Source organism: Chiloscyllium punctatum, chromosome 44 (genome assembly GCF_047496795.1).
Source record: "Chiloscyllium punctatum isolate Juve2018m chromosome 44, sChiPun1.3, whole genome shotgun sequence".
NCBI classification, from domain to species: domain Eukaryota; kingdom Metazoa; phylum Chordata; class Chondrichthyes; order Orectolobiformes; family Hemiscylliidae; genus Chiloscyllium; species Chiloscyllium punctatum.
In genome coordinates, this window is record NC_092782.1 from 57,616,583 (window position 1) to 57,760,761 (window position 144,179).

Sequence of the window (144,179 nt, forward strand, 5' to 3'; positions counted from 1 at the left end):
TTCCACATTGTAGGGAATCTAATCTCTTCTTATGTGCTATGGAATTGAAACCATTTTGAGTCTGCTCTTACAGACCACCACCATGTGATGTAGTCCATATCGCCTTTGGTACAATTGTCTCCAGGGAGTTCTGAACTCCTCTACTGCAACGCATCTCTTACCAGCTCCGAAATAATTTTGCCCCAGACTGTAGATTCTTCCTTGTTGAATCTTGCCACAAGATTGTTGTCTGCAGGGGGTTCTTCAGTTCTCAGCTCTTCCCTGCTGCAGACAAGCTTTAACACCGATTAACTTAAAGCTGAGGATTCAGATGCTTAAGGAAATCTTCAGATCACCACCACTGTACACTGTGTTTTATAAGGCAGCTGAACCAGATCCCCACCACCACTCATCATATTGTATAAGGCAGCTGAATAGAATCCACTCTGCTGCTCATGCTGTAAATGCTGACAACGTGAACCTAAACTTCATCATGGAAGGAGGTATGCTGTCACCACTCTCTTTAAGGGGAGAGATGACAGGATCTACTTGGTCTTGTCTGGTTGAGGAAAACTATTTACCAATCTAATTACAAGAGGCACGTGTATTGGTTAAGAAGTAGTATATGGCATATCGGCAACTAGTTACAGATTATATTAAAAACTGTCACAGAAGCTCGGAGTAATACCCAGATCTTAATCATGATTTGGAGATGCTGGTGTCGGACTGGGGTGTATAAAGTTAAAAATCACACAACACCAGGTTATAGTCCAACAGGTTTAATTGGAAGCACACTGGCTTTCGGAGCGCCGCTCCTTCATCAGGTGGTTGTGGAGTACACGATTGTAGAACACAGAATTTATAGCAAATAAATAATTTATAGCAAAGAATTTTGCTATAAATTCTGTGTCCTACAATCATGTACTCCACAACCACCTGATAAATGATCAGTGCTCTGAAAGCTAGTGCTTCCAATTAAACCTGTTGGACTATAACCTGGTGTTGTGTGATTTTTAACAGATCTTAGTCCTTTGACATCCTAAACCACCAAAGCTATATCATAGTGGGTAATATTTAAAGCACTCCTCAGTATTAATGCTTTCAGAATCTTTCACTCTCATATAATTCACAGGATGCTCCTATTCTGTGGAATACAATCTACATCCTTCCAACTGTCCAGTGAAGCTAAGTTCCTTCAGCACACAATCTATTTCACAATATGACTTCAATTCAGCATTCAGTAGCATCCTGAATGATAGTGTCAGCAGCAGATCTGTTCCAGTGTCAATCTAACCTGCATTCATATGAAAGCACCTGATAGTTTATTGTGGAAAATTCCAAACAGCACTGAGTAATCTAACTTTTTTTTATCACCATGGTTCCCCTTACGTTTACACGTGTCACCTTTTGCCTAATATTCTAAGTGTTACGTGTTTGTCAGAATATAACAATAGGAAGGGGCCAATGAGTACTGAATACTTTTGTCGCTGGATATGTTCGGTTCTGGCACAGGCAGAGGATAAAATATTGTCACCCACAATGACTCAAGCTCCTCTGATTCCTTCATGACAGCTGTGGCATTAGTTTAAGGTTTTGTTTGAGGTGTCTATTTCCCTCGATACTGAAGTTGGCACCTAGACATTATTGAATAGCGAATCAGGCTTGAGGGGCTGAATGGCCTACTCCAGCTCCTAATTCTTCTGTTCTTGTGCAAACACTTTGATTGTTGGCCACAGTCCAATGGCAATCTCATGAAATCAGGAATACAATGCACGGCAATCACTCAATGGCAAGACACATTAACACACTGACTTTAAATGCAACTGTGTTTGGCTTTTAAATATTGATTAAGAGTCAATATGCTCTTGGATTTAAATCACATTGCTCATTGCTTCATTAAAATGGCAGACAGAGAAATTCCTTTGTCATGTTAAAGTACTTGTACACTAATATCTCATAGTTCAACTTCATCCCATTGATTTATACCAGAAGCCAACAGATTTTTTTTCCAAATCCTTCATTTCAATTCAGTAGGTTTATTTCTGTATTTTCTTTAGACAACACCAATAAGCCTCCCATGCAAATTCTTCCACAGAAAAACATGCTCTATTTTTGAGGCATTGAGCAGAGCCACAGACCATATACAGTCAGGATATTTGAAATGTCATTGCCTGCTATTAAAAGATACATGGTTGTTCTACGAGGAAACAGTCACTGCTACAGTGTCATCTGGTTTTATGCGTGAAATGTTTGGTTACACTTCTGCAATTACTTTCTATTCCAAGGGCATATTGTCTCATAAAAGTGTCTACGTGTTAATGTTGATTTTTTTTTTAAATTTCCTATGATCACAACCTTTGATTTAACAACTACTTGCTATGACTTACAGACATGTTTGCCATTTGCATGTATGGAGCAAGCTGTAACATGTTATACCTTGCATTTATGTAGAAATTCAGAAATATTTAAACTGAGCAGACTAATAGACAAGGCACAGATTTTTCTTCCTTTCTTCATTCAGGGGATGAGGATGTCACTGGCTAGGCCTATTGCCCATCTCCAATTGCCCAGAGGACAGTTGAGCAACAATCACATTGCTGTGGGTCTGGAGTCACATGTAGGCCAGACCAGGTAAGGATCGCAGTTTCCTTCCCTAAAGGACCAGAGAACCAGATGAGTTTGTCCTGACAATTGACAATGGCCATCCAGATTTTTCTTTATTATTGAATTCACCATCTGCCATAGTGGGATTAGAATCCAGATTCCTGGAACATTATCTGGATCTCTGGATTAACAGTCTAGTGATAGTACCTCTAAGCCGTCATCTCCTCATCTATATCAAGGGGATAAAAGGTTAAGGGGAGAAAGCAGGAAATGGATTGAGAAACCTATCAGCCATGATCGAATGGTGGAGCAATTCAATGGGCTGAATGGCCTAATTTCTGTTCCTATGGCGTTATGGTTTAATTAGCACCAAGTCCACAGGTTTTGCTCCTTGGTCTGTTCCCATTAGAGTGCTACAATTAGCTGCAGCATCTCTGAAAAAAGATTGGCCAGGGTTGCCAGTCCACTGTATGAAGGTTTATGAATTTCAGGTAGGTGTTAAGCATTCATTAGTGCAAAGGTATGGTTAGATTGTGGGTGACATGGTGGCACAGTGGTTAGCACTACTGACTCACAGCGCCAGAGACCCGGGTTCAATTCCCACCTCAGGTGACTGACTGTGTGGAGATTGCACATTCTCCCTGTGTCTGTGTGGGTTTCCTCTGGGTGCTCTGGTTTCCTCCCACAGTCCAAAGTTGTGCAGGTTAGGTGAATTAGCCATGTTAAATTGCCCGTAGTGTTAGGTACAGGCGTAAATGTAGGAGAATGGGTCTGGGTGGGTGTGCTTAGGCGGTTTGGTGTGGACTTGGGCCAAAGGGCCTGTTTCCACACTGTAAGTAATCTAATCTCTAGTTTCTTTAAATACAGACAAAGAAGGACACCACTTTGATTGGGACAACATACATGTCCAGGAAGGTGAAACAAAGACACATCAATTTAGATCCTATCTACCTCCCTTTGAAAAAAGAACCGGAAATGACATCACCCACTTTAAGAAACCAAGACCTATAAATAGAGAGGCGGGACATACCACCAGCACTTCACCGGAGACTCTCACTGATGATGTTACCATGGTGATGAAAGGTCTGAAAACAAACCTTGAAACTCAGTGACCTGACTTACAGACTTATCATCAACCTGAGCTACAAATCTTCTCAAAAATCACTAAGATTGGAATATTTTTAAATGGATAAAAGGAAGGATGAAAACCAAAGAGACTTAGGATCCACACACACACGGGTTATTAAAATGCAGTAGTTAGGTTAAAAAGTGTCAAAACATCTTAAGGGATCTTATCTTTTATACTTCAAAAGTTAGAGAATATATAGGGAAGGAAAATTGCCAATCCTCTGCAATAGTCTGATTCGAGCACGTATGAAGGATGTGTATCATTTTGGAGACCAAGCAATACTATGGTATTTATTGACCTTGGCATATTCTGGTGGAGCAGTTTGCATTAAACTCCTCAAGCAGCTTTATTGAGGCAGAACAATAAACAGACACTGAGCCAAAGACCTTTGGGGTGATGTGGGCCTTTTTGTTTTATTTATGGTGGCTCAGTGGTTAGCACTGCAGCCTCACAGTGCCAGGGTTCGATTCCAGCCTTGGGTGACTGTCTGTGTGGAGTTTGCACATACTGCCCGTGTCTTTGTGGGTTTCCTCTGGGTGCTCCTGTTTCCTCCCACAGTCCAAAGATGTGCAGATTAGATGGATTGGCCATGCTAAATTACCCATAGTGTTAGGTGCATTAGTCAGAGGGAAGTGGGTTACTCTTCGGAGGGTCAGTGTGGACTGGTTGGGCCGAAGGGCCTGTTTCCACACTGTAGGGAATCGAATCTAATCATTAGAAGTACATGCCACTGGCTCGATAATCATTTATTACCCATCACTAATTACCCAGAGGATAGTTAAGTGTCAACCACATTGCTGAGGGTTTGGAGTCACAATTATGACCATAATTCTGTAAATCCATTTTTTGGATTAGAATCAGTCTGACCATTGTGGCACAGATAGGCTCACACAGGGCACCTCGCACCTTAAATACACTGTCTGGGCCGACATGACACCAATTGTTAAAGGTCACTTGAGAATGTAACTTTAAAAAAGTTCTGCGATTTACATGTGAAAGAACTGAAACCAACATGGTCATTCTAAAAGATGAGAGACTTAACAAACAATCTAGCTCTTTTACAATATATAATTTCAGTTGCATCACACTGCAAACTTTTGCTACACATTCTGTATCTTACGATCCACACCTGATAAAGTAGCAGTACTCCGAAAGCTAATGCTTCCAAAAAAAACCTGTTGGACTATAACCTGGTGTTGAAAATGTGTTGCTGGAAAAGCGCAGCAGGTCAGGCAGCATCCAAGGAGCAGGAGAATCGACGTTTCGGGCATGAGCCCTTCTTCAGGATTCCTGAAGAAGGGCTCCTGCCCGAAACATCGATTCCCCTGCTCCTTGGATGCTGCCTGACCTGCTGCGCTTTTCCAGCAACACATTTTCAGCTCTGATCTCCAGCATCTGCAGTCCTCACTTTCTCCTAGAAGATTATAACCTGGTGTTGTGTGATTTTTAACTTTGCTCACCCCAGTCTAACACCGGCACCTCCATAACAAGTATTTTCATACGCTTGGTTTTAATTGGGGTATTTAAAGCAGGAAAGGACTTTCAAAGAAAATGCCACATCTTGGGCATCTGAAGGCGCAGCCATTAATGACTGGTTTGAGGAAGTCGGGCATAAAATAGAGGCAGGATTCTTTGGGAGCTAGAGCAGATCAGCATAGGCAGGTGAATTATATTATAGATTATAAAATATCTCTTACTCTTAAAGGGCTCTTTTGGTGGTAGTATTCTTACCTCTGAGCCAGGAAACTTAACTTCAAGTCCCATCCGCTCCAGTAGTGTGTAATAACAACTTTGAGTGGATTGATTCAAAATCTATATTATATTCTTAGTAAGTTTAACAAGAGACCTGTGGATGCAAGGTCTGCACTCTGTGGTATCCTGGAATGCTCTGCCTTATCCCCACCAAAACCAGTATAACATCTTGAAATTGTGTGGAGCTTATTGAAGAATCCAACATTAACTGTTCAGAACAGTAATCTTATACAACATCTACCCTCAAGCATTTTTCCAGAATTAACATTTGAACATTCATGATTATCGTTACATTAATCAGTACCACATCCCTATCCAAGTCTCTGGCTTCACAAATTCAAGGAATCTGAATGTTTCATAATTCTTCCAAAACAGTCCTTTTTCAGACTTAGAAAGTTGGTAGTCTTTGGATTGAAGGCTGCTAAATTTGGTTCTTGGCTTCAACCTTGTGTCTATAATGTATCTCTTTATTGGAAGATCTTTTATTTCCTTCTCTCAGGATGAATTTCTCCTAAAGCAAGTTGCTAGTCAGCTTGTCTGGTCTTGTGAATTTCCACCGTGGATCACAGCCGCACAATGGAAACAAATGCTTTCTTCTTTGCAATATCCTGGACTTCTGAGCTAGGTCATCACTTTTTGTACATGTCCTGATCTCTGTTCCAGATAGCTTCTTTCTAACTGTGTTCTAAAGCTGTGGACATTGGCACTTGCTATGGAACATGATGCAGCAGAGTTTTAGATTATCTAAAATTTACAGAGAATTCACCAGACAAAACCAAAAACATAAGAGGCATTTCATGGCGAAAGGTTGGTTATCACAGGACCTCTACAGTGTGAAAGGAGACCATTTGGCCCATTGACCCTCAGAAGAACATCCCACCCAGACCTACCCCATCCCTGTAACCCTGTGTTTCACATGTCTAGTCCACCAATCCTGAACACAGTGGACATTTAGCATAGCCAATCCACCGAACCTGCATGTCTTTGGACTGTGGAAGGAAACCAGAGCACCCAAAAGAAACCCAAGCAGACATATGGAAGAACAAGCATATTCCACATATTCCTAAGGATAGAGCCAAACCTGCATTCCTGGTGCTATGAGGCAGCAGAGCTAATCACTGAGTCACCGTGCAGCCTAGTTACCATTTTCATGAGAGAGAAGGTGTGGGTTCTTGCTTGAGTAGAGAATGGAGATTAACAAAAGCTATCTGGTTTAGATTATGACAGTCAATGGTGAATAGTGGTTGTAAAAGTTGAATCTTAACCGTCACTTCGTTAGCAATAATTCTTGGAACATTTTATTACATCGATACTTGTAAGTAAAATCGGGGAAGTTGATGACTTAGTATTATCACTGGACTGTTAATCCAGAGAGCCAGGTAATGTTCTGGGGACCTGGGTTCAAATCCCACCATGGCAGATGGTGGAACTTGAATTCAATAAATATCTGCAATTAAGAATCTAATAATTAAATAAATCCATTGCCAATTCTTGGACAAACCCAGCTGGTTCACTTCTGTCTTTCAGGGAAGGAAACTGCCATCCTTACCTGGTCCGGCCTACACGTGACTCCAGACCCACAGCAATTTGGTTGACTCTCAACTGCCCTCTGGGCAATTAGGGATGGACATGAAATGCTGCCTACACAGTGATGCTTTTAAACCATGAATGAATAAAGAAAAAAAAATGGCTTCCGTGGTTGATTAAAAAGCTGAAAACTTAGACTGAGAAAAGCAGCAGAAACTGAAGTGATAAAAAGATTAAGTTTGCTATGGCATTTGTGAGTGAAGGAATACTGCCACTAATCCTCCTGACTTTGACTAGATCTGATAGGTTTCTAGTATAACGTTACAACCACATGCTACTTCCCATGCCTGAGGTTAACAAACTCCCATCGCCAGAAGGTGCCTGGGCCTCACAAACTTGCACTGAATATGTAACAGACACAATTTCTCTAAAGTCAGTGCAAGCAAAAAGAGAGAAAATTACAAAGACAGTTCCCCAATTGCTATCTGACATTCCATACAATTGCACAATGTTGAAATCTACCAAGTACAGCTTTAGCTCAACAAATTTGTCCTGTTACAACTTTTGATACATCTACATAGATGACAATTGTGTGCTGCGGAGTGGATGGAGAGGAATTGAACAGGATGGTGAATTTTTCTTCATGTGAGGGACTCAGTCGTACCCTGAAGTTAGAAGGAATGTAACTGAAGGGAGTTTCAATGAAGAAGTATTCTTTGATGTAGATGAGAATGGAAGGATGAGAGTAAACTTCTTAAAGAAACAGGTATTAGGAAATAATTTGAGGAGAAAGTGAGGACTGCAGATGCTGGAGATCAGAGCTGAAAATGTGTTGCTGGAAAAGCGCAGCAGGTCAGGCAGCATTCAAGGAGCAGGAGAATCGACGTTTCGGCATGAGCCCTACTTCAGGAATGAGGAAAGTGTGTCCAGCGGGTTAAGATAAAAGGTAGGGAGGAGGGACTTGGGGAAGGGGCGTTGGAAATGCGATAGGTGAAAGGAGGTCAAGGTGAGGGTGATAGGCCAGAGTGGGGGTGGGGGCGGAGAGGTCAGGAAGAAGATTGCAGGTTAGGAAGGCGGTGCTGAATTCCGAGGGATTTGACTGAGACAAGGTGGGGGGAGGGGAAATGAGGAAACTGGAGAAATCTGAGTTCATCCCTTGTGGTTGGAGGGTTCCTAGGCGGAAGATGAGGCGCTCTTCCTCCAACTGTTGTGTTGCTATGGTCTGGTGATGGAGGAGTCCAAGGACCTGCATGTCCTTGGTGGAGTGGGAGGGAGAGTTGAAGTGTTGAGCCACGGGGTGGTTTGGTTGGTTGGTCCGGGTGTCCCAGAGGTGTTCTCTGAAACATTCTGCAAGTAGGCGGCCTGTCTCCCCAATATAGAGGAGGCCACATCGGGTGCAGTGGATGCAATAAATGATGTGTGTGGAGGTACAGGTGAATTTGTGGCGGATATAGAAGGATCCCTTGGGGCCTTGCATGGAAGTAAGGGGGGAGGTGTGGGCGCAAGTTTTGCATTTCTTGCGGTTGCAGGGGAAGGTGCTGGGAGTGAAGGTTGGGTGGGTGGGGGGTGTGGACCTGACGAGGGAGTCATGGAGGGAGTGGTCTTTTCGGAACACTGATAGGGGAGGGGAGGGAAATATTCCTTCATGATGGGGGATGGAGATATACAGGGACTGGATGTCCATGGTGAATCCTTCGTGATGGGGGATGGGGGATCTTTTTGCTTCCCCGGTCCCCAATGTCTTATCTTTTCACTTCCCCGGTCACCAACGCCTTATCCCACGCCCTCCACCTCCTCCATGATTTTCATTTCCCCGGTCCCCAACGCCTTATCTTCACCATTGACATCCAGTCCCTGTACAGCTCCATCCCCCATCACGAAGCACTCAAAGCCCTCCGCTTCTTCCTTTCCCACCGTACCAACCAGTACCCTCCCACTGACACCCTCCTTCAACTGACTGAACTGGTCCTCACTTTGAACAACTTCTCTTTCCAATCCTCCCACTTCCTCCAAACCAAAGGAGTGGCCATGGGTACCCGCATGGGCCCCAGCTATGCCTGCCTCTTCGTAGGATATGTGCAACAGTCCATCTTCTGCAGCTACACTGGCACCACACCCCACCTTTTCCTCCACTACATCGATGACTGTATCGGCGCTGCCTCGTGCTCCCACGAGGAGGTTGAACAGTTCATCCACTTTACCAACACCTTCCACACCGACCTCAAATTCACCTGGACCGTCTCAGACTCCTCCCTCCCCTTCCTAGGCCATTCCATTTCTATCTCGGGCGACCGAATCAACACAGACATTTACTATAAACCGACCGACTCCCACAGCTACCTAGACTACACCTCCTCCCACCCTGCCCCCTGTAAAAATGCCATCCCTATTCCCAATTCCTTTGTCTCCACCGCATCTGCTCCCAGGAGGACCAGTTCCAAAACCATACAACCCAGATGGCCTCCTTCTTCAAAGACCGCAATTTCCCCCCAGACGTGGTCGACGATGCCCTCTACCGCATCTCCTCCACTTCCCGCTCCTCCGCCGTTGAGCCCCGCCCCTCCAATCACCACCAGGACAGAACCCCACTGGTCCTCACCTATTACCCCACCAACCTCCATATACAGCGTATTATCCGCCGTCATTTCCGCCGCCTCCAAACGGACCCCACTACCAGGGATATATTTCCCTCCCCTCCCCTATCAGCGTTCCGAAAAAAACACTCCCTCCGTGACTCCCTCGTCAGGTCCACAACCCCCATCCACCCAACCTCCACTCCCGGCACCTTCCCCTGCAACCACAAGAAATGCAAAACTTGCGCCCACACCTCCCCCCTTACCTCCCTCCAAGGCCCTAAGGGATCCTCTATATCCGCCACAAATTCACCTGCACCTCCACACACATCATTTATTGCATCCGATGTGGCTTCCTCTATATTGGGGAGACAGGCCACCTACTTGCGGAACGTTTCAGAGAACACCTCTGGGACACCCGGACCAACCAACCCAACCACCCTGTGGATCAACACTTCAACTCCCGCTCCCACTCCAGCAAGGACATGCAGGTCCTTGGACTCCACCATCGCCAGACCATAGCAACACGAAGGTTGGAGGAAGAGCGCCTTATCTTCCGCCTAGGAACCCTCCAACCACAAGGGATGAACTCAGATTTCTCCAGTTTCCTAATTTCCCCTTCCCCCACCTTGTCTCAGTCAAATCCCTCGAACTCAGCACCGCCTTCCTAACCTGCAATCTTCTTCCTGACCTCTCCACCCCATCCCCACTCCGGTCTATTACCCTCGCCTTGACCTCCTTCCACCTATCGCATTTCCAACGCCCCTCCCCCAAGTCCCTCCTCCCTACCTTTTATCTTAACCTGCTGGACACAATTTCCTCATTCCTGAAGAAGGGCTCATGCCCGAAACGTCGATTCTCCTGCTCCTTGGATGCTGCCTGACCTGCTGTGCTTTTCCAGCAACACATTTTCAGCTTAGGAAATAATTTGGTCAGATGACAGGAAGCATTTAGCTCCTAGACACCACCTAGGTAGAAGTTACTGAGAAATCTGGAGCTGACACAAGCTTTTACAGGTGAACTTACTGAGAGAAAAGAATACTTCTAGTTGTAGGCTTTCAAAGTAAAAGAAAATCACACAACACCAGGTTATAGTCCCACAGGCTTAATTGGAAGCACTAATTTTCGGAACGCTGCTCCTTCATCAAATGGTTGTGGTGTACACTATTGTAAGACACAGAATTTATAGCAAAAGTTTACAGTGTGATGCAACTGAAATTATACATTGAAAAATACCTTGATTGTTTGTTAAGTCTCTCAACTGTTAGAATGACCATGTTAGTTTCACTTCTTTCATATGTAAATCACAAAATCTTCTAAAAAAGTTACATCCTCAGGTGAACTTTAACAAGTGGTGTCAGCCCAGATAATCAGTTGTCGGCTGTGAATTATTGGTTAGTTATGGTCTTGCTGAACCATAAGATGAAGTTTCCCAGGTCTTGCTTTGTTGACTTAAGTTAAAACACAATTTCTGAGAGATTTCTTTGAATTGCTGAAAATAATTTCCCTAGTCTTTCCCAAGAGAGCACCACTGGGGAATGTGGAAGGTATATGAGATTGCAAAAGCTTATTAAACAGTCTCACAATTACTGAGTGTGCATAGTTGATAAATTTAGCCACAGTAACTTTCCATTATTGATGTAATTGCTTCAATTGAATGGGATGGTTATTTATAAAATAGATTTTCTTTCTACCTCTTTGTAAAGAGTGAAAAAGAAACCTTTCTTACCAGTTATAGCTTCCACCAGGAGGATTTGAAGTGTATAGTATAGACACATTGAAAGGGAAGCTGGATAAACAATGTGAAAGAAGGAAATAGATATGCTAATCGACTTAGTTACGAGAGATTGAAGGAGTGGAGCATGGAGTGATTGAGCTGAATTGTTTCTTCTGTGGGCCAGGAGCAAGTGAGAGGGTCAAAATATATAAATAATTGATTTTGAAAATAGTAGCATGACCCAGCTTAAAAATGGCCACTATCGAATTCAATGGAGGTGTATTTTTGGATACTCACGAGAAGCGAACTTTCAATTTCCTTATTGTGTGCAGGTGGGTATTATTGATATACTAATGACACTAGGAGGACCGATGAGGTGCTTTCACACTGTGCTTAAGTTAGCTCTCAATTCTCCTTGAGCAGAAAGGGGTTTATCAGGACCTGGAGAGCTGAGGACAGAAACAGAGCCAATTTTCAGCGGCTTTTCAGATGGGTTTCTAAACCTGTCCTTGTCTCATCTAAATAAAACATTACTCCCTGCAGCTACTGCCTCTGTTCCCTCTGGCAATTGTCTGGCTGGGAGTGGATGTAGCTCTTTGCAACCTTTGAGGGATTCACGTAGGTAAGGCTGGGATGGGAGGCTTCTTGAATGCAGGTTATTAGAACATCGAAGAAGATGTCAACCCATCCCTCAGCAGTGTCAATAGTGAATCAAAATATTTGCAAGAGTTTCGAATGTTATTGGAGCTGCATCCATCCAGGCAAGTGGGGAGTTATCCATCACACTCCTGACTTGTAGATGGTAGACAGGCTTTGGGGAGTCAGGAGGTGAATTAATTGTTTCAGGATTTTGAGCCTCTGATCCAGAGTCATACATTTCAATCCTACATTGACAGGTGAGGAATTTTAATTTAATTACTTAAATAAAATCTATGAGGAAACATTAATATCAGTAATTCCTCATTGTTGATATACCAATGTCATCAACTGATGTGGTAACATTCCTCAAGGAGGGAAAATTCATCATATTGATTTGGCCTGGCCGATATATGACTCTTAATTGCCCTCTGAATGGACCAAGTGGTGTATTAGAGAAAGGGGCTAAATTGCACCTTCTCGGGGTCTATAATTGGGACAGACAATAAATGCTGGCCTTACCAGCATCACCCACATTCTTTGAATTAAAAAAACACAACAATGGAAATTGTTCTGTCTGTTTCAGAGGATTCTCGTGGAACTGATGAGTAGAAGTTGTAGGCTTGATGGGCCTCATTGTAAGTTTCTGTTCATCTTGTCATAGAACGTCAAGCCGAGTCTCAGGTGAAAGTTGCTCTATTTAACCCACTGTCTCAGCCAATTGTCTAATGCACAGAATTGCGTAGAATGTAAATTAAAAAACAGGCCATTTGGCCCAACTCATCCAACGTGGTGTTAATGATTCACATGTGCATCCTCCCATTCTGTCATTAAATGAGAAATAGTAGAATTAAAGTGATGAGAGTGATTTTGGACTAGACATTATGGATTTTAAAGAGAATGTTTGAGGTAAGAAGTTTGTTAACCCTTCATATTTACAAAGTAATCTGTTCTTTAAGAAGTGCTTTAATTCCTCTTTCTACTTGACAGCTGTCGTAAACATTAAACTTTGGGAAACCTCCACTGTGTTGAAACTGGCAGCTTTGCTTGTACTGATCTGTGAAATGAAACATTGCAGATTCTTTCACACTACACTCTGAAAGAAACCGTGTGAAATTTATTTCAAAGGACAGGATGTGCAAACACAGGGTACTGTAGATTCAATTTATGATGTGCACATTATGAGTTCTAATTTATGTCCACTGACCCGAGCTGATACCATGTTCAAAAGACATTGACTTTGAGTACAATAATTCAATGACAATTTATAGAAGATAGTAGATCTTTAAAAACATTGAAGTATATCTGGTGTAAACATTTTTTTGGACAGAGGTACAGCTGTGCTGACTGACTGAGTATAATCAATTATTTAATTGATTAGAATTTTTAATAGACAGAAAATTAAATACTCAGTTGTGGCATTAATTCAACTCAGCTACAAGGTGCAAACGAGAATCATGATGGATTGCTTGTTGTCTGCAGCTCCAGTGAAATGCAATATGCCAGACATTATCCCGGACCAAGATTTAGACTTGATCAGCACCCTATCCACCACTTTCAGCAATTACTCTCTCTGCCAGCAGGGGCAGCAGAGTGCACCATCCCCTAGATGCAGCGCAGCATCTTACTGGATCCCCCATTGCTTCTCTGCCACCTCCAAACACTACAGACAAAGACAGCAGACACATGGGAACACCACTTGATAAATACCCTGACAAGTCACACGCCCATTCTGATTTGGCTACAGAACAACACTCCTTCACTGTTGCTGGGACAAAGCCCTGAAATCCTTCCTGAACAGTCTTCATGGTTTAAGGTGGCCATTCGCCGTCACCTTCTCCAGGGAGGGGCATTAAATGATAACCAGCGATGTCCACCTCCCTTTGAGCAAATCATTAAAAAAAAGAGCAACAGAGTTCAAAATAAAAGTCAGATTGGTGTTCAAACTAATCAGATCATTTATAAAGAATGGAACGGAGTTATGAAGGTCAGGAAATTAAGTATTGAGTTCTGACCTGTGCTGCTTTAACTGGTTACAGCTGGGTCACTGGTGTCAGGGCATACATCTGACCTTGGGTCACCGATCAACAGAAAACACATCAATCAAGATTGTGCCCTGAGTTGCCATCCAATGACTTCTGGAGAGTGTACCTGTGTGGCTAGTTCAAACATGGATAGTTGGTGAAATACCGGAATACTGGCAGCAGAGATACTAAGATGCAAGGATAAAAAGGATCCTTTTCCTTAAGAAATCTCTTGTATTTGAACAACAGTGACCAAAATAAATTCTAGCATGTTCTATTTTTGTCTAAATTCAAATAGGCATATGGGTTTAGAAGATGCATTTAAATTAATCCAAATTAAGCAGGGATGGGGAATCAGCATGATACACACTCTCTCATTGGATGAATCAATAAGGGATTTTTTATGAACAAATATCACATTGTTATGCCTGGTCTGGCTCTTTCTTCCAATCTTATAGCCGATCTTACCAGCATCTGATCTTTGCTATTCAAAGTAGCACTTAGTGAATTATTTGCATAAGTTTACTCTGTTGATTAAAAAGTGTATAAGAGGGAGGTCACTGCTGCCTATGTCTCTAGGGAAACAGCTAAATATTTACTTAGAATGCTACCTTCCACATAAATAAGTTTAAAGGTTCATTTAATTATGTGATGTTCAGTAATCTGGGAGCTTTCACAATTTTTTTATTAATCTTTTGTAATTATCAATAATGTGAACTTGAATGAAGATGCTTAAATGAAAACTATTTGTCGAACAGCTTTTGGTGAATAATCTCTAGTTTTGTCTCATCAACATAACTGTTTTCACACAAGTCAAATTAATGGAGCTGGGTGCAAGAAAGTTGCAGAGAATTTTTTTCAGTTACATCAAGTATGTTGAGTTAGTAGTTTGATTGTAGTTTGGGAATACAGTGACATTTTTACTGTTTCTCTTTTATATTTGTGTGAGAGTGTTCAGGAAGAAAATTTAAAGATATGTGCAAAACAAGGCCGATTCATCAGAGACTCCGCAGTTGCTAAGCAACCCCTTTTTAAGCCCTTGCTTTGCATAATTGTGTAATGGCTGTATTTAAATAAGTTGACTTCACTAAGATAAGGAGCGTGTAATGCTTTTTTGTAATGAATACTATTTACACTGCACCAAAGGAAAACATAATTTCATGGAAAACATTGATTTTCCATTACAAAGAAAATGGATCCAAGTAATTATTTATTTATTAATGTTTCTACAGGATTCTAATCTTTGGTACGAAATGGTGTAACTTCCTCCTGGGCCTCAAAAGTGTAAAAGTCAACATATTAAAGATTAGGTAGCAGTAGAAGAGCTTATCAATAATAGGAGTTAAGCAAAGGGAATATATGGGTATGTGCGGATGATTTAGAGTGTCAAGCAGTGGAATTTTATTACACGGTTGAGGGAGATTGCTTTGTTTCTGAGGTTTCAATGAAAGATAGACTTGATGCCAAGTACAGAAACAACAAAGACCTACTGATGCTGGAAACTTGAAACAAAAACAGAAATTTCTGGAGAAACTCTGCAGGTCTGGCAGTATCTGTGGTGAAAAAGCAGAATTGAAATTTTGAGTCCTTTGACCCTTCTTCAGAACAGAAGTAAAATTATGAACAGAAGCTGTAGAATTACAATCATCAAAATAGACCCTTCAACTCATTGTGTCCAACGAATGTCCTGGTACATTTTTCCTTTCTATCCCTGAGGTGTACGTTTCTCAGTTACAACACCATGAAAAACTAATGCTGGTTGAGCCAAATAAGTTTCTTTAACTTTCTAATGAGTGATTTGGATCCCTGCAGATTTTGCCTGTGCGACAATCATCCCCGTTGTAGGTCATTAGAAGAAATTTTCAATTCATCTCATCAGTTTTGTTCTTTCTACAGCATGTGTATGGTCAGTTTAATCACTGATTTTACTTGCTCAAAAGCCTGAGGGAAAGTTCTGTGACATTCCTCCTCCTTTCCCATTCCCAGCACAAAAGTAAGGAGATGAATGAAAATTGAAGATGGAGCTTGACTAGAGAGCTACCCTGTTGGTCGGCATGGATGGGTTGGACTGAAGGGTCTGTTTCCATGCTGTACATCTCTATGACTCTCTGACTCTATCTTTCCGATAGGAAGAAGACCAGAATTGCATGCAATATTCCAACAGTGGCCTAACCAACGTCCTGTACAGCTGCAACAAAACTTCCCAACTCCTGTACTCAATACTCTGACCAATAAAGGAAAGCATACCAAACGCCTTCACTATCCTATCTACCTACGACTTCACTTTTAAGGAGCTATGAACCTGCACTCCAAGGTCTCTTTGTTCAGCAATACTCCATAGGACATTACCATTAAGTGTATAAGTCCTGCTAAGATTTGCTTTCCCAAAATGCAGCACCTCGCATTTATCTGAATTAAACTCCATCTGCCACTTCTCAGCCCATTGGCCCATCTGGTAAATCCTGTTGTAATCTGAGGTAACCCTCTTCGCTGTCCACTACACCTCCAATTTTGGTGTCATCTGCAAACTTACTAACGGTACCTCTTATGCTCGCATCCAAATCATTTATGTAAATGACAAAAAGTAGAGGGCCCAGCACCGATTCTTATGGCACTCCACTGGTCACAGGCCTCCGGTCTGAAAAACAACACTCCACCACCACCCTCTGTCTTCTACATTTGAGCCAGTTCTGTATCCAAATTGCTAATTCTCCCTGTATTCCATGAGATCTAACCTTGCTCATTAGTCTCCCACGGGGAACCTTGTCGAACGCCTTACTGAAGTCCGTATAGATCACATCTACTGCTCTGCCTCATCAATCCTCTTTGATACTTCATCAAAAAACGCAATCAAGTTTGTGAGACATGATTGCCCATGAACAGAGCCATGTTGACTATCCCTAATCAGTCCTTGCCTTTCCAAATACATGTACATCCTGTCTCTCGGGATTCCCTCCAACAACTTGCCCACCACCGACATCAGGCTCACTGGTCTATAGTTCCCTGGCTTGTCCTTACCATCCTTCTTAAACAGTGGCACCACGTTTGCCAACCTCCAGTCTTCCGTCACTTCACCTGTGGCTATCGATGATACAAATATCTCAGCAAGAGGTCCAGCAATCACTTCTCTAGCTTCCCACAGAGTTCTCGGGTACACCTGATCAGGTCCTGGGGATTTATCCACCTTTAACCGTTTCAAGATATCCATCACTTCCTCCTCTGTAGTCTGGACATTTTGCAAGATGTCACAATTTATTTCCTTACAGTCTATATCTTCCATATCCTTTTCCACAGTAAATACTGATGCAAAATATTTATTTAGTATCTCCCCCATTTTCTGTGGCTCCACACAAAGTCCGCCTTGCTGATCTTTGAGGGGCCCTATTCTCTCCCTAGTTACCCTTTTGTCCTTAATATATTTGTAAAAACCCTTTGGATTCTCCTTAATTCTATTTGCCAAAGCTATCTCATGCCCCCGTTTTGCCCTCCTGATTTCTTCTTAAGTATACTCCTACTTTCTTTATACTCTTCTAAGGATTCACTCGATCTATCCTGCCTGTACCTGACATATACTTCCTTCTTTTTCTTAACCAAACCCTCAATTTCTTTAGTCATCCAGCATTCCCTATACCTACCAGCCTCCCCTTTCACCCTAACAGGAATATACTTTCTCTGAATTCTTGCTATCTCATTTCTGAAGGCTTCCCATTTTCCAGCCATCCCTTTATCTGCGAACATCTGCCTCTAATCAGCTTTTGACAGGTCTTGCCTAATACCGTCAAAATTGGCCTTTCTCCAATTTAGAACTTCAACTTTTAGATCTATTCTATCCTTTTCCATCACGATTTAAAAACGAATAGAATTATGGTCGCTGGCCCCAAAGTGCTCCCCCGCTGACACCTCAGTCACCTGCCCTGCCTTATTTCCCAAGAGTAGGTCAAGTTTTGCACCTTCTCTTGTTGGTACATCCACATACTGACTCAGAGAATTGTCTTGTACACACTTAAGAAATTCTTCTTCATCTAAACCCTTAATACTATGACAGTCCCAGTCGATGTTTGGAAAGTTAAAATCCCCTACCATAACTACCCTATTATTCTTACAGATAGCTGAGATCTCCTTACAAGTTTGTTTCTCAATTTCCCTCTGATTATTTACGAACTCTACCTCCTACGTTCACATCCAAATCATTTATATGAATGACAAAAAGTAGTGGACCCAGCATCGATCCTTGTGGCACTCCACTGGTCACATGCCTCCAGTCTGAAAAACAACCCTCCACCACCACCCTCTGTCTTCTACCTTTGAGCCAGTTATGTATCCAAATTGCTAGTTCTCCCTGTATTCCATGAGATCTAACCTTGCTAATCAGTCTTGTGGAATGCCTTACTGAAGTCCATATAGATCACATCTGCCTCTCTGCCCTCATCAATCCTCTGAGAACAATGGGTGGGTGGGGGTTAGGATGTAGGTGATAGGTCAGAGAGGAGGGTGGAGTGGATAGGTGGGAAGGAAGATTGACAGGTAGGACAGGTCATGAGCTGGAAGTTTGGAACTGGGGTAAGGTGGGGGGAGGGGAAATGAGGAAACTGATGAAGTCCACATTGATGCCCTGGGGTTGAAGTGTTCCGAGAGACGGAAGATGAGACATTCTTCCTCCAGGTGTCGGGTGGTGAGGGAGTGGCGGTGGAGGAGGTCCAGGACCTGCATGTCCTTGGCAGAGTGGGAGGGGGAGTTGAAGTGTTGGGCCACAGGGCGGTGGGGTTGATTGGTGCGGATGTCCCAGAGATGTTCCCTAAAGTGCTCTGCTAGGAGGCGCCCAGTCTCCCCAATATAGAGGAGACTGCATCGGGAGCAACAGATACAATAAGTGACATTGGTAAAACTTTGATGGATGTGGAAGTCTCCTTTTGGGCCTTGGATGGAGGTGAGGGAGGAGATGTGGGCGCAGGTTTTGTAATTCCTGCAGTATCAGTAATTAGTCCTTGCCTTTCCAAATACATGTACATCCTGTCCCTCAGGATTCCCTCCAACAACTTGCCCATCGCCTATGTCAGGCTCACTGGTCTATAGGACACTGGCTTGTCCTTACCACCTTACTTAAACAGTGACATCAACCTCCAGTGTTCCAGCACCTCACCTGTAACTATCAATGATACAAATATCTCAGCAAGAGGCCCAGCAATTATTCCTAGACAGGAGTGTTATTTTTGTTCTAAGCCAAATGAGATCTCAGGCAGGTGATTTTAGTAATGCACCTGTTGTAATAGCAAAGGTCTGGCTTCTGCACAACACCTGCTGTGTTGTTCATTTATAATTAAAATTGTCAGTTCTTGACATGAATTACATCTGCAAGCCGGCAGATTGCTGTCTGAGACCGTCGATTTAAAAGGGAGGTGAATATTCTTCCAGACAAAATACTTTAAATGGGCCTGAATTTGCTGAAAATCCGCACCATAAGAAAGGTGCATATGCCCCAGTATTCCAGGAAACTGTTGTGTGAATGCTTTTTGCCTTTATTTACTCTATTCAAACTATAGAGAGTCTTGTCAGAAACGCTGAACCTGAAATGCTTTTATCTCTAGTCCTCATTAAAATCAATGGTTAGAACAAGTTTCCTGGATTAGTATCACTATCATCACAATATTACTGCAAAACACTGGAAGACTCAGGATGAGTTTATTATTCAATCGCTCTGCAGAATGCTTGAGGGAGATAATGTGACTGACTTGCCTTAAAAATGTTATTGGAATCTTAAACCTCAATTAAATACTAAAATAAATTTGATGACTCTCCAGGAATGTTCTGACTTTCCCTGACTAATGGTACGTTTTACATTGAGCTTGTGCAGTATGTCTGAATGAAGTTTGGTAAAAGGCTACATAGAGTCTAGATGACGATCCAATATGTACAATGCCATCTTAATGCTGATTTCTTTTAATATTTAGATTGCATTTGTATCCTCTCCTCAGTTAATTTAAACCAAGTTTAGGCATATATCAATATATGTTCAGATTGTCAGATTATCATTGTTCTCAGATCCAAGCCTTCTTCTTAACAGCAACCTTCATTTTTATAATAAAATAACCCCAGTGCACTTAACAAGAACATTACCGATAAACTAAATGCACCAAACCAAAGTATGATGACAATTTGCTTCTCAGAATAGGCAGAGTTTAACAGAAGGGGACTTACTCACAGCTTCAGTTGGCCAGAGGATGGTCGCCAATGCCATCCAAGGTAGGAGACAGCCATCCATCTTTATTGTACCTATCGAGGAAGGGGCAGTGCCATTCCGACACCTGTAAGAGAATCAGAAAGATCCCCCTATTAGTCACATTGTAAGTGTGTAAGGGTGAGTTTACAATTCAAATTGTTGCTCTGCTTATGAGGCAATGTATGAATTATTGATGTTTCACTTGCACATCAAGGAGAAGAGCACTGCTTAGTTTCTGGCGTGCCAAACCGAGTGTGGATGAATTCCATGAATGTCATTTGTTGAGTTACAGTAAGGACAGCTGCATCTTTGTGGTGATTGTGACTTGAGGGATTGTCTTCCAGATAAGGTTGGAGGTAGAAAAGGGAACAGAGTGTAGGTTGTGGGAAAGCCTCAGTTGGCTGAGCTAGATGAATGAGATGCAGATGATTGAGAGGTTGTCCGTCTCTCAACTGCTCACAGCTCCCTGATGGACCCTGGAAATCACTGGCTCTTCCACCTCCTCTTCTTTCTCCTCATCAGAGGAATGAAGGTCTTGTCTCCTCAGCCACTAAGACATCACCTCTCTGGAGTTCATCCTTAGGAAGAGCATTGCACACTAACACCATCAAGGACACTATCGATGACCTGCACTGAAGTGCTCCTTCTGATCTGTCTTGGCAGCAAAATCTCTTGAGAAGGCCAATTGTTTGCTCTATAATTGTGTTGATTGTGCTGAGGCTCTTATATACTGTCCTTATTTGAGGACAGAACTCTCACAGATGCCTCTGTCCCCATTGTGCATCAAGTCAAAGTGCTGCTGTGGTAAACAAAGAAGTCCATAGAGTTGCATCCAAATTACTGGCCAAGGATAATGGCCAAGAATTCTGCATCTTGCAAATACTTCTCATCACAAACCTCTCAGCCTTCTATCTTGCTGAAATCATACAAACAACTGTACAAAAAAAAATCACTCAATCAATTGGACCAATAATGAAGTTAATCATCATTTAAATATCAATTTCAAATGTTTCCTGATTTTGAGACCCACGTGCCCACATAATATTTTTTCAGCCTAATTATATTAGGAACATTCTCCAATTTAATCACACCAGATAGGACAAAAAGACCTCATTTTCAGAAGATAGAATTTAACTCATGCTTCAGGAAACAACTCTTACACTAGTCTCCTTCAAGCTCTTTCACAGTCATTTGAATAATTACTATGTACAGTTGTTAGAGAATGAGAAGCATTTTTCATGACAACTTTCAATTTTATATGTTCTTTCAGTCACGTCTTTAAAGATATTAATCCTAAACCAAAGATATTAATCCTAAACCATACTCTTCCTTCAATGCCTTTGCTTAGCACATTACATGCAATGTCAATACTGTTATGAAGGCACTTTCATTATTGATATTTCTGAAGACTCACATCTATCATTGTGAAAATTAGTTCATTTGGAGTAGTGGGAAGACACTCAAACTTACTGTTTAAACAGTTAATTGAATAGATACTTATTTTCAAAAGCTATTGAATAGAAGTCACATGGTTTATGTTAAGTAAATAATTAAGGTTGATTACTCAAATAAACACGAAATACTGTGAATTATGGAAAGAAGACTTGGAAGATGAATCGTAATAGACTTGAAATGTTAACAGTTGTTTGTATGATTTCAGCAGGACAGATAGCTGAGAGGTTTGTGATGAGAAGTATTTGGAAGATGCAGCATTATTAGCCATTACCAGGGTTCTTGGCTGTTCATTCGACTGCAACTCTGTGGACTTTGTTCTTTATCTCCCACAGCTGCACGTCTACTCGGAGCAAATGCTAAACCCTATTTATCTCTCAGTTCCCGTACCCCCCCCCTTCCCCCCCCCCCCCGCACCCCCTCACCCCACCACCGCCACCCCCCCCCACACACTCTTGATGAAGGGTTTATGCCAAAACGTCCTGCTCCTTGGATGCTGCCTGACCTGCTGTGCTCTCTTCCAGTGCCACATGTTTCTACTTTGAAATGTTAACACTGTTGTTCCCCCCACAGTTACCGCCAGACATTTTGAGATTGTCCAGCATTTTCTGTTTTTGTTCAAGGCTGATAACAGCTGGATTTATTGAAGCTAAAAAACACACAACACTACATTATAGTCCAACAGGTTCATTTGGTAGCATTAGCTTTTGGAGCACTGCACCTTCATTAGATGGTTGTGGGGTATGAGATCGTAAAACACAGAACTTTTAGCAGAAGTTTACAGTGTGGTGTAATGAAATTATACACTGAAAAAGACCTGGATTGTATGTTAAGTCTCTCATCTTTTAGAATGACCATGTTGGTTTCAATTGTCTCATATGTAAATCACAGAACTTTTTAAAGTTACATTTGCACCTGAACTTTAACAATAGGTGCCATGTCAGCCAAGATAATGCATTGAAGGTGTGAGGTGCCCTGTGTGAGGCTGTCTGTGCCCCAATGTTCAGACTGATTCTAATTTATATAAGGGATTTACAGAATCTTACATGGATTCATGCAGTTTTTGAGCAACATAAAATGCAATTCTAGAAGTACAAATTTACCCCACAAATGAATATGTGTGCATGTTGGTGTGTGTGTGTCTCTCTGTCTGTAGTGTAGTGGCGTCACCTATAGTGTGACATGAACCCAACGTCCTGGTTGAGGCCATCCCTATGGGTACTGAACTTAGTTATCAGCCTCTGCTTGGCCACTTTGCATTGTTGCCTGTCCCAAAGTCTGCTTGGAGGATTTATTGGAAGCTATTATCCTCAGTTACCTGCTGATATTTACTGGAAGTCTCATGTCTGAATTTGTGGCTGTCAAGAGTTGTGGCTATTTTGATAGTGTTGCATTTTGAGTTGATGTCTATCCAGTGAATAGGAAAAATCCTCTTGTCAAATAATCATTCTCTCCCATTTCTGATTCAGGATTAGGTGATACATAATGGAAGGGAGTCAACCAGCATGGCATGAGGCATCTCTAGTGTGTGAGTTTGAGATGCTTGCCTTCCAGCCCAATGACTTATTGTACACCGAAGTACTGGAGGGAGATGAAATTGGACACCACCTGTCAAGCTTGGGGTCAGCGTTGCTACGTTTAGTATTATCCTTCTTGTATTGTTCCGACTCATCCTATAGGATCAATCATTCATTTTATGTCATTAAGTGGCATCCATTGCCCTGTAACACTGCGTTCTTTAGATTATGGTTTTAATGATGGCTTTGCCTCTTCTTTCTCCAAAGGTGACACGGAAAATTATGTCAGAGTCATGCAGCCCACATCTGAATCCCACAGGCCTTGTTCGTAGGAACTGATGGAGGCCATTCAGAATTTTTTTCGTGAGTAACATTTATCTGGAGCCTGAAGGAGCAGGATAAATCCTCCTGAGTCTGTGAAATACTCTTGCTGCTCTGGGGGTCTCTCCCACCACTCGGCTTTGTTTTCCCTCCTCCAGTAGGGCCTAGCGGTGAACTGGAATTCAGAACTTATTTTTGGTTCTCAAATCGTCCATTTGAATGAGAGTGAACTTAGCATGTGTGGGGCATGAGTGGAGCAATCACTCCATTGGGTTGTCACTGGTTATGGGTGTGTTCTCTTCTTTCTAGCAACACTGACTCCTGCCAAGTCCCCAGTTCCTGAACCACAACTCCATCCCCCCCAAACCCCTCAGATGCATTGCCAGCAAATTATGTTTACCACATGTAGAAAAGGAAAAGCTAATGAGACATGGCAGTTGCCATTGATGGTACACAGTGTTCCCATTGGAGACAATGAATTTGTTTCAGTCAAATTAGTGACTGCAAAATGTTACTCTATCCAATAGTTGACATCTGATGTGCATGAAGATTGCCTTGAAATATGAACATCCTCGACAAATTGATTTTCAAGAGGAAATTCGTATTTTCAATTTGATTACATCAACTTTGCTTAAATGTTTCTGTCAGTCAAGTGATTGTGCATTTTATAATCTTATAACTACAGGTCCAAAATCTCTGCCATGCCTTGTACCGATGAAGGGTTAGCTCTTGTATATTCTTTATTCATTCATGGGAAGTGGGCACCACCGTTTGGATGAACATTTATTTCCGATCCAAAATTTCCTGGAGAAGGTGGTTGATGGTGGAGAAAGTGAGCACTGAATATGGTGGTCAGCGTGCCAGTCAAGTGAGCTTCTTTATCCCGGATGGTATCAAACTTCTTGAATATTGTTGGAACTGCAAACATCTGGGAAAATACAGTGTATTCCATCAACTACCAAATTGCACCTTGGAGATGGTGGACAGGCTTTGTGGAGACAGGAGGTGAGTTACCGGCTGCAGGATTCCCAGTCTCTGACCTGCTCTTGTAGCCACTATCTATTTCTCTGGTCCAGTTCAGCTTTCGGTCAATGGTAACATCCTGTATGTTGGTAATGGGAGTTCCAGTGATGGAAATGTCATTGAATGACAAGGGATAATGGTTAGATTCTCCTTTGTTGGAGATGGTCATTGTTTGGCTCTTATCGGTCACTTATCAGCCCAAGCCTGGATATTATCCAGGTCTTTTTATAATTTTACATGGACTGCTTCAGTATTTGAGGAGTCACGAATAGTGCTAAACATTGTGCAATTATCACCAAACATCCCTGCTTCTGACCTTATGATGGAGGGAAGGTCATTGATAAAGGAACTGAAAATGGTTGGGCCTAGAACACTTACCCTCAGGTACTCCTGCAAAATGTCTTGGAGCTGAGGTTACCAACCTCAACAAATATAATCATCTTCCTTTGTGAAAGGTATGACTCCAGCCAGTTGAGAATTTCCCCTTAATTTTAATCGACTTCAGTTTTGCTGTGGCATCCTGATTCCAAACTTGTTTAATTGCTACCTTGGTACCACTTTCACCTCAACTCTGCAGTTCCATTTTTTTGTCTATGTTTGAGGTCAGGAGTCAAGAGAGTGTACCACTAACAGCACCTAGAACTCTACCTGACAAGAACAGATAACATGGCTGTGAGGAGGAACTTTTGGGGGTGAGCCTCTGTTTGCTGCACCTCCTCCTTCACCTGACCTCAGGTGACGATGCAGTTGGGGACGTGCTGCCTAATCTCACGCCATCCTCAGCCGTGATCACGTGGAAACTGGTTCCCAGCACTTTACCAGGCCAAGTATGTCTGTTTGACCTAGAGGGACTGAGGGACACTTTTGGAGTTTGGGGCACTGGCAGAACATCGAATGGCATTTTCATATTTTATCATGACTGACACACACAACCTGTCCACTCCACCTTCCAAAAGAACCCACCTGAAAGTTTTCAGTCTATAGGGAGCCATTACTCCACCATTGCCATAGCCTTCTATATGAACTGGTGAGTCCAGGGTTTCTTAATATGGCCTGGACAGAATAAACGTTGGGAAGATGTTACCAGTTGCATGAGAGACAAGGACTCAAGGGCACAGCTTTAGAGTAAAGCGAAGACCCTTTAGAATGGAGGTAAGGAGAAATTTCTTTGGCTGAAGAGTGGTGAATCTATGAGATTCATTGCCACAGAAGGATGTGGAGGCCAGGTCATTGAGTATATTTAAAACAGAGATGGATAGGTTCTTGATTGCCAAGGGGTTCAAAGGTTATGGGGAGAAAGCAGGATGGAATGGTGGAGCAGACTCGATGGACCAAATGGCCTAATTTCTGCTCCTATGTTCTTATGGTTTGGGATGGGATCAGAGTGAGCTATAATCTCCACCCTGATAGATGTCTAGGCATTGAGCATGACTTCGGAGGTTTCTGAGCTATAATCATTTAAATAGGAAAATGCATTAATCTGAAGGTAGCCAGTTTCGATGTTCTATGGCAATTTATTTCATCTGTTGGTGTGTGACTGAATCAAGTCTTTGATCTATAACTTCATGCTTTACTTTGCAAATGCAGTTCATTATCATCGCGTAGGAAACCCGAAAGAAATGTCTTTGAGCAATATGGATGCTTTGCTCTTTTCACGCAGTCTGCATGCAATCAGTAACACAACAGCACTGTGACAAACTCCGAGGGGAAGCAAGAAGCTGCAGGGAAGTCTCAAGTTAAAAATGGGCCAGCAAACAAAAAGACTTGCATTTATATGGCACCTTCCACAAACACCAAACATCGCAAAGCAGGCTACGGGCTGCGAAATGTAACCTCTCTTGTAATGTAGGAAATTGAGCTTCCACTCTGCGCACAACAAGATCCCACAAGTAATTATGAGCCAATGACACCAACATCCTGCGGATGCTGGAAATCAGAAACAAACAGAAGGAACGCAGGAGAAATTCAGCAGTTCTGGCAGAAACTGTGGAGAGAGAGGTGACGTGGAGGTGCCGGTGCTGGACTGAGGTGGACAAACTAAATGAACAAATCTGGAATAGATAGCTGGTTTAGTAAGGTAAAAACAATGACTGCAGATGCTGGAAACCAGATTCTGGATTAGTGGTGCTGGAAGAGCACAGCAGTTCAGGCAGTATCCGAGGAGCAGCGAAATCGACGTTTCGGGCAAAAGCCCTTCATCAGAGAATAAAGGCAGTGAGCCTGAAGCGTAGAGAGATAAGCTAGAGGAGGGTGGGGGTGGGGAGAGAGTAGCATAGAGTACAATGGGTGAGTGGGGGAGGAGATGAAGGTGATAGGTCAGGGAGGAGAGGGTGGAGTGGAAAAGGAGATAGGCAGGTAGGATAAGTCCGGACAAGTCATGGGGACAGTGCTGAGCTGGAAGTTTGGAACTAGGGTGAGGTGGGCGAAGGCGAAATGAGGAAACTGTTGAAGTCCACATTGATGCCCTGGGGTTGAAGTGTTCCGAGGCGGAAGATGAGGCGTTCTTCCTCCAGGCGTCTGGTGGTGAGGGAGCGGTGGTGAAGGAGGCCCAGGACCTCCATGTCCTCGGCAGAGTGGGAGTGGGAGTTGAAATGTTGGGCCACGGGGTGGTGTGGTTGATTGGTGCGGGTGTCCCGGAGATGTTCCCTAAAGCGCTCTGCTAGGAGGCGCCCAGTCTCCCCAATGTAGAGGAGACCACGTCGGGAGCAACGGATACAATGTTAAACTACCTTTGATTGTTATAGAAACGAATCTGGTTTAATAATGCCTTCCGAGAAAGAAATCTGACATCCTTTTCCGGTCTGGAGGATGTATGCCTCCGGGCTCTCGGAATACAGTTAACTCTGAAATGGCTGAGCAAGTCACTTCTTTCAAGGGCACGAGGCTAAGTGTGTTGGAATACTCCCCACTTGCCTGGATGGGGGCAGCTCCAACAATACTCAAGAAGCTTGACACCATCCAGGACAAAGCAGCCCGCTTGATTTGCACTGCATCCACAAGTGTGCATTCCCTTCACCACCAGTGCTCAGGAGCAGCAGTGTGTACTCTCTGCAGAATGCACTGCAGAAATTCACCAAAGATCCTTTGACAGCTCCTTCTAAGCCCATAACCACTTCAGTTTTGAAGGATAAGGGCAGTAGGCACATGGGAACATCACTATCTGCAAGTTCCCCTCCAAGCCACTCACTATCCTGACAAGGAAATATATCGTTGTGCCTTCACTGTCACTGAGTCAAAATTGTGGAATTCCACAAGGGCACTGGGGGTCAACCCACAGCTCATGGACTGCAGCAGTTCACGAGGCAGATAACCACCACCTTCTTGGGATGTGCAATAAATGGTGGTGCAGCCAGCAGTGTTCACGAACCTCAAGAGAATAAAAACGATTAAAGTAAATAACAAAAACAGGCTTTACCAGAAATGCTCACATGCTGTAGAAGAGAAAAAATACCTCTTTGCAATGCTTACCGAGGGATGAATATTTACCAGGACACTAATGTATCAGAGGAACTTTTGTTCAGAAATTTAGAACAAGCAGGAGTGCAAATGTATGTAACCCCATTACAAAAGACAGATTTTCACACTTTCTGCCCTTTACCATCTGATGTCAAAGATGTGCTCATATCTTGTGCAAGTGGATACATCATTTTAGTATTTATCAAATGGATATGGATATTTGCATTACATGGTTAAATCTTGCCAAGTTAAATTAAAAACAACTCTGTAATCTGTTTTACTGCAACTTTCCTGATAGAAACTGTTGACTGACAGCGAACAGATTTCATATAAGAGCCAATCTGGTATGTGTTACTGATCTTATCTTTTGGATGTGAAAAGAAATAAGCAAATTGTATTCATTCGGGTGACTTGTTTTAGACATACTTTTAACTCTCACTGAATGTTTTATTGTAGCCATGGTCAGTCAGCGAAGGGGTGAGCTTTGATGGATCTTTATTCCTCCTTGCCCATGATTCTTGAGCGTGTTCTTGTCTAAGTGAGGCTGTCTTATTTTTGTTGTCATTTTTGTGCAAGTTACAGATTATTTTTTTCAGTAAAGTTGGTCGTACATAATGCAACAAAATGAAACAAATCGTGGGTAGGGGAGGTGTTGGTTATTATCATAACTGTGTAGTTTCCCCAGCGGTGAAGATTCCTCCTTAATACTGGCTTTTCCCCAGTTGTATGATGGTGATGCAGTGAGGTATTACATTGTGATACTTATTTTAATGCTCATCCTTGGCACATCAATAGATCAAAGGGTATGGGGAGAAAGTGAGAACAGGGTACTGAGTTGGATGTTCAGCCACAATCATATTAAATGGCTGCTCTTGCAGTTTACTTTCCTAAGTTTCTAAGGACTATGTCCATCACATGATCAAAGGGGGGAGGGGAGATGTGGTAACTTTATTCCACTTGTGTTAGCACTTTACCCTCAACACAATAGACATTACCTCCTTAGCCCATCATTGGATAAAAACCAAGGAGGTTCTACAAGGGACAGGCATAAGACCATAAGAGCAGAAAGAAGCCATTCAGCCCATCTAATCTGGTCAGCCAATCAATGAGATCATGTATGTTTTGATAATTGTCAACTCCACTTTCCTGCCTTTTCTCCATACACCTGGATTCCTTTACTGATTAAAACTCTGTCTCTCTCAGCCTTTAATGTACTTAATGACTCGGTATTGACATCCCTTTATGGTAGAAAATTCCAGAGATCCACTTCCCTCTGAGAGAAGAAATTCCTCCTCATCTCTGTTGTACATTTGTGATCCTTATACTGAGATAATGCCTCTGGTCCTTGACTCACCCACACAAGGAACCAACCTCTCTGCAACTACTCTCTGTCATGTTCTGTGTAGTCATGATTTGGAGGTGCTGGTGTTGGACTGGGGTGTACAAAGTTAAAAATCACACAACACCAGGTTATAGTCCAACAGGTTTAATTGGAAGCAGACTAGCTTTCGGAGCGACACTCCTTCATCAGGTGGTTGACAATCACCTGATGAAGGAGCGTCGCTCCGAAAGCTAGTGCTTCCAATTAAACCTGTTGGACTATAACCTGGTGTTGTGTGATTTTTAACTATGTTCTGTGCATGTTTCAAGAAGTCAGATGACAAAAACTAACCACCCATTCCCACCTTGCTGATCTGGACCTGGCTCCTTGCTTCCTTTGGCTGATGTCTGTGGTGGGATCAACAATTCCTCAGGTGTTTACAGCAAAATTGTTAATGTAAATTGTAGAAAAGGCATTAGAAATAGCAAACAAGGGTCTCTTTGACTGACTGTTTGTAATGACTCTACTCATCACAAATTGACGAATGCAGATCTATCCAACTACTGTCAATCTTATGGCACCATTCCTGCTCATGGGCACCAGATTAGCTTTAAGCACAGCACTTTGCACATTGCTTCACAGCTGTGCCAACACATGTCATTGTGCTGTAATGCAATCTCTCTGTTTCATAGACTTCTGTCTCCACCCATTTCCCACATTGTCATCGACATTTAGGAAACATTGCAATGAGTTCTTTGTGCAATAATAACTTAATAATAAAGCTTCTTATTTCTAGCTGTTCTCCTGTGAAACAAATCTGCAATGCTTAAGACAGAATTACATGGAAACATAAACTTTGTGAATAGATATCAACACAAAAGCTGTTACATCTAACTCTTAGGCACTAGGAAAATTATTTTCCATAGCTAGTAGTCTACAATAGTGTATAAACAGACACGGGTAGAGACTGATGTTCTCACAGAAGGGTAATGCCAAGAGCAGGGGTACAATTCATGTTCTGGCTGGGGTAGACTTGGGACATGCCTCGTCTCTCTGCTGTTGAGAACGGAAAGCAATGGTAAACCATCCATGACTAAAACGGGCAAGAAAATGTCTCAGGGTGAAGCATCAAATGACAATTAGACAAAGGACCTGTCTTTGGGCAAAGCACCCATCCGTATGATACAAGCATAAATATACATATGACACGGCCTTTCCACTCTTCAATTCATTAAGCTGTTTATTTTAAACAGTTTAAACCTGGGGTAGAAAGGGTGAATTTGGGACGTGAGCACATTCGGGACTTGCTGCAATGGACAATATTTTCTGGACCTATTTTTGGGAGTGTTTTTGGCTGCTAAGACTGATCGCCACAATCCAGCACCTTTTTGTCTTCATGAAGGAAACCTATTGTATTATTCCCTTCGCCTGGGCATCACTGGCTGGGCTCTCCATTTATTGCCCATCCCTAATTGAGAAGGTGGGGATGAGCTGCCTTCTTGAACCACTCTCGTCCGTGGACTGTAGGTAGGCCCACGATGCTCTCGGGAAAGGAATTCCAAGATTTTGACCCAGCGACATCAAAGGAACAGTGATATATTTCTAAGCTAGGATGGTGAGTGGTTTAGAGGGAAACTTGCAGATGGTGCCTTTGTCCTTTTAGATGGAGCTTTTTAAAAGGAGCTGTCTAAAGGAGACCTGGTGAATTTCTGAAGCACATCTTGGAGATGATACACACTGCTGCTCCCGAGTTTTGGAGGGACTGAACGTTTCTTGATGTGCCAATTAACTGGTCTGCTTTGTCTTGAATAGTGTCAAGCTTGATGGACAAATGAAGACATTGACCTTCCCAATCTTGCTGATAGAGATTCAAAAAAGCCTTGAGCTGTCGAGGTATGCTGACCTCTTGCTGTGCAGCTGCTTCCTCTGAGTTCTTAAGGTTCTGACACTTCCTGAGGCAGGGTGTGATGTTGAGGAAAGTACAATTTTGCTGGAAGATTGCTGTTATCCCCCAGCTTCCTGCTGTTACCAGCTAATTGATTATAGTGAGATTCATTCCATCTCTAAAAATAATAGGAGGCAGGAACAGGTTAGCCAATCAGTTCAATGTATTTTCTTTAATTATCTTCACACCTGCCTCCAAGCTCATCTCTGATGGCTTGGTGAAGTCCCACTTAATGGTCCCTAAAAGGTCCCTTTTCAGGGCAATGTCTTAATACAAATGAGCCACCTTAAGGATGTTCTGAAATTACACTGCTCACTCACTCCATGCACCTTTGTTTCACAACTAAACCTCTCCAAGATAATTTTATTCAGAATGTAATAAATGAGACATCATAAATACACTATAAATAAAATATTCTTTTCTGCTTTTCTCATACTCTACAATTGTATTGCACTTCAGTTTTTCCAATTATCACCTTGGCTGTTAGCTCAGGTTATAAAATGGACACTTAACACCAATAACTGAATTGATACTGAGGGTTCAGTGATAGTAGCAGAAACCAACAATGGAGAGACAAATTGTCTTTTGTTTTGAACATGTAACAGTCTTACCTGATTTCATAATCAGACTTTAACCAAAGAAACATAAGTATCATAAAGTGGAAATGTTGACAAATACTGATCATCACGTGCAGGCAAGAGTCCCATGCAAGTTGACACATTGAGTGTGGCAGCCATTTTGTGAGTCTCTCCCACAGAGTAATATTCAGCCATTTTGTGAAACATCTCAAAAGCGTGGATATGATTTTGCAATATGAATCATGACTAACATTTATCATTGGTGCAGCAATTTCACTGTGATAAAATTCAGGGCAGTTTCCAAAGTAAATAAGTGCACAATAGCTATTGTAAGGAAAAGAATTCCAAGTCGAGGTGTTCTTTTTTAGAATTGGGGCCATTTCGGAACGATGACAAATTGTACGTATTCAGCAAATGTACTAGATAGATTTTCAACCAAGTTATTTTTAACTGACGGCCCCTGTCCCAGTGAAATAAATTCTAGTTCATTCCAAACACAGGAATTTGTTTTCAAAATAATGAATTTCTCTATTGCATGAGACATGTAGCAAAACATTTTGCATTTCTATTATCTTGAGCTTTATACATTAAATTGTTTTGTTTTAAGAAAACACAGTTAAATTGCATAGTAGCTTTTTTTTGCAATTATTGTAATGAGTGAATGTATGCAGACCTGGTTATCAAGATAGACTGATGTAGCACAAAACCTATTACTGAAATTGCTATTGTTCCACTCAGCACAGTACACAGACATAATGGGGTTTATACAACAAACTGAGCACAGTCACAGGTTTATTCATTTATCTTAGAATGACAGAATGTAGTTCTCTGTAGAAAATTATGCCGTTTCTTCAAATCATGTGTTATCCTTAAAAGGAATCTAAACGTCCTTTAACGGGATATTCCAACATTCAAAAGGATGTTATAGAATCAGGTGGACACTGAAGGCTGACCATCCAGTGCAGTATGAAGACACTGCTGTACTATTGGAGGTACTGTCATTCAGATGAGATATCAAACTGAGGCCCCACGTACCCTCTCAAGTGGACATAAAAGCTGCAGCTACCATTTTGAATTTGAGTTATTCCTGATGTCCGGGTCAATAGGCCTAGTGGTATTACCGCTAGACTATTAATCCTGAGGTTCAGGTAAAAACTTATCTACGTGGCTCAGACAAAGTCACCCTCTGATCTTCACTCATTCTGTGAATACAACTAGTCTTTTCACAAGAACTCCATTCATATGGGGGAGGTAATGGCCTCGACTGATCACTGGACTGTTAATCCAGAGAGCCAGGAATGTTGCGGGGACCTGGCTTCCAACCCTGCCAAGGCAAATGATGAAATTTGAAATCAAGAAAAATCTGGAATTAAATGTACAATGATAACCATGACATCATTGCCAATTCTTGGAAAACCCACCTGGTTCACTAATATCTTTCAGGGAACGAAGCTGCCTTCCTTACCTGATCTGGCCTACATGTGACTCCAGAACCACAGCAACGTGGTTGACTCTTAACTGTCCTCAGGGCAATGAACACTAGCCTAGCCATTGAATTTATCTTTTTATCAACATTATTAAAATAGATGATCTGGTCACCGTCTCTTGTTTTTCCTTTGTGACTGGGCCCTCATTGTTAAAATAACTTGCCTTGTGATTTCGAAGTCATTTTTGAATCATTTTTGGTCATTTTACTTTCACTTGGGTGTGACAAACCTTCCAAGTTGCGTGTTTGCACATATGTGCTTGTGTGCAGTGTTCACATATATATGTGTGCATGTGTGTGTTGCTGTGTGTGTGCGCATGTGTGCCTGTTTATTCATGTACAAGTGTATGTATCTGTATGTATGTGCATGCCTGTGTGTACGTGTGTTTGTGTCTGTGTGTGTGTGCCTGTGTGCACTTCTGTGTGTACTTGTGTGTGCCTCTGTGTGCGTGTGTGTGTGTTTCTGTGTCTGTGCATATATCTGTGTGTGGGTGTGTATCTATGTGTTGTTTATGTGCATATTTGTTTGTATGTCTGCAACTGTACGTGTGTCTGTTTGTATGTGTGTGTGTGTTTGTGTGTTTGCATGTGTGTGTGTGTGTTTGCATGTGTGTGTGTGTTTGCATGCATATTGGGGAGATCCAAGCTTGCCTGCAGAGATTAAGGATAAAGTGTTTCAGGGCTTCAGTTATTATTATAAAGTACTTAACTCGAAATTAAGAAATAAAATTGAACTCAAATTCAATGGCCGAACAGCAATGTCAAGTTTAAACAATGAAAGCTCCTCAAAGGGTTGCTCCACATTAATAAGTAACAGTCAACATAGGGTTAAAAGAGAAGTGTCAGTGACTGTCCATCTTTGGTCATGTTCAGGATGTAACAGAAAAAACATAATCTATATTGTTTCCTTTCCAAAACACTTGAACAGTTAACTTCAATTGCTGCATCCTCCATCCCAGAAGAAAAATCAGTGAAACAAATGACATACATTGGCCTGACGTGTTTTATATGTCTCAGAGCAGTGTTCCAGTACATTCATTTCCAAGTATTATAGTTTAATGTTTACTCTCCGGGGATTCAAATCATAGAGGTTGCAAATTTGCTGAGTTAACACAACTGTCATCGTTCAATCTGAGCAAAATTAGAGTCCATCAATGTTAAACAGTTACCAGAGTGATAGCAATCAAAGGGAGTAGTTGAGGTGAATGGTACAGGTGTATTCAAGAAGATGGATAAAATTATACAATGGAGGGGGGAACAGAGGGATACAATGATCCATACAGATTCAAGAAGAGAAACTACTCCAACTTGCGAATGTCACATATTATTCCAACTCGTTATGTATACCTGAGAGCAGGGCTCCAGTATGTTCATTTCCAAACATTACTGCTTCTTGCTGCTTTTTCCCTCTGGGTGGGAGGAGATCTGAAAGGACATTAAAGAGTGGTTTGGACTGTAGTCAAGGGTTCTGCTCTTCTCCATCCTTGATCTTAATTGAAGCTCCTCATCTCCATAGCAACCTGGTAAACCTCCACAGCACCGTTTCTAAGATCCTTCAATGTTTCCTAAAATACACTGGTCCCCATTTCTCATCATGTTCTGGCTGAGGCCTATTCAATGATTTAAAGTTTTAACATTGTCTCTCTATTCCACTAGCAATAAATTCAGCAATCCTCAGGCTTCTGATTTTGAACCCATTTATCAACTTGATCTGTTTCCTAGGAGGCTTTGAGTCCATGGGATCTCAGACCACCTCCAGATTTGCCAATCATAATAGAAGCTTATCATTCATGACCCAAACTCCCAATAACACTGCTAATTGCTTAATGAAGATTTGACAGGCAATGTCAATGACACCAAGAATAACGTAAATTAGTAAAACAAAATGAAATCTGACAGCTTTATGATTATAAAGTGGCATATATCTGTTTGTCTGCATGTCTAGCTTTCTATGTTCCTGACACATGTAATAGTTATCAGTGACACAACATGTCTAACTCTTGCATATCATGGTGAATTATTGTGTACAAAGAGTTGAGATCAATGGATTATTGGTAAAGTAATGGGATCAATGCTCAGGGCTGAACTATTTATGATCTATAATAATGAGTTGGATGAAAGAGCCAAATATATTGTAGCCAAATTTGCTGATTACCCAAAGTCAGATAGAGAAGCAAGGTATGAGAAGGATGCAAAGTGATGTGAATAGGTTGAGTATGCAGGTCAAAGTTTGACTGATGGACTATAATATGGGAAAATGTGAGGTTGTTCACTTTTTCTAACTTATGGGATGTGGGTGTTGCTGGCTATATCAGCATATTATTATCTATCCTTCATTATTAAAAGTCAACCACATTTCCATGTGTCTGGAGTCGTATGTAGTCCAGACGAGAGAAGGGTGGCAAATTTCTTTGTCTAAAGGGCATTATTGAACCAAGGTTTTTAACAACAATTGACGGTGGTTACATGGTCACCATTAGATAGCTGTTTATTCTAGATTCTTTATCAAACTTGACTTTTCACCAGTGGCTATGGTAGGGTTTAAATCCTTGGCAACCTGGAGTTCTGGGTTGCGAGTTCAGTGATATTACCACTTGGCCATAGGAATGTCATTTTATCAAAGTAGGGAAAGTGGAAAGAATATTATTTCAATAGAGAGAGGCTATAGAGTGCTGCAGTGTAGAGGGATTTGGGTATCCCTGTACATGAAGTTTAACAAAGTTAGCACGCAGGCACAGCAAGTAATTGGGAAGCAATTGCAATGTTAGTCTTTACTGCTGTGGTAATCTATGTACACAGAGGGAAGTATTATTACAATTCATCAGGACATTGATGAGATCACACCCAGAGTACTTGGCAGATTTCAGAAAGCTTATGAGAAGGTCTTGTGTGAGAAATTAAGCAACAAACTTATAATTAATGGGATAGGAAGAGCTATATGGCATGATATGAGAACTGGTTAAAGGACGGAAATGAAAGAACAGGAATAAAAGGTCATTATTTGATTGGTAAGCTAGAGCTGGTGGGGTACATCTGCAGTGTTTGGAACTTGTTCCCAGTCTAGGTCAATGGCTGTGTATGGTGATCAAATATTGTATTTCCATGTTTGCAGATGAATTAAAAAAAAGAATTAAAATTTGAGTTGTAAGGAAGGCACTTTGGGGGATTTAGAGAGGCTTTACGAATAGGAAAAATTTGGCAGGTCGAATCCAGTGTGGAACAACATGAGTTGAAGATGCCAGTGTTGGACTGGGGTGTACAAAGTTAAAAATCACACAACACCAGGTTATAGTCCAACAGGTTTAATTGGAAGCACTAACTTTCGGAGCGATGCTCCTTCATCAGATGGGTAGTGGGCCACTACCACCTGATGAAGGAGCAGCGCTCCGAAAGCTAGTGTACTTCCAATTAAACCTGTTGGACTATAACCTGGTGTTGTGTGATTTTTAACTTCGAACAACATGAGGTTATCCACTTTGGTAGGAAAAACAGAAAGACAGTGTACTTTATTAAATGGTGAAAAACAGGGAAGCGTTGAACTTCAAAGGGACTTGGTTGGTCATGTTTCATTGAAAATTAACATGTAAGTATGGCAAGGACTAAAGAAGGCAAATGGTATGCTGGCTTTGTTACAAGAGGATTTTAGTGTAGGGTCAAGGATTATGTCAGGAAAGTTGAGTCAAGATCACAATTAGATCAGTTGTGACCTTACTGAAAGATAAACAGTCTCACCCCATTCCTATTTCTTGTGATCTTATAATATTATGAATTTGACCACTCTTTTGTATAGACTACTTCAGAACATAACAACTTACAGCATGAAAACATGTTCTTCATTGTCATCTTTCATCCATTTAACCTTTGAAGATCAAGACACAAAAAGGTTTAACTAGTGGTTTTTGTTGCCAATATAACTATTGCAGGAAATTCCCAAATACTTTGTACTGCTCCTAAAGCTTTTTGGTTCAACACTTGATGCTATGTTCAAAGGTGCCTGGAAGAAATCAATGTGGAGACAGTTTGGGATTTTTGAGGGAAGTGTGCGCTGGTTAAAGCGCTGAATCGCATCAGTGGAGGAGACTTGAATAAGCCACAACATCACCGCAGGAGCTGCTGTGACTGCTTGTTCATCTGCTTCCTCTTCCTGTTGCTGAAGTGAAGCCTTGATGGTGTCTCCATCTGTGTCACCCTCTTCCTCAAGCTAAGTTCCTTTCTGAATTACAAACTAGGCAAAGCAAACCAGACTATCGTAATCCCTGATGCTATGCTATGGCCATTAATTTTCCAAACCTCCTTCTCTGTATGTGCCCCTTGCTGGCAAGACTCCAACATTTACTGCCCATCCCATGTTGCCCTGAGAAGATGACGATATAAAGGAGTGGCTTCTTGGGCTGCTTACAAAGATAATGAGGAAATGTTGGTGTTATTCTGGGGCTGGAACAACATATAGATCAAGATGACAGGCTTCCTTTGTGACAATCTGACGCTGTCATGGTCACTTTAAATGATTGAACATGAACATTGATACCTTAGTTTTATTCGCAGAATTCTTAAAACAAACTCACGTTTGCTTTCTATCATGGTGGTAAAAACAATGACTGCAGATGCTGGAAACCAGATTCTGGATTAGTGGTGCTGGAAAAGCACAGCAGTTCAGGCAGCATCTGAGGAGCAGTAAAATCGACGTTTTGGGCAAAGGCCCTTCATTCTATCATGGTGGGATTACAATCTTATGTTATCTAGATGACTTGTACAGCCACATAACCTGAATTGACTCTCTGATCCAGAGATGTGAATCCTCTTGCAAGCTTTACAATTGCTCCCTGCAAGATAATTCTTCTTCCAGTGTGAACATCCCTCTGTGTCTCTTCTGCTGCATTTGTGGTCCTGGCAGTCACCATTAACCATCAGGTGAGAGATGGTCTTTACCTCCAAGTGATCATCTCGAAACTTTGTTTTGAAAGATCACAGGGGTGCTGCCCTGCTTTAGGGCTGAGACAACCAAACAGAGACCAGAATTCACTTGAAAAAAATGATACCTGGCATTGCAAACTGGCCAAATGATTCGGGACTGCTATGTAGCGTTTGTTGGCATGTTGAGGATTGTCAAGCTGGTAAAACAAACATGGGGGAGATACATGAGGGTGTCTGACCATTGTGGGAAGTACAAAAGGTAAAGGCAGGATGATTGAAGATGGCAGTGGACGGAATACCAATTTATAGAGAAGTTCTGATTGTAACAAACATACAGATTTGAAGTTAAAAGAGGAAACATTTGTTTTTACACTGAACTATTGTTTTCACACTGCACAGTTTCTAAGTTGCACCTTCACGTTGTTCATGATTGTGATAGGAACATAGAAACTAGAAGCTGGAGTAGGCCATTCAGCCCTTTGAGCCTGCTCTGCTATTCAATACGATCATGGCTGATCATCCAAACCAAACCCCTGTTCCTGTTTCCTTTGAGCCCTCCAGCCCTAAGAATAATATTAAACTCCTTTTTGGTGGAAGTGCAAGAGAGAAAGCTCAGTGATTAGGAGTTGTCTCTGCTGTAGGGTGATATGCAGACCCAAGATGTGGGCTGTGACAGATCACTGATGTCAATAGCAACCTTCAGAGTCACAGGGAAAATATTAAATGCCCAACAATGATGCAGTGGGGCTATTTTTAAGGCCCTATCAATCAGATAGATACATGTTTGGCCAAATGGCCTGCAATAATTGCTGACTTATGAACAATGGTTACATTGAAAGGGAACTCGGAGGAGGAAATGGTTAAAGAATCATAGAGACATAGAATCAGAGAGCCATACAGCACAGAAACATATCACTCGGTCCAACTCATCCATGTTCCTGAACTAAACTAGCCCCATTTACCTGTATTCCCTCTAACACTTTCCTAATCATGAATCTACTCAAATGCCTTTTAAATGTTGCATCTACCACTTCTTCTGGCAGTTCATTCCACACACGAATCACCTTTGCTGTGAAAAAAGTTGTCCCTCAGGTCCCTTTTAAATCTTTCCCACCTCACTTAAACCCATGACGTCTAGTTTTGAACTCCCCTACCCTGGGGAAAAGCCCTTTGCTATTCACTTTTATCCATACCCCTCATGATATTATAAACCTCCACAAGGTCACCTCTCAACCTCCTACACTCCAGGGAAAAAAGTCCCAGCCTATTCAGCTGCTCCTTACAATGCAGACCTTCTAGCTCCAGCAACATCCTTGTAAATCTTTTCATCACCGTTTCCTTAATATCCTTCCCATAGCAGGGCAACCAGAACTCAACGCAGTACATCTGGAAGTAAACAATAATAATTGGATAAGAATGTATTGGTCATACTGGAGCACCATTTTAAAGTATATGAGAGGAGTTGAGAACAATGTGCCATTTGCAAATGTTTTTTAACCCTTACTTAAGAGCAAGAGAATGAGAAGTTGAGAAACCAGGTAAATTGGTGTCGGATAGGATGGGGGTGGAGATATGGAGTGGGGAGTAAGGGAGTATGTGTCTGGAATTCACTGTGCAGTTTGGTGGTTGAGGTGAAAAAGGAACATGGATTTACACCTGAAGCACTGGAGCCTACAGACCAGACACTGGAAAGTGGGATTAGAATGGGCCAGTGCAGCCATAATTAGCTGAATAGCCTTTGTTAGAGCTGTAACAATTCTAAATGTCGATATATCAGTAAATTCCAAGAGTGAAATTGTAAGAATGGGGATGATATAGCCAGTCAATCCTAGTAAAGTCAAAGAGATGTACAGCACGGAAATAGACCCTTCTGTTCAACTCGTCCATGTTGACCAGCTATCCTAACCTAATCTAGTCCCATTTGTCAGCACTTGGCTCATATCCTTCTAAACCCTTGCTATTCATATACCCATCCAGATGCCTTTTAAACGTTGTAATTGTACCAGCCTCCACCACTTCTTCTGGCAGCTCAGTCCATACATGCACCACCCTCTGGGATGAAAAGGATTTGAACTCCCCCTACCCTGAAGAAAAGACCTTTGGTATTTACCCTATCCATGTCCCTCATGATTTTATAAACATCTACAAGGTCACCTCACAGCCTCTGACGCTCCAGGGAAAATAGCCCCAATCTATTCAACCTCTCCCGATGGCTCAAACTCTCCAATCCTGGTAAAATGGTTGCAAATATTTTCTGGACCCTTTCAAGTTTCACAACATCCTTTCTATAGCAGAAAGATGAGAATTGAATGCAGTATTCCAAAAATGGCCTAACCAATGTCCTGTATAGCCATACCATGTCCTTCCAACTCCAATACTCAAAACACTCACTAATAAAGGCAAGCATACTGAACTCTTTCTTTACTACCCTGTCTATCTGCGACTCCACTTTCAAGGAACTACAACCCTGTACCCCAATGTCTCTATGTTTGGCAACATTCCCCAGGACCTTACCATACTATGCATGTAAAACATGAACACTATTCTGAGCATATTCCAGCCCCTTCTACTGAGTCTACTGACTGCCACAGACATGCTAAGTTGATCAGTTTGAAGAATGTTTCAAGATTACATTCTGTTACAGCAACATATTAAATTTTTAAAAAATATTAATGCTGCTTTTTACTCATTTGAACTTTCTGTTCCAGCCCTGGAATTGTAACTTGCTCATATACTTTCATTCTAATATTGAATGTGGATAAAAAAGGCAGCAATTGTTGGAAAAGCTCAGCAGGTCTGGCAAACATCTGTGGAGAGAAATCGGAGTTAACATTTTGGGTCCAGTGACCCTTCTTCAGAACTGATAGAAGCTAGGAAAATGTTTTTTTTCTGCAGAAAGCAGGGTGGGGGAATGGGGTAAAGAGTAAACAAGTGATGGAGATAGAGCCCAAGGAAGGGAGAAGGACAGTTGGACAGATAAAGGAATGGATAACAATCATTGGGAGAATGAATAGCTGTGAATGGGAACTATTAGTGGCTAATAATGAGCTGTGTGTAATAGCAGGCAAAAGTGGGTACTGCGGATGCTGGAGATTAGGGTCAAGATTAGAGTAGTGCTGGAAAAGCACAGCAGGTCAATATAGTAGACCATGTGATACAAGGCCTGGTGTGTAGGGGTTTGTGGAAGTGTGTTCAAGCCCTAAAATTGTTGAACTTGATATTGAGTCCAAAATGCTGTAGAGTTCGAAAAGCAGAAAATGAGATGGACCTTGCTATGATGGTCTGCTATTACACACAATGCATTGTTAGACACTACAATTCCCATTCACAGCTATTCATTCTCCCAGCCTGACAGTTATCCACTCCTTTAAGGTAAAAACAAGGACTATAGATGCTGGAAACCAGAGTCTAGATTAGAGTGGTGCTGGAAAAGCACAGCAGGTCAGGCACCATCCCAGGAGCAGGAAAATTGACGTTTCGGGCAAAAGCCCTTCATCAGGAATCGTCATTTGTCTGTCCAACTGTTTTTCTCTCTCTTTGGGCTCTATCACTACCTACCGTTTATTCCTTACTCCCTCCCTTCACTCTATGTTCTGCATTAAAAAAGCAATCTTTTCCCACAGCAACCATCAGTTTTGAAGGAGGGTCACCGGATCTGAAATGTTAACTCTGATTTCTCTTCACATGTGCTGCCAGACCTGCTGAGTTTTTCCAGCAATTTCTGTTTTTGTTTCCGATTTCCAGCATCTGCAATTCTTCCTTTTGTTTTCTTTAATGAATGTGGATCATTTTGTTTCCTGCATTGCCTGAAGTCTAGATGTCACACTAGATTATTTCATTGTTGCTGAATGCAGGTGAGTGATAGAAAGAGTGTTCAATTAGGTGGAAAAAATGTAAAGATCTGCACTTTCAAACCCAAAAGTGTATTGCTTCGAATCTACCTTTCTATGGTAAATAGTTTTAATCTGTTTTCCAAACCATATCTCTAGATAAATACAAGGTAACAAAGGAGCCGAGCAAAATTAAGTAATTAATAAAGGTTCAAATATTGTTTTAAGTCACAGGCAATGAACTGAAATATGACATAGTAAGGAATGGTGTTATTGTGGTTATGTTCCTAAACCAACAATGCATAAATCTGGGCTAATTACATTTGAGAAGTTGAATTCAGTTTAATCATTAAGCAGCTAGTCTCTGCAAAAGTGACTGCGAAATTGTCAGTCTGTTGTTAAGACGTAACTGATTCATTCCTCCCTTTTAGGGAGGAAAACCTCTTGATAAATTTTAAATTGCCCTATATGTAACCTACACCTCAGTGGGATTGACTCATATCTGCCCCTCCTCAGTGACTGAATAAACCACTCAGTTATATCAGACTGGCCATGTTGTTTCATAGAGGGTGGCTCAAATCCCAGAGTTGAGCACATCCTGAGAATTCTTTCTGAAAAGTGATGCTTAACAAACCATGTCCTGCCAATTTTATCTCCTGTCCGCCCAACACTGTCCTTACCAAACTGCACATTCTTCATGAAAGAATGAATACTGACTGTCTATTTTAATGGAGGGGATTCATAGCCTCACTGCATGGCATCCATGCTGATATCCTCAAGGTTCTCACTGGATAGCAACCTGTGGTTTTAATTCTGATTCTCTCCCTAGCCCAGGACTAACGAGGTCATAGAGTCATAGAGATGTACAGCACGGGAAACAAACCCTTTGATCTAACTCATCCATGCAGACCAGATATCCCCAATTAATTTAGTTCCATTTGCCAGCACTTGGCCCATATCCCTCTATACCCTTCCTATTCATATACCCATCCAGATGCCTTTTAAATCTTGTAGTAGTACCAACCTTCGCCACTTCCTCTGGCAGCTCATTCTATACACGTACCACCTTCTGTGTGAAAACATTGCCCCTTAGGTCCCTTTTAAATCCTTTCCCTCTCACCCTAAACCTATGTCCTCTAGTTCTGGGCTTTCCCCACCCCAAGGAAAAGACCCTGTCTATTTACCCTATCCATGCCCTTCATGATTTTATAAACCTCCATAAGGTCACCCCTCAGCCTCCAATGCTCCAGATAAAACAGCCCCAGCCTAATCAGCCTCTCCCATAGCCCAAACCCTAGAAACATCCTTGAAAATCATTTCTGAACCCTTTCAACTTGCACAACATCCTTCCAATAGCAAGGAGACCAGAATTGTTTTTTGATTAGATTCCCTACAGTGTGGAAACATGCTCTTCGGCCCAACAAGTCCACACCGACCCTCCGAAGAGCAACCCACCCCCCTACTTTCACCCCTGACTAATGCACCTAACACTACGGGCAATTTAGCATGGCCAATTCACCTAACCTGCACATTTTTGGACTGTGGGAGGAAACCAGAGCACCCGGAGGAAACCCACACAGGCACGGGGAGAATGTGCAAACTCCACACAGACAGTTGCCCGAGGTGGGAATCAAACCTGGGTCCTGCTGCTGTGAGGCAGCTGTATAACCACTGAGCCACTTTGTCGCCCCCCCGATTCTGGGGGCCATCAGTGAATTCAGCACAAACGAATTGAATCTGGGATCTTTGTTGGTGACAAGGTACATGAAGAAGTGCAATAACTCCACAAACTTTATCTTAACAGCGTAATATTAAAAATTAAATGCTCTAATATAGAGAAAAAATTATTGAAATAGGACTAGATTCCCAATAGATTCAGACAAATGATGTACAAAACCAATGCCTACAGATTAAGCTGATGGCAGTTCTGATTAAGGAGACAATCTATGTAGACATTTTAAAAATGCACCAAGGTTGAAAGCAGGGAACATAGAATAATAAACATGATGTGACATGGTCAGAAAAAACTCTCGCTTCTTACAGAATCACAAAATTGTTGTGGTGTAGAGGGAGGCTATTTGATCCACTGTGCCTACATCTCTGTTCAATTGAACCTGCCTCCTCCATATTTCCAGACAGTGCATTCCCCACTCTCATTGCTTTTATCCCACACCACAGTTGCTTCTTTTATCCATCACTTTAAATCTAAGCCACCTCATTCTTGTTCCCTTTATGAGAGGGAACAGTTTCTCCCTATCTACTCTGTCCAGTACGTTTGTGATTTTGAAAACCTCCATCAAATTTCATCTCGGCCTCCTTCTCTCCAAGGAGAATAGCCCCAAGTTCTGCAAAATGTCCTCAGAACCAAATGTTTCTCATTCCTCAAAATATATTTGTAAGACTTTCAGTCAATTCTGCTATGATCTTTAATATGGGCTGTGTATATGTAAAAGGTCTTGCTGTGCTGTTTATTGGCTGTCACACAAGAATGTAAATGGAAGATTCAGGTAATCTCTGCCTTGATTTGACCAGAATGGTGAGACAGATGAATCTTTGTCTTCAATCATGCCCTCCACTGCTATGAGCTCATTGCTGCTGACTTACTGCAGGATGTGTGAACTTTTCAATCAGAATATGTCTCAGTGAGTGTATTGGGGAGGCAGACACGCAGCGTAGAAACCAGAACAGCAATATACTTGCTACCAGGAGCTGACAGAGTGGGCAGAAGTGCAGCATCTTAAATAAAAGCAGTTAGAGCTTTGTATTGAACTCTGTTGTCCAGCTGACACTCTCGTGCTCATGACTGAATAGTTAAGAAAGTGAGACAACTTAGCAGAACTAAACAGTCAAATTAGTAAAAGGTTTCTTTGTTCCTCTGTGATTCACAAACGGCTCCTGGTGACATTTCGAGACATGTTACCACATTAAAGGTGCTATGTCAATGCAAATTGTTGTCATTGGTAATGAAGCTGACAATTGGAAATCTCACATGTGGGATGGGATGTTGTAAGTGTTTATGAGACTAAATAAAAGGCCAATGACCCTTTGTTCCATCGAGATTCGACCCAATATCTTTCACAAGTGTCAGCTGAAGTTTTAAAAGTTATCTTCAATTTAATCAATAGTAAAGCTTGGACTATATGTACAAGAATATGTATTCTAGATGTGCACTGAAGTAAATGATTCTCCAATCGAACGCTGTGCCATATACTGTATCGCATAAAGGTTCCCTCATCACCACATCCTCCATCAATTCCATTTTCACTTCTCAGCCATGGGCTTGTCTCCTTTGTGGTCCCCTTGCAACCACATTGTCTGTGGTAAAGAGAATTTAAAATTGTACTATCAGAAGACAGTCCAATTCATAGAATCCCTACATGTGGAAGCAGGCTATTTGGCCCAACAAGTCCACCCCAACCCTCAGAAGAGTATCCCACCCAGACTCATTCCCTTACCTTATCTACTATACATTTCCCTTGAGTAATGCACCTAACCTACATCCCTAAACATTATGGGCAATTTAGTATGGCCAATCCAACTAACCTGCACATCTTTGGACTGTGGGAGAAAACCAGAGCACCTGGAGGAAACCCACACAGACGCTAGGTGAATGTGCAAACCCCACAAGACAATCACCCAAGGCTGGCACTGAACCCAGGTCCCTGGTGCTGTAAGCCAGCAGAGCTAACCACTGAGCCACCTGCCACCCAAATTGTACAAATCCAAAACAATTTGTATTGACATCCATTTCTCATTTTAGAAATAATTGTTACACAGAATGTAATGAGACCTTGGTTGCAGGTTCACAGATTCTTGAAAGTGGAGGCACTGGTGGACAGGATAGTAAAGAAGGCATTTGGTATGCTTTCCTTTATTGGTCAGAACATTGAGTATAGGAGTTGGGAGGTCATGTTGCAGCAGTTCAGGACATTGGTTAGGCCACCTTTGGAACACTGTGTTCAAGTCTTGATACAGGAAAGATGTTAAATTTGAAAGGGTTCAGAAAGGATTTATAAAGATGTTGTCAGGGTTGGAGCATTTGAGTGAGAGGGAGAGGCTGAATAGGCTGGGGCTGTTTTCCCTGGAGCGTCGGAGGCTGAGGGGTGACCTTATAGAGGTTTATAAAATCATGAGGACCATGGATAGGGAGGAAGGCCTTTTTCCCAGGGGAGGGGAGTCCAAAGCTAAAAGGCACATATTTAAGGTGAGAGGGGAAAGATATAAAAAGGACTTAAGAGACAACCTTTTCATGCAGTGTCTGGAATGAACTGCAAGAGGAAGTGGTGGAGGCTGGTACAATTATAACAGTTAAAAGGCACCTGGATGGGTATATGAATAGGAAAGGTTTAGAGGGAAATAGGCCAAAGGCTGGCAAATGGTTCTAGATTAATTTAGGTTATCTGGTCAGTTTGGACGAGTTGGACTGAAGGGTCTGTTTCTGTGCTGTATACCTCTATGATTCTATGACTCTCTGACTGAAGCATGGATTGAGTTGGTCAGGGCCCAGGTATACATTCCCAAGTCAAGGTTGCATGACAGGAAGACAGCCTTGAAACTGGCCTTTAAAAATGCTGGCCCTCACTTCTTATGTCATAGATTTATAAAATCCTGACAGTGTGGAACAGGTCATTTGGCCCAACAACGCTCCAAAACACATCCCACCCAGACTTATACCCCAACTTTATATTTCACCTGGCTAATCCACCTAGCCTACACACTATGGGCAATTTACCACTGCCAGTTCATCTACCCTACACATCTTTGGACTGTGGGAGAAAACCAGAGCACCCAGAGGAAACCCACACAGGCGCAGAGAGAATGTACAAACTCCACACAGACAATTCCCAAGGCTGGGCTTGAATTGGGGTCCCTAGTGCAGTGAGGCTGCAGTGCTAACCATTGAATCACGTTGCCAGCCTTATTCTTGGTGGGGTGGGGGGTGGGGGGGGGGCGGTGTGGAGTGGTGGTGGGAGAGGCTGGATTGGGAGTTGGGTAGGGTATTCCAGGGAGAATCAAGATGACTGCCTGAGGTGAAAAACCAGCCTGAGGACTCTGTCACCACCTTCAAAGTCTGAAAATCAAAATAAAACACCCCTGTGCATGCCACATACTGTGGATAGGAAGAAGCATTTCCCTCTCGTAAAAGGAACAAGAATAAGACAGCATACATTTAAAGTGATGGGCGAAAGAAGCAAGGAAGATGTGGGAAAAAAATGATGTGGGTATGGAATGCACTGCCTGGGAATATGGTGGAGGCAGGTTCAATGGAGACATTCAAGTGGACATTTGCTCTCAGCCCCATATTCTCCAAGTACAGTCTATGAAACCTAATGATCTCTGGACAGCCCCTATGTCCTCTCTCCCTCTACAAAAAATCCTATGGCCCTGTACCCACACTCCCTGCATCCAGATGCTCCTGTACTAACTGATGCCTATTTATGCATCTCCCATGGTCTTTCATACCTCTGTGGCCTCAAGATTTCTTATAGCCTTGCAACACTCAGGGCTAACTCATGCCAATTCACAACACATCCACCACCCTTGGCTCATCCTTCTGTTTACCAAGTCGCAGTCCCCACTATGAACATATCCCGTTATAGCTGAATATAGAGAATAAAGGTTTATGTATATTAATTACCTTATTATTGTAAAAGTATACTCAATTATAAAAAAAGAAGATACTGAATTTTTAAAAAAAAATCCCTATTGTGCTTAATCCCTTATTTAATTGAATGTTTTCATTCGATATGAAGTTGGAGCTGTCTATCAAAATGGTCACTTGACAGACACTTCATTGTGAAAATGATAGTAGTTAAAGTTGCTCAAGGACCACAACTTAAATAAACACTATGTTAACAGGAAATCTGAAATACTTAGCACTGCTGTTTTTAAATTAACTTGTCAGGGTATGTGTAACAGAAAGTAGAAAAGTTGCTAAGGAGACTAGAAGATAGCAAAAAGAAACCTGAGCATCAAAGTGTCTTGAATGTGGAATGATGTCAAAAAGACAAGTTAAGCAGTCTACCTGAACACATATAACTTTCACAACAAGCTAGATGATCGTGCACAAATGGAGGAAAATAATTCATTATGATATAATAATATTACAGAAACATGGCTGCAAGGTGACCAGGACTGGGATCTCATCATTCAGGGATATCAACATTTCAAAAGGACTGATAAGACGGGAAATAGATGCAGTGGCACTGGTAATATCAAATGGGATCAATAGCTTAGTAAGGGAGAATCTTGAATTGGAAGAACAATGTGTCAAATCTCTTGGAGTGGAGCTAAGAAAGAGCAAGGGGCAGCAGACATTGGTTGGAGTTATTTATGGGCCACCAAATAATAGTGGCAGTGTGGGGCATTTTATTAATCAAGAGATGGGAAAATCATGTGCATGGGCAACACACTTGCCAAGGGTAAATTCAATCTGCATCCAGGCTGGGTAAACTGACTGAGCAGCAAAGCTTTGGAGGATGAGTATCTAAAATGTGTTAGGAACAAAAAGAGAAGTTGCTGGACAAGCTCAGCAAGTCTGGTAACGTCTGTGAAGAGAATAAAAGTTAATGTTTTGCATCCAGTTCCCCTTCCTAAGAGTAGGTCCTGTTGTACTCTGAAGGGTCAATGGACCCAATTTCTCTTCACAGATGCTGCCAGACCTGCTGAGCTTTTCCAGCAACTTCTGTTTTTGTTTCTGATTTACAGCATACACAGTTTTTGGTTTTTATTTAGTGTGTTAGGGATGGTTTTCTAGAGCAGCATGATGAAAGGTCGACGAGATGACAGGCGATTTTAGACCTAGTATTACATAATGAAAAAGAGTTTATTCACAATCTTAATGTCGAAAAAGATGATGTCGTAGAACTTCACTTTATATTAGAAAGAGGTGTTCAACTGGAAGCAAAGGTGTTAGATTTGAACAAGGAAACTTTTAAAAGCAAAGACCAAGAAATTGAACTCAATTTGGCGAAAACCATAAAATTAGACTTTAACAGTTTTGGCAAGTTTTCTCTGTTTCCACTGAGGAAGGTGTAAGAAATCTCCCAGACTTAAACATCGAAGTGAATGAGGAGAGTGATGAGCTGGAGGAAATTATTATTAGCAAGGAAGTTGTACTGGTGAAATGAAGGGGGAAGAAAGTTGATGAATTCCTGGAACTTGATATTCTACAACTCAAAATGTTGAGGTGATAGTCGGGTCCTTTGGTAATTTCATCAACTCTGGAATGATTCCTGCAGCTTCAAAGCTAACAAATGTTACCTCATTATTTCAGAAAGGAGCAAGGGAGAAAACAGAACTACAGACCCATCAGTAGTAAGGAAAATACTAGAATCTGTTGGAAAGGAGATGATAAATGATTACTTGGATAAACAATGGGCATTGAGAGCACAGATTTGTGATTGGAAAATTGTGTTTAATAAGCTTAGAGTCATAAAGTCGCAGAGCAAAGAAACAGGCTTTTCAGTCTAACTTGTCCACATTGACCAAACACCCCAGTCTGACCTAATCCCATTTGTCAGCTTTTGGCCCATCTCCCTCTAAATCTTTCCTAATCAATAAACCCATCCAGATGCCTTTAAAATGTTGTAATTGTACCAACCTCCACCACTTCCTCTGGCAACTCATTCCATACACACATCATCCTCTGTGTGAAAAAGTTGCCCCTCAGGTCTTTTTAAAATCTTTCCCATCTCACCTTAAACCTATGTCCCTTAGTGTTAGACTTCCCCATTGGAAGAAAAAAATCTTGGCTATTTGGCTGATCCATGCCCCTCAAGATTTTATAAACCTCGACAATGTCATCTCTCAGGGGAAAAAGCCTCAGCCTATTCAGCCTCTCCCTAAAATTCAAACCTTCCAGTTCTGGCAACATCCTTGGAAATCTTTCTGCACCATCTCAAGTTGAACAACATCTTTCTTATAGAAGGGTGACCAGAATTGTGTGCAATGTTCTAAAAGTGACCTCATCAATGTCCTGTTCGGCCGGAATAAAATGTCCCAACTCATGTACTCAATGGTCTGACCAATGAAGGTAAGTGAGCCAAATGCTTCCTTCATCACCCTGTCTACCTATGACTCCCCTTTCATGGAACTGTGCACATGCACCCTTAGGTCCCTTTGTTTGGCAACACTCCCAGGGCCATACCATTAACTATATAAGTCCTGCCCTGGTTGGCCTTACCAAAACGCAATACCTCACATTTCTCTAAACAAAAATCCATCTGCCACTCCTCGGCCAATTGCCCACCTGCTCAAGGTCCTGTTGTACTCTGAGATAATCTTTTTCAATGTTATTTGAGTAGTTTGAGGATGTTACTGACAAAATTGATAAAGGGGAGTGAATGGATGTAGATCAGTTGGATTTTCAGAAGGCGTTTGAGAAAGTCCCAAACAAAAGGTTGGTGAACTAAATTAAAGCACGTTGTATCAGAGAAAACATATTGGCATGGATTAACAATTGGTCAACACACAGAAAAAGATAGTAGAAATAAATGGGTCATTCTCATGTTCACTAGGTGTGAACTGGTAGGGTACCGCAAGGATCAGTACTTGAGGCCCGGTTGTTCACAGTCGAGATCAATGTTTGGGAATGGGAACAAAATATTATATTTCTAAATTTGCAGATGATAGAAAACTAAGCAGGAAAAAATGCTGTGATGAAGATTAAAAACATTTCCAGGAGGAACTTTCACAGGCTTAATGTTTTGGGCAAGAACATGGCAGATGGAATACAACGTGGAAAAATGTAACGTTATTCACTTTGGTCAGAGGAACATCTGCACAGAGATTTTCTTAAATAGTGAGAGGTTGGAAAGTGGAGATATACAAAGAGACTGAAGTGTCCTTGTTGATAAGTCAATGATGTTTAACACATTGGTGCAGCCAGTTATTTGAAAGGTGAGCCTTTATTGCGAGAGGATTTGAGTGCAGGAGTAGTGAAGTCTTACTTCACTTTTAACAGGAGCTTGGTTAGACTGCACCTGGAGAAGTGGCAATAACCCCTAGGTCTGGAATCGCCAACACGTGGAAATAGTTTATCTTAATCTTCTCTGTCTTTTCCTGCTAATAATTTGAAGACTTTGATCAGCCCTTAACCTCCTAAATTGTAGTGAAGACAAGACTACTTTGTCTAATCTCTACTCATAAGCTAACCCCTGAAGTCTAAGTATCATTCAAGTGACTCCAGGACCCCATTCACCAAAGCTATATTTAGTTACTCCTGTACTCAAACCCTTGAAGAGCAGCAACTGTGATTGGAAAATCCTGGAATAGAAACCTAGTCTAATGGTGACCACTGTTAATTATTGTAAAACCCCATCTGGTTCACTAATGTCCTTTGGATCTCCTGATCTAATTGAAAGTTCAAACAATTCCAACAGGTTATGACAAGGTTGTTTCAGATAAAATATTTCCCATAGCCGATGAACAAAGGGACACAGGGTAAGGGGTTGGTCATTTAAGACTGAAATGAGCAGGAATTTCTTAATTGAGAGGCGGTGAATCATTGGAATTCACTATCCAAGTAGGCTGTGCAAGGTCAAAAAGTCAGCATTTTCAAGATAGAAATCTATAGGTTAGAAATAGGATAAAAAAATCAATGAATGTGGGCGGCACGGTGGCACAGTGGTTAGCACTGCTGCCTCACAGCGCCGGAGACCCGGGTTCAATTCCCGCCTCAGGCGACTCTCTGTGTGGAGTTTGCACATTCTCCCCGTGTCTGTGTGGGTTTCCTCCGGATGCTCCGGTTTCCTCCCACAATCCAAAAATGTGCAGGTCAGGTGAATTGGCCAGGCTAAATTGCCCGTAGTGTTAGGTGAAGGGGTAAATGTAGGAGAATGGGTCTGGGTGGGTTACGCTTCAGCGGGTCGGTGTGGACTTGTTGGGCCGAAGGGCCTGTTTCCACACTGTAAGTAATCTAATCTAAATACCAAAGTTGTCAAGGGATGTGAGGAAAGTGCAGAAAGGTGGTGTTGAGGTGGATACTCAGCAATGATTTCATTAAATGACGGAGCAGACTTGAATGGCCTCCTCCCGCTCCAATGTGTAAATAAACTGAGATCAATAGTGCCTATCAAGCAAATGAGTATGTGTTCCTTTCAATGGTTGCAATACATAATAGAAAGCTGATGATGAACATGGGATAGAATTCTACCTTACATTTCCTTTCAGAAATTAAAGAGGAAAGAACTTTGTCCACTGTATTTTTTTTTGAGCTTTAAACTTGGAATCTGAGGACGTTTGAACAATTTGAAAGATTGCTCTGTGTGCACATCATGCTCATGTGTACGGTGAGCCAACACGGCACATGGTTGAGAAAATTAGCACCGAAGGTTCAATCGGGCCAGACTCTTTTCAAGTAACAACAAATGCTATCTGAGAGACCCTGGTTCCATGGAATATCTGAACTCATACTGCGGCAAAACTAAAAATGAGATTGTACTGCGATTTGCATTCCAAGGTAGGATGAGCTGCTAAATGAGATCATTGCAGCTTTCATTCTTGAATTACAGAGACTCCATCGTCACTGTGGGCACAGAGTGAACATAAAAACCAACCTTTGGGACCTATTTGTAGGAGGAATAAAGAGCAATAGAATCCAGGCCAAGCTTCTGAACAAAGGTGTTAAGTTGCCGAGGGCAAAGATGAGGGTACAGGTGGAAAGAGAAGGCTGAAAGCCAAGCCCAAGCTGACAAGGGAGCTCCACCCGGTTTCAGAGAGATCCAGGCTGTAGCAACTAGATTCAGTGTCAGAGTCAAAAGTGTAAGAGTCACCAATGCTATACCAGCTCGCAATACCCCCATTTCCAGTGGGAGAGTCAATCATATACAAATGGCACGCAGGCGTAGGAGAAATTATAACACTCCAAGTTGTAGCCGTTCTCCATGTCACAGCCATGCACCAGGCTGCACTCACAGTAGATCTAGCATTCATTCAAAGGTCTAGAAGCCCTTGAGTGTGATCGGTATCAAAGCTTGATGCGATTGAGCAGAAAGATCAGGAGCTGTACTCAATCAAAGAGCAAGAAGAAAAAGACACAGAGAAAAAGGATGAAGTCATAATTCCAGTGTCCACACTTGAACTGAAAGACACAACCAACTTTTGTAATTGATACAGCTGCAGTACACCTTCCTGACTTGGAAATATATTGCCACTGCTTCACTACCTTAAACTGCGGCAGATGCTGGGACCATGAGTAAATTTAAGGTGGAGTTAGATAGATTTTTAATTGGTAATGGGATGAATGGTTATGGGGAGAAGGCAGGAAAATGGCGGTGAGGAGTATATCAGCCATGGTTGATTGAATGGCAGAACAGACTCAATGAGCCGAATGGCCTAATTCTGTTCCTATGTCTTATGATCGTATGAAGTTCAGTGTCATTTGTTGCAATCCTGGCAGCCCCTCTCTAACAACATTGCAGGTCTCCCTTTACCGAATGGACTGCAGCAATTGAAGAAGGCAGCTCACCACCACCTTCCCAAGGGCAACTAGGGACGGGCAATAAATGCTGGCCCAGGTGGTGATGCCCACATTCCAAGATCAAATAGGAAACAAAGCAGAATAAAAACTGAAAGAACTGAGAATGCTGTAAATTAGAAAGAGAAACAGAAATTGCTGGAAAAGCTCAGCAGGTCTGGCAGCATCTGTGGAGAGAAATCAGAGTTAACGTTTCGAGTCAAGTGACCCTTCCTCAGAACTCAGTTCGACCTGAAATGTTGACTCTGATTTCTCTCTACAGATGCTGCCTGACCTGCCGAACCTTTCCAGCAATTTCTGTTTATGTCTGAGGAAACAAAGCAGTATGGTTTGCTTGGAAGGAGAGCATAAGAAATCCCCGAGACATAATCTCTTACCAAAGCTGGTGTGAAACAAAGTACTGTATTTATTTTAATAACAATATTCTGGTGTTCGGTAATGTTAGAGTGAAATATGGTGATGGATCCTATAACTTAATATTGGTCATTGTAGTGGAGGGAACCAATTATGTCTGCTGACAAATATAATAACTCAAGAAGATCTGGTTAAACTGGACCAAGTTACTAACCAGAACGGTCATGGTTGTCATTGGGAATGTGCTAAGAGAACACAGAGTGGTATCTGAGCAGGGAGCGGGATAAAATTAGCCATCAATGCATTATTCAGTATCATTATTCAGTGCCAGGGGTGACACGGAGGCTTAGTGGTTGGGGGCAGCATGGTGGCCCGGTGTTTAGCACTGCTGGCTCACAGCACCAGGGACCCGGGATCAATTCCATCCTCAGGTGACTGTCTGTGTGAAGTTTTCACATTCTCTGCGTGGGTTTCCTCCGGGTGCTCCGGTTTCCTCCCATAACCCAAAGATGTGCAGGTCAGGTGAATTCCAGATTCTGGATTAGTGGTGCTGGAAAAGCACAGCAGTTCCGGCAGCATCCGAGGAGCAGTAAATTCGACGTCTCGGGCAAAAGCCCTTCATCAGGAATACAGGCCTTTTCCAGCACCACAATCCAGAATTGGCCATGCTTAATTGTCCATAGTGTTCAGGGATGTAGTGGTTAGGTGCATGAGTCAGGGGTAAATGTAGGGGAATGGGTCTGGGTGGGATACTCTTCAGAGTTTGGTGTAGACTTGTTAAGCTGAAGGGCCTGTTCCCACACAGTAGGGATTCTAATTCTAACAAGTTAGCAGGTCATGCAAATTCAGGCATTCTTTATGGGTTTCCAATGAAGAACCATTCAACTTTAGCCCAATGCGTCACCTGTGAATTACTTCACATGCACACATGATGCACAAATGTCTGCCATGGAAGTTGGAGAAGAAACTCACACAGACATATTGTTCAGTAAAGTGCTTAAATACATCATAAATGGCTGACCTAAAGAGTGCGATGATAAGAAATTGCTGCTGTATTTCACACGTAATAATGAAATGTGCGTAGATCAATGATGTCTCCTATGGGGTTTAAGAGTTGTTATTTCATCAGTAGTTAGAGATTGTTAAGGGGAACCTCATGAAGTGGATCCAGCAGTAGTCCATATGAATGTAATAGTGTGAATCTATTTTTAGCATCTATTGGTGTAATAAAGTGCATCTCAGTTTGAGTAATGATCCAACTAAGTTTTATTCTGTCCTTTGTTCAATTCCAAGAAAACTGTAGGAGCAGTTACATTTTGATCTTGCTGAAGTTGAATGGGAAATGGTACTTTGCTTTTGCCAGAAAATAAATGCTGAGTCTATGTCACAAACACTAAATCTATTGAGTGTCTTGAGCAGTTGCTTTACACTTTGCAGGTTACCATATGCTCTTTTGGTCAGATAGCATCACACAATTTCATAGAATCCCTACAGGGCAGAAGTAGGACATTCAGCCCATCAAGTCCACATCCACCCTCACCCTGACTGACCTTCCCCCCACCTTATCTCCATACCTTGGATTTCCTGCAGTCAATCCACTTATAGGAGGAAATCCACACAGATACAGGAGAATGTGCACACGCCTCACAGACAGTTGCCCAAGGAAGGGATCAAACCTGGGTCCCTGGTGCTGTGAGGCAGCAGTACTAACTATTGAGCCACCAAGCTTGCTGTCAGAAGTTTGCAAAATTTTAAACAAGAGTCAAACACACCCTAATACCACCATGACACCTTGTATTGAATAGTGCCGCAGGAAGAAATGCACAGTTCATGAAGATATGCCAAGCACTGCAAGATGAAAAACTAGACAATAGTTTCCATGTTTCTTATTGACCCAAATTAGATTTTTTTCCCTCTTACTCAATAATTCACCAGTCTACAATTGATTGCTTACCTTGGGAAGTAATGGCCTCATGGTGTTATTATTATTCCAAATACCCAGTTAGTGTTCTTGGGATTTGGGTTTGAATCCCACCACAGCATACTGTGGTACTTGAATAAAAATCTAGAATTAAGAGCCTACTGATGACCACAAAACCATTGTCATGCCATGCCCATAAAGCTCTTAATTCTGGGCTTTTTTAAATCATTGAAATTCACCAAGTGTTGTGGCAGGATTCAAACCAGGGTCCACAGAACATTACCAGGGTCTCTGGACTAACAGTCCGATGACAATGTCTGGTGACATTTCTCTCCTCTCTGTGTGGAGTCCTTGTGAAGACTCGAGGTGTACTCACAGCAATAATGAAGATCGGAAAGTGACTCTGTCTGAGATACAGAGATTATCTTTTGGAAAGGTAAATCTGACAAAGTGAGAGCATGATAAACCTCTTATCATCGAAATTCTGTCTTCGGTGCAAACTGAAAGCAGAGAGAAACTGAAAATTTGCTAATGTCATAGGATATACATGTACAGCAAAGTGAAACAGGATCTTCAAATAAGACGCATTCATCCATTAAATGGATTTTGTATTTAAAAGGAAAATTTACAGTCAGGGATGTTGAGAGAGAAGAGTTACACTAATTGAAATGGAATTTGATACCTAGACACAGAAAGAAAGAGTCCTGTTAGATTAATTGAAATAGAACAAAATGAGGACTGCAGAGTCTAGACATCAGAGTTGAAAGGTATGGCTCTGGAAAGGCACAGCAGGTCAGGCAGCATCCGAGAAGCTGGAGAGTCAAAGTTTCGGGCAAACAGCAATCATCAGGAATGTGGAACTTGATGAACCTCCTGATGAAGGGCTTATGCACAAAGGTCAGCTCTCCTGCTAATTGAAATAGGTAAGAAGGAAGAAGAAACATATAGTTCTTTCCATTATTTTCTTGTCAAAGAATTATATTTTTGTTGAAAGCTGCTGGAGTCAAGGAATTTATGTTGAGATGTAAATTACTCCGGTAGTATTGACTACTCTTGTTTTGGTTGTGATTGCAGTAACATCTTCAGGCAGTGTTGGTATGGTTTAGCGTTCTGTAAAATTATGGAACCGTACCATTTACATTTAGAGTCATAGAGTCATAGAGATGTACAGCACGGAAACAGACCCTTCGGTCCAACCCGTCCATGCCGACCAGATACCCCAACCCAATCTAGTCCCACCTGCCAGCACCTGGCCCATATCCCTCCAAACCCTTCCTATTCATATACCCAACCAAATGCCTCTTAAATGTTGCAATTGTACCAGCCTCTACTACTTCCTCTGGCAGCTCATTCCATACCTGTACCACCCTCTGTGTGAAAAAGCTGCCCCTTAGGTCACTTTTATATCTTTCCCCTCTCACCCTAAACCTATGCCCTCTAGTTCTGGACTCCCAGATCCCAGGGAAAAGACTTTGCCTATTTACCCTATTTATGCCCCTCATAATTTTGTAAACCTCTGTAAGGTCACCCCTCAGCCATCGACGCTCCAGGGAAAACAGCCCCAGCCTGTTCAGCCTCTCCCTATAGCTCAAATCCTCCAAACCTGGCAACATCCTTGTAAATCTTTTCTGAACCCTTTCAAGTTTCACAACATCTTTCCAATAGGAAGGAGACCAGAATTACATGCAATACTCCAACAGTGGCCTAACCAATGTCCTGAACAGCCGCAACATGACCTCCCAACACCTGTACTCAATACTCTGAAAAATAAAGGAAAGCATACCAAAGGCCTTCTTCACTATCCTATCTACCTGCAACTCCACTTTCAAGGAGCTATGAACCTCCACTCCCAGGTCTATTTGTTCAGCAACACTCTCTGGGACCTTACCATTAAGTGTATAAGTCCTGCTAAGATTTGCTTTCCCAAAATGCAGCAGCTCGCATTTATAGGAATTAAACTCCATCGGCCACTTCTCAGCCCATTGGCTTAATGTACAAATTGATTAGGGAGGGAGTATAGAGTAGAGCCCTCAGTGCTGTCTTTCTGTTGCAGGGGTGTAAATGAAGTTAATTCAAGAGCGGTTTGCAGTTCTATTTTTCCAATGGCGGAGGTTAGCTGAACTGTATTGCTTAAGGAATGTTGCTGGAATCTACTGTCTTTTCAAGGTAACTATTCAACATTTTTATGTTTGGAGGGATATGGGCCAATGCAGGCCAACTAGTTTGGATTATGGTCAGCATGGAGTGGTTGGACTGAAAGGTCTGTTTCTTATTGTATGACAACATGACTCTGTATTAACAGACTTAGCATAGGGTTGACACTTCTTCATTCCTCTTCAAATTTGTTGCATAATCATTTGATCTCTTACGTCACTAGTAGTGAACCTTATTATTTATATATTTTGAGTATTAACCTTTTACCCGACACAGCTGAGTAGGTGTTACACTCTACAACACACAACATCAATGGGACTGTCCTAAACTGCCAGAATTCATCACTAAGTGTAATAATCAAACACCCAACCACCAGTCCCAGCGGTAAGAGAGCCATCCCATTGAATTAAACTGAAACACAAGCTTATCACCAAACATGAACTAAAGTGCAAAGTAGATTTGACAATCCAGTTTTAGGATTCTGAATCACTCTTCAAAATATCCTTGTCTAACTTATGGTGTATCACCTGAAATTACTGATTGTTAAATTTCTGATTACTTTTCCTCTAATTTTAGTTCAGCGCATAAAGCATTCTTTGTTTTTCCTGCACATACCTCTGAAGGTAAAAAGAATAATATTTCTGTTCTATTGCAAAACAAATATGATGTTAATATGTCAATATGCATTGAGGCATATGATCACATTTCATGTCAATCCTTAATATTGATTGGTTCAGCTGTAACCTTAGTTGAAAACTGCCTCTTTCCTTTTTCTGACGCAACAAGAAAATGAACTTTTCATAATGCATATAGGCTCTATTTTCCTGCAATCTGTTATTAAAATAGCTCCCATTTATTGCAGCTCCTGTCATGTGAAGTATATTAAAAATTGGCACTGCCCATTGTTATGTAATATCATCGCTAATCCTCGAACAAAATTAGCAATGAAACATAAAGCAAACCGATCAATTATAACAGACATGGTCAGACTGCAGCCGGATGCAATTTATCATGCGACAGCCACACTCCAAACAGGCCATTCTGCATACACTTCCTCCTCCATGAATTCTTGCTGTGTTGAAATGAAGACACATTTTGATATTCTTTAGGCTGCTCTAACATGAAGCTCCTTTCCTTCTTGGAAATTGTCTTCCTCCTCTAATTTACAGATTTCAAACCTCACGTTTGGCACATCCTTTACCTTCCCTTTTAATTCTCTCGGTCTTCCTTCTCACTTTTTTCTTTATTTTTTTGATGGGATGTGGACATCGCTGGCAAGTCCAGTGTCAGTTGTTCTAGCTTTCTACCCACCTCATGGGAAATTAAGTCAACCACACTCGAGTCACAGGTAGGCCACGTTTCCTTCCCTAAAGTGCTAGAACATTTTTTGCAACAATTGATGACAGTTGTCAAAGTTATTGTCTCAAGAAGTAACAGTATATTCCAGATTTATTAATGGAATTTAAAATACACCAGCTTCCATGGTGGGATTTGAACTAACAATCCTTGAACATTACCTCAGTTTCTGGATTTCAAGTACTTTTAAAATTCTCAGCTCCTTCTAATTTCAATTGTATTGATTTAGTGCACTTTGGGAACTTTGCTCCGAATAATAAATAACATTGATTGATTGATACAACTCTACTTATATCCAAATGCTCCACGTGGTGATTTAGTTATTGAAGTCTAGGGATTGTTGCTGCACAGGTAAATATAACAGCCATTCTGGGGTCTGCTGACATCTAATAAACATTCAGAAGGTGAATTGTAAGTCTTTTTGAGGTTGTTTTTAAAGAATGGTTAACAAACTAATAGGGAGCCAAGATATTTAAGAACTCTATATTTTTCTTTGAACGGGTGCTAGGGTTTTTTAACAGTCACTGAATTCAGCAAGTAGAACCATTTTTAAAGATTCTAATTGAAGTTAGAAACCACTCAGTATTCAGCACTCCATTGTTTCTCCCCTAGGTACAAACCTAGATTGCTTGTTTTAGCTATAATGTGAGGGACCAAATCACAGCCTTCAGCTCTTGAAGTCAACTTAATGAAGTTTCCTTTTCCAGGCTGATTAGCTAAGTTGCCAATTTTAAATAATTACGGAGTAAATTCAAGGTTAACAATTAATCTTTAGAATTGAATGCCACTCTTTATGTTTTGCCCCTTTTGTTTATGGTTTCATTGAAAACTATTGGTTGCTATACTTTCATACGTCAATGCGTTTGTTCCATCTTATCCAGTAGCAATGAGAACTCTTTTATTATACCAGGCTGGGAGTCAGCTGAAAATATTCTGCAGGGCCATTGTTAAATTTGCATCTTTCAGTCCTCAATCAACACAATTCCTAATCTATTTATTGTTAAAACTGCTATTTACAGTTTATTAAAGCAACATTTTATACTATAAACAGGACAGTTGGCAAGCTGAGAGTAATTGGCTAATTTAAGAAAGGTAATATTCTTCCAAAATGTCTGTGGCTTATGATGTCATCCATAATCATTGACTAAATTATAGCTTTGTTATTCACTCCCAATTGTGTATAGCTCTGTAATGGTGTAAGATTTATGACTACTGATAATGAAGTGCTGTAATAAATGTGTCAGATAGCATGCAATTCACAGATTCTGCAAATATTACAGAAAGGTTTTGAAAAGTAGTTGCCTGATTGTTTGAAACATGTCTTAGCCCTTTACTGAAGTTGGTTAATAGCACCTGGATTATTTTTGGCCAGATCACATTAAAACCAGGAAATTAGCTTTCCCATTTCTAACAAGTAAATCAGATTGAATTGATAATACATATGGATTCAGCTAAATGTGGTTTCCTACTGTGTGGTGTGTTAGTAAATGGAATGCAGGACAGTCATGTTTTAATTGCTGTCAGCATCAGGAAATGAGTCTACCTGTACTTTTAATAAAAGCAAAATACTGCAGATGTTGAAACTCAGAAACAAACACAGAAATTGCTAGAAAAACTCAACAGGCTTGACTGCATCTGTGAAGAGACAAAGAGTTAACACTTCTGCTCATTTGTGAGTCTTCTTCAGAACCTACCATTTTCTTTTGTCAAAAACAGAAATTGCTGGAGAAAGTCAGCAGGTCAGACAGCACCTGTGTGTGAGAGAGAGAGTTAATGTTTCAAGTTCAGGCTGATTCTTCTTCAGAATCTGTAATTTTACTTTATTAGCATTTCATGTTCAGTGTCGCATACAACAATCCTTTCTGCATTTAAACTTCATTCTACAGGGAATGACGTGTTGTTCAAAAGTGTGAAAAAAAGCAAATAAAAGTGTGATTTGAGCATAATGTAGGCTGACACTTCAGTGCAGTACCAATGGGGTGCTGTAATGCAGGATATGTCATCTTCTGTTGAGATGTTAAACAGAAACATAGGCAAGATATCTTGGTCAATATTTATCATCAATTAACATCACTCAAAACTTATTAATTTAGTATTTGTCATGTTGGTGGGCTTGAGTTGAAAGTGACACACATTAGTAGAGAATACCCACTATAATCAGTGGCATGCAGTTTACTGCCATTGTTTGGAGACTGCACTCTCTGTACAATATAAACACCTCATCAATGTATGAAAACTAGACATTACTAATTTGAAAGGTTGCATTCAAGTGACAAAGTGTGTTTAATTGTTTTTTTTATTCGTGTAGTAGCATTATGCAAGAGTTTACTGGCTATGAATTCTCAAATATAACCTTAATAAGAACAATAAACTACCAGCCCTGAAATAATTTGCACATCCTAGCCTCCTGCTGCAGAAAGATACTGGGGTGCAATTCCAAACTGGTCTTTGACTTTGTGTTACAGTTGTTGTACACATTTAGAGGTTGCTACAGACATTCGGTGTTAATCAGGAAACAGGAAGTGTTTTCCATTCGATCTATGAACCACCAATGCTTAGGCAAGGCTGTGAGAATGACAGTATACAGTACAACATTGCAAAGTTCGAGTGACTGGCTCTCTACAGATTGCCTGTAGTGACCTCTGCTGGTGATTTCTATTGCAACAAAAATCTTCCCTCATCAAAAACCCTGAAACGCAATGCCTGATGAGACAATTTTCATTAATTAAATAAAGTAGATGTTTTATAAGTATAACACAGGTATGGTTGAAGTCAAATTTGGTGTTGGTGTGTATAGGAGGCAAACGTTTACTAATCAACAGATACAATATAACTCAAAATAAACATTTTTAATAAGTTGAAAAGATGGATTTTGTGACTTATGAAGGGCTAAAGATAATTTTCAGAATTAATTAGAGAAGTCATTTAAAACTGATTTGAAATGTGCGTTTTGATATTTGTATGATGTACTTGAGCTTTTGTTGCATGGTAAGGCTGAGAACATTTTGCACATAACATAGATTTTATTTGATCCATCTGCACTCCCCCCCCCCCCCCCCTGCCCCCATACCTATTGTGAGGGATGACTTCACTTATATTTTATTGCGCAGGGAGATAATGTAGAAAATTCAATTTATGTCAATTTTCAAGATTTGAATGTTCAGAAAGCAGGTAATTTAGAAAACCAAATCTGAAACTGGTGTGGCTACCGTTCCATAGTTCCAGAGATAGAATGGATCTCTCGCCAATATGAAAAAGGGTGAGTCACCTCTGTTTGTCCCCAATCTGCAGAATGGAGCCTGTTTCTCTATAGCTTCTTCCCATGATGAATGACAGGAACTGTCATTGCATCACCAGGAAGTGGGAGGATAATTAATTTATCAGCTCCTTGTTTGGGTTGTGAAATTTTGCGTTGTGAAGAGTTACCAACTGGACTATACAAACTGCTCAATTCTGAGGCTCTTCCATTATGATTGCTTACTAATAACCATAATATCTGCACTTGCTAGCATCTAATACTCAGAAATTCACTGTCTGCAGAGTGAGAATAATCGATGAAAATGAACAATTTGATGAACCTAGGCCATAGTTTGGCAACGCTGCACAGATACTCATTACTGAAGTTCTCTACGTTGTTGTGAAACAGTGCTTCATGTCAAAAATGATATTTTAAAAATCTCTGGCTGGAAACCCCAAATGAATATTTTTTCAGTTACTTGAATTCATAATCTCAACGAATATTGGACACTTGTTTTGAAGAATCTTCTACATTCCAGTGACATTGAAATGGAGACACGCTATCTGCAAAATCTCACTGGGGACCACACTTAGAACTGAAGCCATCTCCTACCTCATTAGCAAAGCATCTTGAGCAACACTTGAATACTCAACTGGGTGGGAGTAAACCATGAGACTTAATAATTTGGACAATGGGATTTTGATTATGAACATGCCCAGATGTAATCCAATCATATAAATCAAACAATTGGAATCTACTAGCTATGACTGTATTTATCTCACTGGCACGGGAATATTAATGGATCAGGTGAAGGATAGTTTAATCAACTTCCCCAACTCAGTGTTGGAACTGGAAGGACCACTGAGTTCAGTCCGAAGTCATTCAAGTCTCCAATCTCCAAGGGCTGTATACCCTTTAATTTTATTGGATTTTAATCCTTGTAACCTATCCTTTTACTCTGCAATCTATTTTGCAAGTGTGAATCTCAGAGTCTGTGTGCATAAAGGTTTCTTGTCTGTTATTTTGCTTAGACTTAGTTAAGTTCGATAAATACTATTCTTGTTTTTAACAAAAAAACTCAAGAAAATGTGTGCATAGTGTGGTGACAGCAGATAACAGTTTATCATGTTCCCTGAATTGGCAAGTCCATTCTTTTTGTAGAAACTTGTTGCAGTCAGAGAATGTGCAGAACAGTGGAAGCATGCACACACCTCCTCACCTGATTGTAACACCATAGCCTCGATTTTTTTCAGTGACACAGAGCAATAACAAACAGAGCAAGCATGAATGACTGAAACACGCCTCTAGCATCATCAACTAGGTCCTGGCATTAATGTTTATTCAGCGGAAATAGCCTCAACATCTATTTGCACACCTTGCAGGGTTCTGTAGGAGTTAAATGTGAGAAATATAAAATGGTGGACTGCATCACCAAAGGGCATACCACTTTCACAACAAATTGCCTGTACACCATTCAGTTTTGAGTGAGACAAAAATGTAAAAGGTTTTTAAAGGTACAAAATCAGTACAGCACACAAACAGGCCCATCAGCCCACCAAGATTGCACCAAGATACAATGCCTTTCTAAACTAAAAATCTTTTGCCTCTCCCCTGTACATATCCCTCTCTTCCCTGTCTATTCTTGTATCTGTCAAGATGCCTCTTAAGAGATGCTATTGTATCAGGCTCTGCTCCTCCTCTGGCAGTGCATTCAAGGCACTTACCACCCTTTATGTAAAACAACTTGCCTCTCACATCTCCCCTAAACTTACCCCCTTTTAACTTAAACCTATGTTGCCCTTAACTGACTGTTCTACCCTGGGGGGATATTTAAATCGGACTGTCCATTCTACCTATGCCTCTTGTAATTTTGTAAACTTCTATCAGGCCGCCCCCCTCATCCTTTGACATTCAAATGAAACCAAATGCTTTGTCCAATCTCTCCTCATAGATAATCCCTTCCAAACCAGGCAACATCTTGGTAAACTGCTTCTGTACTTTCTCTAAAGCCTCCACATCCTTCTTGCTGTAGAAAGTGAGGACTGCAGATGCTGGAGATCAGAGTCAGCAATGTGGTGCTGGAAAAGCACAACAGGTGAGGGCAGCATCCGAGGAGCAGGAGAATCAACATTTCAGGCAAAAGCCTGATGAAGGGTTTATGCCCGAAATGCCGATTCCCCTGCTCCTTGGATGCTGCCTCACCTGCTGTGCTTTTCCAGCACCACACTCTCGACCCACCTCCTTCTTGCAGTATGGTGACCAGAAGTATACACAACATTCAAATGTGGCCTAACTAATGTTCTATACAGCTGCAACATGATTTGTCAATTTTTATGCTCTGTATTCTAACTGATGAGAGTGAGCATGCTATATGCCTTTTTGAGCACCTTATCCACCTGTGTTACCACTTTCAGAGAACTGTGGACCTGTGTGCGTTGATCCCTCTGTATGTTGATGCTACTGAGGGTTCTACCATTTGTTGTAGAGTAAACATTGTCCTTAAAAAGGAAACAGTTCTAGTGAGGAACTTTATTCAGACCTTAATGATATGCAGTGGACAGATGTATTAATGCATTGATGATTGTAAATGAGTCACCTTTCCAGGTGAGATCTTCAGTCATGTGCCTTTGTTTCTCCTGTGCATTAATTAACATGGCTCCTCTACTGTCCTGATTTCCATCACTCCACCAACATTTGGCCATAATTTCAACTACCAGGCCCCAATGTTTTGGAATTTTTGACCTTAGATCCTCATTACTATCCTCCTTCATGACACTCCTCCACTTTGACCTTTGTATGCTTGCAGGATGGTTAGCTCAGTAGACTCGCTGATTAGTGTATTGTACACAGTATAAGCCAACACTAAGGCTTCAATCCCTGAACCAATCTTTCATGGAGACTTTGCCCCACAATTGAGAAATGGTGTCCCTCAAGCTACTCCAAACCAATTGCCTCTGTCTTACAGAGTAAGATGCTTACAGATAATGACAAGTTGTCTGTTTTCCTAACTGTACATCTTTTGATTCACCATGGGTCATTGTGCAATATTAAGGGCAACATATATATGCATATTATTGTTGTTGATGTATTTGCAACCCTGAGTCTAAAAGTAACATCAGTCTTGAGCTGTATCAATCTTTTTTGATTTATGATCTGATTCTTTTTCTTTCATTTATCCTATTTTCCCACAATCTCTCAGGCTCTCCACTTCTTTAGCTAGTTACAATATTAATGTCTAAACGCTCCCAAGTATCACTAGATTAGGTGCTCTGCTGTACCATTCCACTCAGCTTCTTCTGCTGGTATAATTAATATGCTCCCATCCCATTTTCCTGATTGTGTTAAAGTTCTTGAATTTTCATGTTTCGCTTTCCAGTTTGGAAGCAGAGAGACCATTGATGGATCTGAAACCTCTGTGTCCAACTCTAGAAATCCCTGGAAGTGGCAGAACAGGTTAATAGGGGTATGGGACATTTATGTTTATCAGGTGAAGCATGGATTCGAACAGTAGGGAGGTTATGTTGGAGTTATAAAGGATTTGGTTCAGCCAAAGCTGGAATACTGTGTGCTCCAGCACTATAGGAAGGATGTGATTGTACTGTAGGGTGTGTAGAGAAGATTCACCAGGAAGTTGCCTAAAATGGAGCATTTTAGCTACAGAGGCTGGATAAAATCAAGCTGTTTTCTTTGGAGCAGTGGAGGTTGAGAGGGGACTAGACAGAGGTGTATGAGATTATGAGGGGCATAGACAGGGTGGATAGGAGGCCGCTGTTCCACTCAGCTGAAGGATCAAATACATAATTTTCAGATAGGGCATTTAAAGGGGATTTGAAGAAAGGATTTTGATCCAGAGGGTTCTGGAGGTCTGGAATGCACTGCATGGGAGAGTAGTTAAGGCAGGAAGTCACACAACCTTTAAAAAGAACTTGGATGAGCACTTGAAATGTCATGACATTTGAGACTATGAGCACAGTGTCGGAAAGTGGAGATTTAGAATGGTTTTTGTCGATGCAGACTCAATGGGCTGAAGGGTGTCTTCTGTTCCCTATAGTTCCATGATATTCCAGGTTCTGGCTGCCCTGCTGAATGTTTCCAGCGGTTTGGTTTTTATTTTAGATTCCAGTATCTGCAATGTCTCACTTGTATAGACCCGAAGCCTGGCTGAGCGTTTCCTCAAATTAGTTTGCAAATAATAAACAGTTAGAGCTAAAGACTTAACAACTATTTTGGCTGACCTGGAATTACTGTCGATAAATGTATAATTAAGAAATGTTATCAGCATTTAGAGGACTGAATTGCTTTAAGGATGGCAACACCAATTTACATTGGTCAATGAAGTCAGCTCAACTGAATTATATTGGCTAAGCAATGAAACGTTCGTATTTCTCTCTCAGTATAAGTAGGTCATAATTTATTTATGGCATAAATATTGTGTTATGTTGTTAATTTGCAATGTAACAGAATTGAGATATTGGAACACTACCAAGAGTTTTTGTGGCTTCCACTTCATGTATTGCACACATAAATAGATATTTGTGTGTGGGAGAGCGATTTAGATTCATAGATAAGATAATATCTACTTACCTCCCTATGCTTTTGTACATTCGCATCCAAATTGTGTTTCTTTTAGTGAGCTGAGAAACATTGATATTTACAGGAGTTTCAGAGTCTAATACTAAAGGTGATTCATATGATAATGCCATTTGCTTTGTTTCTATTTCCAGGGGAAAATGTCTTCATTATGCCTTGAAGTTAATAAACTAGAGTTATTAATTTAGAGAATTTGTAAAATCCGCCTTCATTATTGTGGTCTCTATTCTGTGGAACTGACCAGGGGATAGGACGAAAGTGAGGAAGTTGGAATTAAAAAGTCAAGCAGGAACATTTCTAAAGGGACTACAGGAGCAGAAGACCTGGGTGTATATGTACATAAATCATTGAAGGTGGCAAGACAGGTTGAGCGAGTGGTTAATTATGCATACAGTAGCCTCGGGTTATCAATAGAGACATAGAACAGAAACACAAGGAAATTCTAATAAATTTGTATAAAACATCAGAATATTACATCCAGTTCTGGTTGCCACATGATCGAAATGTTGTGAAAGCATTAAAGAGAGAACAGAAGAAAGCTCCTGGGAAAGGTTCCAAGGATAAGGAATTTCAGTTAGATTGGTGATATCAGGAGGGTTCCGCTCGGAAAACAGCAAGTTGAGAGGAGGTTTGACAGAGGTTTTCGGAATGATGAAGGAGCTAGGCAGTGTAGGTAGGGAGAAACCTATCCCATTGGTGGAAGGATTGAGAGCAAGAGTGCACAGAGGTAATAGGCTGACCCAAGCCCTCACTAACAGTTTTGTGCTGGCAGGAGGCATGTAGACTTTGAAGATGAGCCCATTGTGGCTAATAAAGATAAGATATCCTCCCGGCCCACGAATTTTGGGAAATGGTCCCATGATTAAATCATCCCTCATAATTCACTATATTATAAAGTTTATTCAACAACTATTGCTTAAAACTAGCTTACAATGGGTGCAGATGTATAGGTCTTTCCCATGGTGCACTGTGTGAAACATTTCTATTCAATGTTCTATTAAAAGGGAATGATTTAAGGAGATTAAAATTTGTAGGGATTATTTTTCACTCAAATCATAACAATATGAGCTGCCTACCTTTCAAAACTGACTGCAACCAATGAACTTAAAGTGTAAATGTTTGAAAATAAAAGTCATAAATACATAATCTAATTTTTCTTAGAGTCCCCTGCCTTAAAATTACACATCGTGAATATTAACATCCCAGGGCTTCATGTCTTCATACGAATAGCTGTCGAATATTCTGTCTCATGCTAACCCATTTAAAATAAACACATTTTCAACAGCTAAAGCAGAAAATAAAGGGATTTTGTGTGGTTGTGTTAATCTTCTGACTGTGCAATAAAAGACTTGACATAAGAGCAGTTGGGTACGGTTGAGTGCATGTGTAATAACTGTCTCTTACTCTTCATTTCTGTTGGTAGTTGCAGGTGTATAGTTCAGCTTGTTTGCATTTCCTTAACCATGTATACTGACTGCCATGCTACTATCTGCAACAACTGGTATGTCACGTGTTAATCATTCCCATTTACTCTCGCACAATTTTGTTGTCTCCATCTGAGGACGTATTTTCAGCTACTGTGCCTCTGTGATATTTTCAGTGATGATTTGTAACACATGCACAGCACTCCCATTAAAAACACAAGAGTCAGAAAAGGCCGTGAGGTTCCTTCGTACACAGATGGTGCCAACTCTCATCCTCGCATCAAAGACCTTGATCACCTCTTTCTCCAGAATAATTGTTTCTTGGGTCTGTGTCTGGTCAATGTTTTGCACTTTCAAGTCGCGCGAGCTGGAATTTTAACAAAGATTGAACAATTAGTTTGAAACAACTAAATCAGCTGCCTTCATCTGTCTGGGAAGGTTTCAATCCATGAAAAAAAATCCCTGGTTCGTTGTGAGTGGTGAGTTTAAATCAAAAAGACTTTCTGAAACAGTATCAGTGAAGCAAGGGGAGGTTATAGTTTGATTTATATCATCATAAATGCAGAGATCAACCACAATGTAAGTTTATATAGCACCTTTAATACAAGAAAATGTCCAAAGGGACTTCAGGACAAAAACTATGACATTGAGACATTGAAGGAGACACTGAGTCAAATGACCAAATATTTTGGCAAATCCGTTACTCTTAAGGAGCGTTTTAATGGATAAAATTTTATGGGGAGTGATTTCCAGAGCTCAAAACTAGAGTTAATGGAGATTACAGGGATGAGGGTGGGGTGTTGAAGCTAGTGCAGGGTTTGAAAACAACAATGAGAATTCTTAAATCGAGATGTCAATTGACTGGGAAGCCAAGCCAATCAGGGCAATGGTGAAGTGGACTTGGTGCAATAATGGTAAGGGGCAGCAGATTTTTAGCTGATCTCAAGTTTACAGAGAGTTAGAAAGTGAGAGATTGACCTGGAGTACATTGGAGTGTTCAGGTGGAGGTCTAACAAAGACATTAACGAGGGTCTCAGCAGCAGAATGGGCAATGTTATAAAGGCAGAAAGAGGCACAGTAGTCAAACTGTGAAAATCCTCTCTGCGATGTACTGATTTCTGAGGGATGATTTCAAGATGAAGGCCTTTCCCAGAATTGGTGGCACATTATGTTTATATTGGTCACTAAAGGCCACTTTGGAGAGCACTCACCCATGCCAACAGAAATCCTGGGTATTCCTGGTGCCTCTGGATGTAGGTTAGCTCGCTGAGCTGGAAGGTTTGTTTTCAGACATTTCAACACCATACTAGGTAACATCATCATTGAGACTCCAGATGAAGCATAGGTGGTATGGCTTACTTTTTATTTATGTGTTCAGGTTTCCTTGGGTTAGTGATGTCATTTCCTGTCATGAAGTCATTTCATGTGGTGATGTAATTTCCAGTTTTTTTTCTCAGAGGGTGATAAATGGGATCCAAGTCAATGTGTTTATTCATACAGTTCTGGTTGGAATGGCATGCTTCTAGGAATTCTCGCACATGTCTCAGTTTGGCTTGTCCCAGTTGAAGTGGTGTCCTTTCTCGTCTTTATGTAAAGATACTTGTGAGAGTAGGTCATTCCTTTTTATGGCTAGTTGATGTTCTAGTTAATGATGAATATCAAGTAGCCACAAAAAGACATGACCCACTGTCACTAGTATCTATATGTACAGATGAGGAAGGACATCATTTCAACTGGGACAACACATCTATCCTCAGACCAGCCAAACAGAGACACGCGTGAGAATTCCGAGAAGCATGTCATTCCAACCAGAACTCAATCAACAAACACATTGACTTGGATCCCATTTACCTGCTCCTAAGAAAAAGAACATGAAATGGCATCACCACTGGAAATGATGTCTCCAACCCAAGGAAACCTAAACACAAATAAAAAGCAGGCCATACCACCAGTGCTTCATCCGGAGGCTCACTGATGATGTTACCTAGCACGGTGACAAAATGTCTGAAACTGAACCTTCCAGCTCAGTGAGCAAACCTACATCCAGACAATAATTAACACTGTGCTTTGAAATAATGTTGTGGGAATTGGGGTGGTGTTTTGGGAGAAATAGAATGGGCCAATCTTAGATCCTTGAGGGACAGGAAAGGTAACAGTGTGGGAGCAGGAAGGAAAGTCATTTCAAGTGATAATTGGGTTATGGACAGCTAAATAATTGTGAAACACTGTGCAGAGTGCTGGAAGAATTAGGAGCACACCACTGCAGGAAACAATACAATGTGAAGAAGCCATGATATATGGGAGCATTTTTGGAATATTGCTATGCTTCTAACCACACAGTCATGACAAACAGAGAATGCTAGACATCTTGGTTGATACTTCATGAGTAATTTGTGGAGATTTTATTTGCTTTAATCTTATTGCCTGCTGTTAAAACGTTAGTCGATAAAATTTGAATAATTCATTTGATGCTGAAACTAAATTGCAACCTCTTACCCAGTACGAAATCTCAAGTAATCTCTGTTCTCCAATGTCATATTTGATAAATATCTTCACTAAATGCATTCTTTTATTTATGAAACACAACAAAGCCATTGCAAAAGCTGCAGTATCTAACAGGACAATTCATTATTCTGGTTTGTCACCCCATTCCGGAAATGATGCTTAATTGGCACCCCATCCACCTCATTCAACATTTACTCTCTTCACATTTGTATCAATGCGTAGCATCTACAAGATGTAGCGCAGTAACATACCAAGACTCCTCTGACAGTACCATCCAAATCCATGGCCACTATGACCTAGAAGGATAAGCGTAGCAGGTGCATAGGAAATCCATCAGCTGTGAGTTTCTCTCCAAACCAAACACCATCCTGATCTGGAACTGTACAGCTGTTCCTTCACCATCACTAAGTCTCAATCTTGGAGCTCTCTTGCTCACAGCACTTGGGGTTGTCTTCCACCCAAAATGAGCAGCGGTTCGAGAAGGCTGCTCACCATGATCTTCCCAAGGGTACTCAGGGACGTACAATAAATACTGACCCAGTCAGCGACACCTGTATCCCATCAACAAAGCTTATGAAGTGTTCAGTTGTGATCAGCTCCCCCTTATTTAAGGTTTATCTCAATGTTCTACCATCCATACATATTAAAAAACTTGTCTAAGAACGTTATAAACATATGTACCAGTATGTACACAGATATATGTATCGGCACATACGTATCCAGACATACATTGAATAGAGTTGAATTTATTGTTACGTGTACCGAGGCATAGTGAAAAGCTTTGTCTTGTGAGCAATACAGGAAGATCACGGAGTTAAGTAGCATAGGTATGTAAATAATAGATCAACAGCGGCAATAACAAAAACATAGGTACAGGCAAATGCTAAGAGTTTGAGTCCATTCAGTATTCTAACAACAGTAGGGTAGAAACTGTTACAAAACCAACTGGTGCGTGTGTTCAGGCTTCTGTACCTTCTCCCTGATGGTAGAGGTTGTAGAGAAACATTGTCAGGGTGGGGTGGATCTTTGAGAATGCTGGCGGCCTTTCCATGACAGTGTGCCTGGTAGATGGATTCTATAGTTGGGGAATTGGCATTTGTGATTGTCCGGGCTGAGTTCACCACTCTCTGTAACCATCTCTGATCTTAGATGGTACAGTTGCCATACCAGGTAGAGATACATCCAGAGAGAATGCTCTCGATGGCGCACCTATAAAAGTTGGCAAGAGTATTCACCGTCATGCCAAATTTCCTCAGCCGCCTGAGGAAGAAGAGATATTGTTGGGCCTTTGTAACCAGTGCGTCCACATGAAGAGTCCAAGAAAACTTATTGTTGATGACCGTTCCCAGGAGCTTGACATTCTCCACTCATTCCACCTCTGTGCTGTTAATGTGTAGGGGTGGCATCAGTAACATCCCTTGCCGTATTCCTGTAAATAAAAATATATTGCATGATCGTGTCTCAGTCAGATTTAACACTAACTGTGGAGGAAGCAGTGAAGAGATGAAAAGGTGACAAGGGTCTGAATCTTCTAATTATTTTGGATAAGTAACAGTTTCATTTTTAGAGTTTTCTGGACAGTTTCCCACCACAATGCTTCATGGGATTTCTCAGCATGTTCTTACCAAACCGACCTCATTAACTACCTCTGCAGCACCTAGGGTACTTCATTTCAACTGATCCTAGCCCTGCTACTATTCATCATTCCCGAAACAACTCATCATTGCCGGGATGTCTCGGAATTGCTCACCATCCCTGCCAATGGCACCACCTTTAAAAGGCCATTGTGGACACTGAGTTAAGTGACGGACTGACTGACCATGTCCAAGCCCCTGGATTGGTATTGGATGCTGCCCTTAACTTGATTAAAGCCAAGAATGACAGATGCTGGAAATCTGAAACGGAGAAACTCAGCAGGTCTGGTAGCATCTGTAGAGAGAAAGCAGTGTTAATGTTTCAGTTCTGGTAACCCTTCTTCAGAAATAGGAGCTGCCCTTGACTTACTGTGCCAGGACCTCCTGAACCAAAGGCCCCTGGATTGGATTGAGGAATTCTGACGATCATGATTATGTCTGGGCTAAACAGTAGGCAAACACTGCAGTATATGAGTCTGGTATCTCTGGCTGTGGGCAAGGCTCAGTAAGTCAAGGAAGGACACCTATAGAAAGGATGTTATTAAACTGGAAAGAAGAAATTTACAAGGATGTTGCCTGGGCTCAATGATCTGAGTTATAGGGAGAGGTTGGACAAGCTAGGAGTTTGTTTTAGTACATGGGAGACTGAGGAGGCACGTTATAGAGGTTTATAAGATCATGAGAGGCATGGATAGAGTGAGTACATTCAATCCGTTTCCCTGAGGACTAGAAGGCATCAGTTTAAGGTTAGAGGGAAAAGAATAAAAGGGAACCTGAGGGGCAACTTTTTTACACCAAGGGTGGTACGCATATGGAATGAGCTGCCAGCGGAAGGGGTTGACAAAGACAAATTAACAACAATTAAAAGGCATTTGGACAAATACATGGATAGGAAAAGATTAGAAGGATGTTGGCTAAGTGTGGGGAAATGAGGTTGGCGTGGATGGACATTTTGATCAGTGTAGAACATAGAACATAGAACATAGAACAATACAGCACAGAACAGGCCCTTCGGCCCACGATGTTGTTCCGAACATTTGTCCGAGCTTAAGCACCTACCCATGTACCTATCCAATTGCCGCTTAAAGGTCACCAATGATGCTGACTCTGCCACTCCCACAGACAGCACATTCCATGCCCCCACCACTCTCTGGGTAAAGAACCTACCCCTGACATCCCCCCTATACCTTTCACCCTTCACCTTAAATTTATGTACCCTTGTAACACTCTGTTGTACCCGGGGAAAAAGTTTCTGACTGTCTACTCTATATATTCCTCTGATCATCTTATAAACCTCTATCAAGTCACCCCTCATCCTTCGCCATTCCAATGAGAAAAGGCCTAGCACTCTCAACCTATCCTCGTACGACCTACTCTCCATTCCAGGCAACATCCTGAGTAAATCTTCTCTGCACCCTCTCCAAAGCTTCCACATTTTTCCTAAAATGAGGCGACCAGAACTGCACACAGTACTCCAAATATGGCCTAACCAAGGTCCTGTACAGCTGCAACATCATTTCACGACTCTTGAATTCAATCCCTCTGCTAATGAACGCTAATACACCATAGGCCTTCTTACAAGCTCTATCCACCTGAGAGGCAACTTTCAAAGATCTATGAACATAGACCCCAAGATCCCTCTGCTCCTCCACCTTACTAAGAACCCTACCGTTAACCCTGTATTCCGCATTCTTATTTGTTCTTCCAAAATGGACAACCTCACACTTGACAGGGTTGAACTCCATCTGCCACTCCTCAGCCCAGCTCTGCATCATATCTAAGTCCCTTTGCAGCCGACAACAGCCCTCCTCACTATCCACAACTCCACCAATCTTCGTATCGTCTGCAAATTTATTGACCCACCCTTCGACTCCCTCTTCCAAGTCAGTAATAAAAATTACAAACAGCAGAGGACCCAGAACTGATCCCTGCGGAACTCCACTTGTAACTGGGCCAGTTTGGGCCAAAGGGCCTATCTCTGTGCTGTAGGACTCTATGACTCTATGAAAGGGAGTGCAGGGTGCTGTGAACATTCATAGAATCAGAGAATCCCCACAGTTCAGATAGAGGCTATTCAGCCCATTAAGGCTGCTCCAGCTCTCCCATCCAAACCCACCCTATCCCTACATGAATCATTGCGAATCTAAATAGGCTATTTAGCATGGCCAATCCACCTGAACCTTGACATCTGTGGACTATGGGAGGAGCCCAGAGGAAACACGCACAGACATAGGGAGAACATGCAAACTCCACACAGTCTCTCGAGGCTGGTGTGTGTGTGTGTTAGCGTGCTCTGAGATGTTGACGCCCAGTTTCCAACATGGAGGTTCTTTGGAGCTTGTGACAAAATGAAATTGCCAGGTACTGACTCTGACCTCCTCACTGAGAATTCTTAGCACCAAACTTGCTTATGACAGGTGGTAGAATAGGAAACTGGATATTAATGAGGGGAGATAAGCAGTTAATAATGCCGTTAAACAATAAAGCCCTTTAATCAGCAATTCGTTGCTCTCTGGCTAGAATTTTGCTCTTCCCCTCCTGCTGCCCCTATCATCCACCCTCTCACCTTTAATGGTTTCCATTATCCATAATGGGCTTGTAACTACTCAATTGGCCACATAGGTGTTTTTACTGCTGGTGGTTATTAGTGTTTTAAAAAGCAACAATAAAAGTCAGGGTGATTTGGTGGTGGGAAGGTTGTTCAGTTGTGTGTGGTAAGACTTCTGGGTAGAAAGAAAGAAAAACAATCTTTCTTTGATTCCTGGAGCACAGTTAAATGCTACAGCGATTTGCTCCGAACATGAGGATAGCTCTCACTAGATTTCTTTTGTTAGATTCTGCCACAAAATGCAGCATAGTCCACTTCATTCAGGTCCCTAGAAGATGCTGCTCTTTGAAGTAGGTACAGATGAATGCCAGAAGGTGGCACAAATTTAGGTTATAAGGTCAGTAGGTTGATAACATGGCAGCAAAGGGACATGTCGTGGCTTATTATGGTTTCTCTCTAAAAACCAATAATCTTCACGTTGATTCAATGCTTTAATAATGCTTCCACCATAGAATTAGTCTCATTTCTTCATTCCGAACTGATTAAATGTCCCAGTCTGGAAATGCAGAATGCTCTTTGTTCAAAAATATTTGACCTAGTTTCTTGCTCGTTCTGGAATCCTTCTCCTCAGCACTTTGTGTTTGCTCTCTTACAATCTGAACTTTTTTTTTAAGCAGAATGAGCCTGCCTACCCCCTTGTGCCAATGCCAGTGATGTTCTACATTGAAACAGCTTTTTCTGAGCCCAGTGATTCTTCATCCCTACAGACTAGAAACGAAGATTTATGTGGCCAACATTTCCAGCTGTTTAATTCAGACCTCATTTCAATCACAATTTGTTTTATATTCATGTCATGCTTTCAGAATTCTGCAATTTCACATTGTCTGTGTCTGGCAGTGTGTACAGTACTTTAAACAACAAAAGAGAACATTTAGTTTTAAGTATATCATTAAAAGATTTGGAAAACACAACCTTGAAATACCATGAATATGTTTGCTACATAGGATTTATATTTGTATGGAACCATTCACAGACTCAGTACATCTCTAAATGCTTCATAGCCAACAAAACATATCAAAGGACAGATTGGGTATCCTCTATCCATATGTTTGAAAACTGAAAAAAGCTAAAAATTAGAGATCTTTTCAAAAACAGACTATAGACATGTTGAGTTTGGGACCTTGGGAGAAATACTTAACTTGACCTGCACGGTGTGTGTGAGTGTGATTTTTTTTTGGTTAAAGGATTCCCGATTTGTGTAGTCACTGGTGTAATGCAGGAAGCACAGTACTATTTGTACACAACAAGGTCCCTTGAATGATGAGAGTTGAGGGTTAACCATTGAGTAGGACACAAGGGAATATTCCTCAGCTCCTTTTTGAAACATTGCTGTGGAATCCTGTACATCAAGGCATGAAGACTGAATCATTGACTGATTAATATCTTGTCTTCATGACAGGACTTCTAGAAGTGCAGCACTCCCTCAGTACTCGCTGTGAGCAATTCTGAGGCATGTAAATGGAAAGGGGGCTGCGGGATGTTGCTGATAAGCTGGGAGGCTGATAATGTCTTGATACTGAGGTGATGGGTGGCAATAGTGATTGGGGTAAAGGGGGTTTGGGAGGGGCATTCTGGCGAACAGATGTGGGGAGGGTGGACCTACTGAGTTCAACCCCGTTCTGATCCATCTTCTGCTGATATGCATCATCCACTAGCATTCATCACTAATGTCCTTTAGGGAGGGAAATCTGCTGTCTTCACCTGGTACGTGTGACTCCAGACTCACAGCAATGTAGTCGACTGTCAACTGCCCTCTGGGCAATTAGGGATGGGCAGAAATGCCCACTACCCAGTAATGCCCACATATGGTGAATAAATGAGAAAAAGCGCAGTCTCCCCATACCACCTCTCCCGTGCCACATCCGAGGAAATATGGGATCAAATATACCTCCAGCAGACCTTCTCAGGATGTGGGACAAAAGACCAAATTAGGTCCCAGGCCCAGAAAGTCAGTTATCCCTGAGATGGCATAAAATATAATTAAATTACCCAATTAACAAAGAGGAATAATGAGGGCAAGACTGTAGACATGATCTATATGGACTTCAGTAAGGCATTCGACAAAGTGTCCCATGGGAGACTAGTTAGCAAGGTTAGATCTCATGGAATACAAGGAGAACTAGCCAATTGGATACAGAATTGGCTCAAAGGTAGAAGGTGGTAGTGGAGGGTAGTTTTTCAGACTGAAGGCCTGTGACCAGTGGAGTGTCACAAGAATTGGTTTGGGTCCACTACTGACTGGACTCACAAACTCCTAGCATTTGCCTGTACCTGTGTTTTCATTATTGCTGCTTAGAGATTAGATTACTTACAGTGTGGAAACAGGCCCTTTGGTCTAACAAGTCCACACCAACCCTCTAAAGAGCAACCCACCCAGATCAATTCCCCTATCTTTACCCCTTCACCTAACACTACAGGCAATTTAGCATGGCCAATTCACCTAACCTGCATATTTTTGGACTGTGGGAGGAAACCGGAGCACCCGGAGGAAGCCCACACAGACACGGGGAGAATGTGCAAACTCCACACAGTCTGAGGCGGGAATTGAACCCAGGTACTCTGGCGCTGTGAGGCAGCAGTTCTAACCGCTGTGCCACTATGCCACCAGAGTAATGGTCAGAGTATTGAGTACAGGAGTTGGGAGGTCATGTTGCAGCTGTACAGGACATTGGTTAGGCCACTTTTGGAATATTGCATGCAATTCTGGTCTCCTTCCTATTGGAAAGCTGTTGTGAAACTTGAATGTGTTCAGAACAGATTCACAAGGATGTTGCCAGGGTTGGAGGATTTGAGCTACAGGGAGAGGTTGAATAGGCTGGAGCTGTTTTCCCTTGAGCATCTGAGACTGAGGGGTGACCTTATAGAGGTTTATAAAATCATGATGGGCATGAATAGGGTAACTAGACAAAGTCTTTTCCCTGGGTTGGAGGAGTCCAGAGCTAGAGGGCATAGTTTTAGGGTGAGAGGGAAAGATATAAAAGAGATCTAAGGGGCAACTTTTTCATGCAGTGTGCATGTGTGGAATGAGCTGCCAGAGGAAGTAGTGGAGGCTAATATAATTACAACATTTAAAAGGCACCTGGATGAGTAAATGAATAGGAAGGGTATGGGCCAAGTGCTTGCAGGTGGGACTAGATTGGGTTGGGATATCTGGTCGGCATGGATGATTTGGACTGAAGGGTCTGTTTCCGTGCTGTACATCTTTATGACTCTAATTTGCAGACTGAGATTTAGAAACCAGAACATTCTGATGTACAGGCAACACCCCTCTCCACAGTCAACAGAATATAACTTGGCATTTATTCTACATCCTACACCACTTCTTCAAAGAATTTAACATCAATTCAGATCTCACTTGGGGTCATATTTTCCACTCAGACAATGTGATTGAAAAGATGACAGCCTAGTCATTGAATGTATAAATGAGATACTCCGCCCGATTCACGCTGAGGAATTCTATCTCATCAAGAAAATTCAACTATGAGACAGAAGAGCAAAAGTCAGCTTTTCGGCCCATTGAGTCTGCTACATCAATCAATGAGATCACTGCTGATCTGATAACCCTCAACTCCACTTCCCAACTCAATTATTCACATTTTGAAGGCCATTGATATTGAAAGTGTGCTCTCTCTCTCTCTCTCTCTCTCTCTCTCTCCCCGTCTCTCCCTCTCCCTCTTTCTCTCTGCTTCACGGTCTAATTGAAAAGCGAGCATTTTCCTTTGACTGAGACCAATGGTTAGAACTATTGAAGTGCTTCTATGTAACATATCCTTTTGGATATTGAACAGTGAAATATTAATCAGGAGATTGAAAACAAACCCATCATCTCAGCGAGCAAACCGACAACCAGATTGGAAAAAGACTGAGAATTGCACAGTTTATAACTGATGACAATCTAACTTTCAATTCATTGTTGAAGTTGCAGCCTATGCTAACACGAAGGTACTGGAAAGCAAGAAGACTTAAAGGTAAAGTAGATGATTGACAATTTTGACCTTACATGAATGGCATTGTGCTGAACCACAGCTTTGCTATATCAGTGTCTGTAGCCCAGTGGTGCAGTGTGTATCTAGCTCGGTAGACCAAGCTTCATGTCCTATTGTGAGTGGACTTCAGACCAAGTAACTACTTGCCTAGAAATCTCAGCTTGTTGTCCTTTTGGCTAGTGATGCCAAAGTTGGCTGTGACAGCAGTTTTTAAAGGGCTGCAGTTTGCTGTGAAACCAGATGTTTTACTCAGGCCAAGGATTCATTCCCAATGGCTCCAAGGAAACATGTAGATTTGATGAGAGATCATAAATAACTCCAGTTGAAGGACAGGTCTTACCTACTGATTGATAGTATCTGATTAACTTGTGTGTCATGCTGTACCAATGACTGACTACTCTCAAGCAGAGACTGAGAGACTCTAGAGCTGGGATTTACCTATCCCTGATTGGATGAGCGTGGAGATGGGTGACAAACAAAATGGCTGCTCAATGACACAGCCAAAAAAGCATGCCACCCCCTCTCTACATGACAATTTAAATTATTGTGGGCTTTTTGAAGAGCTTATTTCATCCAAATCCTTCAATTGTTAGTGAGGCAGTCAGTGATCAGCAGCTGTTTGGGATCAGATCAGCTTCCCAGAAATGGAGCCTTATAATCTGGAAGTGGGAAAAGACCATAAAACCTCTGTCTACTGAAAACAATCAAACTTTATACTTCTATTAATATTAATTTCAAGAAATGCAGCATTGAAATGTGCAGTTTCCAATTTTTGTGAGATATCAAAGGCTGAAGATGAGTAGATTTAAAAGCTATATTTATTCCAAAGAAATGTTATTCAATAATTATATCCTATAATTTTATGTCCCAACACTGAGAACAGAATGATTTTTGGATTAAGTTCACTATTCTAGAGTAGCCTAACCTCTGATCATACTTTTTATAAACATCATTAACTTCTTACTTCTATCATCCATAATTCTCTGAGACTTCATCGTTTGCAATCTAACAGTCCAGAATTCAGTTATCTTTTGTGATCACTATTAAACAGCTACAACTTTTTGACCTAGTTCTTACAGCCCCTAAAGAATTAATAACCTCAACGTTTAGCACTCCTCATTTACAATGAAGCAGATCAATATACAGTTCTCAAATAGTTCGTTCATGTGTTGCAATTCTGCAAAACAGAATGTAACATGATTAAATTCAAATCCTCCCTCTATTGCACTGGACCTTTGCAAACTGGACAGTGTTCAATGTATTCTCAATATCTCTAGTTTGGAAAGAAATAAGTAGATTCAGTTTGTGATTCTACAACCCATAAAGCCTTCAGTCATATATTTCTCACTTCACGTGAAAAATAGATACCACATCCCCAAACAGGAAGTCATATCAATTTTCCCTTGCTTTGCTGTCTGTATACTTAATTCCGGTTGAATGACACATCCTCACCTTCTAGGATGTACAAAATTCCTGGTTATTTTTATGTTGCGGAATAAATCAATGCCTACATTGTTTTGCCTCTTGGTACTTCGCATTTTTGCGAAGCACACATATCAGGCCAAATGCTCTCTGTCTGATTAGGGATGGAAAACCGGAGCTTATGAGCTATTGGTTCACCCCATGTTCTCACTTTGGGACTGCTAGGTTGGATGCCAGGCTTATCTCCTGCCCATCTAATGTCCCAATGCCTGGAAGTTCTGCTTCTTCCAAGGCTGAAACCTGGAAGGGAACCCACCTCCTGGATCGTACGTCACAGAGGCAAGTCTAGCCCTGGAACTTTGAGGAAATCAAAGGATTTAGGGATTGGATGTGAAAACGGAGTTTAGGTTGACACTCAGCTGTGATCTTGTCAAATTTTGCTGCAGACAGCAGGGCCTCCTCCAGTTCCTATTTCTTACTTAATATGTATTGAATACCCCATGTTTCTAGCTGAGATACAGCAGGTAACTTGATAAGTGGGTTGGAGCTGTAACAGCTATTTCACTCCCTTGTGCAAACGGGCAGGTATTGAATGAGTTAAAATCAAGGTTAAGATGTTGCGGACAGGTCTTGTTGAGAAGGTGAGACCATTTAGTCATGGCCTCCTTGCCAGATCTCAGCTCCCTTACAGGTTCCAATCTGCCCATTCCATACGTGTGCCCACTTGGACAGACCATGAGCACTGGGATGTGCTGGGATATTTTGCATGTTACCAAACATTGAAACCAGCTTTTTGCCACGATTGCCCATTTGTCATGTCCAGGATTAGTGATTGTGGGGAACACAAGGTGACAGTGTATAAAAGCCATTGGATTTCTCTAAAAGCACGAGACAGATCACTTTTGATCGCAAACCCCACATGAGCGGCCAAAAACTTTGCAACGATAGTGTTTCAATTTCAGAGCTGACCTAGCATCTAATGTGCAATAAATGTTAACTTTGGAATATGGGGGCACTTAAATATCAACAAACTACGCTACCGGTAGTAACAAGCTTTATCATAGTTGTCAACATCCAAAATGTCCGAGTGTTTTAAGTTTCCTTCTTCTGGCAGTTTTCAGTATTTGTAAAATCCATTACATCCTTAGAGAACTAGAATTATAGAATCCCTACAGTGCAGAAAGTGGCATTTGGTCCATTGGGTCTGCACCAATCCTCCAGACAGCCTAGACCCCCACCCAGCCCATAAGCTCACATTTTCCATGGTTAACCCACCTAGCCTGCACGTCCCTGGACACCATGGGGCAATTTAGCAAAGCCAATCCACTTAATCTGCACATCTCTGGATTAATGGGGCCTTGGGTTAATGTCTTAGCTAAAGGACAACAGCTCTAACAGTACAGCATTCACTCAGTGTGTACTGGTAAGCCGATGTTCCTGATTGACACTCCAACAGCAATGGCAAAGTCAGTTAGCTTTTTGGTGTTAACTCTGTCACTCTGTAATGTTTTCACCAATCTCACATGCATATCATTTGAAATGACACAATCCCCTCCCAGGACGTTGTTCCTGATGCTTTTGTGAACTTCCTGGGAATGGTCTCAGAAGAAAGTTACGACACTGGTCTCCCCATTCCCACCAACAGCGTTGAATCCAAATCAATGAACTTAATGTCTGGCACCTTTGAATGGTGTGTACCATTCTGACGAGGTAAAAACAATGACTGCAGCTGCTGGAAATCAGATTCTGGATTAGTGGTGCTGGAAGAGCACAGCAGTTCAGGCAGCATCCAAAGAGCTTCGAAATCGACGTTTCGGGGCAAAATCCCTTCATCAGGAAGAAAGGCAGTGAGCCTGAAGCGTGGAGAGATAAGCTAGAGGAGGGTGGGGGTGGGGAGAAAGTAGCATAGAGTACAATGGGTGAGTGGGGGAGGGGATGAAGGTGATAGGTCAGGGAGGAGAGGGTGGAGTGGATAGATGGAAAAGGAGATAGGCAGATAGGACAAGTCCGGACAAGTCATGGGGACAGTGCTGAGCTGGAAGTTTAGAACTAGGGTGTGGTGGGGGAAGGGGAAATGAGGAAACTGTTGAAGTCCACATTGATGCCCTGGGGTTGAAGTGTTCCGAGGCGGAAGATGAGGTGTTCTTCCTCCAGGCGTCTGGTGGTGAGGGAGCGGCGGTGAAGGAGGCCCAGGACCTCCATGTCCTCGGCAGAGTGGGAGTGGGAGTTGAAATGTTGGGCCACGAGGCGGTGTGGTTGATTGGTGCGGGTGTCCCGGAGATGTTCTCTAAAGCGCTCTGCTAGGAGGTGCCCAGTCTCCCCAATGTAGAGGAGACCGCATTGGGAGCAACGGATACAATAAATGATATTAGTGGATGTGCAAGTAAAACCTTGATGGATGTGGAAGGCTCCTTTAGGGCCTTGGATAGAGGTGAGGGAGGAGGTGTGGGCACAGGTATTACAGTTCCTGCAGTGGCAGGGGAAAGTGCTAGGATGGGAGGGTGGGTCGTAGGGGGGGCGTGGACCTGACCAGGTAGTCACGGAGGGAACGGTCTTTGCGGAAGGCGGAAAGGGGTGGGGAGGGAAATATATCCCTGGTGGTGGGGTCTGTTTGGAGGTGGCGGAAATGTCGGCGGATGATTTAGTTTATGCGAAGATTGGTAGGGTGGAAGGTGAGCACCAGGGGCATTCTGTCCTTGTTATGGTTGGAGGGGTGGGGTCTGAGGGCGGAGGTGCGGGATGTAGACGAGATGCATTGGAGGGCATCTTTAACCATGTGGGAAGGGAAATTGCGGTCTCTAAAGAAGGAGGCCATCTGGTGTGTTCTGTGGTGGAACTGGTCCTCCTGGGAGCAGATCCGGCGGAGGCGGAGGAATTGGGAATACGGGATGGCATTTTTGCAAGAGGTAGGGTGGGAAGAGGTGTAATTCAGGTAGCTGTGGGAGTCGGTGGGTTTGTAAAAAAACGTCAGTGTCAAGTCCGTCGTCATTAATCCTTAAATTTACCTGGACCATCTCTGACACCTCCCTCCCCTTCCTGGACCTCTCCATCTTCATTAATGACGACCGACTTGACACTGACATTTTTTACAAACCCATTGACTCCCACAACTACCTGGATCACACCTCTTCCCACCCTACCTCTTGCAAAAATGCCATCCTGTTTTCCCAATTCCTCCGCCTCCGCCGTATCTGCTCCCAGGAGGACCACAGCAGTTCAGGCAGCATCCAACGAGCAGCGAAATCAAAGTTTCGGGCAAAAGCCCTTCATCTTTTATTCCTGATGAAGGGTTTTTGCCCGAAACGTCGATTTCGCTGCTCGTTGGATGCTGCCTGAACTGCTGTGCTCTTCCAGCACCACTAATCCAGTATTTGGTTTTCACCATCTGCAGTCATTGTTTTTACCTCCCAGGAGGACCAGTTCCACCATAGAACACACCAGATGGCCTCCTTCTTTAGAGACCGCAATTTCTCTTCCCACGTGGTTAAAGGTGCCCTCCAACGCATCTCGTCTACATCCCGCACCTCCGCCCTCAGACCCCACCCCTCCAACCGTAACAAGGACAGAACGCCCCTGGTGCTCACCTTCCACCCTACCAACCTTCGCATAAACCAAATCATCCGCCGACATTTCCGCCACCTCCAAACAGACCCCACTACCAGGGATATATTTCCCTCCCCACCCCTTTCCGCCTTCCGCAAAGACCGTTCCCTCCGCGACTACCTGGTCAGGTCCACGCCCCCTACAACCCACCCTCCCATCCTGGCACTTTCCCCTGCCACTGCAGGAACTGTAAAACCTGCGCCCACACCTCCCCCCTCACCTCTATCCAAGGCCCTAAAGGAGCCTTCCACATCCATCAAAGTTTTACTTGCATATCCACTAATATCATTTATTGTATCCGTTGCTCTCGATGTGGTCTCCTCTACATTGGGGAGACTGGGCGCATCCTAGCAGAGTGCTTTAGGGAACATCTTCAGGACACCCGCACCAATCAACCACACCGCCCCGTGGCCCAACATTTCAACTCCCACTCCCACTCTGCCGAGAACATGGAGGTCCTGGGCCTCCTTCACCGCCGCTCCCTCACCACCAGACGCCTGGAGGAAGAACGCCTCATCTTCCGCCTCGGAACACTTCAACCCCAGGGCATCAATGTGGACTTCAACAGTTTCCTCATTTCCCCTTCCCCCACCTCACCCTAGTTCTAAACTTCCAGCTCAGCACTGTCCCCATGACTTATCCGGACTTGTCCTACCTGCCTGTCTCCTTTTCCACCTATCCACTCCACCCTCTCCTCCCTGACCTATCACCTTCATCCCCTCCCCCACTCACCCATTGTACTCTATGCTACTTTCTCCCCACCCCCACCCTCCTCTAGCTTATCTCTCCACGCTTCAGGCTCACTGCCTTTATTCCTGATGAAGGGCTTTTGCCTGAAACGTTGATTTCGAAGCTCCTTGGATGCTGCCTGAACTGCTGTGCTCTTCCAGCACCACTAATCCAGAATACCATTCTGACTGCCCAGTCACAAGGGAGACTTTGGAGATGGTGCAGGCAAAGATGACCATTAATGTCAGGAGTTTGAGTTATCATGAAAGACTAAGGAGAATGGAGCATTTGATCTAAAAAAGGCTGCATCTGAAAAGTAATCTTATTTTTCATGTTCTTATTAAGTGCATGCAATGAAACGGGAAAGTATAGGAAGAAGGCAATATGTTTGAAGATTAACCAATGGTGTAGCAGACTCAAAGCTCACTCCATCCAGCCTCACTCCCTAGTCTTCTTATATTACTCAAGAGAGAGTTAAGATGGAAAAGTGCGATACAAAACATCACATAAATAGCATTTTGCAATGATGGGAGAGACAAGATACAAGTACGTAAAAGAGAAAAGAGTTTTGGAACTTGATTAGAAGTGCCATAATTATACAAAGCAAATCAGAACAGGAGACTAGTGGAACCTCTTCACCTGCATTTGTCATGCGGGCATTTAATTCCAGGGTCAGCGATGGGAGGCACAAATATTTGAAAATTCCCATTTCAGTTGGATAGGTAGAAGAAGGGAAGGGGTGTAAAGGGAGGTGAGGAAGGATGGTTAATGTTAGTTAATCATGTGAAGGGGAAACATGGGCATGTTTACATCAGCTCTGATGAAGAGTCGTCTGAACTCAAAACGTTAGTTTGCTCTTTCTACCCAGATGCTGTCTGATCCGCTGTGATCTCCAGCGTTTGTTATTTTCAGTACAGATTCCAGCATCTGCAGGAATTTGCTCCTACATTGGCATGGTGCTAATTGAGCCAAATAGTTTGTTTCTGTTTCTGTTTCTGTGTTTAATGGCTTTCAACGGGCAGTGAAGGTTGAAACCCTGGATGATGTGATCAATTGAAGTCTGTGATGAGGAACTGGCAAGATCTGTCTGGATGAATACGTGTAAAAGGATTATATGGCCTTTCACACCTATAATCCTCTGGTGATCTTGTGAGCCATTTAAAAAAAAAATTGCATTGTTCCCTTTGAAATTGTTTTAGAGTCATAGAGTCATAGAGATGTACAGCATGGAAACAGACCCTTCGGTCCAACCCGTCCATGCCGACCAGATATCCCAACCCAATCTAGTCCCACCTGCCAGCACCTGGCCCATATCCCTCCAAACCCTTCCTATTCATATACCCATCCAAATGCCTTTTAAATGTTGCAATTGTACCAGCCTCCACCACATCCTCTGGCAGCTCATTTCATACACATACCACCCTCTGCATGAAAACGTTGCCCCTTAGGTCTCTTTTATATCTTTCCCATCTCACCCTAAAACTATGCCCCCTAGTTTTGGACTCCCCAGGGAAAAGACTTTGTCTATTTATCTTATCCATGCCCCTCATAACTTTGTAAACCTCTCTAAGGTCACCCCTCAGCCTCCGACGCTCCAGGGAAAACAGCCCCAGCCTGTTCAGCGTCTCCCTGTAGCTCAGATCATTCAACCCTGGCAACATCCTTATAAGTCTTTTCTGAACCCTTTCAAGTTTCACAACATTTTTCCGATAGGAAGGAGACCAGAATTGCACGCAATATTCCAACAGTGGCCCAACCAATGTCCTGTACAGCTGCATCATGACCTCCCAACTCCTGTACTCAATACTCTGACCAATAAAGGAAAGCATACCAAATGCCTTCTTCACTATCCTATCTACCTGCGACTCCACTTTCAAGGAGCTTTCAACTTGCACTCCAAGGTCTCTTTGTTCAGCAACACTCAATAGGACTTTATAATAAGTGTATAGGTTCTGCTAAGATTTGCTTTCCCAAAATGTAGCACCTCGCATTTATCTGAATTAAACTCCATCTGCCACTTCTCAGCCCATTGGCCCATCTGGTCAAGATCCTATTGTAATCTGAGGTACCCCTCTTTGCTGTCCACTACACCTCCAAATTTGGTGTCATTTGCAAACTTACTAACTGTACCTCTTATGCTCGCATCCAAATCATTTATGTAAATGACAAAAAGTCGAGGGCCCAGCACCGATCCTTGTGGCACTCCACTGGTCACAGGCCTCCGGTCTGAAAAACAACCCTCCATCACCACACTCTGTCTTCTACCTTTGAGTCAGTTCTGTATCCAAATGGCTAGTTCTCCCTGTATTTCGTGAGATCTAACCTTACTAATCAGTCTCCCATGGGGAACCTTGTCGAACACCTTACTGAAGTCCATATAGATCACATCTACTACTCTGTCCTCCTCAATCTTCTTTGTTACTTCTTCAAAAAACTCAGTTCAAGTTTGTGAGATATGATTTCCTACGCACAAAGCCATGTTGACTATCCCGAATCAGTCCTTGCCTTTCCAAATACATGTACATCCTGTTCCTCAAGATTCCCTCCAACAACTTGCCCACCACTGAGGTCAGGCTCACCGGTCTATAGTTCCCTGGCTTGTCTTTACCGCCCTTCTTAAACAGTGGCACCATGTTTGCCAACCTCCAGTCTTCTGGCACCTCACCTGTGACTATTGATGATACAAATATCTTAGCAAGAGGCCCAGCAATCACTTCTCTAGTTTCCCACAGAGTTCTAGGATACACCTGATCAGATCCTGGGGATTTATCCACTTTTAACCATTTCAAGACATCCAGCACTTTCTCCTCTGTAATCTGGACATTTTGCAAGATGTCACCATCTAATTCTCTGCAGTCTATATCTTCCATATCCTTTTCCACAGTAAATACTGATGCAAAATATTCATTTAGTAACTCCCCCATTTTCTGTGGCTCCACACAAAGGCCGCCTTGCTGATCTTTGAGGGGCCCTATTCTCTCCCTAGTTACCCTTTTGTCCTTAATATATTTGTAAAAACCCTTTGGATTCTCCTTAACTCTATTTGCCAAAGCTATCTCATGTCCCCGTTTTGCCCTCCTGATTTCCCTCTTAAGTATACTCCTACTTTCTTTATACTCTTCTAAGGATTCACTCGATCTATCCTTCGCTAACTGACATATACTTCCTTCTTTTTCTTAACCAAACCCTCAATTTCTTTAGTTATCCAGCATTCCCTACACCTACCAGCCTTCCCTTTCACCCTGACAGTAATATACTTTCTCTGGATTCTTGTTATCTCATTTCTGAAGGCTTCCCGTTTTCCAGCTGTCCCTTTACTTGCAAACATCTGCCTCCAATCAGCTTTCAAAAGTTCTTGCCTAATACCATCAAAATTGGCCTTTCTCCAATTTAGAACTTCAACTTTTAGATCTGGTCTATCCTTTTCCATCACTATTTTAAAACGAATAAAATTATGATCGCTGGCCCCAAAGTGCTCCCCCGCTGACACCTCAGTCACCTGCCCTGCCTTATTTCCCAAGAGTAGGTCAAGTTTTGCACCTTCTCTAGTAGGTACATCCGTATACTGAATCAGAAAACTGTCTTGTACACACTTAAGAAATTCCTCTCCATCTAAACCTTTAACATTATAGCAGTCCCAGTCAATGTTTGGAAAGTTAAAATCCCCTACCATAACTACCCTATTATTCTTACAGATAGCTGAGATCTCCTTACAAGTTTGTTTCTCAATTTCCCTCTGACTATCGGGGGGGTCTATAATACAATCCCAATAAGTTGATCATTCCTTTCCTTTTTTTCAGTTCCACCCAAATAACTTCCCTGGATGTATTTCCGGGAATATCCTCCCTCAGCACAGCTGTAATGCTATCTATTATCAAAAATGCCACTCCCCCTCCTCTCTTGCCTCCCTTTCTATCCTTCCTGTAGCATTTGTATCCTGCAACATTAAGCTGCCAGTCCTGCCCATCCCTGAGCCATGTTTCTGTAATTGCTATGATATCCCAGTCCCATGTTCCTAACCATGCCCTGAGTTCATCTGCCTTCCCTGTTAGGCTCCTTGCATTGAAGTAAATGCAGTTTAATTTATTAGTCCTACCGTGTCCATGCCTGCCCTGACTGTTTGACTCACTTTTGTTCTCAGCTGTACCCGTCTCAAATCGATCACTTTCCTCACTATCTCCCTGGTCCCTCCCCCACCCCCCCACCACCTTACTCGTTTAAATCCTCCCATGCAGTTCTAGCAAATTTCCCTGCCAGTATATTAGTCCCCTTCCAATTTAGGTGCAATCCGACCTTCTTGTACAGGTCACTTCTACCCCAAAAGAGATTCCAGTGATCCAAAAATGTGAATCCTTCTCCCATACACCAGCTCCTCAGCCATGCATTCATCTGCTCTATCCTCCTATTCCTGCCCTCACTAGCTCATAGCACTGGGAGAAATCCAGATATTACTACCCTTAAGGACCTCCTTTTTAAATTTCTGCCTAACTCTCTGTAATCTCCCTTTAGAGTCTCAACCTTTTCCCTTCCAATGTCGTTGGTTCCAATGCGGACAATGACCTCCTACTGGCCCCTCTCCCCCGTGAGAACATTCTGCACCCTCTCTGCGACATCCTTGATCCTGGCACCAGGGAAGCAACACACCATTCTGCTTTTTCTGCTGGCCACAGAAACCTCGGACTACAGAATCCCCTAACACAATTGATCTCTTGGAAGCCGACATACCCCTCGTTGCATTAGAGCCAGTCTCAATACCAGAAACTTGGCTGTTCGTGCTACGTTCCCCTGAGAATCCATCACCCCCTACATTTTCCAAAGCAGCATACCTGTTTGAAATGGGAATATCCACAAAAGACTCCTGCCCTAGGTGCTGACCTCTCTCAGCCTTCCTGGAGTTAACCCATCTATGTGACTGTATCTGAGACTTTCCCCCCTTCCTATAACTACCATCCATCACATAGTGTTGCTGTTGCAAATTCCTCATCGCTTCTAACTGTCTATCCAAATGATCCACTCGATCTGATAAGATTCACATCCAATAGCATTTATGGCAGATATAATCCGCAGTAACCCTTAAACTCCCGCATCTGACAAGAAGTACATATCACTGCAAAGGCCATTTTTGCTCCTTCACAATCTACAGACCCAGAAAATAACACCGTTTTATTCCTCTACAAAACACTGCCCCAGGTTAAATTAATAGTTATGGCTTTTTTTTAAGTTTAATCAAGAGACTTATCTCCAAAAACATATAATCAAGAAAGAGTCCACTATACTCACTACTGCAGCCTTTCTCTTGGACAGACTTAAAACAACAATTAACTTATCTGATTCTGTGTTGTGAACTTCGTCCAACAGTTCCTCCAAGATTAGTTGTGAATTTCACTGTTTGTTAATTTTCCCAGATGCATGTCGATGTCCAGCGATACACGAATTCAAACAGCAAAGATTTTTGATTTCTACAGCCACATTTCTTTTCCTCAGGTTGGTTGGTGGATGTGGCATGGAGGAAGTGGGAGGTGGTTGACCCACTAAAAGTCACCGACTTCCTGACAGCTAATTTAATTTGATCGTTTCAGGCTCTAGTTCTTTAGAAAAATAAATCTGTAATATCAGCTGGCCCAATTATATTTGCACTTTATTTTTGAAATCTTGTGGTTTCACTAAGTCAGTATTAATGGTTATATATCAGATTCCGCTTCTTCCTGACATACAGAAGATTATTTACTTTTCAAGATTACATGAACCGTCTCCATGTTCACACTTCAGTTCGATAAACAGTAATGTTGGTTTTGTACAGGTTTCTTTTCAGCACTATCTTTCATAAGGTATCTCACAATGCACAGTGTACTGCACTGACCGAAACGCTGAACCTCTGTGTGCTTCACTTGTACCTTTCTGGAAACTGGCTGAGTGCACTTCCCCACAACTTGCAGCTGGGACCCATTGAAATCTCATACTCGGGAAACAGCAGGCACTGAGGAATACCATTAGGGCTCATAATTCGAGGGATCTGAAACACAGATTTTTGAGGGAGAGAAAGACAATCAAAGCATTCAATTGACGAAGTTGAGCTCTCCCCTAAAATGCTACAGAAGGTTGGTCCATTCAAAATGTGAAAACAAAGATTTTTGATACAAGAGTTTTGAGCATTATGGAACCAAGGTGGGGGAAATGGAGCTAAAGATTCAGATCAGCCAAGATCTCATTCAGTGTTAGAACATTTTCTCCTTCTGCTCCTGTATTTCTGTGTTTCACTCACTCTCAACAGGCTCAATTATTCAGTTTACTACCTAATGTAATGGAATAGGTGACGGGATCACAAAGGCCTGATCTTTGGGGATGCCCCGTATCCCTGAGCTAATGTAAAAATTAATCAGCTAGTGCTTCTGTTCCTTCTTATCATCTACTGAGTGAAAGCGTACGGTTATGATTTTAAAATCTCTACAGTGTGGAAACAGGCCATTTGGCCCATTGAGTTCACACGAACCCTCCAAAGAGCATCCCACCCAGACTCACCCACTACACTATTCCTGTAACCCTGCATTCTCTATGGCTACTTCACTTAACCTGCACATCCCTGGATGATTAAGCATGGCCAGTCCACCTAACCTGCGTATTTTTGGACTGTGGGAGGAAACTGGAGCATCCGGGGGAAACGTACACAGACACAGGGAGAATGTACAAACTCCACACAGATAGTTCCCTGAGGTCGGAATCAAATCCAGGTCCTTGGCACTTTGAGGGAGCTGTGCTAACCACTGAGCCACCATGCCACTTAATTTCATAAAGACCAGTTATGCGGCAATTCATGGGTGAGCTCCCCGCTAATCGCAACTGCCTGTGTTATGGATGAAGGAGGCAAGTTATTAGCAAGGGACGAGGGATCATTCAAATCCATGGAACTAACCGTGAGGTTCTACCTTCAGAAGAAGAAGAAAATTGGAAAAGGGAAGTCTATTGGTAGCATGATGTGGAGCTACCTGACAAAAGAGTTTGTACTTTCAAATAAACCTGTTGGACTATAGCCCAGTGTTGAGTGCTTTTTAACTATTGGTAGCATGTTTGTATTCCACATCTGTCTAAAGTTTTCATAATGCCTGCGACTTACTAGTGAAAATAAATAAGCATGAGTGAAAATAACAAACATCCTCTGTGTTCAGTTTTGTTTAGCATAATTGGTTAAAATGTGTTCACTTGATAACTAAACAAATTGTTAACCTATTCAAAATAAACTGATTGGTGAGCTTCAAAAGCAAATAAAGGATTTCCTTTGAGGCCAATTAACCAATTTGTTATAAAATGGTGCACAGAGGAAACTCTATCCTTAATAGGTTGCCACTCGCTCTGCCCTCTATGCAGTGTAGTCAGGTTGTTGAAGGCATTGTGTGATTACAGCTTGACAAAGCTGATGATTCTCCTTTGTACCTGTGTTACAAGAATAAAATAATAGCATTGGGTCAGCAAAGATGCTGCGTGTTGAGGATTACCAAACCTTGACTGAACATAGATCTCAGTGTTTTAAAAATTGCAATCTACCCTGGATTATATAATGCCTCTCTACATAACTAGACTACTAATGAACTAGAGATCATATCAATGATAGATTACTTCTGAGCATTTTCTGTCTCATGGAATTTTCTTTTGAATTGACTCAATCCTATCTGGTTTGCAAATTATAGGGTTTTTCTGTTGAATAAAGCTACTAATATACTGCTACCTCAGAAATGTTGTCTGCTTAAACAGCCACATAACCATTACACAGCACTTGGAAACAATCATTACCAAGGAAAATGTTATTCCAAAATGTTTGATGCTGTACCTGAATAACCTGCATGTATATAATGACTTTAACATATACAAAAAAACTATGTAAATAACAGCATGTCAAAAATTTATACTAAAGCTGGAATCTATGACCCTCAGAGTGACTGATATATGTTAATCAAGCAAAAAGGGTGGAAATCTTTCACACAAGTAAATTGTGTATCTTTTTTATTTCACATGTGTATAACATATCTTGGCATCATCAGTTAGCTTTCAGTATGTCACAAAACTCTTGATGGATTACCTAAACAATCTTTTCTGTCATTTCTCATCCCACCAGAATGATTTGTTGAAGTGTAATCTTGATTTTTCTTTCTGTTTTTGATTCTCTTGGTAGTTTATAATGGTCTCTTTTAATTGGACTCTTCCCCATCAATGATGCTCTCAAAAAGAAAGTTGAAATTTCGGAAAAGAAGAGCGATGTCGAATCTATCTTGAATCTTGACTGTAATTGCTGATCCAATGTTATCATCAGAAAATACATGTCAGACTGAGTCTTTTCTATGTGAATTGACAACTGTAAGATGCAAACAAAAACAGTAGTTTCAGAGATAGATGTTGAGAGAATTTAATCCCAGTGAGAAAAAAGATTGCATGTAAAGATTGATTGATTGATTTACTGTTGCCACATGTAACGAGATACAGTGAAAAGTGTTGGTTGTGTGTTATACAGGCAGATCTTACCATGCAAAATGCATCAGGGTAGTAGGATGGAGTGCAGAATATGGTGTGACAGTCACAGAGAAGGTGCAGAGAGAGAGAGAGAGAGACATTAGAATGAACATTTGAGATGTCCATTCAAATGTTTGATGACAGTCGAGAAGAAGCTGTTCTTGAATCTGTTCATATATGTATTCAAGCTTATAAATTGTCTACCTGAGGGAAGAGGATGAAAAAGAGTATAACTGGGGTGGGAGGGGTCTCTGATGATGTAGCTCGCTTTCCCGAGGCAGTGGGTAGTATAGATGGAGTCGATGGATGGAAGTCTGTGATGGACTGGGCTGTGTTTACAATTCTCTGTAGTTTCTTGCGCTCTTTGGAATAGCAGTTGCCATTCCATGCTGTGATGCATCAAGGTAGCATGGTGCATCCATAAAAATTGGTAAGAGTTCTTGTGGACATGCTGAATTTTCTATACCTCCTGAGGAAGTAGAGGCATTGTTGTACTTTTTCGACTGTAGTGTCAACATGGGTGGACCAGGACAGATTGTTGGTGATCATCACTCCCAGGAAACTGACACTCTCAACTATCTCCACCTCAGTCCCATTGATATAGACAAGGGCGTGACCTCCACTCCGCTTCCATCAAGTTAATGACCAGCTCCTTTGTTTTGTTGACATTGATGGGAATATTGTTGTCTTTACATTATGCCACTAATCACTCAATCTCTTTCCTGTACTCTGTCTTGTTGTTGTTTGAGATCCGACTCACAATGGTGGTGTGGTCAGCAAACTTGTGAATGGAGTTGGGGTGGAATTTGGCCACACTATTGTGTGTGCAGAAGGAGTTGAGTAAGAGGCTGAGCATGCAGCCTTGTGGGGGCACAGGTATTGAGGATTATGGTGGAGAAGACATTGTCAGCTATCTTTACTGAATGCGACAGGAGTGCGGCGCTGGAAAATCTCAGCAGGTCAGGCAGCATCCGAGGAGCAGGAGAATCGACATTTCAGGCAAAAGCCTTTCATCAGGATTCAAAAGCCCTCTTGACTCTAATCTCCAGCATCTGCAGGACTCATTTTCACCTTTACTGAATGTGGGATATGGATCAGGAAATCGAGGATTCAGTTACAGAAGGGGAAGCTGAGATCTAGGTCTTGGAGTTTAGAGATGAGTTTGTTTGGAATTATGTAGTCATGAGTAGGATTCTGATGTAGGTATCCTTGTTTTCCAGATATTCCAGGGATGAGTATAAGGCCAGGGAGATAGTGTCTGCTATGGACCTGTTGCACCAATAAGGAAATTGCAAAGTGTCCACAGATTTGATAGGTTGGAGTTGATGTGAGCCATGACCAACCTCTCGGAAGTCAGAGCCACCAGGTGGTAGCCATTATAAAAAATCATCTTGTGGGATGTGGGTTTCGCTGACTGGTCAGCATTCATTGTCTGTTCCTTCTTAATCCCTGAGAAGGTGGTGGTGAGCTGCCTTCTTGAATTGCTGCAGTCCACTTGCTGTGGGTTAACCCATAATGCCCTTCGGGAGGGAATTCTAGGACTTTGACCCAGCAACATTGAAAGAATGGCGATATATTTCCAAGTCAGGGTGATGAGTTGCTTGGAAAGAAAGTTGAAGATGGTGGTGTTCCCAAGTACCTGCTGCCCTTGTCCTTCTTGGTGGAAGTGGTCCTGAGTTTGGAAGGTGCTGTCTGAGGATCTTTGGTGAATTTCTGCTGTGCATCTTGTAGATAGTACACACTGCTGCTACTGAGACCCATTGATGGAGTGAATGGATGTGGTGCCTTATCAAGTGGGCCATTTTCTCCTGGATGGTGTTAAGCTTCTTGAGTGTTGTTAGGGCTGCACTCATCCAGGCAAGTGGGAGTATTCCATCACACTCCTGACTTGGGCTTTATAGATAGTGGAGAGGCTTTGGGGAGTCAGGAGGTGAGTTACTCTCCACAGCATTCTGAGCCTCTGATGGGCTCTTGTAGCCATTGTGTTGATGTGGTGAGTCCAGTTGAGTTTCTGATCAATGATAACCCCAGGATGTTGATAATGGGGGATTCAGTGATGGTAACACCATTGAATTTCAAGGGGCAGTGGTTAGATTGTCTGTTGTTGGTGATGATCATAGCCTGGCACTAGTGTGGTGAAAATATTACTTAACACCTGTCAGTCCAAGTCTTAATATTGTCCAGACCTTGTTGTATTTGTAAATAGACTGCTTCAGTACCTGAGGAGTCATGAATGATGCAGACATTGTGCAATTATTGGCAAACATCCCCACTTCTGACTTTATGGTGGAGGGAAGGTCAGTGAGGAAGCAGCTGAAGATGGTTGAACCTTGGACACTACCCTGAGGAACTCCTGCAGAGATATCCTGGAGCTGAGGTGACTGACTTCCAATAAGCACAACCATCTTCCTTTGTGTCAGGTATGATTCTAACTACTGGAGAGTTTTCCTTTTGATACCCACTGATTCCAGTTTTGCCAGGGCTCTGTAATGCCACACTTGGTCAAATGCAGTCTTGATGTCAAGGCCTGTCACACTCACCTCATCTCTGGAATTCAGCTCTTTTGTCCATGTTTGAACTAAGATTGTAATGAGGTCAGGAGCTAAGTGGCCCTGGCAGAACCCAAGCTGGGCATCACTGAGCAAGTGTTGCTTGATAGCACTGTTGGTAACACCTTCCATCACCTTACTGATGATCGAAAGTAAATTGATGGGGCGATAATTGGCCGGGTTGGATTCGTCCTGTTTTGTAAGTACAGGATACATCTGGGTAATTTTCCACATTGTCGGGTAGATGCCAGTGTTGTAACTGTACTGGAAGAGATTGGCTAGGGGTGCAGCAAGTTCTGGAGCATGTGTCTTGAGTAATATTGCCAGAATGTTATCAGGGCCCAGTATTTTCCAGCTGTATTTGTGATCTCACGTGGAGTGAATCGAATTAGCTGAAGATTGGTATCTGTGATGCTGGGGACTACTGGAGGAGGCCAAAATGGATCATCCATTCAGCACTTCAGTCTGAAGATTGCTTCAGAAGTTTCAGCCTTATCTTTTGCACTGATGTGCTGGGCTCTGACATCATTGAGGATGGGGACATTTGTGGAGCCTCCTCCTCCAGTGAGTTGTTTAATCATCCACCACCATTCACAACTGGATGTGGCAGGAATGCAGAGCTTTGATCCGATCCGTTGTTTGTGGGATCGTTTAGCTCTGTCTATCACTTGGTGTTTATGCCGTTAGGCACACAAATTGTCCTGTTTGGTAGCTTCACCAGGTTGACAACTCAGTTTCAGGTATGCCTGGTGCTGCTTCTGGTGTGCCCCCCTGTACTCTCCAATGCACCAGGATTGATCCCCTGGCTTGATGGTAATGGTTGAGTGGGGGGGTTTTCCAGGCCATGAGGTTACAGATTGTACTGGAGTACAATTCTGCTGCTGTTGATGGCCCACAGTGCCTCATGGATGCCCCGTCTTGAGCTGCTAGGTCTGTTTGAAGTCTGTCCCATTTAGCACGGTGATAGTGCCACACAACACGATGGAGGGTATTCTCAATGTGAAGACGGGACTTTGTCTACACAAGGATAGTGCGGTGGTCACTTTTACTGATACTGTCATGGACAGGTGCTTCAGCAGCTGGCAGATTAGTAAGGATGAGGTAAGTGTGTCTTTGCCTCTTTTTGGTTCCCTCACCATCTGCTGCAGACCCAGCCTAACAGCCCTGTCCTTTAGGACCCGACCAGCTCAATCAGTAATGCTGCTGCTGAGCCACCCTTGATGGTGGACATTGAAAAACCCCATCCAAAGTAAATTTTGTGTCCTTGCCTTGTGTCAGTGCTTCCTCTAAGTGTTGTTCAACACGGAGAAGTACCGATTCATCAGCTGAGGGAGAATGGTACATGTTAATCAGCAGGAGATTTCCTTGTCCATGTTTAACCTGAAGCCATGAGACTTAATGAGGTCCAGAGCCAATGTTGCTGACTCCCAGGACAACTCTGTCCTGACTGTACCCCAATGTGCCACCACCTGTACTGGGTCTGTCCTGCCAGTGGGACAGCACATATCCAGGATGGTGATGGTGATGGTGGGGTCTGTAAGGTATGAATCCGTGAGTATGACTGTGTCAGGTTGTTGCTGAGGCACACTGCATGATCTTTCTTTGGCACCAGGATGTTGGTGGTCTTCTTGAAGAAGATGGGGAATTCAGATCACAGGAAGGAGAGGTTAAAGGTGTCAGCAAATCCTCCCGTCAACTGGTCTGTGCAGGATCTGAGTGAATGGCCAGGTGATCCATCTGGGCCGGTCACTTTCTGTGGGTTCACTCTCAGAAACGGCCAATCTAATGTCTGTGATGGTGACTATGGTGGTGACGGTGACTGTGCGTACAGATGTATCTGAGGCTGCTGGGATCCATGACATTGTATCACTGACCTTCTGTCAAAGTGAGCATTGAATGCATTGAACTCGTCAGGTGGGTTGGGATATCTGGTTGGCATGGACGGGTTGGATCAATGGGTCTATTTCCATGCTGTACATCTCTATGACTCAATGACTTTAGTGACGTACTGTTGCTCTCGATTCTGTTTGAGTTTGCTTTGCAGCCCCTCATGTCGTGTAAGGCTTGCCACAAATGACGGGTATCCATGTGGTTGGTCTGGGTCTCATGTTTAGCCTGAATTGCCTCTTGGCATCTCTGATGGCCTTACAAAGATCCCTACCTGGATTTTCTGTGTAGATCAGGATTGGCCTTCTTGTCTGTCTTAAACCTGGATTTTGGGAGGGAGAGGATCTCCCAGTTCATCCATGGTTTCCGGTTGGGGATCTGAATTACCAATGAATAACATGCTCCCGATTATCCTAGTGCAGCAGCAAAATACTGCAGAGGCTGGAAAACTGAAATATCAACAGAAATTGCAGGAGAACACTTTGCAGGCCAGACAGCTCCTGTGGGGAGAGAAAACAAAGCTAACGGGACAACTTCCTGTGCCCAGTTACAGAATGATTCGAACAATGAGGGGTTTGAGCTGTACAGTGACACTGGTGTAATCGTGGAGCAAAGGAGGCTGAGGGGAGATTTAATAAAGGATTCCATGTTTTGTTCCTCCACACACATAAGTTCTTTTTCCTTCAGGGTTGGGGTCATTAGGGAGATGCCGCAAAGATCAGCAGATTCCTTATCAATCTGATGAACTGTGCCAAGGTCAACAAGTGATACAGTCAGTTCTTCAATAATATGATGGTTGTGTCCTTGTGAAACTCCGTGTTATAGACAAGTCACGCTTAAAGTGTTGGTGCTGTTATCGTGTTACAGCCAATACACACTTTAAAAATTTGAGCTTTAGAAACAATGTCCACAAATCATTACAGCAAATTTGCTTTAACAAATGCGCTTTATAGCAGAAAGACCTGTACTTGTGTCTCTGAGGCATTGGGTGACAGGAGCTTCTTTTGTTAGAGATGTATAAGATTACCGGAACTGAGCTTATCATTTTCACTCTGCAAGTTACTCCCACACTGATGTTTCTGTCCATGGCTTGCTGCAGTGTTCAAATGAAGCTCAATGTAAGCTCAAGGTATGACACCTCACCTTGTGACTCATCACTCTACAGACAGTGAGTCTTGGCACAGGTCAAGGGCAGCCTCCAATATTAGTCCAGGGGTGCTCACAGTCTGGATCCTGCCTTTGTAGGGGGTCAGAACCAAATGTCGACCACCTCACCACCCATCTTGGCTACTCCTACCTTCTTGTGGAGTATTTTCTCCTAGACGGAGACAAAGAGAGGGACTGAGTGGAATGGGAGTGGCTGACACAGCTGTTGTGTTGGTGCAGTTAGGGTGGGGGCAGTTGCTGAGGTGCCCTGAGTGAGTGAGTTGGAGGCATGAAATAACTCTGCAGAGGCTGGTTTCCAGTTAGCAAGTCACCGTTTATTCACATATGTACAGTTAGTGAGTTTTGAGAAGATTTGTAGCTCAGGTTGAGGTTCTGGATGTAGGTTTGCTCACTGAGCTGGAAGGTTCTTTCCAGATGTTTCGTTACCCTATTAGGTAACATCTTCAGTGGGCCTCCAGGTGAAGCACTACTGATGATTCGTGTTTTCTATTTATATGTTTGGATTTCTTTGGGTTGGTGATAGTATTTCCTTTTGGTGATGTCATTTCCTGTTCTTTTTCTCAGGGGGTGGTAAATGGGGTCCAAATCAATGTGTTTGTTTGTAGAGTTCCGGTTAGAATGCTTCTAGGAATTCTAGGAATTCTTGTGCGTGTCTCTGTTTGGCTTGTCTGAGGATGGATGTGTTATCCCAGTAAAAGTGATGTCCTTCCTTATCTGCATGTAAGAATAGTAGTGAGAGGAGGTTATGTCGTTTTGTAACTAGTTGATGTTCATGTATCCTGGTGGCTAGTTTTCTGCCTGTCTGTCCAATGTAGTGATTGTTGCAGTTCTTGCAAGGTATTTTGTAAATGACATTAGTTTTGCTTGTTGTCTGTATAGGGTCTTTCAAGTTCATTAGCTACAGTTTTAGTGTGTTGGTTGGTTTATAGGCTACCATGATGCCAAGGGGTCTGAGTAGTCTGGCAGTCATTTCCGAAATGTCTTTGATGTAGGGGAGAGTAGCTAAGGTTTCTGGACGCATTTTGTCTGCTTTGGGTTTGTTGCTGAGAAATCGGCAGACTGTGTTCATTGGGTACCCATTCTCTTTGAAAACACTGTATAGGTGATCTTCCTCTGCTCTTCGTAGTTCCTCTGTGCTGCAGTGTGTGGTGGCTCATTGAAATAATATTCTGATGCAGCTTTGTTTGTGGAGGTTGGGATGATTGCTTCTGTAGTTCAATGTATACATGTATACAGTACGTGGAGATTGACCAGTTAGCACAGAGCCAGTCCATAAAGTGAGGAGAATCCCTGAGATTCCTGATGAAGGGTTTTTGCCCGAACCGTCGATTTTCCTGCTCCTCAGATGTTGCCTGACCTGCTGTGCTTTTCCAGCACCACTCTAATCTTGACTCTGATCTCCAGCATCTGCAGTACCCACTTTTGCCTAGAATCCCTGAGCTGCCCATTTATATCTGTCAGCCAGGGATCCCTGATTGGCTGAGGATAGCAGCCCCAGTCAGGGAACTTGTACTCAATGATTTCCATCTGTCTGACCTTGTTTTAATCACTAGATTGGATATCTGCAGGATATTTGCGAGTGACAGCGAGTGAGGGAAGGTGCTACATGCAGCACAGTGAGAGTTGTAGAGCATGGGGCTTGGGAGGAGGTGGGTACAGTGAGAGTGAGGGAAATGCTGTGGAGATGGTATCACTTACTCTGACAGAATCAAGAAACTCATCGATCTCTTCCTCCTCTGCTGGATCATCCGTGGAGGTAGCACTGACCCAATCGAGCTGGCAGGGTCTGGTGCTGTCACCTCCAGAGTTGATCAATAGGGAGATGGATGTGCCACATCTCCACCTGGACCTCCAGGTCCCTGTCTACAAATTAGGGCAGCAACCCCCACTTGTCACAACCTCAGTCATACCAGGCCCGCGTTTTAGAGCTAACGCCTGTGGAAGGTGATGAAGAACATATTGCTGAGAAAGTAACACAGAAGAGGTGGCTGTTTGACTTGTGGATGTGGTGACATGTTTTTAATGTGTTTCTGTTTGTCAAATAATGCACATTAGACAATATTGAATCTAACTAATCAACCCTCAACATCTATCCACCACTATCAAATGAATGATGATGCAATGATGATGTCTGTTTCTCTTGTTCTGATGAGTTAAATGCAAATCTTGCTTTCTTTTACAAGATAAAATTAAATTCCTTCTCCTTAACACTTACTGTTGGTGACTCATACGTAGGGTAGAATTGCCCAGGGCAATGTACCATCTCATTGAAGTAGACGTTTTTCAGATTGGATATGCACCACCCATACTAACCCACTCCCCATTTGAACTTCAGGTCAGGGATGGGATCCCGATCCATTAGCAGAATCGTCTCCTAACCCCCTTCTCTTCCAGATCTGGGAAGCAGATTGAAGAAGGGTTATACCCCAAACGTTGACTTCTCCACCTCCTGATGCAGCCTGGCTTGCTGTGTTCTTCCAGCCTCCGGCATGTCTACCTTGATATCCAGTATCTGCAAGCATTTTCTCTCTAATGAAGTTTGTCCTTGGGCTTTGTGCAGAGCTCTCTGTGCCTGACTGAGAGGGAAGCCTCTCTGATCAGGTTGATGTCCAAGCAGGAACCTGTTAGGTTCAGGAATTGTACAGTAAGATCAGAAGATCAGAAGAAATAGGAGCAGGGCCATTCAGCCCCTTGAATCTGCTCCACCATTCAGTTGGGTCATGGTTAATCTGACATCCCTCACATCCCCATTCCTGATTTTTTCACTTGAACCCTCAATTCTCTGACTAATCAAGAATCTTACTATCTCAGGTGTAAATATACACAAGGACTGTGTCCCCACAGCTCTCTGTAGCAAGGAATTCCAAAGACTCACAACCCCTTGAGAGAAGAAATTCCTTCTTTCTCATGATTTGGAGATGCTAGTGTTGGACTGGGGTGGACAAAGTTGAAAATCACACAACACCAGGTTAGAATCCAACAGCTTTATTTGGAAGCACTAGCTTTCAGAGTGCTGCTCCTTCGTCAGGTAGCTAGTGCTCCAAAAGCTAGTACTATAACCTGGTGGACTATAACCTGGCGTTGTTTGATTTTTAACCTTCTCAACTCAGTAATTAGCACCCCTTTATTCTGAAACCATACCTTCTGGTCCTTAACTTTCCCATAAGGGGAAATATCCTCTCAGCATTTACCCTGTCAAGCTCCTTAAGAATCTGATATGTTTCAATGAGATCCACTTCTCATTGTTCCAAATTCCACTGAGTGGACTCTCAACCTGTTTAACCTTTGTTCATAAGTGTGACAATGCTGATCCTTTAAGAAGGTTATGCTGTCCTTAGTTTTTGTTTTCAGAGGTCATAAAAACAGCAATTTTGAAAAGTCTGGATTTAACTACTTGAGAATGCTTTCAATTTAAAAAAAAATACTTGTACAATGAATGAGGAGTGGCTAATTATCCCAGCTCAGCTTTTCTCTGGTTTGGTTTTAGCAGTCTGGCTGTTCACTGAAAGCAGTCAGTCAGTTATGGAGCTGCTAGATCCAATGAAGCAGGACCACACAGATCCTCCCTCTCTCTGACATCTCTTCTGTAAGACCCTGCGTTTGATTTTACATTATGTTCCAAGGAGTATTTAATCATGTGATCATAGAATCGTAGAATCCCTACATTGGGGAAACAGGCCCTTTGGCCCAACAAGTCCATACTGACCATCCGAAGAGTAATCCACCCAGACACATTTGCCTACCCTATTACTCTACATTTAACCCTAACTAATGCATCTAACCTACACATCTCTGAAACACAATGGGTAACCTACACACCTTTGGATTACGGGAGGAAACCGGAGCACCTAGAGGTGTAGACCAGGGGAGAATGTGCAAACTCCACATAGTTTATGGGGATTGTTGCAAGTAGGTGGAAAAGCATCATTAAGTTGGGATGATCTGTTGGGTTTTTGGATAGGTTATGTTATTTTAGATTCTGTTCTTTTTTTGTGTGTTTCAGTCGGTAATCTTGTAAATAAATTCTGTTTTGTTTAAAACAAAGTGATTGGGTCGGCTGACACTCCTAGAATATCCACTTACACCTGCTTAAAGCAACTACAAAGTTAGGTTCCAGGCTACTTTCTTGAAATGTTCTGAGGGGTCTGGCCTGGTCCATGACTTAAGACAATCCCTCCATATCAGGGACCAGCCTGGTGAACCTTCCCTGAACTGTCTTCAATTAAATTATACCTTTCCATAAATAAGGGGACCAAATCTGCTCACAGTAATCCAGGTGTGGTCTCACCTGCAACTTGTAGAGTTGCAGTATGACTTCCTTACTCTTATACCCCAAATCCCTTGACTGTGAGAAATATGAAGTACATTGTGGAGTTAAAATTTCAGCTAAATCTTTGTAGATGGATGGAAAGTCAGTCTTGTGAGAACATATACCCCTTCCCTCCTCACTCATTCACCCACTTAATCTGTCCCGGATAAGACTCAGGCCATTCTCTAGATGCTATTTGGTCTGGTGAGTGTTGAGTCTGTTGCTTGAACTTATGATTATTTGACATCTTTTTAAAGTTTCATCCTGTGCTTGACATTTTAATCTAAACAGTGAATGCAAGAAACTGATTTTTGCAGCCGCTTTCCTAACCTCAGGATAATGTTTTACAGTTAATGAATTTTGGAGTGCAATCATTTTTGCAATGTATGAAAACTCTGTAGCCAACCTGCACTCAGAACGCTCCAACAATCAACAATGTGATAACCAGATAACATCATTCACAAAATCAGGAACATTGGAGAAAATCAGCAGGTCTGGTAGCATCTATGGAGAGAATGATAAAGTGTGGAGCTGGAAGAAGCACAGTAGGTCAGAGAGCATCTGAGGGGCAAGAGAGTCAACGTTTCAGGCTTAACCCTTCAACTGTATTTTGCATCAGTACTAACTGTGAAAAAGGATATGGAAGGTATAGAATGTAGGGAAATAGATGGTGACACCTTGCAAAATGCTCATATTACAAGAGGAGGAAGTGCTGGATGTCTTGAAATGCATAAAAGTGGATAAATCCCCAGGACCTGATCAGGTGTATCCTAGAACTCTGTGGGAAGCTAGAGAAGTGATTGCTGGGCCTCTTGCTGAGATATTTGTATTATCGATAGTCACAGGTGAGGTGCCGGAAGACTGGAGCTTGGCTAACATGGTACCACTGTTTAAGCAGGGTGGTAAGGGCAAGCCAGGGAACTATAGACCAGTGAGCCTGATGTCGGTGGTGGGCAAGTTGTTGGAGGGAATCCTGAGGGACAGGATGTACATGTATTTGGAAAGGCAAGGATTGATTCGGGATAGTCAACATGGCTTTGTGAGTGGGAAATCATGTCTCACAAACTTGATTGAGTTTTTGAAGAAGTAACAAAGAGGATTGATAAGGGCAGAGCGGTAGATGTGATCTATATGGACTTCAGTAAGGTGTTTGACAAGGTTCCCCATGGGAGACTGGTTAGCAAGGTTATATCTCACGGAACACAGGGAGAACTCACCATTTGGATACAGAACTGGTTCAAAGGTAGAAGACAGAGGGTGGTGGTGGAGGGTTGTTTTTCAGACTGGAGGCCTGCGACCAGTGGAGTGCCACAAGGATCGGTGCTGGATCCTCTAAGTTTGTCATTTACATCAATGATTTGGATGCGAGCATAAGAGGTACAGTTAGTAAGTTTGTAGATGACATCAAAATTGGAGGTGTGGTGGACAGCGAAGAAGGTTACCTCAGATTAAAACAGAATCTTAACCAGATGGGCCAATGGGCTGAGAAGTGGAGGATGGAGTTTAATTCAGATAAATGCGAGGTGCTGCATTTTGGGAAAGTAAATCTTAGTGGGACTTATACACTTAATGGTAAGGTCCAAGGGAGTGTTGCTGAACAAAGAGACCTTGGAGTGCAGGTTCATAGCTCCTTGAAAGTGGAGTCGCAGGTAAATAGGATAGTGAAGAAGACGTTTGGTATGCTTTCTTTTATTGGTCAGAGTATTGAGTACAGGAGTTGGGAGGTCATGTTGAAGCTGTACAGGCCATTGGTTAGGCCACTGTTGGAATATTGCGTGCAATTCTGGTCTCTTTCCTATTGAACAGACGTTGTGAAACTTGAAAGGGTTCAGAAAAGAGTTTCAAGGATGTTGCCAGAGTTGGAGGATTTGAGCTATAGGGATAGGCTGAACAGGCTGGGGCTGTTTTCCCTGGGGTGTCGGAGGCTGAGGGGTGACCTTATAGAGATTTAGAAAATTATGAGGGTCATGGATAGGATAAATAAACAAAGTCTTTTCCCTGGATTGGGGAAGTCCAGAACTAGAGGGCATAGTTTTAGGGTGAGAGGAGAAAGATATAAATGAGATCTAAGGGGCAACTTTTTCACACAGAGGGTGTACGTGTATGAAATGAGCTGCCAGAGGAAGTGGTGGAGGCTGGTACAATTACAACATTTAAAAGGCATTTGGATGGGTGTATGAATGGGGAGGGTTTGGAGGGATATGGGCCAGGTGCTGGCAGATGGGACTAGATTGGGTTGGGATATCTGGTCGGCATGGACGGGTTGGACTGAAGGGTCTGTTTCCGTGCTGTACATCTCTATGACTCTATGACTCTATCAGGATTGCCCCTCAGATGCTGCCTGATCTGCTGTGCTTTTTCCAGCGCTACACTTTATCAGCTCTGATTTCTCCAGCATCTGCAGTCCTCACTATCTCTATGGAGAGAAAGCAGAGTTAATGTCTCAGCTCTGGTGACCTTTCTTCAGAAATGATGATATCTTTTGTCAATCTATTCCCCAGTGAAGAGAATTAATGTATTTATGCTGCTGTCTTCACATTCCACTGTTACTATAAAAGCATTTTCAATTCATCACCTCCTCTAGCCTTCTTACAAAGAATCTTGCCTTTGATAAAGAAGCGTTTCAAATAGATTTCTCCCCTTATTTATAAAACTGACTTTAAGATAAATGAAGAGAAAATTAAGTTGCATACTCCAGTGCAATGTGCAGTTGATTACATGGTTATTCTGGTACACAATGCACTGTGACAGCATCCTTTAGCCTTGTTGCTGTTCTTGCAGCTGTTACAGTCTCCCCGGTGTCAGACAATGGCCTTAAGCATCCCCTAACTAACAACAACTTCTCTCGAGACACACAACACACTCAGGAAAACATAGCATGGTAATATTGCAAATTAACATTTTAATTCAAGGCAAACTTGTTCATTTCCCTGAATCTTTGGTGTGCCGAGGCATAGTTTTCCAACTTCACTTTGTCAGGAAGAATCCTTGCTTTGTCCAAATTGTGTAAGAGCAAATCATGTACTCAACTACTTAAAGTCATGACTTAGTGTCAGAAACTTGTAATGTTATTGAAATGGAACTAACTGCTTTAAGGGAAATTAGTCTTACCTTAACTGCTACAAGAACAAAGACTGAATTCAAAAATAAACAAAAGCAATTTTCTTTGTTTAAAAATGTGGAAATTAAAATTCTGAATTTGGCTTTAATCAGAGGCTTATGTTCTGCTAATTCTTGCACATCCCACCTACATCAAGCTTTGCTGTTTACAGTCATTACGGACCCCTAAGACAGACACTTTCACAATGATATGTCAATTGTTCACTGAAATGAAACTCCTTTGAAGCTACTAACTTTAGAAAAGTGCAAATAAAACAAAAGGCGAGCACAATGAAATCGAGAGCAATGTTAATCCCTGACAGGAAATAGCAGGGATGCACTATTTATTACATTAGTGGGGTCAGCTTGCATAAACCATCCGTAACTTGCCACTATGACTTATGAGCTCAGTTTCACTTGTATAGTCACCCCTTAATATCAGGTATCCACAATCCATTCTATCGCAACAATCATAAACTTAAATTCCCATTTCCCAGAATGTGGATTAGCATCGGTAAGGTTTATTTTCCTTGTTTATTTACAGGATGGACTCTTATCCTAAAAATAACTCTGAGTGATTCAGTAAACAAATGCTCAACATATTTGTATAAAATTACTTAGCCCACGATATTAATGTCAATGTCACATGGAATGGGAGTGGACGAAGATGGTTCCTGGATGTAAGGGTAAATTAATTCATACTGAAACAAAAACATGAGGGAGGATTGAGAATAAATGCGGATATGAATAATGACTACAAGTACTCAGACAGTGTGTTTTTCAGGCATCGAAAAGAAAAAAAATTGAAAAAATATTAGCTCAAAATCATGTGATTTCATTCTTCTACTATAAGATTCTGAAATTTAAGTTGTGAGGACTGGCTTCCAGAGTTGAAGTTGTTTTCACTACAACACTGCAGGAAGAAGGGTTGAGGGGATGGTGCATGCATGATTCAGAGCATTTGCAATGCTAAGCAATAGAAAGAGAGTTAAATGAAAAACTTGGATTTTTATAGGACCTTTCATGACCTCATGATAATCCCAAGCCCTTTATAGTAAACAAAACATTAATCATAGAGATCAACAGCATGGAAACAGGCCCTTCAGCTCAACTTGCCCATGCTAGCCAGTGTTCACAATTTAAACTCATCCCATTTGCCTGCGTTTTGTCTATATCTATCCCATCCATGTACCTGTCTAAATGTTTCTTGAATGACAAAATTGTACTCGCTTCCACCACGACCACTGGCAGCCTGTTCCAGCCATGTTTTTGAAGTATAGTTACAGTTGTGATGTGCATTTGCACATGTGCTCCCACAATCGGCAGTGTGATAGTGACCGGATCATCTCACTTGGTGATGGTGGCTGAGGAATTACTATTGTCAAATATGCCAGAACTGACTCTCCTACCATGGGATCTTCTACATCCAGCTTAGCAGGCAGACAGAGTTTTGTTTTAACACCTCATCTAAAAGATGCAAGGAAATAAATGACACTGTGAACAAGAATAGGTCAGCAAGGCATCAGCAGGAGTAGGCCATTCAGCCCCTCAAGTCTGTTCCACCATTCAAAGAGATCACACCTAAACTCCATATACCTATCTTTGGTCCACACCCCTTAATACTTATGCTTAACAAAAATTTATCTATCTCAGAGTTTGAATTAACAACTGATCCAACATTCATTGCCATTTGTGGAAGAGAGTTCCAAACATCTACTACCCTTTGTGCTTCTTAACATTTCTCCTGAACGGTCTGGCTCTAATTTTCAGACTATGCCCCTACTTCTAGAATCCCCAGACAGTGGAAAAAATTGTAGGAGCACATTGCTGCTTTATCTACCCTGTCTTTTGTTGTTAGTGTTTTGAAAACTTTGATCAGATCAGCCTTTAACCTTCAAAATTCTAGAAGAAAGAGGCCGAACTTGCACAATCTCTCCTCACAACTTAACCCCTGTGGTTCAGATATTATTCATAAAAAGAACATCTATGATAGGGTGGGGGAGGGGTGGTGGGGAGTCAGTGGGGGGGGGGAGGAGGGTGATGTGGTGAGGTACTGGTGCAAAAAGAGATTCCCATCTGCCGGTTTCTGATTGCCTACTTACACTATTAAGGAGAAAGTGAGGACTGCAGATGCTGGAGATCAGAGCTAAAAATGTGTTGCTGGAAAAGCGCAGCAGGTCAGGCAACATCCAAGGAACAGGAGAATCGACAAAAGGCTGATGCCCAAAACGTCGATTTTCCTGTTCCTTGGATGCTGCCTGACCTGCTGCGCTTTTCCAGCAACACATTTCAGCTACTTACACTATTGCCCATGTTCAACTTGACTTTACGAGTCTCTGAGCAGATTGCCAAAGAAAACATAATTTTGGCATTCCCATCCTTTAGAAAGAGCTGGATAAATTTCTTTTATAGCAAGGGGACATATTGCTTTATTTATTCATCTACGGGATGTAGACATTGATGGCTAGGCCAGCATTTATTACCTGACCATAACGCCAATGCAGAAAATGTTGGTAAGCTACGTTCTTAAACTGCTGCAGTCCATGTGCTGTAGGTAATCCCACAATGCTGTCAGCAAGGAAATTCCAAGATTTTGACCCAGTGACACTGAAGGAATGGTAACATATTTCCAAGTCAGGATGGACGAGAACTTGCAAGGAATTCTGTTATCATGCATCTGCTGTCCTGTCTTTGCAGATGGCAGAGATTGCAGATTGTATGATGCTGCATGAGGAGCAATGGTGAGTTACTAAAACAATTCACCAAAGCCCTTTAAAAAGCACCTTTAAATTATCATCTGGAAGGACAAGGGCAGCTCATATATGGGAGCACCATCAGCTGCAGGTTCCCCGCCAAGGCACTCACCGTCCTGATTTGGAAATATATCGCCGTTCCTCCAGACCCTGGGTCAAAATCTTAGAATTCCCTCGCTAACACCATTGTGGGTCTACTTACATGAAATGGACTGCAGAGGTTTGAGAAGTCAGCTCACCACCACATTCTCAATGGTCACTCCGAATGAGCAATAAATACTGGCCCAGCCAGCGATACCTATACAGCGATAAAAGTGAGTAATAACAACAAAAATTAATTATATGGTTGCCATTAATCTAATTTTTAATTCCAGATTCTATTAAGGTCAAATTTTATCATTTGCCATGGTGGGATTCAAACACTTGCTCCCAGAATATTAGCTTGTGGTTCTGGATTGACTAGAATCAATAACGTGACCACTATGCCACTAGATCCCCCAGAGAGAGCAGCACAGATCATATCACACTGAACACTCTTTCCTCTGGTGATTCCATGACTCAGGTAACTCCTGTTGAAAGTGCCCATCTTAGATAGAGCAGTGTAGAGTTGCAAGGTTGATAGATGGAAAGGGTTTGTTTCTTTCTCACCTTGAGTAAATTGACAGATCAGCATTTGTGCAAGTCAGGTTTTTGACAAATCGATTTGGATTTTTGCATGTTCTGTTTTTGTCCAATAATTGTCATTATTTTGACTCAGGAGCCAAATGCAGTCCCTAAAATGTTGCATTTCATTAAATTTTACTGAAATCCTATGGACAATTTTGGAGTGAGCATGTCTTGGCTTAGGTTCATAGCTTTTGATCAAATAATGAGCAATGGTGTGTTACAGATCATTCAGGGAGTTCAGGTCACTCTACTAACTTGCGTGTTTCCGTGTATTCAAGAGCTATGGAGATAAATGGTAGAAGGTCCAAATTTCTTTCCAAACGTGGCTGACCAGGAATCTCTCCTGCTTTTAACTGTCTGCCCCATTGAGATAGTTTTATAAATAGATAGATAAAATTATCTATCTATAGTGTATGAACACACTTTCCTTAACTATTGTGTCCTTGAGTGGCACTCAAACTGCAGAGAGTATGACTCAGAGGTACGGCTGGATAGTCACTCTGATGCAAGACCTTTAGGAGTGACTAAAGCTCCACCAATTACATCTTCATGGCCAATGTATGACTAACTGAGTTATCTGCAGATTCTGCCCAAGAAAGTCCTCTCTGTAGATTACACAACAGCAAGGGTGGCATGGTGGCTGAGTGGTTAGCATTGCAGCCTCACAGCACCAGGGTCCTGGGTTCGATTCCATCCTCGGGTGACTGACTGTGTGGAGTTTGCACGTTCTCCCCATGTCTGTGTGGGTTTCCTCCGGGTGCTCCAGTTTCATCCCACAGTCCAAAGATGTGCTGGTTCGGTGAATTGTCCATAGTGTCAGGTACATTAGTCAGAGGGAAATGGGTTACTCTTCGGAGGGTCAGTGTGGACGTGTTGAGCCAAAGGGCCTGTTTCCACACTGTAGGGAATCTAAAAAAAAGTTATAATCATATGGATGTATTTTGAAGCACTAGTCTTTGGAGCGCTGTTGCTTCATCAAATGAAGGAGTTATGCTTCCAAATACACCGGTTGGACTATAAGCTGGTGTTGTGTGATTTTTAACTTTGTGCATCCCAGTCCAACACTGGCTCGTCCAAGTCTCTATAGATTGCAATGATTCATTTTATATGTTTGAAACTTTAGATTATAGTCAAACACATTTAGCCTTTATTCCTCACAAAGTCAAGTTAAATTTCATTAATTTATCTTTACAGCTCAATAATCTTTGATTGAAGACTGTGATGAATAAACTTTACCTCAGCTATTAAGTAAACACACACCCCATTTATCGTTAAAAAAGGATGTTGATTTCTCTCTGCACAGAAAGAGATGAATAATTAGCTCAAAGATGCATATAGTTTCATATGTGAGATGGTTCAAACACATTTATTCATTTATTGATGTAACCTACCTCAACAATTATGACATTTTTATCATACTCCAAAACGTTTGACAGAGGAAATATTACTTATTATAATTTAACATTATTATTTAAAGGGTATTATTTTTAAACATAGCTGAAGAAAAAACATTCTGTCAAATTGTTTTAGCTTGTACTCATCAAGACAATTTGTAAGAGTACAAATTTGAGGGGAAAATCAACATTTATGTAGCATGACAGGACAGTGTTGATTGGTTGGCAAGCGGACTTTGATTAATAGAGCATTGGCCTGAGAAATGAACCAGAGAAAGGCTGTCATCTATTTTGTTGAGTTGAACCAGATGTATTGCATGTACATGTTCATACTGGTTTGTTTCCCAGGGCAATGACCAGTCTGAACAATATCTAGTCACCTAGCTTAAAATTGAACAAAGCCTGGCTGTTAACTGTCAATCAGTATTAGTTCATGCATTCCCCATGACAACACCCCTACCAATCAGAGTCGACGTGCCAACCAATCAACAATCTCCTCTCATGTAGTGTAAATCCTTTCAGAGCAGTATTCTTGTGAAATGTCCTGATGTGTGCTTTGACAAAAGCTTTTATTTTTGCTCTTTTTCCTCATTCAGCTGCATTTGTCTCATAAAAGGCAGAGGCAGATGCATGGATGAAAGATTATTTATTCATGTAACATGTTCCTGTGAAGTATGTATGGGATAAGGCTCATGTAAAAAGGCAGTGTGCATCAACACTGACATCGCAGGCAAATAAGAGTTTGTTGTAAAAGTCATTTCTTTTGCTCAATTAGTGAAAGTTACTAAGGACATGTGGAATTTATTTGGAGCATCATAAGAATATGTGGAAGTAGAGGACTGAAGCAATCAAGTTGGAACCTTCTTTTAGTCTTGAACCTTCTCAACAAATGCCTCATTTGTTTTATTATGTATAACAATATCACAAGTACAGCCTACTGAATATTTAGCACATTTCAGCAAATCCTTCAAAGGTGATGAAAATAAATGTTCCATTGTTCATCAAAACAGAGAAACTGTGCATGATGTGTAAGTTGTCCACTTTATTTTGTTCTCGTTATCTGTTTTATGATTATTAGAATTATAGGCAGTGTTTTGTTTCATGACAGGAAGACCTGCAGCTGTTCAATACAAGTGTCAGAAATGACTACAGCAAATATTATTTATTCACTGACTTGCCTTGTTTTTGTCAGTTCAGGAGAACACATTACATGCATGAGCATAAAGTAGTGTCATAAAATATTGCTCATTCTGTAAAAAACATCGCTACATAGTACGTACTTGGATCACCAATCTTATCTTGATGTGCAATGGCATGACCATCCCTGAATCTCCCCATTGACACTGGGGGTCACCACTGACCAGAAGCTTACTGCAAGTGAACCAGCCCTAGATTTTACTTCCACAAGGGCAAGTCAGAGTTTTGGAATAAAATGGTGAGTAATTCACCCCAAATGCAGTCTCTATCTACAAGGTACAAGACAGGAGCATGATGGAATATTTGCTGTTCTATCAGAAAGGTGTAAGATCTTTAAGAACATTCGATAAAATCACAGCTTGTGATGCTCTAGTTAAATTATCTCCATCTTACTCTCAGCTGAGCAGTCAGTTGGTCTGTTAGTCAACCATTCAGCTATTCATGTTATGTGACAGTAATGCAAGTATGCATAGAACCCAGACCATATGTAAGTCTCAGGTATCATATTAGTGTGCATAGTTAGTGTTGTTAATAAACTTCAAGACATCTGTCTCAATAATGAGCAATCAGCATTGTGTATGTTGTGTGGGTGAATGCACAGGGAAGCACTCAGATGACATCCTACAGGCTTTGGTGTTTTACCTCAGAAAGCCATATCACTCACCACTGTATGTGGTTTTTGTAGAGTAAAGCACCACTTGTCTAGATAGATACAGCTTCAACAACACTCAAGAAGCTCAACACCATTCATATAAATCTTGATTAGCACTGCATCTACCATCTACCACCAAAACCTACAACCCATTCTAAAGGCTGAAAGACTTAACAGCAACCTAGGTTTGTTCAATATACCATTTCAGTTACATGACACTGAGATCTTGTGCTATAAATTCTGAGTCTTATGATCCTGCTCCACAGCTACCTGGTGAAGGAGCAGCGCTCCGAAAGCTAGTGCTTCCAAATAAATCTGTTGGACTATAACCTGGTTTTGTGTGATTTTTAACTTTGTCCACCTCAGCCCAACACCAGCACCTCCACCTCATGTCTCCCATCTTGAACGTTCATGGTTGTCATAACTATGATGGAGTGACAGTAATGTGCAGAATCTATAGAATGCATTGCAGCAACTGAGCAACCGTTCCTTGGTTTGCATCTTCCAAACCAATGATCTCTACTACATAGAAGGACAAGGATGTGGGAGGGCAACCACCTGCAAGGTACGCCCAAAGCCACACACCATTCAGACTTGAAATGATGCATCCTTCCTTCCTTTCCTCACTGAGTCAGAATCCTGAAACTCCTTTGCTATAGCATTGTGGCTGTCCCCTACACCACGAAGACTGCAGCTATTTAGATGATGAAGAAGAACAATGAAATCAAGGCCATTAGGAATGCACAAGAACCTTCATAGTGGCACCTACATCCCATGAATGAATGAAAAGAAGATTTTTTAAAATGCATCCATGGGATATGGGCATCACTGGATAGGTCAGTATTCTCGGTGTTGCAGTATCAAAATCTTTCTATAGCAATTCAGTTGATCTCCCAATAGAAAGTGGACTGCAGCAGCTCAAGAAGGCAATACACCACATCCTTCTCAAGGGCAATCAGGGATGGACAATAAATACTCACCCAGCCAGTGATGCCAATATCGCTTGAATGAATTTTAAAATAAAATTCCATGGCAATATGTTTCTGGATTATCAGTTTCGTGATATTGTAATGTAAAAGCTGGTTAAGTATAATCAAGACTGAGATGACAGTTTTTTAATTAATAAGGGATTCAAGGGTTATAGGGAAAAGTCAAGAAAGTAGACTTGGAAAGTATCAGATTTGTTACCATCTCATTGAACAGTAGAGGAGACTTGGCCTACTTCTGCACCCATGTTTAAAGGTTATATTATTACTGCTTAAAGCAATACTAGCATATCATAGAATCCCTATAGTTCAGGTAGAGATCATTCAGCCCAGTGAGTTCACACTAACCCTCTGAATAGCATCATGCTCAGACCCATAATGTAGCATAAACCACAGCTAATCTACATAGTCTGCACATCATGGGCAATTTAGCATGGCCAATCCACCCAATCTGTGGTAGGAAACTCACGTAGGGACAGGAAGAACATCCAAACTCTACCCAGACAGTCACCTGGGGCCGGAATTGAACGCAGGTCCCAGGTACTGTGAGGCAGCAGTGCTAACGTCTCTACCATCTGAGGGCAAACACAGTCTACTGATGGAAATTTAACAGAAGGAGCTGGGTTGATGTCTGGGGATTTAAAGAAGACCAAGGATGAGGATTGTTCTGCTGGGTTGTGCAGTGCCAGGGACCCCAGTTCAGTTCCAGCCTCAGGCAGTTATCTATAGAACATATAACAGTACAGCACAGGAACAGGCCCTTCGGACCACAATGTTGTGCCGAACATGACACCAAATGAAACTAATCCCTTCTACCTGCCCTTGGTCCATATCCCTCCATTCCTTCCACATTCATGTGCTTATCTAAAAGCTCCTTAAACATCCCTACTGTATCTGCCTCCACCACCAACCCTTGCAGCATGCTCCACACTCCTACCACGCTCCGTGTAAAAAAACTAGCCCCTCACATCTCCTTTGAGCTTTCCCCCCCTCACCTTAAGTGCATGCCCCCTGGTTTTTGATATTTTAACTCTGGGAAAAAGACTCTGACTGTCAACCCTATCTGCACATTTCATAATTTTATAGACTTCTATCGAGTCTCCCTTCAGACTCTGCTGCTCCAGAGAAAACAGCTCGTGTTTTTCTAGCTTCTCCTTATAGTTCGTGTGGAGTTGCATGTTCTCCTCACATCTGTATGGGTTTCTTCCCACAGTCCAAAGGGTGGGGAAGGGAATGCAATGAAGTTCTTAGTAAGAGAGAAGGAGTGTTCTTACTAATCTATACCTAGGTACCTTTGTACCTAAGCTGGTGTCGTAATGTGGCGACTTGTAAACATCTCACTGTATACATTTCTGTACATGTGAGAATAAAGCTAATTCTAATTCAATTATGGAATCCTGGTGCATACACACATTTCAAATCTTTGTTGTTCCTCATGAAGCGAACCTATCGAACATAATTCCAATGATTTCGTCCTTAATTAGCGGTATCAGCATTTCTTTTGTGCTTCATGTATCTCTCCAGCATTGCAACTGCAAACTATAGAATGGGGAAACCACAAAATAAGCACAAAAATATATTAATATCTTCTAAGTTAAATAATAGAACAATGATTTAGGGATAATTACTAGCTGCTGTACCATTTCAAATTCAATTTCTCATTTTAAAATAAAATAAAACTTCCTAGCTTAAAATCTGTTTGCATTTTAAAAAAAATATTATTAACCAAAAATGAAATAAATGAAATTAAGCATGAACATGATACACATCTTCCCAGTGATTCCAAAGGAAGATTTAATCCTGACATCAATTAACAAGTACATATTTCAATTACAGCAAAGACAAGACTGGTGCTTCACTGCATAAGGGACCTATAGATGATTTGAAAAGGTAATTGCATAGTTAGAAATAGAAGCTGCGAGCCAAAGTTCAGTTTCTTTCCTTGAGAGTCACAAATAAAGTGTCTTGTATAAACAGAAATCAGATGCTACCAGTTAACTGCCAAATGAAATGTTGCCTGTTAGAACGGATTTAGTAGTTGTCACCAGCATCAACTGTTCTGTCAGTTGTTATCATATTAAATGACCCCATTCAATGGGTATTTATAGACCAGAGAAATTGCCACATACGTAAGGCACTCACTGGTGTCTTCTTAATTTCTGGTAATTGGTAAATTATATTGGGTTGTTGACACCAGCCCGGAACTACATGCCTGTCTCTCACCATTATCAAACAAAGCATGACAAGTATAAAGAGTGAGGCTGTCAAAACACATTCTGCAAGAAGTCTTTTTAATTGGAGACATTTCAAATCCTCCACAATTTGCTGGAGTGGTCTGACATGTTCCAAATCCCTTTCTCCTCACCACCGCACATTACTCCAGGTTCAGGTCACTGGTGCCAGGTTGAGAGAGCAGGGAGGGGAAATGGCGTGGGGGGAGGGAACAGGTTTGGATTGTGAGAGGATGAGTAGCAGTGGCAGGGGAGAGTGTGCTCAGTGGGACACATGAGTCCCCATGTCATGCTTCCCTTCCCCCACCAATCAGTCACTAAGTGCCTGTAAAAGAGGGGTTTCTCACAAAGCCCGCTAAATAACCATACCCACCACTCTTAAGTGTGTCTCCCTTCCACCTGCAGTTGGGTTACTACCCAGAAGGAAAAGCCAATAAAACTGGTGAATAAGACATAGTGATCTGACTCATCTAGTACATTTCAAAGTGGAGGACCTTTATGACCAGTATCCATCCATGTCCAATGATTGCTAGTTTCTTCCTGATATGTACAAATGGCGGCAGGGTAATGCCCTTAAGTTAGCACTAACTGCCATCCACAGGCCTTAGGTTCCCATGATCTTTATTGTGGTTCATGGCTGTACAAGCAATTGTGGGTCAGCAATACGGTCGACTGTTAACTGGCCTCTGGACAATAGATGATGGACAAGAAATGCTGACGCAGCCAGCAGCACCTGCACCCCATTCACAAGGTAGTGATAGTGGTGAGGTAATGGGATCCCCACCTGCCACTCTCCTGTGTGATTAAATTGTCCTCTCGACACCAACAAAAGACAAAGCATTAAATTCTAGCTTATGTTTCAGTAGCTGATTGATGAGTTGTATTTGCATGTTTCTACTCTAAAGAGAATGTCTTTACATATCTTCTTAGTAGCTCTTGGAAGAAATACCTCAGTAGCAACATGCACTGTTTCAGCTGTTGAATCAGAGAATGAAGACTCTTCTTTTAATTCCTATTCTGTAACACTACATTACAATAACTGTACAAAGTTTCAATGTGCAGCTACGTAGCAAGATAATCATCATTTTCAAAACTAAAAAAGTTGTACAAATGACACAGTAGCACAAAAATATTTACAATATAAAGCTTATAACCTCATAACCTGTATCTGTTTGGATGTATTCTCAACATGAATAGCTTTTTATGGATCTCTAATTAACTCCTCAATTAACATTACAGCTTATACTAGCAATTGTTCAATGTTTTACCTTGTATTACAAATAGTGGCAAACATAGATTATCAGTTTTTAATTTCTTTCATTTGATTGTTATAGGTGAGACCTTTCATATTGTAAAATGTTTTTTTTTAAAGAAACATTACCTAAAATGGCTGGAATGGTCACCTGCCCACCAATTGAGGCAAACTTAATAACTACATGAGATAAATTCAGTCATGATATTAATTTTGATTTTATTGTCATGTGCATTTTGCAATAAGGATACAATAATGTATACTAAAATTATCATTTTTTTCTAAAGAAATCAAAACTAGGTAAATGCATTAGCTCAAAAAGTTCATATCCCCTCATATGTTTTAACTCAGATTTGTTCAATAATTTCATATAGTGGGAGATGAAAGGCTTGGCTGCCAGTCGGCCAGTTCGGAAAGTCAATTGAGCTGGACTCTGGAATACACAGTGAACTATATTTCAACAGTGTTTGTTGTGTAACACAACAGAAAGAAGTATAAACGGATTTGTAAACAGGAACTGGCAGAATCTCCGTCCTCTCCCTGTTTGCATCTGACATCATAATTGGAATAAAGCATCCGATGAGAAAGTTTTTAAAGATTAATCCCTTCATAATACAGAAATACTGCAGCCAATTTGTACACAGCATGATACCACAAAACAGCAATATGCTAGTGATCTGCAAATCTGTTTTAGTCAGGTTTGCCTGAGGGAAGAATATTGTTTTGGGTGTCAAGAGTAACTGTGCTCTTCTTCCAAATAATGTTATCTGCCTGGCTCTTTCCTGGGAGTCAGCACCTCAGACAATGTAGCCCACTATCAGTCCTGCACTGAGGTGTTGGCTCATTTTAGTGTGTTCACAACTCTAGGGGCAGAATCCAAACCCACAACCTGTTGACTCAGAAGCAATGACATTACAAACTCCAAATTCAGGCAACATTTCCATAACAAATATGGTCCTGCTCCTCTTGGGGCTATTTTAATATTCCTACTTTATCCACTTTAACTAGTGAACAACTGGATTAAAATAATGACTGAGGAATTAAGATACAGCACATTTAGTGCAAAATCATTTCAACCCTTCTTATGAAATGAATGGGAAATAAACCATTTGAATATTAGGACATTGGCAACTCAGGATTTTGTGGCACAATTACTTTAAGAGTTGGTCTTGGGAAATTTAATGTTTATTTGGGCTGTGTTTTTTCTAAAGCAAGGCATGATCTAGCTTGTGTTCTGAGAGCAACCCAAAGGCTCACATTCTGCCAGTGTTTAAGGGCCATGTAACTGCATTGATGGCTTGTACAACACACATTAAAGAATATGACAAGATAATCAAAATGCTATACTTTGCATTTTGGGCCATTCTTCAGTTTGCTTCATTTCTGTGCGAGTTGAGCAGCCCTTCATATTTTGCTTCCACTTAAAGTCAATCAGAAGCAAAAATAAAGCTGCAACCACAGTCATGTTACTCTCAGTATCTTCTGGCCACAAAAAGGCTTGCTGATATCTCCCTGCAGGGTTGCTTTAGTACAGCAGGAAGCAGTAGCAAATAATGTTTGACCTCCATCGCAGTAGGATTCTGCAGCATATTTTCAGACTCTTATAACAGTATCTCTCAGAGGTAAAGAGCACTGGATTATCACGTCTTCTAGTTCAGGTTTAGCTTTCAGCAGACCCGATGTTCAAAACCAATATCAGTCTTCAGCTTGGAAGCAGAACTTGCTAGTTTTTAACAAACCCTTGCCCTTAAATTCTGCAATCCAAAATATGTTTATTAAAAAAGGTGAACTTTTAAGGCAGGATGGTTCACACCAGCGTAGAATAAGAAAGCCAGAGTGATTGGATACAGAAGCTGCTGTATACTTTGTATGCCATATCTTTGCAGAAATGACATTACTTTCCAGTTGTGTCATTCACAATGCTTTAACATGCCCTACTCCATCCTTCTACCTACAGCTTCCAGCTCTTTCTGCAAATTGTGTCCTTCTCTCTATGTCCACATGCAGATTTCATAACTAACCACAGTAAACATCAATAGACAACAGACCCTAATATTCAGACACAATGTGGTTGAGCACTACACTTGAAGGAGCCTTGTGGTCTTATGATAGTATGCCTACCAATATGATAGACTCAGGTCTGAGTCCCACCTGATCCAGAGGGGTGAGTCTCTTGATCACAAAGTAGCTAAACACTGCATAAACTTCTTATCCTAATAGTTTAATACATCAGTTAGTATTGGAAAGGGAGATGTATTGCCTGAGCTTCTCCATGATAATACCTCAACCAATCAAGATTGCTTTGTCAACCAATCAGCATCCTTTTCTCCATTATTGATCATTTGGCATTCTTGCATTTGTCCTGATGAGTGCAAAATGATAAACTTCTACAAAGTAACTCTTTTACAGTAATATTCAAATTCTGTACTATCAAGTAGTTTCCAGTTAACCCAGTCTATAGTAATCATCTGTATCCTGTGTAAGAGTCTTATGTAAAATGCATAATATACGCACATTGTATTGAAATGGATAACTTTATGAATGTCTTGGAGGCTTATGCACATATGAAATGGGTAAAGCAAGAAAAGCGCCTTCTACATTTGTGGAAGATGTGAATATTATATTCTTCATTGTAGTTAAACATGTTTTTGAAGTGTTGAATGTCTCCCTCACTTCATTTCTTCAGAATCAGAAGAAGACTCAGCAAAAGTCACTGAATGCCATTTGGTCCATTGTGTGATGATGTGTTATTAGAATTATCCAAATTATTCTGCTTCTTCTTCACAGGCCCAGTTCCTTCCTCAGCTTCTCAAGGTTTACAACTCTTCCCTTAATAATGCAATCGGTTTTAGCAAAGCCATTTCCTGTGGCAAACTTTTTGATGCTTCAACAATCTTGTGCAGCGAGTTGAAACAGAAGTAGCTGGAAAAGCTCAGCAGATCTGGCAGCAATTGTGAGGAGAAATCAAAAGCCAGCTGAATCCATGCACAAAACAAATCAATTAAAGATGGAATTTCAGATTTTAGCATGCTGCACAAGGTTCTAGAGAAGGCATGACTTAGTACTTTGGCAGAGAACGAAGTTTCCACAAAAGCTGCCTGCTGAACTAGAGGACTAGAAGATCAGCCCTTCCTTATGAAGAGCTCCGGCCCGAAACGTCGATTCTCCTGCTCCTTGGATGCTGCCTGACCTGCTGCGCTTTTCCAGCAACACACTCTCAACTCTGATCTCCAGCATCTGCAGTCCTCACTCTCTGCTGGAAGATTAGATATTACAGTTTCACAGGTTTGTCATCAGAAATCAGCAGCAGGAAGGTTTCTGCTAACGATATGGTATTTTGGACTGTAGCATGAATTTCAGCCCCACAAAAATAATTTCCATGTAATGGTCAATTCCATAAATTTAACCTTAAAAAAGTCTAAAAAATCTGACTTGTGCACATGTATATATGGTATTTTGTACAGAAAGTCATTTATTCTCACACAGTTCATCAGAATTTTGTATTAATGAGAAATTCCTCGATTTGACAACGTATAGATCATTCAGCACTACAGCGCAGTACAGGCTCTTGATGTGGCACCTATCTGTGAAACCAATCTGAAACCCATCTAACCTATACTATTCCATTCTCATCCATACACTTATCTAAAGACCATTTAAATGCCCTTAAAGCTGACGAGTCTACTACTGTTGCAGGCAGGGCGTTACACACTCTTACTACTGAGCAAAGAGATTGCCTCTGACATCTGTCCTGTATCTATCACCCCTCAATTTAAAGCTAGCCATCACCATCTGAGGAAAAAGGTTCTCATTGTCCAACCTATCTAACCTTCTGATTATCTTGTATGTCTCAATTAAGCCATCCCTCAACCTTCTTCTCTCCAATGAAAGCAGCTTCAAGTCCATCAGCCTTTCCTCATAACACCTTTCCTCCGTATCAGGCAACATCCTAGTAAATCTCCCCTGAACCCTTTCCAAAGCTTCCACATCCTTCTTATAATGCAGTGACCAGACCTGTACATTATATTCCAAGTGCGGCCGCACCAGAGTTTTGTACAGCTGCAGCATGACCTCATGGCTCCGAAACTCAGTCCCTCTACCAATAAAAGTTAACACACTGTATGCCTTCTTAACAATCTTGTCAACCTGGGTGACAACTTTCAAGGTTCGATGGACCTGGACACCGAGATCCCTCTGTGTCGAAGAAGTGAGCCCATTGGATCAGAGAGCACAAATGGGGAGTGTAGTGAAATTGACAAGTGGTTTATTGAATAAAGCGATAACAGAAGAGAAATGGACCAGGCTGATTCTCTATACAGACGGCTAGAATGCTCTTCCCAGAACAGAAGGTGCTGGCATGCTTTATAGAGGTACAACACAAAGGTGATAATTGTAAAACAGTTACAGTACAACGGTGAAAATTGTAAAGCGATTAAAACAAGAATAAACTGAATAGAAGTGAACCAAGCGTCTGGCAGTAGCAATTCATTTATAACTGACACAGGAGATTCCAGCCATCTCCGTGAGTGGGTGAGAATGTATTCAAGAGGATTCTTCTTTGTATTTCCCACGAATATGTGTAAATGTTCCTTCTTCTGGCATCCAGGTGTATCCATTGTGTTCCTCCTGTGAGGGAAGTCTTCCGGGGTCTCTCAGTCCACCGGGGTCTCTCAGTTTATTTGTGTGGTATTGGTTTTCATGGGAAAGGAGCCTGCCGTGAGGGTGCTGGGACTGCAGTGCTACTCTGGGCTGGGAGCTGATTGTGAAAGCTGTTTTAGAAAGTGTATTCTCTGGTCTGGGAGTAGCTTGGCCATGTCTAGTTTCTATGAGGTAAAAACAATGCCTGCAGATGCTGGAAACCAGATTCTGGATTAGTGGTGCTGGAAGAGCACAGCAGTTCAGGCAGCATCCTAGGAGCAGCGAAATCGACGTTTTGGGCAAAAGCCCTTCATCAGGAATAAAGGCAGTAAGCCTGAAGCGTGGAGAGATAAGCTAGAGGAGGGTGGGGGTGGGGAGAAAGTAGCATAGAGTACAATGGGTGAGTGGGGGAGGGGATGAAGGTGATAGATCAAGGAGGAGAGGGTGGAGTGGATAGGTGGAAAAGGAGATAGGCAGGTAGGACAAGTCCGGACAAGTCATTCCAGCTCAGCACTGTCCCCATATAAGATGGGGACATATAAGATAATCAGAGGGTTAGATAGGGTGGACAGGGAGAGCCTTCTTCCAAGTATGGTGAGGGTGAGCATGAGGGGGCATAGCTTTAAATTGAGGGGTGATAGATACTGGACAGATGTCAGCGGTAGTTTCTTTACTCAGAGAGTAGTAAGGGTATGGAATGCTTTGGTGCAAAGATAGTAGATTTGACAACTTTAAGTACATTTAAGTCATCATTGGACAAGCACATGGACGTACATGGAATAGTAGGTTAGATGGGCTTCAGATTGCTATGACAGGTCGGCGCAACATCAAGGGCTGAAGGGCCTGTACTGCGCTGTAATGTTCTATGTTCCATGTTCCATGTTCATCACTATCCACAACTCCACCGACCTTAGCACATCCGTAAATTTACTAACCCATCCTTCTGTGCCATCATCTAGGTCATTTATAAAAATGATAAACAGCAGTGGACCCAAAACAGATCCTTGCCGTACCCCACAGCAACTAAACTCCAGGATGAATATTTCCCATCAACCACCACCCTCTGTCTTCTTTCAGCTAGCCAATTTCTGATCCAAACCGCTAAATCACCCTCAATTGTATGCCTCCATATTTTGTGTGATAGCCTACCATGGGGAACCTCATCAAACACCTTACTGAAATCTATATACACCACATCAATTGCTTTACTCTCATCCACTTGTTTGGTCACCATCACAAAGAACTCAATAAGATTTGTGAGGCATTACCTACCCTTTACAAAAGCATATTGACTATCCCTAATCAGCTTATTCCTTTCTGGATGATTGTAAATCCTATCTCTTATAACTCTTTCCAACACTTTACCCATAACTGAAGTAAGGCTCACAGGTCTACAATTTCCAGGGTTGTCTCTACTCACTTTCTTGAATAAGGGGACAATATTTGCTCTCCTCCAGTCTTCTGGCACTATTCCTGTAGATAATGACGATGTAAAGATGAAAGCTAAAGGCTCAGAAATCTATTCCCTAGCTTCCCAGAGAATCCTAGGATAAATCCCATCTGGCTTAGGGGACTTATCTATTTTTACACTTTCCAGAATTGCAAGCACGTCCTCCTTGTGAACCTCAATTCCATCTAGTCCAGTAGGCTGTATCTTAATGTTCTCCTCGACAACACTGTCTTTTTCTAGTGTGAATACTGATGAAAAAGTATTCATTTAGTGCTTCCCCTATCTCCACTGACTCCATGCACAACTTCCCACTACCATCCTTGATTGGCCCTAATCTTACTCTCGTCATATCCTTGCCTGTTAACCAAATTAAAGCTCATGCTTTGAACTATACATTTACAAAGACATAAAAATGAACCTTCTAGTCTCTTCCAAATGCATGTGATACTTTACACATTATTGAAAACGCCACTACCTATTTGCTATTCTGTCTAAGATACCACTCACACCATATGTTAAAGTTTAAACACACAGACCACCCAATGATCTTTATAAGGTATGATCTGCCTGTACTGCACACAAAACAAAACTTTTCACTGTACTTAGGTAAATGTGATAACAATAAATCAAAGCAAATCAAAAACCAAATCAAGTATGTGTTGTTATTCGTTACTATGTGTCCCAGCACCCACGCCTTAAACTTAAATTTCCTGTATTCATAATTAAATCCCTTCTTAGCGTCCCCAAATTTATAGGAACATGCCCCCAATTTATCATCTCCCCCAAAACTCTACATTTCTCCCTTTCTAAGCACTTGCCCACTCCCTACATTTCTACTCATTGGCACTTTGTTTCCATAAATCCCTCTGTCTCTCGCTCTTCCTTTCAAACACTCTGTAACAGCAAGTCTGTTTCTATGAATTGCCTTTGGCATTTTCTTACATCAATGGCATGAAAGTTATAAATATGAGCTGTTATTATTTTATTCATACTCCTGATATAATATTTTATTCTTACTCCTGACACAAATGTTCCATATTTGAATTTGTCCAACAGTGACTTCAATCAATTAGTATTCAGGAAAGATTAGTAAGATAATGATGGCTGGGCTATAACATGAGATTAGATTACTTACAGTGTGGAAACAGGCCCTTCGGCCCAACAAGTCCACACCGACCTGCCAAGGCGCAACCCACCCAGACCCATTCCCCTACATTTACCCCTTCACCTAACACTACGGGCAATTTAGCATGGCCAATTCACCTAACCTACACTTTTTGGACTGTCGGAGGAAACCGGAGCACCCGGAGGAAACCCACACAGACACGGGGAGAATGTGCAAACTCCACACAGTCAGTCACCTGAGGCTGGAGTTGAACCCGGGTCTCTGGCGCTGTGAGGCAACAGTGCTTACCACTGAGCCACCGTGCCGCCCACATGGAGAAAGTGAGGACTGCAGGTGCTGGAGATTAGAGTCAAAAAGTGTGGCACTGGAAAAGCACAGCGGGTCAGGCAGCATCCGAGGAGCAGGAGAATTGATATTTCAGGCATAATCCCTTCATCAGGAATTTGGGGATGAAGGGAAGGGGCTGAGCGATAAATAGGAGGGGCATGGGGCTGAGGGGAAGGTTGTAATAAGAATGACATGATATGTGATTTTCAAAATGTGCAGGTGGCATATTGTGCCAGAATGGAAATAGCACAATTATTTTTCTTATGGATTAAATGAATATTCCAAATGGGCACCTCCATTTTGGAGGAGTTCTTTAAAATGTCAAATGTCTCGAATTAACCCCGAATGCTATTATAATGATGGCAATCTACAGTTGTCATGTAGGTGACTGAGGCTATTTTCTAATTTCGGTCATTCTCCTCAACACCATGAGTCCCAGTCATGAGAAGAAGTCACTGGCAACATCAAGCTGCTGTGTCATTTTCACCTCCTCACATCCAGGAAGGGTGAAGAATCTGGGACTTTGCATGTTCCTTTCATGATAAGATACATTGACTGCAATGTATCTGCTTCTGATCAGGATGGTGAGATGGGACAACACAAATCCAAGAGCACACGAGAGCTTAAAAGACTAGTGGAAGGCCTTCCCATGTGGAGAATGGGCAAGTCATCAAGTTTGCTCACTCTGTTCTGTCTGATCCCTGTAAAATAGCAGTCCAAAGGAGTTGGTTGGCTGGTGGTGGTTTGCAATGCAGAGTGATGCAATAACATTGGGTCAATTGGCCGAGGTTATCCTGAAGATCTTTGTAAACCTCTCTTGAGGTGTGGTGACCCTCAGGTTAAACCATCACCAGTTGCATTTCTCTCTCATGACAGATTAGAACAATGGCTATTTGACTCATAAGTTGCAACTCTTGCACATCAGGAGTCAAGTGTTGTATGTTGGTTAGTCTTGCTTTAGAGAGATCACTGAGTCATTGGTATATTCAAAGAATTATTGGATTACTATATATTAAGAAACGTCATCATTTATTAAATATATGTGTGTCCAATTCTGCTGAAGTCATGCTCATTCTCCCTTAAGTCTCTCAGTCATGTGTTCTTTGACACTGTCATTTAATCTTTTATTCATTTGTGGGACTGGGATGTCATTGGCTGGGCCAGTATTTATGGCTTGCCCCTCATTGGTCTTGAGAAGGTGGTGGGGAGTTGTCTTCTTGAACCACTGCAGTCCATGTGATGTAGGTACACCCACAATGCTCTTAGGGAGGGAATTCCAAGATATTGACCCAGTGACAGTGAAGGAACAGTGACATATTTCCACATCTGAATGGGGAGTGGCTAGGAGGGGAACTTGCAGGGAGTGGTGGCCCCATGTATCTACTGCCGTTGTCCTTCTAGAAGTGGTCAGGGCTTAGGAAGGTGCTGTTTAGACATAGAATCCCTACAGTGTGGAAACAGACCCTTCAGCCCAATAGGTCCACACTAACCCTCTGAAGAGTACCCCACCTAATCATTCTTCATTACTCAATATTTTTTCCCAAATACACCAAACCTACACACTCTTGTACATGATGGGCAATTTAGCATGACCAATTCACCTAAACTGCATGCCTTTGGAGTGTGAGAGAAAACCAGAGCACCTGGCTGAAACTCAGAGAAACAGGGGAAGAATGTGCAAACTCCACACAGAGAGTTGCCCGAGACAGGAATCGAACTGGCACTGTAAGGCAGCAGTGCTAACCACTGAGCCACCGTGCCACCCTTTACCAGGGGTTTAAGGACCCTTGGCAAATTTCTGCAGTGTACCTTTTAGATGGTACACATCACATAGTCCCAAGCATTAACCTTTACAACACTGATATGACATTGGTATTCGATCAGTCTAGTTATGAAGATTCATCATTGAAATGCATGAATGAGAGAGAGAAAGGGAGGGACAACAAAAGCTGTAAAGATCAGAAAAATTCAACTGCTTACCAAGTAATTGCTTTTAGGTCATAGTGTATGTAAGTAGATGGATGGTCGTGTGCCTGAGCATATTTCAATATAACATTGCTTGCAATAGAATCACATCTCCATGTCTTTAATATTTGCCCAGGGGAGCAGTCTCAGATGGCTGATGCAGACAGGTAGCTTTGGGGAAAGTTTTCTGGGATTTCATTAAAGCTGTTCTTCAGACTGGAGCTTAATTCATGCCAATAATTTGCATTGCAATTTGGAAATTATAAATATTGTGGGTGGAAAAATAGAACAAATAAGTAATATTGACTGAAATATTATAAATAAAAGGCAAATATTATTGGGTAAATAGGAGCTGAAAACATATTGTTTGCTATTCTGCTTGCTGCATTTTTGGAAAGCAAATACATTATGTATTCATTGACTATTGTTACCAATTAACTATTTGCCAGTAAACGTGTGATAACTTCTTGATTTGCTTTTTCGAACTGAGAATCATTAACGTTAAACCCATTTGAATACATTTCTGCTTTTGAATTTACAGAGATGTAAAATATCCTGTCCTATATTAAATATCTTGTAACAGCAGTTCAACTTGTTACACATGCTCCTTTACCTGTACTGGGCTCAATACAAATCTATGAACTGCTATCAGCTACTTCAAGATTTGCATTCTAAAACTTTCCTGTTGCAATCTCTGTTCTGATTAAGAAAACATTATTAATGCTGGCTAGCTCAGAGACCTGTGGTATGTGCTTTGTGCATTGAAAGCAATTAAAAAAAAAAGAAACTTAATTTCTATGCCATAGATATTTAAAATCTTTGGAATGTCCCAAAGCATTTCGCAATCTTTTAAAAATATAGTCCCTGTGGTTATGTAGGTGAAAGTGGCAGCTAATTTGAATAATTCAAGGTCCCTCAATGAGATAAATGACTCAATCTATTGTGGGGGTTGGTGAAAAGATCAACGTTGTCCTGGATGCTGAGAGAACTCCCCCATCATTCTTGAAATACCTCACAGCTTTTTGTACATCTACCTGAACAAGTAGATGAGCTTTTGGTTCAAGTCCTAGTCAAAACAGATGCCATCATAGCTGCTGCCTTTCAGCGTAAATTATAGAAGGAAGACTGAGGGCGGTATGAGGCCCTACACTCTTCAGGTCTTGTGAAAGAATGAATTAGAGTAGGAGGCAATACAATGAGTCTCACTGTCAAAGGACGGAGGAAGTAGAGAGGAGGTAGCACCTTTCCGATAGTTTATTTAGAACAAGTGAACATTTGTGCACGAGCTACTCCTCCAGCTTTGTGTCCTTATTATCACTCCTTTGTGCTCAAAGACGTGTAACAGATTTAATGTTCTTGTATGCTGTTGTGGTACACTTTTTATGGAGCTTCACAACAAAACATGAACATAGTAGGATTTGACATGCACAATGTTGTTTTTAATGACTGTAGCAGCAAGTATTAATTATAACATAAATGGTTTTCTGTAACATACCAGAAACTTCTGTTAGATATCCTAGAAACAAAAAACAGAAAACATGAGTGTTCATGCAGATTTAGAGAAATAAAAATTCTCAAAAAGTTTAAATTTCAATTTTAACAGTGCCAAGGAGATTTAAAATGGCAATGGTGATGAGGGAGTCAGCCCAGCGTGGGGGAGAGTGACCCAAACATGGTGAGTGCGGGGAAGAGCGTGCGCTCGTGGGGAGTGTGGGGGAGAGTGAGCTCTCATGGGAGTGCTCTATTTTGTACCTAAGATTTTGTACCTTGGTACCTCTATACCTACTATGGTTTGGGAATGGTGACTTTGCACACTGTACTCCTGTACTTCTATACTTGAGACCACAAAACAATGAACCTAATTCTGTTTCTAAATCTAATTCTAATTCGAATTCTATGCTCAGTGTGCTGAAATATCAGGCCAGATTTCTATCACTGACACACCAATGTGTTTGATCATTAAAGGGACTGTGTATTTATTGGTAAAAATGCTGAAAATACTCAACACGTCTGACAGCATTTAAGGTGAGAGAAACAGAGTTAACCTTTCACCTGAAAATAGAGGAAGACAGCTGACCTTATCTGACAGTTAGTCAGGTATTTTCAGATCATTAACTCAACTATTTTTTAATGACAGTTTTCCCATTTATACCTATTCCAGACTTATTTTTGTTTTTCTTCAATTGCCCTATTACCAAACTCTTGCTTTCCACTTTATCACATAACTTCCCATCTGCAAGACTTTAATCCCCTTCCTGGTTTAAAAACTTACTTTGGTAAGTCCTTCCCTAAATGATGTTAGTAAACTAGATGGGTTCCCTGCAATGATTTCATAATCTTCAATAGAAATATAATTCCAGATCCTTATTGAATTCACATTCCACCATTTACTGTGGCAGGATTTGAACCCAGGTTCCCCAGAACATTACCTGGGTCTCTGGATGAGCAGGTGAAAGTGGGTACTGCAGGTGCTGGAGATTAGAGTAGTGCTGGAAAAGGTTTCCTGATGAAGGGCTTTTGCCCAAAACGTCAATTTTTCTGCTCCTCATATGCTGTCTGACCTGCTGTGCTATTCCAGCACCACTCAAATCTTGACTCTGGATTAACAGCCCAGCGAGAATACCACTCAACCATCACCTTCCTGAATATTGTTTCAGAACTCCATCAGCCACAGTGTTATTACTGTTGTGTCAAAGAAACACGCTTCACAATGAAAAGGATTTCAGGAGGGCTTGTGACAAGTCTAGTGCTATTTGCCTTGGTATCATTAGGTTAGGCAGAGAGAAATGTCATCCATGTTCTCATTCCTAATTGTTACACATTTACTGTTTCAAGAATGGCTCTTGTTCTGGAACAAAAACAGAAATCGCTGGAAAAACTCTGCAGGTCTGGCAACATCGATGGAAAGAAAGCAGAGTTAACCTTTCTCAGAACATTGTTTCTGATTTCTAGCACCCACAGTTCTTTGCTTTGTTTCTGTTTTGTGTGCTGTTCTGGATTAGGATGTGATGGTTATGCCGCATTGTTGAGTTTTCAATGTCCATTTTCACAGCTCACCCCTGAGGATGCTCAGGATCAGAATAATAAGACTGTAGCTTAGCAAAACTCTGAAGAGGACAAAATTTGATATGGTCATTTACTTGAGGGGAAGGTAAGAAAGAAGCTTTCACTATATGGTACATCGGTAACTGTGCATAGTGAGCATAAACACAGGATTTTCTAGTTATTTTCCCTGCTAGCAAGCTTAATAGTAATTTGCATCTAGTTTTACCATGGATAAATTTTATTTGGTAATTTCTACCTTTGCAATCCTTGGGCTGGAATTAGATATCAGCCATGCCCAATTCTGAAGATGAGGAATTGACAGCTGTACATGTAGGTTGGGTGGACCAATCTCCAGCAGCATTTCAGTAAATTAGGTACTGTCAAATCTCTGATATCTTTAAATCTAGAAGTTAGCTTAGCTTTTCAGAAAGACTCATCTTCTCCTTTATTCTGGGGTATAAATGTGCTATAAATATTTCCAACAGTAAGTTTTGATATTTTTTAGCCACAAGTGTTGATATTAAACCTAATCACTCTTCTTTTCACCAACAAAGAGGAGAAAAGTAGTTATACATTTACCACCTGACATGCAAAATAAAATCATATGAGGGTCAATAATTTTACCAACAAAATTCAAAGCAGTAATCTCTCCTCATATTGACATCTACCTCTTCATCAATGTCATCAATAGAGATTTCATTCCTGGCTCTTGTGAAAGAAATAACCTCGTGGTATTGTTACTAATCCAGATGTCCTGGGGATCAGAGTTCAAATCCTGCCATGGCAAATTGTGGCATTTGAATTGTTAAAGATCTGGGATTAAGAGTCTAATGGTGATCATTGTCAGGAAAAACCCAGTTGGTTCACTAAAGCCTTTTTGGGAAGGAAATCTGCCATCCTGACCTGGTCTGGCCTGCATGTGACTCCAGACCCACAGCAACATGTTTGACTCTCAACTCCCCCCCAGCAATTAGGGATGGGTAATAAATACTGCCTTAGCCAGAGATGCCCTCATCCTGTGAATGAATATAAACAAGAAACGCCCTAAAAGGACTGGCCAATATATGGACGGTCTCCAAGGTGTGGTTGCTGGAGGGAAAATCTACTTCTAATAAAATGTTCTTTGCCTTTTCATTGACAAAATTTTGAAAATTGTTATAATTGTAGAACAAAAAATGCAAAAATAGAAATGCTGTTAGAAGTTACTTTAGAATCTCCATTCACCACTTTTTCAGGCAATACATTCTTGATCATTGCAACTCATTATTTCACAAAATACTTGCATCTCTCCTCTGTTTCCTTTTGTCAATTACTTTAAACCTGTGTCCTTTCGTTACTGACCTTGCGGTCAGCAGAAGATTTCTCTCTGTGTACCGCAATGCCACCCCTCGTGATTTTAATTATTTAACACAAAGAATGCAATTAGCACAGTTTGATGGAAGATGCATAGTTAATTATATCGTGAAGAGGAGGAATTGATGTTTAAAACTTTGTTGATTTAATTATTTCTGTGCTTTGTTTCTGAGTGTGAATGGCTTACTTGTATGAAGCATTGCTGTAACAAGTGACAGAGCTTCAACCACAAGATCTTGAATTGAATTGATACTTTGCTCAAAAACTGCATGAATTCATGTAAAACTCTGTTATCTCACTTTTTAGATTAGAATCAATCTAAACATCATGGCATAGACAGAGAACATAGGGGGCCAACACCTTCAACATTTTGTCTAGCTAACACCATTGTTACAGCTAACCTGAGAATGCAACTTTTTAAAAAAAAGTTTTGTGATTTACACATGAAAGAAGTGAAACTATCATGGTTTTCGAACAGATGAAAGACCCCAATGACAATCAAGGTATTTTTCAATGTATAATTTCAGTTATATCACACTGTGAACTTTTGCTATAAATTCTGTGCCTTACAATTGTGTCCTCCACAATCACCTGATGAAGGAGCGGCGCTCCGAAAGCTAGTGCTTCCAATTAAACTTGTTGGACTATAACCTGGTGTTGTGTGATTTTTAACTTTGAATTGAATTGAATTGAATTTATTGTCACGTGTACCGAGGCACAGTGAAAAGCTTTGTTTTGCGAGCAATACAGGCAGATCACAGAGTTAAGGAACATTGATAGTAAATAATAGGTAAACAGTGGCAAAAACAAAAACACAGGTACAGGCGAATGTTAAGAGTTTGTGAGTCCATTCAGTTTTCTAAGAAGAATAGGGTAGAAATTGTTGCGTAACTGACTGGTGGGTGTGTTCAGGCTTCTGTACCTTCTCCCCGATGGTAGAGGTTGTGGAAAATCTTGTGAACAGCTTATGCTGGAAAAGTCGATTCTTCTGCTCCTCGGATGTTGCCTGACCAACCGCGCTTTTCCAGCACCACACTCTCGACTGGAAATCAGCAGGGTTTATTCCAGCTTGCCATGTTTTGTGGTTAGAAATGTCGGTTATCAGCTCCAAGAATCTTGCAATGGACTCGATCCAAAATCAGGGCTAGTGAATATCACACTTGGAGGAAGAAATCTTATTTTATAATTCCACTGTGGGACGTGGAGCAAGTCCAGCAATTATTACTCATCTTTATTTCACCTTTTGAAGGGGGTAGTGAGCTGCCTTCTCGAATACAGAGCTTTTGAGTTTATTTCAGAGGGCAGTTAAGATTCAACCACATTACTGTTGGTCTGGAGTCACATGTAAGTCAGACCAATAGGGAAGGCAGATTTGCTCCCTTAAAGGTATTAGACAGGCAGATGCCTAGTCTTTACAGGGCACTTAGCTTGCAGCAGCTGCAGCTGGGAGGCAGAGAGGGGCACAGCAAACTGCAGAATTATTGGGAGAAGCTGCAGTGCTGCTCTTGGTGATGTTGTAACTTCTAAAGGTGAGAAAGGTTCCAGATTGGTGAGTGCTGGGCACCTGCTAATTACTGTATTAGTGGTGCTGGAAGAGCACAGCAGTTCAGGCAGCATCCAACGAGCAGCGAAATTGACGTTTCGGGCAAAAGCCCTTCATCGATTTCGCTGCTCGTTGGATGCTGCTTGAACTGCTGTGCTCTTCCAGCACCACTAATCCAGTATTTGCTTTTCAGCATCTGCAGTCATTGTTTTTACCTGCTAATTACTGGTTAACCCTATCTTATCCTACAGACTTAGAGCAGTGGGAACTGACTTGCAGTTCACCTTTTCATAACTTTGGTGATAGAGTAGGAAGTCATAGCGAAATAAGTCAAATAATTGTGGTCTAAGACATTAATTGTAAATTTATGAGATACCAGGATAGACCAGCTGAGTGGAATGTGTTGCTTGTCACAACGTGGGGAGTCCCAGAAACTGCTCATGCCTGAGATGACCACAATGTGCAGGATGTCTTGGAGCTTGAGCAGCAGTTGGTGACACATCCTCGAGGCTGAGAGTTACATGGGTAGCAGGTTTAGAGAGATCATCACACCACAGCTCAAGGGACTAGGGGTAAGAAGGGAATGAGTGACCACCACACAGTCCAGAAAGATGTGGCAGGTAGTGCAGGAGTCCCCTGGGGTCGCACTAACTAATTATTCCATTTTGGAAGCTGATGTGGGTGCTGGTACCACAGAGGAAAGCAGGCAGAGCCAAGCTTCAAGCATCACAAGTGGTTTGACTGTAGGGAGAGGGACGACGAAAAAAGGAAGAGCAATAGTGACAGAAGACTCTTTAGCCCAGGGAGCAGACAGGTATTTCTGAGGCCAAAGACTTGAATCCAGGATGGTGTGTTGCCTCCCTGGTGCCAGGGTCAGGGGTATCACTGAATGGCTGCAGGGGATCCTAAAAGGGGAGCGTGATCAGTTAGAGGTCACGGCACATGTTGGTACTAATGATATGGGAAAAGTAAGACATGAGGTCTTGCATCAAGAATTCAGGGATCTAGGCAGTTGATTAAAAAGTCGAGAGTGTACTGCTGGAAAATCACAGCTGGTCAGGCTGCATCCGAGGAGCAGGAGAATTGACGTTTTGGCCATATGCCTTTCATCAGTATTCCCGATTACGTCTGAATCGTCGATTCTCCTGCTCCTCAGCTGCTGTCTGACCTGCTGTGTTTTTCCAGCACCACTCTCTCAACTCTGATCTCCAGCATCTGCAGTCCTCACTTTCTCATAGTAGATTAAATAGCAATACCTCAATGATGGTAATCTCTAGATTACTCTCATTGCCATATGCTAGCAAGTTCAGAAATAGGAAAATGGGACAGATGAATGCCTGGCTCAACAGTTGGTGCAAAATGGAGGGTTTTAGATTCCTAGATCACTGGGGAAGGCTTTTGGGAAAGGTGGGACATGTACAAACAGGGAGCTCTGCACCTGAACTACATTGGGACCAACATCCTTGCAGTTCGGTTTGCTTGTGCTGATGGGAGGAGTTTAAACTAGTCTGGGTTAGAGTGGTGCTGGAAAAGCACAGCAGTTCAGGCAGCTTCCGAGGAGCAGGATCCTGCCTGAACTGCTGTGCTTTTCCAACACCACTCTAATTCAGAATCTGGTTTCCAGCATCTGCAGTCATTGTTTTTACCCTTTAAACTAGTCTGGCAGGGGGACAGGGCACAGAATATTGGTGAAACAGAGACACATCATGTCACTGCCAAGAAAGTAAGCCACAATGAGTTCAGCTATGTTGAGTGTGAAGACAGTAAAGCAAGGCTGGATGGTCTTTACATTCTTGCTAGGAATGTAATAGGTAAGATTGATGAGTTAAAGGCATGGATTTACACATGGAAGTGTGATATTGTTACCATCGCTGGGCTGGCAACTCAGCATTCCGATGTATTGTATCTTTAGGCAAGACAGAGAAGGGTATAAAAAGGGTGATGGTATTGCACTATTAATTAAGGAGTCAATTACTGCAATAAGGAGAGATGATATTTTGGAAGGGTTTTCAAATGAGGTTTTGTGGGTAGAACTTAGGAATATTAAGGGGGCAGCTACTTTGCTGGGAGTATATTATAGGCCCAAAGATAATGGGAAATAGAGGAGCAATATGTAGACAGTTCAACAAAATAAGCAGGTAATTATATTAGGGGAATTCAACTTTCCCATTATAAATTGGGATAGTCAGTGTTACAGTGGATTTCTTGAAATGTATCCAGGGGACTTTTTTTTAACAATATGTAGAAGGCCCAATGAGGGACAGTGCTGGATCTGGTTTGAGGGAAAGAAGGCAGACAAGTGTTCATTATGGCAGTGGGGAGACATTTCAGCAACAGCTACCACAACACAGTACAGTTCAAAATTATTCTGGACAAGCAAAATGATGACCTGCAAAAGATGGCTTTGGACTGGGGGAAGGCAGAGTTTATTACAGGAAAGCAGGATCTGGCCCCAGGAGACAAGGAACAGCTCCTTGTGGGTAAGCCTACAGCAGAGCAATGGAGGGCTATTCGAAATATAGCTGGGTCCGACATGTACCCTTTAGAGGGAAATTAGGAGCAATAAGTTCAGAGAACCCTGGGTGTCCAGAACAATTCAGGACTGGTTGAGGAAGAAGAGCAGGATTTAGCAAGTCCAAAAGGAGCAATTCAGCTACAGCCCAAGAAGAACACAGGAAGTGAAGGAGTGAACTTAAGAAAACAATTAGAAAAGCAAAAGGGTGCATGAGAAAGGACTTGTCAACAGCATGAGGGAGAATCCAAAGATATTTCAGAAATATGTTAAAGGGAAGAGGTTAACCAGGAAAATAGTAGGGCACAAGGGGACAACCTGTATGTGATATCACAGGATATTGGAAGGATGTTGAATGAATGCTTCTCTTTGGTCTTCTCTCTGGAAAAAGGAAACCACTGGTGTGGGATTCAGGAAAAGGGACTGTGAGAAGCTTGCACAGTTTGACATAGAAAATGGAGAGGTACTGGAAGCTCAGCTGGGCTTAAAAACAGGCAAATTCTCTGGCACAGATGAATTGCACCCCAGGCTGCTGTGGGAGGTGAGGCAGGAAATTGCAGGGGCTCTGACGCAAATTTGTAACATCTCTCTGGCCACAGGGGAAGTGCCAGAGGACTGGAGGACTGCAAATGTTGTTGCACTTTTCAAGAAGGGTACTAGAGATGAACCAGGAAATTTCAGATTGGTGAGTCTCACGCCAGTGACAGGGAAATTATTGCAGAAAATTCTGAAGGAGTGGATTAATACCCACTTGGAAAGGCATGGGTTAATTATGGGTAGTCAGCATGGCTTTGTCAGAGGGAGGTCATGCCTAACAAATTTGTTAGAAATTTTTGTTGAAAATGGGATCAAGGTGTGTGGGTGAGGGAAGTTCAGTTGATGTACTTTATATGCATTTTCACAAAACGTTTGACAAGGTCCCACATGGAGACTGAATGAGAAGGTTAACACAGATGGAATGGAGAGAAACCTGGCGAGATGCATCAGAAACTGGCTGAATAATGGGACATAAGGGGTAGTTGTAGAAGGCTGTTCGAATGACTGGAGGCCGGTGTCCAGCAACGTACCATAAGGATCAGTACTGGGACCGTTATTGTATACATAAATGATGTAGCTGAAAATGTGGGAGGCATGGTAAGCAGATTTTCAGATGTCATCACGATTAATAGAATGGTTAATAGTGAAGAAGGTGGTTGTAGGTTTCAGGAAGATATGGAAATGTTAAGCTACTTTAATCAGGAAAACATTTTCCTAAGCATTTTCTTTCACAGTTCATAAGTCTCATTTTGCACATTGCAAATTCAACTTGGCTCTTATTTAAAATATGTGCTGGAACCTTGCCAGTACAAAATAGCCAGCAATATACCTCTTAAGACATTAGACAGATAATACAGTAGGTTTGAAAAAAACGTTGCGAAAATAAGCTGAATTTTAATGCATTCTTTACATGAGTTCTACAGAAATACATCATCCTGAATCTCCTGGGAATTGATGGCTGATTCTAATGCACCCTGCATTCCCTCAGTATAAACATTTTATTGATGACTGCTAGTGAGTGAAAAACCACTTCCTCGTTGTTTAGTACCCAAATTCAGATTGTATCTCAGCGAATGTGTCCTATCTAAAAAGCTTGGCAATTCTAGTACATCTCTTCAATGTCAAAGTGTGGTAGATAATTTTACAGTAACGTTGTTGGTGCAGAATATTTCTTGGTCTTTCAAAGTCAGCAGGAACAGCTTTCGAAGGCTATCGGAAAAACAAAATCATGTGTTTTTAAAAGTCTGTTGATTGATGTTTCCACAGTTGAACATCATAATCATCAGAGGTTGATCATTTGGGCACTAAATTCCTGACCTCTGCAAGTCCCTTCCAAAATGGCTTTGACTTGCACCTCATTCCTTGCCTTTAAAAACTACATGTGAACCATCCTTTTGATCATACCTTAGATCTTCACCCATTATCTCTTTAAGATGTTTTACCTCCCCTTGTAAAGACCTCCAGAGTTAATCCTGTGCGTGACTATCGCTACATAATTTCTGAGTTCCGATTGGACATTTAAAGCATCTAAAGTGCTCAGTTTTAACCCACCATGTCAAACTGCGAAGGAATATTTTGCGGACTGCTATCAATCTTCTACTGTTCATTGGCACTTTGCTCTTGCCCTCAGTCTAAACATTCTTCTTGCTAAAAATCTCTCACGAGTGTGACACTTGTCGGATACATTTCCTGCTCCTACACAAAGGCACTTGATGTGGACTACAGTCTTTTTTAACTAAATATTGCATTTGAAAATTCACAATCACTTGGCAGGAAAGAGAACCTCTACTCAGTATCCATAGCTTTTGACAAAAAGGTTGTTGTCAAGGATTGATAGCGTTTCAAAACATCCCAAGATGTGTAGGACTCCACAAAGGCCTTCCGCAATGTTGGATTGGGGTGGTACGGTGGGTTAGTGGTTAGCACTGCTGCCTTACAGCGCTAGGGACACGGATTCAAGTCCAGCTTCAGGCAACAGTCTGTGTGGAGTTTGCACCTTCTCCCTGTGTCTGCGTGGGTTTCATCTGGATGCTCTGGTTTCCTCCCATAGTCTAAAGATGTGCAGGTGAGGTGAATTAGCCATGCTAAGTTGCACATTGTGTCCAGGGATATGCAGGCTAGGTGGGTTAACCATGGGAAATGCAGGATTACAGGGATTAGTGGGATGCTCTTCGGATGGGGGTGTGTGGACTGATTGGGCCACATGGCCTGCTTCCACACTGATTGTTTATCAATTTAAAAATCAACAAGAAAAAGTCAAGTTCTCAAAAGGTTGTTTGTCTCCCTAAACACCTCAGATTTGTGCTGCACAACTATCAGGTTGTGGTCATCTTGGACAGGAGGGCATCTAACCACCACAACTTAATATTTAACAGAATGACCACTACTGAGTCTCCACCATCAAAATGCTGAGATGTGCAGCTTTAGTTCCTTGGTCTCAAGAAAGATGTTATTGCAGTGGAGGGAGTGCACCAAAATTCATATGACTTGTTCCTTGGAATAGTGGGCAAAAATATGGACTGCAGATGCTGGAAATCAGAGTTTAGATCAGAGTGGTACTGGAAAAGCACAGCAGGTCAGGCAGCATCCGAGGAGCAGGAAAATTGATGTTTCGGGCAAAAGCCCTTCATTAGGAATGCCTGAAGGGCTTTTGCCTGAAACATCGATCTTCCTGCTCCTCGGAATGGTGGGACTGTCCTGGTGAGACAGTTTGATAAACTGGGTTTGCATCCTCTAGAGTTTTAAAGAATGAGAGATTATGTCACTGAAACTAAAATTCTTAAACAGATGGACAAGGTAGAGCCAGTTAAGATCTTTCCCCTTGGAAAGCCTAGAACCTGGCACAATCTAAAAATATCAGCGATGCCATTTAGGACTGAGATACGGAGAAATTAACTTACTCCAAGAATTGTGAGAATTTGGAATTCTCTAGCATAGAAGACTGTGGAAACTGTCTTTGAGTATGTTTAATGTAGCAAACGGACTGCCAGTTGCATACACTTGGTGAAAAGTGTCCAATCAGCTATAATCATATTGAATAGTGGGGCCGACTTGATGGAGTTTAATAGCATATTTGTGTCCATTATTTTTTATTCATTTGTGGGATGTGGGCATTGTTGGCTGGCCAACATTTATTGTCTGTCCCTAGCTGCCCTTGAGAAGGTGGTGGTGACAAGCTGCTGCCTTGTCTTACTGAAGTCCACCTGCTGTGGGTTGACCCACAGTGTCATTAGGGTGGGAATTCCAAGACTTTTTTTCCTGGGGTGGGGGAGTCCAGAACTAGAGGGCATAGGTTTAGGGTGAGAGGGGAAAGATATAAAAGAGACCTAAGGGGCAACGTTTTTTACACAGAGGGTGGTACGTGTATGGAATGAGGTGCCAGAGGAAGTGGTGGAGGCTGGTGCAATTGCAACATTTAAAAGGCATGAATAGGAAGGGTTTAGAGAGATATGGGCCAAGTGCTTGCAGGTGGGACTAGATTGGGGGGTGGGATATCTGGTCGGCATGGACGAGTTGGACTGAAGTGTCCGTTTCCGTGCTGTACGTCTCTATGACTCTATGACTCTGTGACGCTGTGAGTGGAGAGGAAACTCAGAGGTTACCATTGACCAGAAACAACGAGATCAGCGACTTTTCAGCTACAAAAGCAGGTCAGAGATTGGGAATTCTCTATTCAGTAATTTTACTCATGAATCCCCAAAGCTTGAGCACAGGCGACAAGCCAGAAGTCAGGTGGCGAGAGGCAATCGCCTCCTCTTTCCGGGATGGGTCTTGCTCCACCCTTTGATAACACCTTCCAAACACATGGTCTTGTCAGTATAGAAGGAGAAGGGCAGCAGACAAATGGACATACACCATTGACTTCACAGTTCTCCCTTCATCTACACTTCCTGCTGCCTCGGGAAAGCAGTCAACATCATCAAAGACTTCTCCCACCCCAGTTATACTCTCTTCCACCCTCTTCCATTGACAGAAGATACAAAAGTTTGAAAACACGTACCAACACATTTAAGAACAGCTTCTTCCCTTCTGTTATCAAATTTATGAACAGATCTCTCATATATTGGAGTTGATCTTTTTCTGCACCTTCTCTGTAGCTGTAACACAATATTCTACATTCTGTTCTACTACCCTGATGTATTTATGCAAGATATGACTTGTCCAGTTAGCACACAAAACAATGCTTTTCACCGTGTCTTGGTACATGTGAAAATAATAAATCAAATTAAATTCAAAACAAATTAAAATCCTGACTTAGAATAATATGTCCATTCCTTCACTATTGCTGGGTCAAAATCAAGGAACTCTCTCTCAAATAGCACTGTCAGTATACCTTCCTTTGTCTTTTTAAGCTGAACAATCAGGATCAATGGCTTGCTTCCACTCCAGTGTGGTATGTGTATAAAGATTTGTTTAGCGACTGCATCGAGTTATTAATCAATATTCCCCTGTATATGGAGGGTAATTTTCATTGTTAAAATAAATGAATGCTCACCTTCTTTCAACCTATGTTTTGCTAAGGAACTCTATTTCTCTGTGTCTCAGATTGAATGAAACAAACTGTCTCTGCAGTAGTTTAAAACTAATTTTCAGGACAATGTATTCAGAAAGATTGTGGGTCCACTCTGCTTCAGATTAAAAGAAAAATGTTTGAATGCATTGTGGACAGTGTTTTTGTGTAACACATTTAGTTCATATTCATCTCACAATTTAAAAAGCAGTCACAGAATTTCGACAGGTTATTGTCTCATGGTGCATGGTGTATAAAAGTAACCTGCTGCAGCAGATACATAGGCACACCACGAGCTGCTGGTCACACAGAATCCTGCTTGGAAATATATCACTGTTCCTTCATCGTCCCGCATTCAAAATGCCAAAAGTTCCTCCCTCAGAGTACTGTGGCCCGACCTACGTCACAAGGACTGCAGTGGTTTGAGAAGGCAGCTCACCACCACCTTCTCAAGGACAATTAAGGACGGGTAATAATTTCTTGCCTTGCCATCGACGTCCACATCCAATGAACAAAGAAAGGAAAAAAATCACGTTCACATCTATTTTCAGGCTGTCAGCATCACCAGTAACAGCCATGTGGGTAATGTGTACAACACCACTGACATCAATCAGTTCACTCCCCAGTTTATTCTTTCGCTGGCAGCACACGTTATAGTTTCCCGATGGGAGGCAACTCCACACTTTGTGTTTGTATTGTCAGTGCCGAAATAAATCAACGTGTTCATCAGACGATGCCTCATCATGTGGGTTGTCAAACGTATTGCAATTCCACACAGCTTGCAGATGAGAAATTGTGGCCTTCTGTTATTGTCTGCTTTGAGTGGTTGGGAGCACCACATTATAAGTGACACTGGCTGTAAATATATACACACCTGTGGTGTACCTGGCCTGCAGTTTGGGTGAAATTCCCTGCCACAGACTGGTTCTCCTGAGTGGATGAAAATTCATCTCAATGCATGATATTTGTGTTTTCCACATCTCTTGCAGCCTCCAAGTGAGGCAACAGATTAATCGGTGTTTAGTTTGCTGTGGAATTGTGCCAAGGGTCAGATGCACTTGTGGGAATCAAAGCAGAGGAGCCTTTTTTATCTCTTCATTCTGGATTGGGATCAGAGGTGAAATGAGAGTGAAAACGATGACCTGCATTGAGCAGTGACAAACATCCCAGGGTGCTACAGAAAGGTAACATTGAACACCATTGGATACCTAGGCGTGAGGAGATATTATGATAACTGATCAACAGCTTGGACAAAGAGGTAGCTTTTAAGCAGCTCCTTATGTGAGGACATATTTCAAGGTTACACGAATGCATTCCAGAGTTTAAAGCCTGAGTAGCTAAAAGGACAGCTACAAATAAGGTGACACGGTCGCTCAGAGGTTAGCACTGCTGCCTCATGGCACCACAGACCCAGATTTGATTCCAGCCCTGGGTGGCTGTCTGTGTGGAGTTTGCACATTCTCCCCGTGTCTGCATGGGTTTCCTCCGGGTGCTCCGGTTTCCTCCCACAGTCCAAAGATGTGCAGGTTAGGTGGGTTGGCCATGCTAAATTAGAGTGGTGCTGGAAAAGCACAGCAGGTCAGGTATCATCTGAGGAACAGGAAAAATTGTGTTTCGGGCAAAAGCTTTTCATCAGGATGAACGGTTTTAGTCCGAAATGTCTATTTTCCTGCTCCTCGGATGCTGCCTGACCTCCCATGCTTTTCCAGCACCATTCTAATCTTGACTCTAATCTCCAGCACCTGCAGTACCCAGTTCTGCCTGGCCATGCTAAATTGCCCTTTATACCCAGAGAATGTGTATGTTAGGTGGGTTAGCCCTAGTACGATTAAAGCCTGGGGGTTGGGTGGGTGCTCTTCAGAGGGTTGATATAAACTCAGTGGGCCAAATGGCCTCCTCTGCATTGTAATGATTCCAGATTGTGGACTGATAAAATCAGGGGTGCCTTAAATGTCCAGAATTAGAGGATTGTAAAAGTCTTTTAGAATTTGAGGAAGTCAGGGAGTGTTGATGCTATGGAGTGAAATGCAAATGAGGCTGAGAATTTTAGTGTTAATCCAAGTTGGTTTCTTACAATCCTGCTTTGAAACATGGTCATCAGGTGGACCTCTCTCTAAATCAGGATATTATTGGCAAAGGGAGGTGGGATACAAACAACATTCATTTCTCTCCATGCACCAATCTAATTTTTTTTGTCAGTTCAGTTATGCATCCCATAAACAAAAGCATGACTTTCAAATTATCATTGGTTCCACTTAGATAGATCTTTAAAAGTTCCCAGCTGTAATTCAGTCCCAGAGAAAGAAAAATAAGGCAAAGTACGGTTTGAACACAAAAATCCAGGTTGATACTTCCTGGGCAGTAGTGACGGAGTGCTGCACTGCCTGGTGTGTTGTTTTTCCAGTCAGATGGTAGACTGAGTCTCCATCTGTCCTCAGGAGGATGTTTAAAGATCCCGTGTCAGCATTTTAAAGAAGAACATTAAACAGGGATGGCCTGGTCAATGTTTATCCCTCATTCGACATTGCAAAAGCTAGCATTCTCATTATTATTTTGTGCAATTTATAGGAGTGTGTAACGCACAAATTGACTGCCAACTTTCTGAAGTTACAGCAGTGATTGCATTTTGGAGCATTTTAAAATCATGAAGAATACTATGTCCAACATTCCCCCTTTCCTTGCAGAAGGCACTGCCACACACAATGGCCTTGCAGGTTCACATGGTGGAAAATAAAACTTACAAGGAATTATGATTATGTCCTTCTTTTCCAATTCCTAAATGTCTATAATTCCTCAGTGATGCATTGGAATGGGAGTTCTACTTTTAATCCCAAATTGACACTCAAACTGGAGCTCCTCCCCCTGCCAGTTCTTTCAATTCCCTCTCTCATCTCTTCTCTCAGCCTCCAATACCCAGCCTCTACAACAGGGTTGGAGGAGATGCCTGGGACCAGCAGCCAAAGCAGGGACACCAGCAGCTGGCCATGTCGGCAGCAGCTGAGTCGAGAGGGAGGATAACAGCCTGATGAGGGAGGGAGGATAGCGGCCTGGTGAAGGAGGAAGGAGAGTGGCCTGGTGAGGGAGGGAGGATAGAGGCCTGGTGTGGGAGGGAGGTTAGTGGCCTGATTAGGGAGAGAGGATAGTGGCCTGGTGTGGGAGGGAGGATAGCGGCCTGGTGAGTGAGTGAGGATAGCGGCCTGGTGAGGGAGGGGAGATAGCGGCCTGTTGAGGGAGGGAGGATAGCGTGCTGGTGAGTGAGTAAGGATAGTGGCCTGGTGAGGGTGGGAGGATAGAGGCCTGGTGAGGGAGGGGGGATAGCGGCCTGGTGAGGGAGGAGGGATAGCGGCCTAGTGAGGGAGGGAGGATAGCGGCCTGGTCTGGTGTTGGAGCAGTGGCCCGGTGTGGGAGCGTGACAGACTGCGATAACATGGAGGCCCCTTGTGCTGGTCTGCTTCCAAGAGCCTTTAGAGAGAATCTGTGATGTGTGCCTTTTTATCTTTGCTTCTTGTTTTTCTGATCTATGGTCGT